Genomic DNA, 144,179 nt, shown 5'->3' on the forward strand with positions numbered 1-144,179 from the left:
AGATAAAAATTTACAGCTAATGAATCCAGCTCTATTTTTAAACACATGGAAACTGTGCAGGAAATTTTGGAGCTACAAATGAACTGTTATTAGGTGCTAGGAAGAGATATCAAATAAGTTAATTAAAAATCAAACACTTTGACATTCAGTGTTAGTGCCTGAATTTGAATTCATTATGAAAATTTCTATTTACCCAGTGAAGTGGTTGAAGTACATTGAAGAAATCTACTTACTACATCAGAAAATACCGTGGTATACACAGGCTTTATTTTTTTCCTGGATAGCTTAATTTCTAATGAAATAAGGCTAATGAGATTTGACCTAGAAGTAATGTACTTTTATATTTACAATATTTAAGGAAATCAAGTCTCTACAACTATAGAGTTTTGTGACTTCAGAAATCTGAACTCAGTGCCTTGCAAATCGGATAGTCTTTTAATGTTGCTAATCTAAAACTAGAAGCAGCGTTTACATGTTCTAATGTCAGGCATTACCAATCAAACTAACGATAAAGAGAAAAATTATTTCCAGTAGCTTTCAGAATCCCCAACTGTTCCTTCTAAAGGTAATTTTAAAGTTTAATTGGCTTCTTGATGTGGTTTTATCTTAAATTGGCATAATATTTTGTCATTAATAAAATAATCTATAAGGTATAAATATTTATGAATATTTGTGAATAAAGGGATCTATAACTATTTAAACCCAATATCTATTTATGAACTTATTTGTAAGCATTTTGTTAACTTATGCAATATTTATTTGCACAGTACATAACAGAAAGTTCTATTTCCAATGCCAAGGACGAGGTGAAGAAATATTAACACATGTTCCTGCCTAAGAAAGTTTGTATTTAAGTGGAAAATAACAAACTCCAGAAGTTGAACTATTGTAATAGCACATTTAATTTTGACAATAGAAAATACTGTAAATATTTACAGCATTTGCACATTTTAATATTCTTACAATAGTGTCTTGGAGAAATCTCCATTTTCTTCCTATCTGGCATTCTCATAAGATTTTTCCAGCGCTTCTGCAAACACTGTTAGCCTATTCATTTAACAACAAGAACAAAAAAGTCAGGAACAGAATGGCTCAACAGGTAATCCCAGACATGGCCAGGGTCGTTTTTCACGACATTACACCATGTTTGCCATGTACCTAGAACACACACTCAACAAACAAACGAGTTACCGAATCTGGAATTAAAAAAACCTGTGTGTGACAGGTTGTACATGTGGAATTCTCTTCTTACATCATATACACACCTGGATGGAACTCAGATCATCAGTAATAATGTTTAGTTTGTTTAACAACAAATGCCCTTTCCTACTGAGTCTTCCCATCAGCCTCCAAAGGACTTTAAGAAAATAAAGTTTAAATGTTTAAAACATTCTTAAAAATTAAATTATCTAAAATGTTGCTACCTATCAATAGAGAAGGATGAATTATTCACTATAGTCCAGCATTGATTTGGCAAAACTCAGTAAGTATATGGTGTCTACTTGCTATAGATGGCTGAAGAAAGCCACATAAATGTTAAAAGCCCACTCAATGTGAAAAAATGTTCATAAAGCATTGTGTCCTCAATAAGCACATAAGATTGTGTAGTTAAATACTATCGGGTCTTTTTAGTAATTCATGACAGGTAAGTAATACCAAAGTTTACTTTTACCATTTTACTTAGAAAACATAGCAATGTAAATAATCTGAGGTTACAGTTCTCAACATTCCTAATGCTACAGCCCTTTAGTATAGTATCTTATGTTGTTGTAGCCCCCAAATAAAACATTGTTTTCATTGCTACTTCCTTAAACATTTGGCATTATCTTTCTTACCACCCCAAGGTTCAAACAGCTATGCAGAGTTTGTACACGTGAAAATGCATGGGATGGAGCGTGACGATGGGGAATAGGGATTTAATAAGGCTGGTGGAGGGAGAAAAGAAAGAAAATAAGAACTGAATTTTATTTATTTGTTTATTTATTTATTTATTTATTTTGAGACAGGGTTTCTCTGTGGCTTTGGACCCTGTCCTGGAGCTAGCTCTTGTAGACCAGGCTGGCCTTGAACTCACAGAGATCCAACTGCCTATGCCTCCCTAGTGCTGGGATTAAAGGCATGCTCTACCATTATGTGGCCCTACTGAATTTTATTATTAAAGAAAAGTGCTAACAAGATGTAAAGCTTTAGGCTTTACAAAATCTATTTGGGCTGGGTAGTGTTGGCACACGCCTTCAATCCCAGCACTCAGGAGGCAGAGGAAGGCAGTCTCAGGAAATGGCATAACATTTGTCTATATTAATTACATAGGGAACAAAATTCAGATATAATATTATGCTTGTACATGAATACTTTCTAAAGACTTACCATTTGCATGAATAGGGAAAATTGACTTAATTTCACAGCACCTAGACTTATTAATAATCAGTTTAAGTTTATTTATTATTATTTTATCTGATACTTCATTTTTGGTATCCATGTGCTGTTATAAGCACATTTCCATGGGTCAAATGTCCATGGACTGAATACTCCATATGAACCTATAAGGGTCATTCTGATGCAAGCAACCACACTTGCTTCATAGCCCTGGCTAGGCTGAAATTTATTATATAGACCAGGATGTCCTTGAACTCAGAGTTCTGCCTGCCTCTCATTCTGCCTTCTGAGTGCTGAAAATAAGGGCATGCCTCACAGTACTCCGTTCTGTTCTAACTAAATGTTTTAGAGAAAAAAACAGAAAGGTTTTTTTAAAGAAGCAAAAAGAACATATCTTAATTAAGGGAGCCATCTTAGGGTTGGGAAGAGACTTGGACCTAGAGGGGCTTCCAGGTGCCCAAGGCGAGGTCCCCAGTTAGTTCCTGGGGCAGCTGAAGATAGGGAACCTGAAATGATCCTATCCTATAGCCATACTGATGAATATTTTGCATATCACCATAGAACCTTCATCTGGCGATGGATGGAGATAGAGACAGAGACCCACACTGGAGCACTGGACTGAGCTCCCAAATTCCCAATGAGGAACAGAAGGAGGGAGAAGATGAGCAAGGAAGTCAGGACCAAGAGGGGTGCACCCACCCATGAGACAGTGGAGCTGATCTATTGGGAGCTCACCAAGGCCAGCTGGACTGTGACTGAAAAAGCAGGGGATAAAACCGGACTCTCTGAATATGGCGGACAATGAGGGCTGCTGAGAAGCCAAGGACAATGGCACTGGGTTTTGATCCTACTACATGTTCTGGCTTTGTGGGAGCCTAGCCAATTTGGATGTTCACCTTCCTAGACCAGGACGGAGGGGGGAGGACTTTGGACTTTCCACAGGGCAGGGAACCCTGACTGCTCTTCAGACTTGAGAGGGAGGGGGAGAGGAGTGGGGGGAGGGGAAGAGGAGTGGGGGGAAGGGGGAGGAGTGGGAGGCTGGGAGGAGGCGGAAATTTTTTTTTCTCAATAAAAAAAAAAAGAACAAAAGAATAGCTTCAGCCAAAACATGTAAAAACGAAAGAAGAAACTGACAGAAAAGCGTGTGTGTGTGTGTGTGTGTGTGTGTATGTGTGTGTGTGTGTGTGTGTGTGTGCGTGCGTAAATGAGACAACAACCTGAGTGTCGCCCCTTTGGAGCCATTCTTTTTTATTATTTTATTATTTCTTTAATTTTCAAGACAGGATCTCTCTCACTGGCTTGGAACTCAACTCATGGGTAGCAGGCTAGGCTAGAAACTGAGCTGGTCTTACCAACAGGCCTTAGAATCAAGTCTGTCTCTCCATCCCTGGTGCTATGATTACAAGCATATGCCACCATGAGTGTATTTTAATTTTTCCCAACCAACTCAGGTCCTCATGGGTGCAATCCTTGTCTTTTACTGACTGAGTTATGCATCAGCCCTACTATACTTATTCTTGAGGATGAAAGCCAAACCAGAGAGGGCTAGAGATGTGGAAAGTGAGCTATGAAGGTAACATGGTAAGCTTTCTGGCAGCGGGTTGTGTTGAATCCATTGTAAAATTTAGCATTATTCAGACCTCTTTACACCACATGACAATAGAACTTTCCCTCACAGTTTTAATGTCAAAAGTTTCCTCAAACACTTACAAGTATCTACATCCATAAAAGTAAAATTTCCCCCAAATTAAAAAGTGAAATCCTAAAGCAAAAGGGAAAACGTGCCAGATCTATTTTTTAATCCCTTCACCCCATAACAAGAGACACTTCATATTCTAACTCCCAGAGATGATAGGTCTGTAGCCCTTTCTTCCTTTGAGCTTAGAATTCATATCCAAGTGAACAAGGGCTGTGTCTCATTATTGTATTAAAGATACTTTTATTCCCTTCTCTTAGCTTGACTCTGCCGTGTTCAGACACAACGGAAGCTGTCAGGAATTTCATTTACACCTGAGTACCTTGTAAATAACATCGTCTTTGACTCTATTTTTGGTCAACTCATTTTTCCATCAATTTTTCTGCTCATCAGGAGAGGTGGAAATGACATATTCTCTTCAAAGACTGATTAATAACTGCTGTTCTCTGACTTTGCAGGGGCGGACCCATACTGTTCATCCATTTGCAGAAGGCCCCAGATGGTAATCGTTTCCCCTCGTGTCTACAATAAGCCACAGTTCTGAAGGAGGCTTTGTAAAAACTTCTGCCTAGGCATTTTACCTAAGGTTAATCAAAGGCAATGTATATAGCTTGATTTTTATGTTATTCTGGAATATCCTAAATAACTGATCTGTGAATTTCTTCAGTTAACATTAAACTGAGTGACATACAATTAAAGCAGTTTCAAACAATTTTAGAACACAAGACATCAGGCATTGTGGTATTGTAAGTTGAGAGCAGTGCATCTATTCTTCTTAGTTTTTATTTAATTAAGGGAATCAAGAGATTTAATGTTTTACAATAAATTTTTAGAATAGCACACAAATAAATGGTATTCATTGTGATATTCTAACATATATATTATTATACTTAGGTTGTATTCACTCATCATATCTTCTTATCACTTCCTCCCAAAATAGCTTTAAAAATAGATTTTTTAAAAAGGTTTGGAATTATAGATAATTTGGCAGTTTGATTTACCAGCAGGTATGAGGCCTTTGGTTTGAACCATACTACCATATAAATTAACTGTGTTGGTGCACACCTGTAAATCTAACATTTGAGAAGTACAAGTAGGATGATCAGAAGTCCAAGATCATCTTTTACAACATCAGTAGATCAATGTCAACATGGGATAGACATATTACCTCAAAAGATCTAAACTTACATTATTTTATGTTGTTTATTAGTTCTATTTCTTGGTTTTTTGTAAAGGTGTGTGTGTGTGTGTGTGTGTGTGTGTGTGTGTGTGTCTTTGTGAGGTGTGTAGATGGGAGTTTCTCTCCTGCCAGAATGGAAGTACTAGGAAAATACAAGGGATTTTTTTTTTGTCCAGACTAAATTTTTCTCTCTCTAACACACATGTTTGTGGGCAAAGAATTTTATTTAAATATTAGAGAACTTTTTTATTTAAGAAATCAATGCTAAAAGTACTATCCATAACATTTGAGCCAAAAGTTCTCTATTCTATCAAAAATTGGTGTCAGCAACATTATACAATGATAAAACGATGAAATTGTTGGTATATTTATAAATATTTTCTCCAAAATTCTGCATAAAAAGCTAATTCAGAGCACATGCATATATAAAAATCCAGATTATTTATAGAGATGATTCGTCTCACAGACCTTCTGATAGTCTCAATTTCCACTCGGGAACACTTAGGTCCTGAAATTCCAGGTCATTTCTGCCTGATTGCTGGGGTATCCAGTGAGAAAGATACTGACATCTTCTTGGTCCTTACTATCCCTGGATCCTGGCTCTTTCTCTTGGCCTTATGATAAATGACAAGACGGCCTTTGTTAGCTTCAAGAAGAGATATCTGCTCAGCACATGATGAGAGTGTCCATGAACTTATACAAAATTGGAATGTGTAAATGTTGGGGAAAGCTTCTGGGAGGAGTAAACTATTTCTTTGCCTTCCAGCTCTTTTACTTAACTTCTCTATCTGCCTATTTTCTGATGACAATGAGTTTGATGTAATCAAATGGATGCATATCTAAAAAGAATATAGGATTTTATTCGTAAGATAAATTGAATCGCTTATGCAATATGTAATTTCTTAGCATTATTTTGGTTATCATAACATAAAATTTGTACATATTTGTAGCTTACCTTGTGACGTAGACATCTGAAATATAGCTAAATCTGCATTCAATTTCTAATAAGACCTCGGAACTTTCATATACTCATTGGTTGCTTGTAGTTTTTCTGTGGAGAAAGTGACACTCAAATCTTTTACTACGTTTTAATAAAAATATCTTTGTTGTTCAGTTGTAAGAGCTATATATATATATATATATATATATATATGATTCATATTGGGAAATGATTTGAAAAATATTTTTCTTCTATTTAAAATTTGTCTCTCAAAATATGTATGTATAATACTTATTCAAGAGCTTTCATTCTGAGAAATTGTAGTCATTCATATTTAATTTTGTTCTTTGCACTTTTGATGTCATATGCAAAAATCTCACTACCAAACACAAACATGGAGAGCTTTTACCATGTTTTATACTAGGCGATCTGGTAGGCTTAGCTTTTATATGCAAGTTCATGATCTAATTTTATTTAATATAAATGTCATGTGAGGAAGAACTCATGACATGCTGTCATCCAGACATCCCAGACATATTCTACCATGCTGTCACTCAGCTTTCTTTGAATATTTTTTTAAAATTTAGTTGACTGGAAATGAAAGGGTCTGCTTTCCCTAGACCCTACATTTGATCACATTGATTTATATATTTACTTTTTCAATACAATGCTATCTTGATTGGTGTCATATGCTGTGAGTTCCGAAATCATAAAGCCCAAGCCTTCCAACTTTTCAATATTTTTCAAGTTGTGTCAAATCTGCATCCGGTGTGCTGCTTCAAATTTATCTGAGCCGTAGAATGAGTCTCAGCAATTTTGTACATTATTGCTCTAGTGAGTGCAGCATGAAGCAACATCTCTTTGTCCTATGTCTTCATTCTTTTCACCAAACCTAATAATTCATATTCCATTGGGTGAAATTTCCACCGTGGTCAGTTGGAACTGGTGCATCTTTTCTAGAGACTTTTCACTTCATGGTTGGCGAGATACTGTTGTTTGAGATGAGGACGGCATGGAGATTCTGTCTCACCGTCACTGGGTATCTCTGATGGTTCATTTTCCCCATAGAGATCATATTTTGATACTCATTTCCTTGAAAATTCACAAATTTGGAAATAATCCTTTCTCTCTTTCTGTGTCTAAGTCATAAGGTTTATTTCCCTGATCAAAATTCATATTGCATTATGAACATTCACAGTGATTCATCCAACAGCCAATTCTACTCTGCAAGCTTTCCTGCCTTCGTTGGGTTTCCTTAGGGACCGTGATGGGTTGGTGTATATATGGTACCCACAATCTACATTTGTAGTACTTCTGTTATCCTTTCTTATTTTAATCGAGGACTCTGATGCTGCATTATTATCAATGTCATTTTGAAGAATTGTCAGCCTTATACAGTGATTTTCCCCTTTGACACTCCATATTCTTCTCCAGACATAGAGCTTTGGTCTAGAGTCGTTACATTAATCATGTTTTATCTGGATGACAGATCCTATCCATCTCCAGATTTTTATAGTAAGAGTCTTCTATGATATGTCTGTAATATTTTAACTTACGTAGGACATGTCTCTTTAACTTCTAACTGAGAGAAGTTAAAGACAATATACTGAAGACTTCAACGTGTCATATATCATTTCAAAATGAAATGACCCAGATATCCTTATTTATGGCTCAAAGGAAGGAGCCTGCAGATAGTAGCTAGAAAATTAATAATTTCAAGTAGTATTGGTATTAAATTTAAAAAGGCACATAAACTTTTATATAAGTGTATTATCTATTCTTTAGGTGGCGTCAGTTGGAGCCAAGGCTTCTCATCAAAGAAGAGATACTGATGCAGTCCCAGGGTTAGACATTGTCACATCGCTGTGACAATAGATGAGAACAAGTTCAGGTAGGCAAGGTCCCACAACCACTTAACTGTTAAGATAGAAGCCTGCCTTTGGGGAAATTTCAAATCCAAAGCCTAACAGATATTTCATAATGGGTACTCACATTAGCAAACTTATTACTCCTTCAATTAAAGCTAGCTTGTATTTTATTTGATAAATGTTACAAAATAATTATTATTCTGAAAAGCACTATAACTAGTTTGGGGTCAATGGCTTACAGTAACAGCTTAATCTGACTAACAAATTCTACTGTGGTGATATTTTGTTTGTACTCTTAACAGATAAAGCTTGTCTGCAATCAGAGGTCAGAGATAGCTATTAGTTAACCATAGAAGCCAGGCCGTGGAGGCGCACACCTTTAATCCCAGCACTCCTGATTCATGCCTTTGGTCCCAGTACTTGAGAGGCAATGTCCTGAATCTTCTGGATTAAGATGGCAACAGAAAGTGATATGGCTGGTCATAGAGAGGAATATAAGGCAGAAAGGGACAGAAGCTCACGCCTTTGGTCTGAGAGTTTGTAGAGGTAAGAATGCTAGTGACTGGCTGCTCTGCTTCTCTGATCTTTCAGCTTTCATCCGCCAATATCTGACTCGGGGTTTTTATTATTAAGACCAATTAGAATGTGCTACACATTATTAGTCAAACACCTGCTGAAATATAGCATAGTGGTGATAAAAAAAACAAATTACATGGGTCTGGAGAAATGGCTCAGTGGTTTAGAGCACCAACTGTTCTTACAGAGGACCCGGGTTCAATTCCCAGCACCCACATGACAGTTCTCAACTGTCTGTAATGCCAGTTCCAAGGGATCTAACACTGTCAGACAGACACATACACAGACTAAACAGTAATGCCCATAAAGTAGATCACTAAAAAACAAAACAAAAAGGATAAACAAATGAATTACACGATGCAGTCACATGGTATGTGCTGTATTTTCATATTATTCATGTACTGCATTATTCCGAAAGAATTTCTAGAATTGTCGAGTGCTATATATTCTTACTTGAGGCTGCAGACAACCATTATCAGTTTCATCAGTTCTCCTGAAGAAACTGATTATTAGTCCAAGGTCAGTCTTATAAAGGATGAGTTTGACAAAAGTAGGCAGTTTTTATTCAAATTTGTTTGTATGTTTTTCCTTTGGCAAAAAAAAAAAAAGCATTTGGTTGGTGCTTTAAAATAGTTTATCTCCCGCCTAACACAATTAGAAATATGAGAATTGTTGGATGAATTTAAATGCTTTCTGGGTGAATGCAATAAAGAATGAAATTCCTCAATCAATTTGTGAAAGAAAATTGAGCTATTCACTTCATAATCAACCCGATTCCCAGGAATAAATATGCAAATATTTCAATGGAGGAGAAAATGATTTTGAAGCGGATGAGTGCATCTTTCTTTGGCTATCGTTCATCTAATGATTCTGAATAAATGAAACTGAATATATATAAATTTTTACCTGCTTTAAAATAGCTACAGCTACGGAGCTGAGCCAATGGACAGAGGAGTTGATGTTCAAGAAAGAGGACCTGAATTTCATACACAGTGCTCTTTTAAACAGCCCCGTAGAGCAGCATGCGTCTGCAACCCTAATGCTTGGGAGATGGAAAGCAGAAGATTCTTGGTCTCCCTTTCAAGCTGGCTTAGTCAGGTCTACGTTCAGACACTTTTTCAATGATGATGTTTATAAATAGTAATGAAATAAGATAGTTAGTAATAGAAGAAAAAATGTGAATCTGAGCTCTTTACCTTTACCTTCACATGAACATACACATGTGGACTCACAAGCACAAATGCATGCGTGTGTGCGTGTGTGTGTGTGTGTGTGTGTGTGTGTGTAAGAAAAATAAACTACAAGAACAATGGTTATGGGGGCTGGAGAGATGGCTCAGTGGTTAAGAGCATTGCCTGCTCCTCCAAAGGTCCTGAGTTCAATTCCCAGCAACCACATGGTGGCTCACAACCATCTGTAATGAGATCTGGTGGCCTCTTCAGGCATACATATAGACAGAATATTGTATACATAATAAATAAATTTAAAAAAAAAGAACAATGGTTATATAATTAAAAACAGTTTTCCTATAATGAACCAATGGCCACTTTTGATTGGAGAATACAAGACTGTAGATGAACGGCGTGTCCTTTTGCAACACCATCGTGTAACAGAAATGCTGGAATGTATTCCACCATTTAGTCATGGCCTGCTGTAACAGGATTCACCATTTTCACACACTGAACTGAGGACCTGCTTTGAAAGAGGAGGGTTTAATTATTTATTTTTTATTTATTTATGGTTTTTCAATACAGGGTTTCTCTGTAGTTTTGGAGCCTGCCCTGGAACTAGCTCTTGTAGACCAGACTGGCCTTGAACTCAGAGAGATCTGCCTGCTTCTGCCTCCCAAGTGCTGGGATTAAAGGTGGGCGCCGCCACCACCCACCCAGTATGAGGAAGGTTTATATATATTGTATATTAACTACTCAAAGTTTCTTCCATTGATGTCCAATGAGGAAAATCTAGAGAATTGCTTTGTGTGTGTGTGGTATACTATTGTAAAACCCAAATCACCTTTACAGCTTCTGTCTATACCTTCACATATAATCCCCATAACACAACAACTAAACTAGCATAATAGCTAAAATAACAAAGCCAAACTCATCTAAAACAGCAAGACAACAAATTCAAATTATACTGTTTCCAAGGGCAGTGCTGTCTTCATTATAGACAGTACAGATAATGCTAGAAGACATCTGTAAGTCGCAGAGAGAGGAAGCACATGCCTTCCACAGCAGTATGAATCACTGAGCCAGTGAGAAACCCGGAGATCTCTGTATTGGGTGGGTAATCGATAATAAGAAACAATTGTTTTCCAGTGAAAACTAGGCAAGACTGGGTCTGAGGTTGGCCTGCTTAAAGTATTATAAAGGTAAGTACCCAAATATTACTTATTTTCAGATTTACTCCAACCCAATACACTCACAAATTGTTATTGTGCTTATCAGCAATACTTTTAAACTACAGAAAGCATAATAATAATTCAGAAAGTATAGGATCTCAGGATGTTAAACCAACTCTTAATAAAATGAAGGATTTAATCCCAGTAATATATGCCCTGATGTCAGCCAAATCTTCCATCATGACATCATTGTGTTAGCAATCTTCATGGCCATTACGGTTATATTCCCTTAGTACTTACATTTTATCTTTAGTGGCTATGAGTATTATAATATATAATAATGCATCCACCGTGTTTGGCTTTTCAACAGAAATGTAAGCACAGTTTGCTCTGTCTAGGGACACGGCAGGGAACCCTCTCAATGCCCCTCAAAGAGGCACAGCAAGCATCCAGGGAGCTGCAGAGGAAGGTGAGACCGCGGACAACTGGCCACAGGTGCCGTAGGGGGTAACTTGAGAAGCTGCGCATGCTGCCGTGATTATCCAAAGCAGAGCAGACTGTCCAAATAGGTAATCAATCTGTTGGGTCCAAGGCAGAGGGAAAGTTTCCAAGACATGATGGCAATGGCACAGATATCCAGGACACCAGACTGGAGAGAGGATCCAAAGCAGATGGTGAGGGTTGTGGCCACTTGGAGTAATCCTCTGAGTCATTAGAAAGCACGGGTGGTGACTGTTTAGATATGTCTCTGGGCCACAGAAGAGATAATGGCTGACTTCAGAACACATTTGAGGTTTCAAGATGATTGATAGAGAATTGATAATGTATCTCTTTACCCTGTGGACCAGATGAATGTGCCGTCATGCCATCTACCTTGCCTGCATGCCATAGAGGATGACCTTTATTTTTTGAACAAGAAACTTCCGGGGTCTCTTTGTAACATAATCATGTATAATTAGTGCATTGCCGACTCTTCTCCCGCATTTTGGATAGCAGGTCCTTAGTAAAATAAAATGAACCTAATTATTATCATTAGGACAAGTTCCAATCTTTTAATTTACAGGTTTTCAATTGTTGTGCTGTAGCCAATTCTCTTCCTAACACGCAGTTCTAACCCTTTATCGCTGAGTTCCACATGATGACCTTTACTCTTCACATCACCATCCATGTCTGTGCCCTTCATTGTTACCATAGCACCCATCCTCCCTCTCTGTGTATACACCACACTGCAGACCTTCTTCTGGTTTCCGAAGGGACTGTATGACCCCTCGTAGCTAAGATCAAGACCACAGCTCACACTCCTTGTTCTAACTTTGTCCGTCTTCCATAGGAACTGTCCTTTCTTACTACCCAAAATTATCCTTATTTTGGACCTGGTTTTTCTCTTTAGCTTTCCCTTTCTTACTTTTCATTTTTTTTCTCATTTCTGAATAAATTCTGTTTTAGAGAAGCCTGAAATTAAGGCAGTAATGAATACTAGATAATAAACTCCTTCCTGATGTTGGCCACCTTTCTTAGAACATAGTGTCTACCAAGTGAAAAATTACATGAGGATGAGTGCCTTCATTTGACCATTGCTCGTATCTGCTTGTTGGTATCCCTTATTCAATAACTTCCATACATTGAAATCTTAACTGCAAAATGCAGTGCTGTTAAGGAGTAGGGACTTTGAAAAGTTGTCACATTATATATAGAACTGTGTTCTCATGAATGAGATCAGTCCTTATGTAAAGCTTTGAGATAACCCCTTGACCACTACTGCTATGAAAGGACACAGAAAGTGCTAACTATGTATAACAGCCACTATTGCTCACTTAGTACAGAGTATTTAATGTACCCAGACAAAACAACTTTGACAATGACAATACCTGAACCTAAAGGATTCCAGTTCAGTCTGTCCCTAAGTGTGTGCTCACCTACTATATCAAAATGAGACCTATTGCCCAATGGCCTTATTTTCATTGTGAGTATCATTGTATTTGTTCCAAATAGCAACCTTAGACACACAAACTCTATTTAGAAATCAGTACCATTAATGTAATAAAAGCAATTAGAACCTGAAAAATAACAGAATGTTATTGTCATGATATCAGATAAAATAATCATAATTGCTGTCCTACATTAAATATCTCCCACATGTATGATAAATCGAGATATGATGTCTTATCCTTAATCCTTACAAATAAAATATAAGTGTCATATTTTTAAGGAAAAGTAGAATTTCTCCAAGAAACTCATGGAAATAACATGAGGCAAAACATGTGTTTTTAAGAGGACAAACGGTCAAGATGCAGGAAAACAAATTCAGGATCAATGTATAATTTCTTACTCAGAGGCATTTGAAAGTAAGAAGAAGAATTTGCAACATTTAGTCCTAAGTGACAGGGTTGCTGTGGAGCCCACTAAACTGGAGTTCTTCTTCCATTGATTGCTAGCATCCATGGCCCCTTCACTTGTTTTAACTGTTGTATTTCATTTCGAATTGCTTCCACTGTTTCTAAAAATGAGTTTAGAGCAGGAAAAAAAAGACCTGTTTTTTTTTTTTTTGTAAATTTTAAATGAGCTTTCCAGGGCTCCCTGTCATTTTTCACGCACAAGAGTTTCAGTTGCTAATTTTAGAGAAATCATGTAACTAATTATTAAAGCCATTGTGGCTTTTCTCACAGAATAAGAAATTGCTCTCCTAGCTTTATGCCCCTCTCATTCCCAAAGGACCCCCAAGTCTTCTTTTCTTTCCCCCAGTCCACATCATTCTCTTTGCACATCAGACCATGAATTTGTATGTAAAGGAATCCAGAAGCTCAGGCTCCTTCCCATTTGTCCTCACAAAGTATGCTTCTCTGGGTGGAGCAGGCTGGCACTTCATCTGAATCCAGGGGCCCTTCTCTTTGGCTTCCTTTTCTGATTAAGTTTCTTAACCTGCTTTAGGAAACCGTCTCTGTTCACTGAGAGTGCTTAATGTGCTCAATCTGCACATTAAATCTCTTGACAAGAATCTTGCTTTTAACTTGCTTGTTTTCAATGATGCCCATAGCATGCTGGGTGATGGTGAGGTTATAGACTATTTTGCTGTGCTAACACTTATGAAGCATACTTTTTGACCAATGCCCATTCTCTTGATGTCTAGAATATCACCATTCTTGTAGAATCTCAAGTAAGTAGCAAAAGAAACAACTCCAATCTTCTTTCCTAAAAGGCCTAATGAACACACAGCAAGCTATCCTCCTCTTTCTCTCTGTGTTTGTCACTTTGGTGACATACTGGAAGACACTTGCTATCGCCTAAAGGAAATCCCAAGAATTAAATTTATCGGTAGAAAATTTTGATTTCTGTGCAGAGGTAAAGATTTCTTAGTGCTCCCAAATCAAAGCTAATAGCACAGTCAAAGCTTAGAAACTCCTTTTATAGACTGAGACTGCCCCAAACACAGAGTCAGAAGAAAATCACCCAAAGAAACTATGAGAGAGAGCAGGGGTCAGATTGGTAATTCCAGTTCCACACTAAATTCTAACTCTAGGAAAATGAGTTGCTGTAGCTGAATGCCCACACTCTTAATCTATCCTACTTCCAGTTCAGGGAAATGGTTTTAACATGAGAAAATTAACCAATGAGCCTGAACCAAGGATATGAAGCAGAAGGCCCTTATCCTCCAAAGGCTATGCAGTCAGTGTGTTTTGTCTGCAGACTGGACCACACAGAAGCAGCGCAAAGAACAAACACTGGAAAGAACTCTCGCGTCTACCTTAACTGAATTCTCTTCTTTTTCCTAAAATGGAATTGGGAAGACAAAATGGACATCTGATATTTAGTAAGTTTCTCAGTAATCAATTCAGGCATTGATGGAATGTCTCTAGAAAACTGTGACTTTTCTTTTATATTTGGGCTTCTTCCAGAATTCATTTTGAAGCAAGTTCATATTTGCATTCAAATATGGGTATGTATATCATATCAGCTATGTATCCATTTCTGTTATCTAAGAAATCAAATTTGACTTTATTGTGCTGGATGCCAGAAATTTTAATTTATCGGATTCATGTGCTGCTTAGAGTGAGTGAATCTTCCTTAACCATTGAGAGCAAGCTTGCCCAAGGAGATGTTGGGTTCCTTCCAGAAAACCACTTTCACATGACTTCTTTTAATCTAAATGTGTTCCTTATTATAACATCACAATTTTCATGTCACCAAGAAAGTGCTATTTCAAGTCAGCCACATGTTGCTAGTATTAAATAAAACATTATTTCTCAGGGTTAACCAAAATGGAATCCTTACACCAGCACTGCTATGGCTTGATAGATAACTTGAATAGTTCTGAAACGTACAGTATTCCTAGATCTCGGTCTGACTGTACTTAATCACTTATGTGCACAGTATTATCTTTTCATTGATTCTGCCCACTGTGTTCTTTTGGGAATGCTGAAAAGTGCAGCTATATATTTCAAATGTGAAACATTCTAATTATATTTACATTGAGTTGAATATCTATACACTGTTGGGGCCTTCACTGCCTCCTTAATTACAATGAATATTTATGTTGCTATATGTTTCCAAGCCACATTTTTATTTATGAGCTCATTCAATCTCAACATTGGTTTATTTTGCACCAAGTGAGTATTCCTTCCCTGGAGAATAGTTAAGAAAATACAAACTAGCTTCCACAAAATCAAGATATGGGCTCATATTTTTATGAGATTAGAAGTTGTAGCTAAAAAGAAATCAGCCATAAAATTAATCTTGTTTACAACCAATGGTTTATAAAGCTCCAATTATTTTTCAATGGGGTGTGAATGGATCAAAATCTCCATCACACTGACCAGCTCATCACACAACAGCCCTACAAAAGACCTTATAGGTTTGCTTTTGAACAACGGAGTATTCCAAATCCGCCATGGTTATAATTGTATTCTCCATGGCTACATAAAGGACTAGTTCTGAGTATCTTGATAGACCCCAAGAGCAAATGAAGTTAGACATTTGGGAAGACATAAAGCCAAACTCTGTAAGCAGAAGCAACAGTGGGAGGCAGGTTTAGAAAGGGAGGAAGGATGCTCACCAACCAGTAGCACTTTCCCTAAGCTCTCCAGGCTACTAGCTGAGGTCTGTAAGCTACACACATGAAGATTGCCAAACCTCCTTCCCTCATTGTTGCTTTGCTGAAAGATGTGAGCACAGATGTGCCTCATACCAAAGCCCAAAGAATTATTATTCATTAACAGTGACCTCCAAAGTAGCCAGATTTAATGCAGACCTGACTTCAGGTAGTCCAGACATGAGTAAGTATGGTTTTATAGCCAGTGGTATTTTTCAATATATTATAGTTTTATCACAAAATATTTGTAAATTTGAGGATAGTACAATCCTAAAACTTTCTTGTTTGATGAAAACAGATATCTGAGATTTATTCAAGTTATTATGTCTGCGTTTTCCTAGGCATGAGAAAGTTAACTCTATTTTTGTGAGGCTAAATATCCCACTAATACTGTTACAATGAGAAAAAGCAGTGGGTTTTATTTCTATCACTGAGAAAAATTCCAATCCTAATTCCTTTAAAACAGAATGAATATGTATCTCTATTTACAAAAGGACATGGGAATTACTCCTTAGAAGACAGTTAGGAAAATAACACAATTTTGTTTTCATAATACAGAAAGATGCAAAATGAAACCCAATAGTAAGGTTTATTCAGAGGAAACATCAGTGAGAAACAACATTGGGAATAATATTAAGATTGTCGTTTTGCCCATCTTCTGGGCAAAAAAAGCATTGGTAACTTCTCAATATTTGCAATGGTTTTGTAGGATAATATAGACATTTGCCTAAATCTCAGAGTTTTCAGGATACCCTCTGACAAATTACAGAATGATAAATGCAAATTTAGTCCTAACCAGAAATGTGCAGGATCATAAACAGAAGGTCTTTCTCCAGAAAGGAAGATCTGCCTGCCTATGTGCCAGCAATCCCCGTGTAGGATTCGGCTGGTTCCTAAATGCATCTTTCTCCATCCGCAGTTCCAGGCTCTCACCCACTGCTCACAATAAAAGATAGCATGTGCCGTACTCACTCACTGGAGTCAGTTGCCCATTAGTCTCATATTGATCTTGAGGAAAAGGGGGAATCAATTCAAATTGGGCTCCTGCTGTCTGTTGAGAAGTCAGTAACAAGCTGCCCAGGTGTGCTTGGTCTCATTGTCTCCTTGCTGAGTGAGGCGGTGTGGAGGTAACAAGCTGCCCAGGTGTGCTTGGTCTCATTGTCTCCTTGCTGAGTGAGGCAGTGTGGAGGTTGAGCCAGCAGTCTAGGTAGAAACTGCTGCTGAGGAACACCTGGGCTGCTTAACAGGTAGAGGGAGAAAAAGAATCTTTGCTCAAATGTTTGCATTCCCTGCTCTGGCAAAATGGAGGTAAAAAAAATGGAGGTAAAGCCTCCACCCCAACGGGCTTATCAGAAAACACGACAGCATACTCTCTGGAAGGAGATTTCACCAGGCAAATATCTCTTGGCATAGTTGAGAAAGGTTCCGTGTCTGGCAAGAAGTTGGTAGAAGGTGCTAATCATAGAGGCATTTTATTTTATTTTATCTTTGCTATCCCCCCGCCCCAGCAAGCAAAGGGCACTTAATAAGAATCCTCTTGCCCTAACGTCCCAAATGTCAGGGACAAAGCTGTTTTCCACTATACCTGATAGTAATCTTTCAAGATGTAATTCGTGAGGGTTTTAGTGGGATGTATGGAAAAGAGTTTTAGCAAGAGAACGGGCAGCACAACAATCCAAAGAGTATAGGTGAGCCCCACACTGGTCCCTGGTTGCTGTACCATAAGCCAGACAGAGAGAATAGTCTCTCCATCCTAGCCTTCAGCTTTGCCTACAACGTGGGACCCAGTGTCTCCTACTGGCCTCTCTGGATTTCAAAATTCCAAAATCTGACTAGAAATCAAGTCTGTGCTAAAGTTATTTGCTGAAAAACTAAGTGTGGAAGCATCACCCGTTACAGTTCTTGGGTTTTTTTTTTTTTTTTGCAACTATGCAGCAGAAATGTAATGAATGCACAATGTGTGGTGGACACAACATTTAATCTTTATCCATGTGTTTTTTTTGTTTGTTTGTTTGTTTGTTTGTTTTTCGAGACAGGGTTTCTCTGTGGTTTTAGAGCCTGTCCTGGAACTAGCTCTTGTAGACCAGGCTGGTCTCGAACTCACAGAGATCCGCCTGCCTCTGCCTCCCAAGTGCTGGGATTAAAGGCGTGCGCCACCACCGCCCGCCTATCCATGTGTTTTAATTCATGCTTATGTCTCAGTTTGGGTCCCAAACTATTGAAAATTTTTAGCTGTTAAATAAGAACTTCATACAACTCATGTCTGTAATTACAGGAGAGAGTAGCTACCCTTACATAATAACAGGTCCACAGACTGCCTATCACTTTTTCCATGTTCAGAGGAAAGAGAGTAAAACATGAAATATATCAAGATTACCCATAATCTGAATAATTCATAAAGAAAAAAAGGATTTACTCCAGAAAAATCAACTGGATGAATACTAACAATTCACTATTAGCATGAGTTTTGATTTCTGTAAAATGCAAATAACTAATACTAGTTATTAAAACTGATAATAACAATTTAATGTCATATTCCTTGAAAAACAAAAACTTTTGTTTAAATAGAATATCAAGAGAAGTGATTATAATTGGACTAGATGAATAAAACCTGAAACAGAGCAAACAAACTGAAACTTCATTTTTAAGAAACATCAGTTTAGCTGTTTATCTGATAGAACCCATGCCAACAGAGGTTGTTTTCTAACTAAACTCGTTTCATTAAACACCGTATAGGAACTAAAGCTTTCAAACTAATGAAACACTGCTGTTTACTTTCAGAATGTTTGCTCTCCCTTTATAAACTTCATTAACAATTTCAATATTTGACTTCCATTTCTTTCGTATGTTTCTGTCTTTCCAATCATATATTATCCTTTGAAAATGACAGATTAGATTTGCTAGATCAATTATTCATCCCAAAATCACACTAAACAAAACTTCTGCAAAATGAAATAAAACAAAGCAGGCAAATATTCTATAAAGACAATGCATGGTATAAATTAAATTAAAATACACTAGCTGGGAATAGCAGGTGCTTGGGAGGCTGAGACAACATGATGACTATGGGTTTATGGACAGCCTGGATTTCATGGAGAGTTCTAGACAATACAAAAAGAATAGTACCTTTTAATATTTAATGTTAGATTTAATGTTAAATTTTAGTTTATTTTAAGAGATAAATTTATTTGGTGATCTGTTACCAAAATATCTGTTTGTCACTCTTAATATTATTATGTGACTAATAAATTGTGAGAAGTATTTTTCATGATGTGGAGAAAATTTCACAGTGAATGAAAATAATGGTGCAGTCACTCAGCCGTCATGAAGATGTGGCTAATTTTGACAATATTAAATTTGATCATGTGATGAGTGACCCTGAAAAGCACTTGGTACATTATCTTTTTCTGTATATCATTTTAGAACTTCAGAGGAAAAGGACAGTTTATTGAAAAGCTCTCCCAAACATTTTGTCAAATTAGGTAAACCGAATGTTTTTTAAGGACACATAGAAAAGTGTTTTATTTTTTGTTTGTTATATATTAGAAAAAAAATAAAGTTCATGTGCTTAAAAGAAAAATAAAATCTAAAGATCCATTTTAGATAATTTAAGTAAATTCTAGACTATGGTCAGATTGTTGGTATAAAACTGATGTATTTAACATTTGAAAGTCATAAATGAAAGTTAACTTGTTGCACGTAAAATTATAACAGGCAGAGTTCCAATTTCTTGTATCCATCCAATACTAGAAAATCATGGTTCAGAGCTGGCAAGATGGTAAAAGGACTTTCTAGCAACCCTGAAGGTCTGAACTTCACCCTGGTGACCCACATGGTGTGGAAAGAAGCAGCAGACTTCTGCAACTTACCCTGTGACCATCACATGTGCACCACGGCACATACTCACCCACATAACTGAAAAAAATAACTACAATAAAAATTTTAAAAGAAATCTATGTTTCATGTCTACTTTCCAAGGTTGAGTCATTGGAAGTTGTTGAGTTACTGCTTCACTAATACTAATTGCTGCTCCATTCCTGCCCTTCCTAAGTTTAGCAAATTTTCTCCAATTTTACCTAAATTTGTTGCTGGGATATTTGCACATCGTAGTCTTTTTTAAAAGAACTACTTTATAGTTATAATTGAGTGTCTAGGAAAATGGTTTTTGATAAGTTAAGTCCTCGGTTGCACTAACAGGAGCGCAGGATGGTTCGTTCCTTCTGTAAGAGTTCTTTAAGTAGCAAGGGTAACCTGAATCCTTCTTAGTTATAAAGTTCAAGGACACCCAAGCAGTACAGACAGCATAAAGAAAATTCATTAAAATTACCATGTCCACATAATTATTATGGAAGTAAGAAGTGGAGGTATTGTTGAGAACAGACTATCTTAAATATTTTCACCACCAATAATCACTTTGCCTAAAGAGTTTTTATATGACTCCAGCTAATATAGATATATAAATAGGTATAAAAATAAAGCATTTACTAATAATAAATTAGTTAAAACAGTTAAACAATTGTTTAAAATAGACATAATTTTAAAATTATTCAAGATGAAACACATTCACATACGAATGAGATGAATTGCTTGCTTTTTTTTATATAAAGAACTAAACCTTGAAAGAGCATTTGGCTTTTAAGAGTTGATTAATATTAATATTTTAATTTTTTGCTGTTTCTTAAAATAGAAGAAAATACTGCTTATGAAGTAATAAAAAGCCTACTTAAACTTTAAGCATGAATTAAAATCTCATAAATAAGATATTAGCAAATCAAACTAAACCTGTGTATGCATTGTGTTCCATCCTGTTCTAGTATTTACCCCACAATTATAGCTTATACAAAATTTGCAAACTGCTTTAACAAGATTTTTATTTGATTTTAAATTTTTAAAGTTTAATTTCTTCATAAAAACTGAGTCTAACTCCTATCACTGTCAGCATCTCCCATCATATCCACTCTATGGGCGATGGGTTATGGATTCTCTTCTGATTGCTGAGGTAGTGCCTCATAGTTTAAATTGCCCATAATTTACCTAATTAGAACCTCTTAATGAGAATTAGGATCACTTACACGTTAATTACAAAGATGCACTGACATTCCTTCGGGTGGGTGTTTGAGTGAGATTGTTAGGTAAATCCTAGAAGTAGAACTCCCTGGTCAAAGGTATTTTAATTTTGAAAAAAAAAAAAATTGGGAAACTAAGTTTCCAACGGCATATCTAATTTCAGCACTTCTAACTGTGGGTAAATGTGGCTGTTTAGTTACATTAAGTAAAATGGAAATTTTTGTTGCCATGTTTCAATTGCCTCGTCTTAAATTTTTTAATGAAACTGAGTTCCTTTTGACAGGTGTCGGAACCACACCGCCCTATGTTTATCTGGATTTCTCTTGAATTATTGATCATATTGGTACTTCATGACGTGGTGTAAGCATTGTAAGAGAAAAGTAAGTGCTGAAAACTTTGCTTTCTGAAACTTCCATTAATATGTAAAATTTCACTTACCATCAGTCTGTTGAACACTAAGCCATTTAGGACATGATATTAAGTTAGTGTTCTGTGCTGTAGATTGAACCCAGCGCCTTGCACACCCTCGTCAAGCCTTTAATCACTTAATTCATCCATCAAAGAATTTTTTTAAATAATGCCCCTTTATTCTTTGAAGGTTACAATGTGACTATTCGTCATATCTTTCACAACTACTTCCTTCTAATCCTCTCTAATGCATCTGCTGCCATCACCTCCCATCTTCTTATCCCCTTTTAATTCATTTTTATATGTTTATAACATCTGAATCCAATTAGTATTGCTTAGAACACTAACAATCTACCTGAGGTCATGTTCTCAAAGAAGGGTGACTCTCCCTCTCCTCAGAAGCCATCAATGCCAATAACTCCTCCAATCCACACAAAAATCCAAATGAGTTTTCCTCAGAGAGGTAGTGAGATACAACAGGATATAGGAGGCTCAGAAATGTCATATATCAGATACCCATGGGTGCTACCCTACAGTCTGTACAAAAAGGCAATCACCGGAAAGACAAAATGAATTAGCACTAAGTAAAATAAAATAGAAGATGTGCACCTTAAATGTATTTCAATCTTCTTGGATTATATATTGAGAACTGAAAGCTCAGGCGTCAAGAACATAAGGTAACAGGAAAGTCACATTTCTTTAAGATACTGCGACAGGCAAATATGGTGTACAGGGATTACAAGTGACACGAGGAAAGGAAATATTTCATTCAAAACTCAGAAAAGCTATCTTCTGAAAAGTGTGCCTGCAGTGACTGAACTCAAACTTCCACAGTTAAATAGAAACCTAATTAGGTTGTGTTTTTTGTGTATATTTTCATGTTGCTCATCTACTAGGGATGTGTGCCTTTTCTTAGACTACTACTATTAATTTTTGCATTTCTGTTAGCCCATCCATTTGACCTAGATGTTCATACGAGCGTTTACAAAATTTTTGTTGTGGTTCTTTAATATTGGCTCCCTCCCTGGTTCTGTGCCTTGTTGATAACATTATTTGTACTGTGCTTTTTAGATATTTCATGTGTATTCGAATTAAAAGAACACTTTCTTTTGTGTGGTTGTGTGTGTTCCCCAACTCTGATTTCTGAAATTGCTGGATAAATTCACATTTAAACATGGATAATTTGCCCTTTTGTTTTGTTCTGCTCCTGTGCACCTACTTTCCATCACTCTACAGTCTAGGGACACTTGGTGTTTGCCATTCTGTTATCTGTGTCTTAAGACTGTTCCTGACAGATTTACTTTTCAAACATATATTATTAAGGAAAATGCTGTGAATTTCAGAAACCCATGACTGCTTTAATTTATTTTAAATTATCCTTCAAAAATTGGACATTATCTTCCTTGAACCTAAATCTCTATGGGGGTGAATTTAAACTCAAATTTCAGTTATACTGGGCAAAAATAGTTTCCAAAGCACTGTATTTTATTTCAATGATGTCACTAGCATTTGCCAAAGCTCATGTGTGAGCCTTTACTAGCACTTGTGTGTGCATGTTTATGTAGGATTACTTAATACAAATGTTTTCTAATTTTATTTCTAAAGACAAAAAAAATAAGTTTATTTGAATTTCTCAATTTTTGAATCATACAGTACTGGAGATATATGTGTATTTCTTTGTGTATGTCTATGTACTTTATATTTTAATATTTTCTAAATTATATATATAAAATATTGTAAAAATTACTTAAATTCATTTTATCAAATGACAGCATACTTAAATAGATACGCTAATATTACAGTAAAAATTACAACTAACTGACAAGCAATAGAAAAACATGCATATCTATTATACTCACTAATAAAATATTCCTTTATAACAAACCAATTTACATAAACTTCCTAAAAGTATTTTGCAATAAAAATAATCTTATATTCATAGAGTCAGTGACATGAGATGCTAAAATAAGATGTGTTCCTCTGGTGTTAGCTCATTGTTTGGTCTGACTCCTTCTGTTGATCCATATGCTCTGATCACAGAAATCAATTGTGTCTAAAATGCTACTGCAATGATGTGAATGCTGTAGTAATTTGAAACTAAAATCAGTTAACAATAATGTCTTTAAGAAATACAATAATAAGAGAAAAATCAAAATAAACATTATAAAATATAGAAAAATGAAAGTTCTCACATGTAAAAGGACAATTTAGAATGGAGATTAAGTGAATAAGAGGAACAATATTTTATTTTTGCCAAAGCACTATTATATCTATATGCACAGAAATACACATACACACACACACACACACTAAAAATTAAAAAAAAAAACACAAAGACTCATATATCATGGGTTCTTGTGCCAAAGACTTTTTTACTATCACAGACCTCGATTCCATATTTATCCTTGAGGTCTATTTTTTAATCCTCAATTCTTGCTGTCACCATCAGATATTCTTAATTAAACATTAAAACGCAGCCTGCTATGCAGATAGCACACAATTTCCATATGGTGCTCTCATCGTATTCTCCACACCACTCTCAAGCTTTTGCACAATTTATACTGTTTAACCCTAAACCAGTAAATTTAGCCTGTGTGAGAATAAGGGAGCCTTCTCATCAAGTTGCATCCCATCCAAGCAAGGGGATTCCTTTTTCATCATGTCAAGGACAGATTGGCAGAAGTTCTGCATTCTCTGGAACTTTCAATGAGAAAATTTGATTCATAAATTCTATGACATATTACCATGACCATTTTAATGGCAACTCTCTCTTGAAGAATAAGATTAAAATTCAATTAAGTATCTATTATATGTACTACTTGTGGTTAACACAAGAAATACAATTATGAACAAAATAGGCATACTGTCTGTTGTCAGAAAAGCTACTGTATGTCAAGCAAAATTTTTAAAAAATGAAGTAGTGGCTGGAGAGATGGCTCTTAAGACTGAATATTGCTTATGCAGAGGAGCCAAGTTCAGTCGCTAACACCCACAGTCAGTGGCTCATATCCTCCTCTGACTTCATCTCTAGGGGGTCTACTGGTTCCTGTAGGTGCCTTTTCTCATGTGCACATAGCTGAACACTAGCATGCACCCATAGACAAAATGAAAAAAAAAATGAATCATTCTTACAAACAGGAACATCAATTAGATAGTTATAATGACAACTTTTTTTGATGACCGACCTAAAATGGAAAAGTTGGCTAGCACTACGGAAAGTCGCTATCTCCTTGCTTTGTAAGCTATACATCTTGTTAGTCAAAGCTCTAAAGAAATGAGTCAATGAGAGAAACAAAAAGAAATCAAAGTTGGGTGCTGAATGAGATGACAAGTACCATAGACACCCCCAAATTTCTAGGTAAGTGTATTCCAGCTGGTAGAATGCTAAATAGGCCTCTCCAATTCAGTAATAAAAAACTCAGTATGGTTCTTCTCCTCCAGGTGGGATAAATATCTACCAGTAATACTGGAGGCCACAATGGTTTTCAGGGACTGGAGAGACCAAGGCCTCTTGAACATAACAACAGAAGCACATAGGAAGAAATTAAAATGCGAGGCATAATATACAAATGTATACATTATATACAAATATACAAAAGTGCTACAAATGGCACAATTGAATGTGTATGTATCAGTCTCCTGACACAGATGTCTAAGAAAACACCAAAAACAAGGTGAATTTAACAATTAAATTCAGCTAAATCACTATAAACTGAATACTTTAAAAAGTATGAAGAGTAAAAGAAACTGTAATAGCATATATTATGATAAAATGGAAGTCTCAACAATGAAACAGAGTAGAAACAAAAGAAAGATTGGGCTTTAGAAATGTGAATATAAAAGCCAGATGTAAGAGTATGTGCCTGCAATCCCAGCACTCAACAGATGGAGACAGGAGGACTGGGATTTCAAAGCCATTGTCTGCTGCATAGCAAGTTCCAGATCAGATTGGGATCCATGAAGTGAGACTCTGTCTATATATGTGTGTGGGGAGGTGTTGGGGGAGAGAGGTGTGTGTGTGTGTGTGTGTGTGTGTTTGTGTTCATTGCAGCAATTTCTAATAGAATATAAGATTTAAAAACAGAATTTCCATGGAATATAGTTAGGGAAATACCATATAAACAAAATATTGAAATATTTTTCTTAATCAGATTTTTAAAATAATATATATATATATACATACAGAGGTATTATTATACAAATTTAAAAGTATTATAAATTTGACTGGTATAAAGAAAATGCAGCATTTAACTCTTAACTAAGATAGAAATTGTTATTATTTTTCATAGAAAATTTATTTTGGAAAATAGTTATAAATCTTCCTGACCTTGCAAATCTACAATACATGTTTTGTGGTACCAGAATGAATGCTGGTTGATGTGCAGTTAGCTTCCTCATAGTAAGTTGGCATTGCAATGATGCGATTCCACTCAGTCCTCAAGAACTTGGACAGTTTCTCTGCTGGCCGAGTCATAGTCTTTGGTCACCAGAATACGTTCTCTGTGACCATGCCTCCTACACATAGCAGCTACAGACACACGATTCTTCCATGTTCTCCATGACATTTTACAGCTCAATGAAAAAAAAATATCTCTGACTGACTTGCAGTGTTTCCTAAAATATATTGTGTGAACACAAAGCCTCCCATCACCACTGATCTCAAGCTACTTGCCGACATCACTGAACGCAAAGACAAAAACAAGGATTCACAGAAGAGGCAGATGATGTGGTACTGCAAGCACTGAGGTGCCTCTTTTGCACAACAGGTAACACCAGTCCCAGAAGTACTCCGTAATGGACTTTTTATTTCGTAAGTGATGAAAGAGCATGAGGTTGTGAATTATTTCTTATTTTAATTAACTAATTGTTTTCTGCCTGATAACAGTTTTCCCTCCCTCACTCCTCACCTCCCAGTCTCTACCCTCCAACCGTTGCTCTGCTTGTTTGAGTTACTTGTTCTTCTTTCTCTTCAGAAAAGGACAGGTCTCCCACAAGTATCAGTCAGTCATGACAATAAGACTTGGCACCTCCTCTTCTATTAAAGCTGGACGAGGCAACCCGGTAGGAGGAAAGGGTCCCAAAGACAGGTAACAGAGTCACAGACAGCCCCTGCTCCCTCTGTTAAAAGTCCCACAAGAAGACAATTGTAACATATGTGCCAATGACCTAGGTCAGTCCCGTGCAAGTTCTCTGCTCAGCTCTTCGGTTTTTGTGAACCACTATGAGCCCTGACTAGAGGATTCTGTGGGTTTTCTTGTGGTCTTCTTGGCCCCTCTAGTTCCCATAATCCTTCCTCCCCCTCAATACTGTCCACTCTCTCTGTATCAATAAAGTACTTGAAGTTTTAGCCAGAGGATAAGACATCTCAAGGAGATCACCGGGGTACAAATTGGAAAGGAAGAAATCAAAACATTGCTGTTTGCAGGTTAGTTAATTTTTAATAACGAACATGTTCAACAACTGCTTCAAAATTTAGCCAGCAGCTATTGAACCTGTGAGAGTTAAAGCTGGCACAACAATCAAGAGAGCTTTCTATGATAATCATCTTTAGTCAATAAATCCCATTCTTAGAGCAGGAGAGAAGAGAAGACAGAAATCAGCATCTACTGCTCCTGTTAGCAGCATGGGCACCGCTGGGCACTTCAGAATGAAGGGACAGCGAAAGACAGGAAAGCGAGCGAAATGCTTTAAAATGAGAAAAGTATGTGATTATTAAAGGTGAAATCCGAAAATAAGATAAGGGGGTGAAGATTGCAGTAGGAGTTCAACATTTCTCTAAGGAAAGTCCAACTCAGTAAGGATGAAATCAATTTGAGAACTGTCTGCCTGACTTTCCGAGGCAATCCGTGACACAGCCATCACTCACAAACTAATAAGTTATTGGATTTTTGGGACAACTGAATCCAGGTGGCACCAGAAGCTGACATCCAAAAAAAAAAAAAAATCCCTGCTCTGATTAATGTTCACAATGACCTTGAAATTGGCAGGTATACTTGACAGTTGTAGCTGTTCACTGGTGTAGAGTTCCATGGACATTCGGTGCTGATGTGTGGTTCCCCTTCTTGTACCTGCCCCTACTCTGTCTTCCCCAATTTTCCCCCTTTCCCATTACTGCTACCTCCCTGGTGTTTCTCTGTAGCCGTTTTCTGATGTATTTTAAGATATTGTCTGTGTGTGGTTCTTTTGTTTCACTCTTTTATTTTGCCTTTTAAAATTTTTGATCTTTTGCTTATTTTTTAAAAATATTCGTTTTTTTTGTTGTTTTATGGGGTTTAATTGGTCTGTTTTTAAGAGAGAGAAAAAAAGAACATAAAGTTGGGTGGCTAGAGATCTGGAAGGTGTTGAAGGCGGGGAAGGGACATGATCAAAATACACTGTAGGAAAAAAAATCTTTAATTAATAAAAACACACTTTAAATATTTTTTAAAAGAAAGTCACGGCCAATTGAGATATTTCTTAGTTGAAAACAGAGTCTTCTCTCACACAGTACATCCACCCACAGTTTCCCCTCCCTCCACTCCTCCCAGATTTCCTCCCCCTGCCCTCATCCCCAAATCTACCCTGCCCACTTCCCTTCAGGAAAAAAAAAAGCTAACAGTAGAAGAAACGTAGAATGCAGAGTAGAAGATAATTATAAGGACTTGCGAGATTGTGTGGCCAGTTTTACAAATGAGAAAAAATGTCATGACTATTCTCTTCCTGTTTTATAGAGAATACCATAGAGGAGTCTTGCAATGTTGTTCATCTTTGTCATAGAAGAGTCTTGCAATGTTGTTCATCTTTGTCACCAAAACACCAGAGAGAGTCATTTTTAAGTATAAAAAGTTTATTTTCGTTACTAGTTTTTGAAACTTGTTTAACCATGACCAGTTGCTTCTGCTGAGTTAGACTTAATGGCAGTAGAGTTTAAAACGTTATCCTGAAAAAATTTTTTACCCTGAAAAGTAATTTTTCCTCTGAGGTTTTCTTCCATGGAATAATTTTGATATTAGAATGAATAAAATTCATTTTCATTATTTATTCATTATCAAAGCTCTGAGAAAAATTGGTTCCACAAGGTATGGCTGATAACGTTAAATTTCTCTTTTGAAGTGGTTGAATTTGGAGGGAAAAAAATCATCGAAAAAGTCTTTCAATTTTTTAAAGTGATTATCTTTATCTTCAAATAACTTTGTATTTGTATGAAAATTACTGAAAGAGTAGAGACTTTATGCTTCGTCTTCACTCAGTGTGGCCCATTTTAATTCTGTATTTGCAGAATATGTTCTATAGGTTATAAGGTTTCTCTGTTGGATCCCTCAGCTGCCCTAAGATCTGTTCCAGGTATCAGTTTACACACTTAAAAACTTCCTTTCTGACCTACACAGCTTTGTTTGTGCTTTCTTCTCCATCAGTATCTTCCACCTTTGCAGTATTAATCAGAAGCTCATGGTACTTCCTGGAACTCTTCCTGTCTGGAGTTAAACAGCTCTCCTGAGTTCCCAGGGAGTCCTGAGCATTGTTCCAAAATCACACATATTATATCATGTTACACTCATTAATTTTCTTTTCTGTCTCCAGAACTGTTTTTAATTAGGCCATGCAGAAATAAGAGAGTTCTCAAAATTATTAGCTTATTTCATTTCCTCATATCACGATACCCCTGGAGCCAATATGCAAGTATATTAATAAAAGCCACAGTAAACTAAATAATAAATATTAAACATTACAACAGAGCCAAGGGATGAAAATATATAAAATATTTATATCTTTATCTTTATTCTTGGCATGGAAAGTAGTGGCTGTTAACAAGGAAGTTACAAGTCTCACCAATAGAAGCACAGAATCAGCCAGGAAATTTTCCATTCAAAATTAATTGGGTCATTACATGTTTCATCACTCTGTCATTTGGAATGGCGATGGGAAAAGGGATCTCATTACATAGTCCAGGTTGGTCTGCAACTTGCTATGTAGCTGAGGCTAGCTTTGAGGTCATGGCTGCCTGCCTCTGCTCCTCAAGCACTAACATCAGTGGTGTCACACTGTGCCTGGCTCTAACTACTAAAAGTTGCTGCTGAATATGGCACCAACAAGATCGGACTAAGTCTATATGGCCACAGATGGAACTTATGTCCAGTACAGCAAATGGGGCCTCACTGTTCAGGGAGTCAAGAGCATTATCACTAACCATGGCAAGATCTTCTCAAGGAGCTCTAAGTGTTTTTATCAAGAACTACCAAGAACCCATTTTATTGTCTAAAGATTTAACTAAAAATTTCCCAAATACTGATCATCTGGCAAACTGAGGAATTTCAAACCCTGAAAGATGTATGAGCATATAAGTAATATTTTTAAATTGAAATTTAATTGCATCATTCCCCTTCCTCTTTTCTTCCCACATAAAACTCGCCTGAGACTGCAAACTGTAAGAGCTAAAGGAAAGAGGATCTGCTGTGGGACTGCGTCTCCTAGAAAGGAAAGAGGATCTGCTGTGGGACTGCGTCTCCTAGAAAAGCCAGGAAAGTTCCATTCATGAAGCTTCCTAGATAAGACCTGAACAAGAGATAATCTCGATATCCTGACATGAAGGAGGAAATCTCTCTCTCTCTCTCTCTCTCTGGAATCTCAAGTCTTCACTCTGATTTTTTTAACCTTAAAAAGTTTTACATTGTTCATTTCAATCAGACTTTTTGTTTTATCAGATGTCTCTAATCTATTAGAAATATTGCTGGGAATAAGCCAATTCGTGTTGCAGAGAAAGTAAGAGATAAAAGTACAGAGACTATGATGAAAGCAAACATTTTAAATAAAATAAAATATATTTAAAGTTTAAGAATGACTGATGACTCACTGTACTCAGGGGCCGTCATCTGTGACTGTGACCTAGTAAACTTCCACTTACAAATGATCAGCATCTTCTTATATTTTACTACAGTTTATATATTCCTAGATGACAGTTCCACCAGGCTTTTATTTTCTCCAGTTCTCATCTAAACTCTGTTTCTGAACAGACAAGTTACTCCAAGTTCAGCCATTACATGCAGACATGGTTACTTCTCCATTGTTCTGATACCAGATGACTCTGGAACGTGGTTGTTGTTGTTGTTGAGAGAGAGAGAGAGAGAGAGAGAGAGAGAGAGAGAGAGAGAGAATCTAAATCATCCTTTATTTAAATTCTTCCCAAATTGTCAACTTGATCCATGCTCACCCTTTCTGTTCTGTGCTTTCTGGAGTCACTTGAGGAGACTTTGAAGTGCTCAGCTAGGCCACAGCTGCCTGTCTTCCTTTTTCTTTGTGCAGTCAACACCTTTATCTGTGGACTGTGCAAGTCCAGATCTACACATGGCGAAATTCATAATTTAAAATATTCTAAGTGGATGAATAGTCACAAAAATAACTTCTGAATTTGCACTGAACAGAAGTTTTAGGAATTAATTATGGCCTTCCATTCTCCTTGTGCTGAAACAAAGAAGAGCTGGATTTCTTGAATATTTAATTAATTTTAAAGCCAATATATTAAATTAGATGGCCCATCATATTTATCTATTTATAATTATAAACTTACCAAACTTGGAAAGTCAAGGTAAGTGTGCCAACAGAATTTGCAAAAGTGTCTCCTGTCATATCCCATTTAAATATTGTTAAAAAATCTTCTTTCTTTTATATATAATTGCTAACAATTGCCATTTGACCTTGAGTATTGAGTATCAAACAGGAAGATACTTTCAAATCTGAAGAATGAATCACATTAAATACATACTCTTGAATGGAAGGAAAGGATAAGAGTAGGAGAGTTCTTTCTCTGAAGCACCTACAGTGTTCTACATGCTGAAGTCCATTAGCGACCATCTTCCTACAGTCCATTTTCACTCTTGCATAAATAAATATTCTTGATTTTGGAAATATAAGCGACGGGCTGGATCTTGAGGTAGGATCTACCCTTGATCAGTAGTGATGAAATTTCCCAAAAGAAAATATTCAATGATGGAGGTGATAAACTAAAGCCTTTCTCAAACACAGGCACGTTAAGAGGACCAGGACAGACATTCAAGAACACTCAGTTTTAAACTGGAAAGATAGAAGATAAGAGTGCATTGGAGACCCAAAATTTTAAAGACACACAGTTTAATTTTTTTCAATCCACATTTACAGTTTCCTTTAAGCCTCTTTGCTGAAGTCTGATACTTCCTAGAGCTTTAAGCAATGAGAACTATAGAGACGAAAAGTATCAGTTGACAAACAAATGCATGGTGCAGCCCATTTAAGCTTCTGATTTGACCATGAATGCAAGAAATGGCAACTGGAGGTTTTTCTCATGCAGATGCATTTGCTCCAAAGCCTAGAACTGACAGTTCTAGGGAAAAGGGAAATAAAGAATCATTTCCAGAAAAAACAAGAACAACCACCAGAACCAAATCTTTCTTCTTTATCCAATGAACTGGAGCTAAGTTACACGTGATGGAAGAAATCAAGCATAAACACACATGCTCCTAAACACATCACAGTCTGAGATTTCTGCTCAGCATCAAAACAATTTCAATATGTATAAGTTCCTCCACTTTGCAGAGTAAATATGCTAATGATGTTGGTCTTAAGGATAATATGTAATAAAATACTCTAATTACTGAAATTTGCTGCTTTGAAACCATTTTTTTTAGAAAATGGGTTGTTGCTTGCTCATTAAATTTATTGAATGTAATTCTAATGTTTCTGCATCCTGCAAATGGAAATTTGAAAATATTGAGCAAAGTGACTAATAGATAAGGTTGTTGAATCAATTAACACAAGCCCACATTTGCAAAACAGATTTACCTGGAAAAACTCAGTGTATTTTCCACAAATGACTCAGATGGGGGCCTCCAAGCTCTTTAAGACATTAATAAATTTCCAGCAATTTTCACATCAGCGTTTCTAAAGCATTAATATTTTGAAAGAGAAATATTACTGCAAATAGAAAGAATCCTTTCTTATAGCACACTATCACAGTGTTTGTCTGAAGTTGCCTAGAATACTCAGAGATTACCTCCTTCACGTGCTGCTGCCCTGACTGTGATCTGACTTTTTAGAAGGTTTCACCTGCTTTTCCTCAATAAAATAACTGCTTTTGAACTTAACCCAAATTCCTCTCACTAGTACTCATCCTTTACAATTTGTATGGTGGTCTATTGCTGCACAGTAACTATTCCCATACTCCTACGAGTTGTAACAATTCTCAACAGTTTCTTTTAAAAAAAATATTTATTTATTTATTTATTTATTTATTTATTTATTTATTATGTATACAATATTCTGTCTGTGTGTATGTCTGCAGGCCAGAAGAGGACAACAGACCTCATTACAGATGGTTGTGAGTCACCATGTGGTTGCTGGGAACTGAACTCAGGACCTTGGAAAGGGCAGGCAATGCTCTTAACAACTGAGCCATTTCTCCAGCCCTCTCAACAGTTTCTGAGGAAGGTGTCAGGCTGGGTAGTCTTAGATTGGAGTCTTTCATGATGCTGCAGTCACAAGGACAAAGAAGTTGCAGCAGTGGGACTGAAGTGGGATCAGAGCTTCTACAGGCTGCCTTTCTATGTGTGCTAAGAGTGTGTTCTGCATAGCAATGGGAGCCTCCTGTAGAGATTCTGCCAGGACTGCTATGGTTACCTGTGCAATTTTCTCAGGGAGCTAAGTAGAACCTGCATGGCCTTTATAACAAATCCTGAAACAAAACGCTGTGCCACTTTCACTATACACTTTCAGTCAACCATCTGTGAACCTGACCCAAAATAAAGGGAAGGGCTTTAGAACCCAGCTTTTGACAGGACAATGCCAATGCTGCATTATTTCTGGGATCCATTGATCTCACCATCTTAAAAAAAAATGTAAAAAGCTATAAACTCTGACTCCAACTTAATTCCTTAACGTGAATATTACCTTCATTCCCGTTCTAGCATAAGTCTGTCTTTATTTCTCTTTGACGTTCTAAATATACCCTTTGATATATTAGATTATTATTCATGAAATAACCACCCCCACAGAGAGTAGTATATTCATCTGTTCCATTGATACTGTATTTGGCCACGAAACTTTCTTGAAAGACTCTCTAAAGAGATAAAACAGAGAGTCTCTCAAGGTTGACTTCTGATCTCCAGATGCAGGAGCATTAGCACAAACCATTGTACACACAAATTTACTCTCAACACAAAGGAATAAGGATGAATAGACTACATATGATTGTGTGGCTTCCCTTAATCTTAACCTATAGTTCTCTACTCCTAGCTTGCACAAGTAATTCAAGGTACCTTAACGTAAAAAAAAAAAAATATATGACTCAACTACACTTACTAGTGAACAGAAGTCAACCTCAAGGGATAGCTTAGTGAATTTGCCCAATCAAGCCAAACCAGGACCAATCAAACTACACTGTGTCAATATTAGTCTTGGAAAGCCCTGCAATTGGACAAACACTCTGTGTGACACTATTTTAGTCATAACTCACTGGGGTTCTTCTCTTTGCTTTGGTTAAACTACTCTGGGAGACGAAAGTTCTTGAGATTGTCAACTGATTTTGCAATTTCCCCAGACACAAACAGATTTCTCTGCACATGCAAATAATTAGCAGCTTCACTAAGCCAATGAACGAATGACTATAGAAATGACGACAGGAAATGAGCAGGCTTCCATGACTATCTGTCAATGTCTACAATGAACTTGTAGCTATTTTACAGCCCTTTGAGTCAGAAGCCTTAAAAAGAGCTATAACTATGGGAGGAAAACTCTTTTTGATTTTTCTAGAAAGCCCTGATTTAGTCATCCTGACCCAGAAAAGCTATTAATAGAAGCCCCTTTCTCTCTCCAAAGTGACCCAGTTTAAACATGAAATTGTACTGTCAGTATGGTTATGCTTAGATGGAAAGTGGTTTTCTTCATAATGCTGGCTGTAGTTTTAAATTTAACAGTGGCCAGACCTTCAAAGAATAATAGGCAAAAATATCTTTTTTATTCCCACTCTTTCTTTATTTGTATAAAACTCAATTTAAAAACAACCATACACACAGATTTGAGAAAGAAAGTGCATTGAAGTTTGGTGAACAACATCTACACATGCATGTACTTCTCTAGTTAGAAAGAGGGGCAGTCCTTTGCCCTCCAAAGTTTTTCAGGTTGTTTTCCAGTCCATTGCCTACTTTCTACATGGCAGAAATGACTCTGATTTCTTTTAATTTTTATGTGTCTTTGTGTATATGTGTGTGTGTTATGATTTCAGAGAAATTGCACTATATGATAAACTCTAGGGAGTATCTTTTTTAAAGTAATGCTTCTATACTTACACTTGTTGCCAGGTACATAAGTAGCTCATGATTTTTCATTGCTGGGTGCATCATTTATTCTCAGAGGATAATTTGTCAACCCATTTTCCTGAGGATTTTTTATGGGTTGCATCTAGTTTGGGCTACAATAGACTAAAGGTGATATGACTATTTTAGTGTATATATTTTTGTTGCCTCAGGAGTTAGGTATATGTATTATATAAACATATGAATAAGAGTTAGGTATATCATATCATAATATCAACATATGAATAAAGTTACTAAAAAAAGTCACTACTCAACTCATCAGTATACCCATCATCTTACAGAAAGTCTGAACTGTAAACCTCACTTGTTTTCATTCTAACTATTAGCTGGTCCTTACAGCCTTTTAATGTTCGATATTCTACAGAAAGAGCCAACAGAGAAAATGATCTTTTGAATATCTGTTACAACCAGAAGCATTTTTAAAAAATATCATCTATTATGATTATTAAAACAATTTTATTAACCCAAATGACCAATAACATACTTTTTTATTTTTTTAATTCTATTTACTTTTATTTCTATTGGTGTTTTGCCTACATGTATGTCTGTCCTGTGGAAAGTTCTAATGTATATGTGTTGCTCTTATTGGTTAATGAATAAAGAAGCTACTTTGGCCTGTGATAAGGCAAAATAGAGTTAGGCATAAAAACTAAACTAAATTTTGGGAGAAAGAAGGCAGAGTCAGAGAAAAGGCATGACTTGGTCAGTAGGCCACAAGCCCGATGGTAAAATATATAATAATAGATATGGATTAATTTAAGATATAAGAACTATCTAGTGTGTTCGGAAATATACAACAAAAGTATATGCTCAACTATGTTCATGGCAGCATTGTTTGTAATAGCCAGAACCTGGAAACAACCTAGATGCCCTTCAACGGAAGAATGGATGAAGAAAGTATGGAATATATACATATTAGAGTATTACTCAGCAGTAAAAAACAAGGACTTCTTGAATTTTGCATACAAATGGATGGAAATAGAAAACACTATCCTGAGTGAGGTAAGCCAGACCCAAAAAGAGGAACATGGGATGTACTCACTCATATTTGGTTTCTAGCCATAAATAAAGGACATTGAGCTTATAATTCATGTTCCTAGAGAAGCTAAATAAGGTGAATCCAAAGACAAACACATAGGCATCCTCAGGAATATTAACCTTCATCAGGCGATGAAAGGAGACAGAGACAGAGACCCACACGGGAGCACCGGACAGAAATCTCAAGGTCCAAATCAGGAGCAGAAGGAGACGGAGCACGAGCAAGGAACTCAGGACCATGAGGGGTGCACCCACACACTAAGACAATGGGGATGTTCTATTGGGATCTCACCAAGGCCAGCTGGCCTAGGTCTGAAAAAGCATGGGATAAATCCGGACTAGCTGAACATAGCAGACAATGAGGAATACTGAGAATTCAAGAACAATTGCAGTGGGTTTTTGATCCTACTGCACGAACTGGCTTTGTGGGAGCCTAGGCAGTTTGAATGCACACCTTAAGAGACCTGGATAGAGGTGGGCAGTCCTTGGGCTTCCCACAGGTCAGGGAACCCTGATTGCTCTTCGAGCAGATGAGGGAGGGGGACTTGATCAGGGGAGGGGGAGGGAAATGGGAAGCGGTTGTGGGGACGAGGCAGAAATCCTTAATAAATAAATAAATTAAAAAAAAAGAACTATCTAGTGATACGCTTAAACTATTGGCCAAACAGTATTGCAAATAATATAGTTTCTGAGTGATTGTTTCAGATCCGGGCAACCGGAAATGAACAAGCAGCCTCTTACTACATGTCTATGTGAGGGTGTCAAATCTTGAAGTTACAGACAGTTGTGAGCCACCCTGTGGGTGCTGGAAATTGAACCCTGGTCCTCTGGAAGAGCAGTCAGTGCTCTTAACGGTTGAGCCATCTTTCCAGCCCTGACATACTTTTATTTTCTTTAAGTTTTATAATTTATTTTAATACTTCAGAATAAATTTTGTTATACTATATATGAGCATCTGAAAAATAAAGAATGAATTAGCAAAACACACATAGACTCTCATTTCATTTATGTCACAAAAGTCTCTTCTGATTTTTTTTGCAATTTCTAGCTGACAATCATTTCAAAAAAGACTTCAGAATTCCTTTCATGACCCAGTGGATTATACAGAAGCAAAATTTAAAAGTTAGTAAAAATTTTTTCTAAACAAAAAAGCCAATTCATAATCCTGAGACTCTGGGTATTTTGCTACTGGTTGCTTTAGTTCAATGAGTATTTCAAAATACTTTTTAAGGAAAACTATATAATAAAAATTCTAAGTCAAAGACATGCAATGTTAATTTTGATAAATAGCAAGGATATCACAGAAGATCATCAAAATCCTATTTAAACTTAAGTTATAAAATGCAGAGGTTGCTGAGTTGCAGCCTTAGCAATCTCTCACTCTTATTTTTAATAACTGATATAGCTTTAGCGAACATGTTTAGCAAAGAATATGAGAATAAATCTTTTATGCTCTGTTAAACTAAAAGGGAATTATTACCTGAATTTCAGTATTTGTATTAACCAGCAAGGTAGCCAAGAAAGCTAAGGACACAAAGGTGATTTACCTGTAATCAGTTCAATGCCTTAGCTTGCTCAATTGAGCAAACCACATTATTCAGTGTTATAGCTCTGGCTGATTGTTATCTGTAGCTGAGTCTCTGTAGTATAACTTTAGGGAAAGATATTCAAAGCCCACCATCAACCATCAATCACCTTATTAGCTGAAATTCATTATCTTGTCAGTCTAGCAGCCTCAGATAAAATGCCTTTGATGAACATTAATGAATCATAACCTTTTTGCTAAGAAAGCAATTAGAAACACAATTTTATAGCAAATAGAAGATAAATTTAACATTTACTCATTAAATCTACTTTCCAATGTCATTGTCTTCTAGATTTACATTTAAATGACTAATAAAGTATTTACTTGGTCTTATCATTCAAAATTAGTATTTTTACAAGGCCTTTACTGGAACAAATATAAATATGTAAATATGTATAAAATCACTGTTATTTTAATTTGATTGACATGAAAGTGTCAATGAAGTCATTTGCAAATAGCCAAACATTATGATCTCCACATCATCTCAATTCTACAAGGGCCAGATCCCTTTTAAAAATCCATTAAAGTTTCAGAAAAATAATTTTGGTATTAAAGTATTTGATAACATGAAAGATATATAACTAATAAGGCAATGTCCATAAAATGACAAATAAACTCACACTAAACTATAACTGCTGAATCCAATCAGTTATGGGGAAACCTGGTGTGCTGGTCACTCATTTTCTGTCTACAACCTTAACTCAGTTGGACCACATGCTATGACTGCAAAGGACTGTAGTATGGCTTTCCTTGATTTCTGTACACAGTACACCTCAGGCTTCAATTCTGAGATCTCAGTCTTTCCATTAAGCTATTGCTGTCATTGTTGGTTTTGTTGGTTAAAGTCACAATGTACAGAAGCATTTGTTTGTTAATTAGGAGGCCAATCTCTCACTACCTGAACTAGAGTCTTATCAGGAGCCCTGGTACAACAGTAGACTAAGTAGATGGATATATTTCCAGAAGACTTCCAAAGACAGCTACAAAGGTGTATGTGGGCCTAATCACCATTTTTTGGCATTGTTTTAGTGCAAATCTCTTTAAATTTCAATGATAGAACCATGGAAACTGAGGGAAGAATTCAATCTGAATTGATTTAAGAATCTGGATGAAACTAGAAAATAACCTATGATTCTGAATATCAGTTTATCTTAAAGGTATTAACAGCTTCTTAGTTTTGTGAAAGATGGCTGCATGCTGAAACTGGGTTTTTGTAAACAGAGATGGGTCTTCATTCTTGACTGCTCAGACTCAAATAATCACACAGAATCTATATCAGTTACAATACTGTTTGGCCAATAGCTCAGGCATATTTTTAGCTAGCACTTACATCTTAAATTAACCCATTTTTGTTCATCTATGTATTACCACAAGGTTATGGTCTCCTGGCAAGTTTCCAGCATCTTTCTCCTTTGGCAGTTACATGGAGACTCCTTGACTCTGCCTACTGTCTCGCTCTATATCTTTTTCCAGCCTGACTGTATTCTGCCTTGCCATAGGCCAAAGTGGCTTCTTTATTAACCAATGGTAATAAAAACATATTCATAGCATACAGAGAGGAATCCTACATCAAGGTTTCAGGTGTGTCATTACCTAAATAAGAGGAGAATTCTGAGTAAGACATTTCAGTTTACACTTGACTTCTCTTTCCACACCCTTCTTCTAGTACACACCTTCTTCCAGTGCATGCTTTCTTCTAGTACACAGCTTTGGGTTTTCTTCAGTTTTCAGTACTCTGCACTGAACATAAGGTGTTGCTTTTGCTAATCTAGTTCACTACCGTTGAGTTACATCCTAAGTCACCTGTACTTTTACTGCACTGATGAAACATCGTGACCAAATCAGTTTACAAAAGAAAGGGTTTATTTGGGCTTATGCTTCCAGAGGGATAAGAGAGGTGGCCCTCACCACCACAGCAGGGATACAGAGCAGCAGAGATGCATGGTGGCTAAAACAGCAAGCTGAGTGCTCAAACCTTAAACCACTAACAGAAAGCAAAGTTCCCGCTGGGAATGCTGGAAGGTTTTTGAAACACCAACACCAACCCCCGGTGATATACATCCTCCTCCAGGAAGGCACAAAGTGCCTTATTGCATGGATATGTGAATTGTATAAAGAATGTCTCTATTGCTACTTCCACAAGTATTTTTCCTCACTTCGTTTTAAATGATACTGGATGATTGGTTCTAAAGAAGAAACAAATGTATGTTTCCATTTGTAAGAATGTGAATTTCTTATTATGTTTTTATTTTAATTCCCTAGCTAACATATCAGAAGGGCATGCATTTATCCCCCTGTTTATTGTCCACTAGAGCTTATCATCTCTGAGACTATGGCTTTAATGATGTGAAATCATTACATTGCTACATCTTCTATATTCCGTATGCTTTCTTAATTGTCCCCATTCTAGAATCTGGATTCACATCAATTGCCACTGGCATCAATCAACAGCCAATGTCATTTGTTACTTCCTATTATCATTGTATTTTGTCTCTGTCATTGACACTATTAATTTAATGTATGAATCCATTCCCTTGAGATTTTTACCGTATTATAATTTTTATTCTTTGAGAATTATATGTGTGTGTGAATATGGGGGTGAATAAAAAATGACCCCCCAAAGGCCATCTCACACATCCCCCTTCTAAGTTCACATCTGTAGTATGAAGCAGCGGGCTGTGTTCCCACCCAGCTTCCGCAAGGCTAGCTTTATATCTAAAATAACAATACACAAATTGGATTCTTTTAAACACTGCCTAGCCAATTATCTCTATCCTCTTATTGGCTAATTTTCCCATCTTGATTAACCCATTTCTAATAATGTGTGCAGCACCACGAGGCGGTGGCGTACCAGGAGGATTCTAGCTTGTGTCCATCTCAAAGAGGAGAGCTATGGCATCTGTCTCACTGCCTTCTTTCTTCGAGCATTCTGTTCTGTCTTTCCCACCTACCTATGTTCTAACCTATCAGGCCAAGCCGTTTTCTTTATTAATTAACCAATGAAAGCAACAGACAGATAGTAGATCCACCTACATCACACATCTTTGGAAAGAGGAATATTTCACTAAGTCCACTTTATAATGCTCAGGTGGATAGGGTTGGATAGGGTTACTCACCATCATGTGAGAATTCTACCAGTAGGCAAGCCATCAGAGAATGACGCTTCCTTCCTGGCAGGTAGCCACAGCTGCTGTGAATTCATGAGTTCAAGAGCCCTGAGATGTCAGGAAGACAGCAATCCACAGTAAATGCCTTTTGTTTATTTAATTTAGGATTTTCTTTCCAATAAATACCAACTTATGACTTTGGTCTTATTCTTACAGTATTTCATTAAAGGCAATGAAGTATAATTTGTTATATCAAATATTAACCTTAATTTCAGAAGATGCTTTACATGAACATTAATGTTAACTGAGTGATTCAGACCAATACTTCAGAATGCTAAAGGAATGTTAATTTTAAAATATTTCTAAGAGTAACAATTACTAAGTGGACATTTACTAGTGTAAAGTCTGGCAGAAGAAAGCCAAGATTTTATCTGTGTGGGAAGAGCCTCATTCAATCAACAAGATAAATAGCTAAAAGTGACTGAATCCTAAATATATATATATGTATATGTGTATATATATATATATATATATATATATATATATATATATATATATACATACACATGTGGGAAGGATCTATGAAGGAGGCCCCAGTCACAAGACCCACAGTGATCTCTGTCTGATAATAAGTAATAGATAAGGTAGAAAGGTATGGAACTTTGACCATAAATGCACCAGGACTGAACTCTGCCAAGAAATATCAGAGCTTAGATGAATACTTCATGTACCCGAGAAGGGTTCATCTCAGTCAATTCTTTGATCTCAGCTTTGCAAGATCATGACTAAGAGACAGAAAACTTAGACTCAGTTCTGATTCATGAAAACCATATGATACTAAATTTGTTTTGCAAATCATGAAAAATAAAGACAGATAAGGCTGGCAGGCAAGCCTATTTTCTATTTGTCCATTTTTTCCTTAGTTCTGTTACAGCTGCACTCTGGTGATGATACAGAAGCAGAGAAAAAATATAAAAATATATTCACCTGGAATTTGAAGTGTTTAGCTGTGATGCTAATTAATTCCCTCTCCTAAACTCACAAATTCAGAATAGATTTAGAGCAGATATTAGTTGCAGTTAAGGCTGCTCTCCCTCCAAACTGGACTCAAGCTTTGAATAATTTGGATGATCAGGAACTCTCGATCCTTCGAAGTGGCAGGAGGGGAAATTCTGTGCATCAGTGGATCCACATTCCAGTGCAGGATGTGGCAAACCATGGCCTTTAGCCACGTCCAGTTTATCCTAAATTGTATGAATAATTCTATCCAAATACAACCACAGTCTCCAATTTTGCTATTTCTGACTATTTCAGCTCTACAATGGCTATTTATGAAGTCAGTAGTATTAGCTAAAATACTTAAAATATGTTCTATCTAGCTGTGTTCTTTACATAAAATGTTTTATAACATGACCTGAATCACACTTCTGGGTTATCACACTGACTCTTTGGGACCTATTTTGTAACTGTATACATTATTCACAACTGAAAGCAATAACCAGTATCTGCTTCCTGTTGAAATAAGAATAAGGGTGTCTATCAGTTCTATGCCGACACTGTAAATGAAGGTGGCTAGCAGAATTCTGTCTATTTGCATTCTTTCAGTGGTTAGACAGATGCCTATAAACGTTCCTTTTGTATTTCTTGTTGAGTTGATTTGTATCTTCTCAGTTTTCTTCTTAATAGCTAAATAATACAATTACCAAGATCAAGCTTATAATTGTGTAATGACCATGACTTTGCATTACTTTGGAAGAAATCTTGAGTTAGCATTCTCAGACCAAGTAATCACTACTTAAGGTCACAAGCTAGCAATGTCATTCTTACATTCAGACTGAATAATAAACTCTGTTGGACTATTTCAGGACATTAAGCTTCGTTTGCAATTTATCCACAGTTTCACACTGAATGATCAGATCTTAGCAAGGAACCATCAACAAATTTACAGAGTCTAATGTTTTGAGACACGTGAAGCACTATTTCTTTGTACATGAACAATATTGATGCATGTGAAACTGTCTCACATTTGTGCCCTAAAATCTTAGTTCCCTTTAAATATATTGCATGTGGCTTCCACCCATGTCTGTCTTATGCTTGTGCTCTTCAGTCTAGTTTTGAAGGAAGCTTCTGTGTTTCCTTTAGCTCAGTGAAAGTTAAATTGTGTTCTTCAAGTTATACTCACTCAATGATCAGACACACTTCCAAAAGATTCACTTTTTGCTCTGTATATTTAAAAATTTTTTTTCTTTGCATCCCATAAATATCAATTACTTTGTGATAAAAGAAATGGCTTTCTGAAATAGATGACAGCTATGCATGCATGCATACATACATACATACATACATACATATATACATACACAAAAGAGAATTGATATTTCCTTCTGAACACACAGCAATGGAGTTGCTATCTCACTTACCCTTATCTATGAGCCAAAACCTCCTGTGGTAAGCGTGACAGAGAACTAGACACAGTGAAGGCAGCAGCAGTCTTAATTAAATTGCAGTTGGGGTGTTTTGCATTTTAGCACCATGCCAGGCCCTTCCTTAGGAAAGCTGTAAAGTGTCTCTGGTGTACTAGCTTATTCATTTTACGCCTTTGCTGGCATAAGGCTTGCTTGCAGTTGATATGTAATTAAATAATGATTGGTGGTTTTTAAAAAGGCTATTTCAGATGTCATTACATCTTAATGTAATGCTGAATGAAGAAGCATGGGAAATGATAGAGATCAAGACTCATTTAATCTTGCTTTACTTTATTACCAGATTCAAAGGGATATTTCAAGTGAGAAAAAGGTCCTCATTTTACCTTACCATAAAGATTCAGTCTCAAGTCAAACACCTTCCCTCTTTTTTATGAAAAGAAAAATAATCTTTCTTCTGTACTAAGAACTAAAATCTGTTATCAATAATATATGAGAAATTAAACTTTAAAGCTGTGTGTAAGGTTGAAGCAAATAGGTTTCAACTGTACAATTTATGGGGGTTTGTATTTATTTATTTTTATTCTCTGATATATTACATCCTGACTACAATTTCCCCTCCCTCAAGTCCCCCAGTCTCCCCTCCCTACCTCTCTTCTCCCCCAGATCCACCATCCCTACACTTCAGCTCAGGAAAGAGAAGGCCTCCCACAGATATCCATGAAACATGGCACAACATACTACAATGAGACCAGGCACAAACCATCACATCAATACTGAACGAGGTAACACAGTAGGGGAACAGGGTCCCACAAGAAGGCAAAAGACTCAGAGATTGCCTCTGCTCCCACTGTTATGATCCCACAAGAACACCAAGATATTCATACATAACATATGTGTAGAGGACCTTGGTCAGCCCCTCTGCATATTGATCTCTGTGATCTCCCATGAGTCCTGGTCAGTTGATTCTGTGGACTCTGTTCTCATGGTGTCCCTGTCTTCTTTGGTCCTTCCTTCCCCTCCTCTTCAGGACTCCCCAAGCTCCACCTAATATTTGGCTGTGGGACTACAATTTATGGTTAGTGAAAAAGTACGCAAAAATTTGATCTAATTTCCATATCTATGCCTAAATATTTATGTGAAGTTTTATTTCTTTTTAAAGAGTTATAGATTTTGGTTTTGCTATTTGTTGAGACCAAATCCAATGACTTGATGTGCACTAGCAAGTGTTTTTGTACTGAGGTAAAACCTCAGTCTTCCCTCACTCGCCCCCCTCTTTTTTCATTTTCTTTTCTTTTTTTTTTTTCTTTTAAGACATTTCAGTAAGTTTAACAGGTTGGCTTTTAATTAATTCAAACAGGCCTTAAACTCGTGGACATCCTGCTTATCCTCCCAAGAATCTTGGCTAACATTGCTGCAACATGAGGCCTCACTTTGCAATGTATTTGAGGAGACTGCTAGTAACAAGAAGTTAAATTGCAGCTCTGTGAGATCATAATTTACCATAGGGTCCTAGATTGGGCTGAAGAAGGATGCTTAAAAAAATCCCAAACTAACTCAGAATTGAATATAATAGAGAGTTCTTTACTTACGGATAGACTCACCGATCACAATCCTCTGCTGAAAAAGGGAACAGCAACTGAATCCCACAGCCAGAAGAGACTGGATGTGCACTTTATATTGGCAATATATAGTATAAGAGGCTATGCCCCAGTGGACTGGTAACTTAAAGGCTACTGGCAGTAGAAATTCCTATAGCACTTGGCATGAGCAGAGTCCTGTTTATCTGGTTTTTCTCATGCCTAAGCCTTAGCAATAGACTATGTGTTTTAGCTGTGTAGAAGCACTTGCAGGTTTGATGTCTTGAATTGCTCAGATCCCCAACAATGTAAGTATACAAATGTCTCATAATATTTGCAATTCACCGACTGAATTTTAATTACCTCCTTATGAAAAGATTTATGCTTGCTCCTAAGTACAGAAGTTAATGCCTCCCATGATTACATTCCATCTAGGATGACTGGGACTCTAATAAATCTCTGAGACTACTTTAAATCAATGTAATTTATTGAAGTAAGACAAGCATTTCAGCTATTGTGATATTGATATCTAAAACTTTCCCTGTGCAGCTTATTGATAAAATATATGCTTCTGAGTATAAAGTATGTCATTGCTTTTCACAAATATTAAAATATACTATGCATATAACAATGTCCAGGTAAAGATTTTATAAAGCATATGCATACTCATTTTGGTTCTCTCCCTCAACCTCAGTGAGTAACATTAAAAATATCATTTGAAAACCCTAAACCTACAAAGATAACTAGAGATATATCCACAAGTATCACACCCATAGACATGCCAAAGTGGGCAAGAAAACTCCCATGAAGTCTCAACCCTATACAAAGAACTACAGAGGGCTAAGGAATGCTGAGAACCGAGAAATCCTCTTCTCCGGGGAAGAACACACAGACTGGCTATGCACTACCAAATGGTTAGCCCTGAAAACATACATACAAACATCATTATACAGACTGAACAAGTTATTCGCAAGAATGTCAATCTATATGCAATTAAATATATATTAAATCACTGCACCCATTTAATATGTATGTGCATGCAATTATAGTTAATGAAAAAGAGGCTATTAATTTCAAACAGAACATGGAGAGTTACACAGAAGGGTTTGGAGAGGTAAGGGAAGAGAGAAATGTCATGATTATATTATCATCTCAAAAACTTTAAAGAAAGAAAATTAAAAGGTACAAGTGTTAGAGGTGCATGAATTAGTGAGGCTAAGAAAAATTAAACCAAAGCTGACAGCATAAAATGTCAATAAAATAAGCCTAATTTGTCCAGCCAAATTTGAAAGTGGCTTTGAAATTTGAAACAATAAGAATTTATAGATGAGAAGAGGGGAAAATAAGTCCTAAAATAGGGAATTTTTCTTTCAACAAAGTTATTTGAGGAACAGAACTATTTATAAAACCTCCTTTACCTTAGCAAATGATAAATGGAGAAGTGTTATATTAATAATAAAAATAGGAAGTAGCCTTTCATTGGCTGCCCATGCTCCAGTGGATGACCCCAATGAGTGCACATACAGGCAATAATAATTGTGCTCCATTGTGTTATACAAGATAAAGGGGGGATATGAAGTTGTGATGAGGAGGTGGTTATATAATTCTGTAAAATTATTGTTTCCATTGGGTAGTACCAAATCCCCTTAAATCTTCATGTTCCTTACATACTTATATTAGTGTTTGCATACTAGGACCAATCTCAAGGCATCATGAACTTGTTTCAATGGAGGAAACAAAGGTTACCAGCTAAGTGCCTGCATTCAGCCTTGTTTCTAAAAGGATACAGTGTTATCCCCATTTAGATTTATGCCACAATTGAAATCAGCAAAGACTGGGAGACCTTAGAAGCAAAGAATGGAGGCAAGATGTAGTCTATGATACTGCTGAAACTCTTCAGGACCAGAGAGGACAAATCTTTTCATCTTTCCCTCTGTTTTCCCACAAGAGGAAACTGACCAATGAGTTCACTTTAATGCCAGGCCTGGGTCCCAGACACCTCTGTGTTAGTACTAGATCTGGTAATGGTGTCTGGGATATAGTATGTGGTCACTTCCTAAAGGCTGTACCACTGCATAACAGGTTGGCAAAACAGCCCTTAGTAAATGGTCATTAAGGAAAATCCCTTACTCAAAATGTAATACGGATATTATAGGCTCCTTGGAGACAAATGCTCTGAGACATGTTACATGGCTGCTGTGAATCTTCTGCAGTGGAAGTATTTGTGAGCCCCTGAAAATCCAGTCCCCCAAAAGCATCATGATAGCCATAACATCACTGATGCTGATAGTTCCTGCACCCCTTCTACTGCCATCTCTCCAACTCCAGACTTAGCAATTATTCTGACATCACCTTGAATCTGAGAGTAATAAAGGGAAAGATGGTCAAAACACTCTTGTTCTGAAAGGCTGTATGTGCTGGGTACCAGCTCCTTCTCCTGTGAAAGGATGACTGGAAGCTGGGATGTCTCTCTGAATGTCACCTACTGCTGGTGTGATGATAAAGGCAGGACAAAACACACTCCTCATCCTTCCATTTTTCTCTTTTTAATTTTGTTGTTGATGGAGATTCCTGGTTGTACTCCTGAGTTCATTTATAGCTATTTATAGAGGGTGATGGAGCCTGGGGTCTCCTACTGAGCTGTCTTGCTAATGGTAATAAATAATGTTTCTTTAGTAATTTAGGAAAGAGGCTCACATTCATAATTTCTCTCAGACTTGTTTTTGCTGTCTCAGCCTGGATGATTGTCTTTATGTCTCAAAGCCATCTGAATTTAAATGTAAAAGTAAATGACTCAGGGCCAAGAACAAGAGTTGGTTAAGGATTAAATTCCCCCTAATTATCTCCAGCTTCTAGCAGAAACCTTTGTGTTTCCTGGTTTTTCCAACTCATTATTTCTCCTCCAGAAACTGTACTTTGCTTCATTTTTATAATCTTAACTTTGAGCAAACACCTTTCTCAGCAAGCATTCTTTAATAATGGACTTTTATTGAATAGTTAATATATCACAGCAGGATTTTATAGAGACGACTACTAAAACTTAAAATATATTCAATTTTGTATCCTTTTACTCAAAATCTATCCACCCTGCAAAGAATCTCTCATTGATAGATAGATCTGTACCTGGTCTCCCTCTCATAACTTTCTGACCCTTTTTTCTCCCTTTTCTCAATAGCTTCCAGTGAGAGCTTCATCTCAACTTGTCAAGGAGAGCAATGTACATGCACATAGCCAGTGATATTTTCACTAAAAGTAACAATGGTGGTTCTCTACCTGTTCAGATAAAAGACAGCATTTGCAGAAGAGGATTCTTTGTCCAGGTAAGTACCTCAATCCACAATGTGTCTTTATCCAAGAGGTAACCTCCAACCTTGAACATGTCAAAGTGATGGGTTACAAATGCTTTGGTTGGAAAGAAAATCTTGCACAAGCAATAGCTCTCAGTACACAATAGGGACACTTGAGAAGTTGCTGTTTCTCGAAAGCTGGACTTTTCTTAGGTATCCCCTATGTTTAGATCTTCAGAAACCTTCTCTTCTTCACCAAATCTTGGGTGGTTCTGAAAAGGACACAATTCGAGTGTTCTGACAACCATTTCTTTCTTTTATTTACAGGTTCCATCTGAGAATAATGACTTTGTTTATAAGAACTATGATTTCTATCTAAAAAGGTAATTCAGTTATCTTTCTAAAGACTGAAGAGTTTGAATTTACAGATCAAAATAAACTCAGTTGCTGCAAGAGGAAGCATCGTGTTTCCACGAAGAATTTTATGATCCCAAATCCAGGCTCGGATAAAGGATATCTTGTCTTAGAGGGTAAAGAATGTGGTGTATTTAAGCACAGAAGAGGAGTGGGATCTTCTACAAACAAAAGCTTCAGGTGTGGAAATGGTCCACAAAGCTAGATATTCTAGAACTCAGAAATTCAAATCCTCAGGGAACTGAGAAGCTGCAATTGTTACTGTAAATACAGGATCCTCATGCCTGTGGGGATCTTACTGGTCAGAGTTAATTGCTAGCTACTTTAGATTGCTAGGTTGCTTACTGATGTGATTATCACCACAGAATCATTAAATCATCTCAAGTCCTCCGTGGTTTTCCCATCACAAGGAAATGTATAGATATTATTATTAAAACCAACAAATTTGTGAACTCTTTAATATGTACACTAACATTTACTAACAGCCTGGATAGAATTCAGCTGTTTGCAAGATCTTGTAAAGCAGAAAAAAAATAGTCAAATTTTTCCTGCTACATTTTGTAACTCAAACCACCACAAAACATCTAATATGAGACCTATCTTTCAAGCCAATACTATATAATAGAGTATTTATTTCTTATCTAAATCAAAGAAATATATGACACATGGCGAAATCACACTTGTCTCTTGTGATAATAAATTATATGTGGTCAAACAGTACTAAAGCCTGGCAGGAATGCACAGTTTAAGGGCCTGCTTTCTCTACTAGATAGAAAAACCAATAAAACCCCACGAAAAAGTGGTGATCCCAGACAAAGAGACATAGATAGGAACTTAAGTCTCAGATGATTGCTCTACCACGGAGCACTGCATATTATATAGGAGATTTGTGCAAAAGAATGAAGACAAAGGGCAAATTATAATACATGGTATTTAGATATGATTGTAAAACTCGCGCAATACTGAAGTATTCCTCCAATTTTCATGTGGCCTCTGTTTCTCTATGAATGAGTTTTCTTAGAGTAGTAAGAATAGAGTTGACATAAGGGTAGAATCTTGGTAGATACTTCTGAGGTGAGGGTCCTATAAACCCAACCACTGTGCATTTCCTCCTATAATGCAAGTTAGAACCCTAATCCCTAAGGATGATGGTGAGAGTTGGGAGTCTTTGAGAGGTGATTAGGCCACTAAATTAGTACCCATAGAAAACAGACTACAGACATTTTTATCGTTCTGTTAAGTGAATATACAAGAAGCAATTACAGCCTTCAAAACTATGAGAAATATTCTGTTGTGTACAAATAATCGAAGCTTGAAAGCATTATTTTAACAGCCTAGATTTAGACTCAAAATGTGTTTTTAGTTGCAGCTGAATCCTATAAGCGAGTAGTAGCTAATTAAGTTCAGAGGTTAAAGAAATTAAATATGAATGAATGAAGTGGATTGACTAAATTATCTTTAGTAATGAAGATATTATGGATGGAAAGTGAATGTTCAGCAGTGGAGAATGCTTACTCTTCTCCCATAGTTCTGGAGTTGAATTTCTAGCACCTTTGCTGGAAGACTCACAATTGCCAGTGACTTTTGCTCCATAAAATCTCTGATATCCTCTTCCAGCTTCTTCAGGAATATGTGAACACACACATACACACACACACACACACACACACACACACACACACACACACAGGCAGAGAGAGAGACCAAATAAATACATAATAAAATCAATATTTTTATAAAAACAAAACGCATGTGTTGATGCTGAATTTAACACATTATAGATGTAGACTGATAAAGAATGGATGACTCTCTAGAGAAAAGAAAGAGCAAAAGTGTACAAATTCCATTAGCCAACGTAAGCTTAAAATAGAAGATAAAAAAGTCAAACATATTTTTCCTTGCTAAAATACAATTATTTCATCTTCGATGAAAAGTTTCTTTCTTTTAAATAGTGGCCTAGGTGAGTTTGTACTTGTTTTTATTAAGTATTATGTGAAAAACAAGTTTTCTTGTGCAATTTCCATACATACTTCCTTTGGTTGAGTCTTTTCTCTCTACCTCTCCTTTGTCCCCTCTTCCTACCTCTTATTCTCTTGTACTTGAAGCTTCAAAACAATTCCACACCAGTTAAGAATTATGGATAATAAAAGGGGTTATTTATTTAAGGGGAAAAACTGACAGATGACTATCTGAAACAACAGTCCTCTAGTTGCAAACAGGAAACAGAGAGTCTAGCCACCAGAATGGGAGCTGGAAGCAAAAGAAAGAGTGCCCGGTTCTTTCTGCTTTTTAAAAGTATAAGAGACCACACCCCAGTGGGCTGGTATCATAAAGGCTATTGGCTGAAGGAGCAGAAGGAGCTCCTGCAGCATCTACCCTTCTATCCCACATGGTATCTTCCACGTCCATGTCACATTCATTCTGTTAGCATCTTTATCCTCTCCTTTAAAGCCTCTTGCACCACCAGGATTTTATGAGCCTTTCCCTGCATCCTGGTTTCTACACATTATTCAATATGAATAAACATATGTAAAATTATAAGCTAAGAGTCACATTCTTTTTTTTGGCAATTTTTTTTTATTGAGAAAAGGAGAAAAAAAACCAAGTTTCCACCTCCTCCCAGCCTCCCATTTCCCTCCCCCTCCTCCCACCCTTCTCCCCCTCCTCCCACCCTTCTCCCCCTCCCCCCACTCCTTTCCCCCTCCCTCTCCAGTCCAAAGAGCTGTCAGGGTTTTCTGCCCTATGTAACTGTGTTTGACTTTCTAAGCCTTGGATATCTCACTAAATACAATATTATCCATCCATTAATTTTCCTACAAATTTTATTTTTCTTTAAGACTTGAATGATACTCTATGTTTATATCTTGGTAGACTTTTAGGTTACATCATTTCCTCTTATTATTAAAAAAAGCAACAGTAAACACAATATACAGGTATCTCGGTGGTTGGAGGCTTCTGATTGTTTGCCCTGGAGTGAGCAGTGATATAGTTGGGTTGGAGAGCAATTTTACCTTAAGATTCTGTGAAGATCCACACTGATTTCCATCCTGGCTGTACCAGGTTTTCTCCCATTCTCTGGACCATCTGTTCACTCAGTTCATAGTTGTTTGGGTTGTGTAGAAGCTTTAACTTTGTATAGCCTTATTTGTCAATTTTTGAGGCTATTTGCTGTGCTAATGAAGTTCTAAACAGAAAATTCTTGCCTATCCTGATATAAAGTGTTCATCTGTAGGCTCCTCTGCAAGTTTTGAGCAGTAGTTATATCTATAATAGATATTGTTCAATCATATGATAGAGATATATTATTGGATTATCAGAAAAATGTTAAATTATTTTCTGTGGAAATTGAAATGGTTCACAAATCCAGTTCTAGCATTTCAGACTGCACAATGCCTAGAAGAGAAGTGAGAAAAGGTATTTTATTATGAGAAAGTATTTTTAAACAGTAGGAGGACCATTTGACATATACTGTAATTAGGATATATCAAAATTGAAAGCTTTGACTTTTAAAATACACTTTAAATAAATAAAAGGAGGTAAAATACAACTCAAAGTTAATGTTTTCAAAACATGCATTTGATTGTGTCCCCAAATTTTGTAAAGAAATCTTAGAAACTAGTAATAGTAGGGTGGCCAGATGAAAGTTCAGCAAATGATTTTATCAACCCTGATCACAGAAAAAAAATGGCAAAAAGTAAAAGCATTAGAAGTTATCCAACATCATCAATTCTTAGGCTAATGCTTACAAACATAGCAAAACATCACTCCACACCTTAGAAACACATGTTTAGGAAGGGACACATAGAAAGAACAACTAAACTTTCATTAAGCAGCTGGACAGGAATGGTGGCATACATCTTTAATCCCAGCATTCAGGAGGTAAAGGCAAGCAGATCTCCACAAGTTCAAGAGCAGCCTGGTCTACAAAGTGAGTTCCATGACAGCCAGGGTAACACAGAGAAACTCTGTCTCAAAAAAGTAGAACAAAATAAAAATTCCATAAAGCTTAGTCTTCATGATCCCAACAGCCAATCAACTCTGTAATTAGGTAACTGGCTTCACTTAAAGAGCAGAGATTTCTCTACAAAGCATCTCTAGTGGTTTTTAGGAAGAAAGCAGCAAAGACTGGTAAGGTGGTAAATTCCTAGGGAGGCAGAGGCAGTACGATCACGAGTTCAAAGCCAGTCTGGGCCACATAATGAAATGTAGGCTGTATTAGTTATTTTTCTGTTGTTGGGATAAAACTCCATAACCAAAAGCAGCTTATGAAAGGAGTTTATTTTGGCTTACTGTTCCAGAGAGATGAATTTATTATGATGAGAATTCATCCTGGTGAGGAAACAGCAATCATCAGCAAGCACGGCCAGCAGAAGCAGGAAGTTGAGAGCTAACATCTTCAAATGGAACCACAAGGCAGGAAAAGCAGACTTGAAGCAAGGAGAGGCTATAGCATCCCCAAATGTGCCACCAGCGAGTACTTCCTTCACTTTTGCTGAACAACACAAACCCCTCTAAGGAGCGCCTCCCGCTGAGAACCGATAAGTCAAATAGCCCAGCTGATGGGAGTGTTTCTCATTCAAATCACCACATAGGCAAATACTACTTCATTAATTCCAATTTATTTCTTTGGGAAATGGAGGTTCTTTTAAGCTGCTGTCCACAGCTTGAAATGCAGGAAGGACAGAGAGACAGGGAGAAAGAAAGAAGAGTGAGGAAAGACAAAAATAAAAGAAGAGACCTAATTTAAACCCAGGGGCCTGGAGAAAGAGCTAATGGGGTCCACTGGGATTTCCAAAACTGTGACTGGGAAGAATTCAAACACAACAGGCAGATTTGTGCTTTAAATCCTACCTAACTTCCGACTGTGCTGCTGTATCCAGAAACACTCCACGTCAGGTTCTCCATATTTTCATTTAACTTTTAGACAGCCGATCTCTGAGTTATGGATTATATGATATGTATTTTATTTCATACAAAGACTGTACAAGTATTAAGTCACATACTTAAGAAAACAGAAATGAGGGGTCTTTATTTTATTGCACATTGAGTCAAAATGTATGAAGTCAAATCAAAAGATTCATATACCTGGTTTGTATCAAATGAACCCTTCTGCCTGAGCTGAATCTGGCACAAGCTGTTCGGGCAGTTACATAACCCTGCATTTGCTCTGCCTACATATGTGCCTGCTGGAGCTTACTGCCAGCGCTGCAGAATTTAGACGAGGAATTTGCACAGTCAGTCCTGGAAAGAGAAAGAGAGCAGCAGGTTCAGTTCCTAGTAACGACCTAGGTCACAGGGGTGGGCAGGGCATCCAGGGGTCACAGAAACACAGAAACAAGTAGGATCGCTGCCAGATGCCTCAAACAAAACCTGGAGCCAAGCAGCCATCAGGATCTCCAAGGCGTCCACTGGGACACAAGTCAACGCTTTCTGGGGAGAGCAAATCCTCCGGGTTGTTCCAGGAAGCTTTCATTAGTAACCACCCCAGCCAAGTCCTGTTCTACAACATCATAAAAATGCTGTCCTGACAACATATGCCTGGGCTTACTGTGCCTCTTTCTAGTCTTGTTTTCCTTGTTTCTAATGATTATTGTCTGTCAATGAGCTCAGTGATGTAGATAATTGTGAAGCCTCATTGCCTCTTACCTCAACCAGATAATTGCAAACCTTGTAGAATCGTGCCTTACTTACAGCTACACCTCTCTCCTGACTATGTTGGTAATGTACCACAGATTAAATGATTGGTAAATTATTTGCTGATTACATTTCCTTCTCTCCTAAATTTAGAGAGCCCGTTCTGTGTTAACAGCATTAAAAAGACCATTTTGGTCCTTCTGTAGTCTCACTATGTGTCTGACAAATGACTTAATTTTTTTTTTAACTTCATGTGGCCACATCCACAAGATGTAATGCCTGAATGTAGAGACTGGAACAAAGTTTTATCTGATAGACACAAGCTTGAAATAGACCTTTTAGAATAATAAAATACATCTGCATTCATTTTCAGGATAATTATATTCTAGGTTTATAACCTTACAATTTAGAAATATTCAATTCAAGGCATATAAAATTCACTTACATGTTGTCAGATAACTAAATTTCTGGAAGTTGAAAAATAATTTTGTGACAAAATAGAGTTTTGTCAAATAAACAAAAATAAATTATTATCCATCAAAGGCTTAAACTTATATTTATATTAAAAGAGGAAAAATGAATTAGGGCCATCAATAGCTCATACAAATTCCATATAAAGAAAACACTGACGGGGAAAAACATAAAAAATACAAAGTGATTGCAAAATGAACTTAATTTCAAGTTACAATTTGTAAGGAAATAAAATTGATCTAACTACACTCTACTTTCTAAAATACTGCTCTAATCACTAAAAACATTTGGTAGATTAAAAATGAGAGAAGAAATACAAACAAAAATGATATGTGGCACGAAATCACGGGTAAGTAAAGAATGTCTTCATGGTACTTATCAGTAGACATCACTCCTATCAAAACCTAATGAAGAACCACTCTTTCCCAAAGAACAGGTATTATATTAATACATATGCATATATAGACATGCATACGTATATGTCCATGGATTGGAAGAGAGAATAACAGTACTGGTTGGATTTTGCATTATCTCAAGAACAGTCACATTCCTAGACACACAAAGCAGCTGACAGCGGCATTTGTTCTATGATTAAATTCAGTTTTATCTAAGAACAGTGAGAATTTTCCAGGGCAGACTTTGATTATTGGTCTTGGAACTGAGAAAAGGCATGAATAATTTCCCAGCTAACAATCAGCCTCAAGATAGATAAGTATACAGTGACTCAGCAAAGGAATAAAACATCCTAAACTTTAATTTCTACAGAGAAGCTTTCCCTGCCAAGATTCAGCCCAGAAACAGACACTCCTAATGTCCCCCATCAAGGATTGATGGGCCACCTGGGACCTGAGGAAACAAGTCAAAGAGCTTTAACAATTCTACCACAGCCTAAAAAAAAAAAAAAAAAGATTCTGAAAGCATCAGCAACCATGCTTACCCTGGTCAAAAGACACAAAAGACACAATGAGAAACAACAACAAAAACACAAAATTTGGTGCAGCCCAAATGTACTCCCAGAACAAGTCAAATTTATTTTATAGTAGATAAAGGAAGCCAAACACACTGACTGTAGATACAACCCTTAATATAAATGTACATTCTGAAGCTTTATTGAGGAAGTCATCATCAACAGTAAAGGTACACAAGCCTGTACCATCCATTCTAAAAACTGGCACTGTTGTCAAATCATGTGACTGGGGGACACTCGATATCTTGAAAGGAAGTTGAAACAAAGGCAATGAGTGATGGTTTTCTAATGTCACAGGGTTAATGCAACATCGTATGGAGAATGGTAGCATTCCCACTAGAGTGGAAACATCTGGCATACATAAATCAAGGCCAGGGTACCATGACAAGTGGATCACGACGGAATTATAGGAATTTAAAAATACACACACTAAAATTTAAAGCATCCTAAGAAGAGAAATACATCATGAGCTCACAACGCATTTTTTTCTTCTTCCAGAGGACGTGCATTTTTTGCTCTATCAAGATGCCAGTATAAAAATGCATGTGGTTATTAAATTGTGTTTATAAGTTCTTCTAATACCCAATAAAGATGGTTTAAAACTGTGCTAGAGTAACACTGCCTATACATATAAATGATTTAATTATTTTCTAAAGATAAGTGGTGACACAGATACTAAAACAGAAGTAAAATAATATTGTATCAAAAATAGTATTCATTTGTTTCAATAATGTAGCCATGGTTTAATATTAAAGAAAGAAAATGATTTAATTCAATTCCTTAAAAACTAACAGAGAAAATACAATGCTACAATAAGGCATTCAGTAAAATTTAAGCATTTATTACCAATCAATACCTGCACATTCTAATGTGGTATAATTCCCCAGTCAATCCTAGATTCCTCATAAAGTGATACAATCCATTTCTATGGTTTCAGGAAAGAAATAGGTGTCCAGAAATATCCATGTGCTCAGCCCTGGAACCTGATCTTCCAGTGTTACAATGAGGAATCAAAGTTGCAAACAGAAGGCTGTCATCACCTGATCTCTTCTAGAAAACCTAGTCTGAATGTGTCTTGTAACATTTCATGTAATTTCTCATACGTTTTCCAAAATTTGTAGGAACATCTCCTCTTTGTTTGCTTGCCATAGCCTATGTTTCTTACTGATTCTCATGTTCTGTGTTGTGTATCCAGGTCCCCAGACAAGCCTAAGAAAGAACTGTGTGAGAACATAAGCATCATATGGAGTTACAGTCATAATGAACATAAGAATGAGTATGTATCAGTAGAAAGAGGACAGAAGAGGAAAGGAGAGGAGAGGAGAGGTGAGAGCAAAGGCTTTGAACATTCTGCACACTGCACAGAACAGGGATTTTATTTTACATGTTAGAGTAGGAGCAGTCTAACTGACATATAAGTGTAAAAAATGAAGTATTTACCATATAAATAGTGAATACCATAAAAAGTGCAAAAAATAGAGTATTTACCATATAAGTACAAAAAATATAGTATTACCTTAAAATCTAGCCTTTCGACATGCTCAGGAAATAAAATTGTGACAAAGTAAAGACAGGTAAAACAAAATCTGATTTTAATATCCTAATTTTCAGAGATCTTTGTAATCATGACATAATAGCCAGAAACAAGAAAAATGCTTTTATTCTTGAACACTTAATAAATATTTTATAACAAATCATTCTATGATCCACACAATTTATTTTTAAAGTTGAAGAAATTTCTATAATTCCTTTATAGTTGTTATTTGCACAAATTCAAGTAGTTGAATGTATTAAAGTCCTGTCTTTGGAAATGGAAATCAATAAGAGCAAGTATTTCACAAACTTCTCATTAACTATGAAAAACTAGATGAAAATAACAATTTTCAGAATTGGCCAGTATAGTAATTTATTTTCAAATTGCTGTGACAAAGCACATGACAGAAGAAGCTTACAGAGTGAAGGGTGTGTTTATCTGTGTTCATATTTTGTGGGTGCAACCCACCATGGTGGGAAAGGCATATCAGCAACAGCACAAAGTCACCGGCCATGTTGATTTCACAATCAGGAAACAGAGAGAGATAAATGCTGGTACTCAGCTCAACTTCTTCTTTTTGTTCAGCCAGGGAACAAAATCCATGAATGTTCCCTCCACAGTCTAGGTTACCTCTTCTTTTTTGAGTTAAACATCTCTGGGAACACCCTCAGAGACACATACAGAGATGTATGTCCATGGTGATCCTAAATCCAGTCAAGCTGACAATGAAGGTCAACAGTCATATCTGGCATAGAATGCCCTACTGTGTCCAGAATTATAATAGAAATATAGTGAAATACTTTATCCATTAACCAGCAAAGTTCAAAGCACTTAATACAGAGTTGACTAGGAGACAGCATTCCTGAGCATTTAAAGAATGACAACTGACTCACGTAGTAGGAGGCCTCTTGCTTGTTCCTGACTGTTTGGCAGCTCAGAACTGAAATAACCACTCAGAAACTGTATTAATTAAATCACTGCTTGGCCCATTAGCTCTAGTTTCTTATTGGCTAGCTCTTACATCTTAATTTAACCCATTTCTCTTCATCTGTTTATCGCCACATGAAAGTGGCTTACTGGCAGGGTTCCATCTGGTGTCTGACTCTGGTGGGGCTCCATGGCTTCTCCTGACTCTGCCTTCTTTCTGCCAACATTCAGTTTAGTTTCTCTCACCTACCTCTGTTCTGCCTTGCTATAAACTCAAAACAGTTTCTTTATTAACCAGTGGTATTCACAGCAAACAGAGGGGAATCCCACATTACCTTTCCTTTTCTGTCTAAATGAAAAGGAAGCATACAGAGGAGAATCCCACATAAGACTCAATGTAATTTGTAAGACCTAACCTGTCTTTGTAGTGATAATGTGCAAATTTGCTCAATGTTAAATCATAGACTAGTCATTATCTAGTGTTTGTAATTACAACAAGATAAGAACATTTATAAAACTAAAACGGTGAGGAAAGAAGGTTGAAAAGAGTAAATGTCAAGAAAGCTAGTCACAAAACAGTAACAATTACACCACACATACAATAGAAAAGCCTCAGAATGTGTACAGAACTCCTAAACATGGAACACTGACAAAGAAATGAAAAGGGCCCACTTACACCACTTTACATGTGGTTTTTGTTTTCTTTTTTTTTTTTTAAATTTATTTATTTATTAAGGATTTCTGCCTCGTCCCCACAACCGCTTCCCATTTCCCTCCCCCTCCCCTGATCAAGTCCCCCTCCCTCATCTGCTCGAAGAGCAATCAGGGTTCCCTGACCTGTGGGAAGCCCAAGGACTGCCCACCTCTATCCAGGTCTCGTAAGGTGTGCATTCAAACTGCCTAGGCTCCCACAAAGCCAGTACGTGCAGTAGGATCAAAAACCCACTGCAATTGTTCTTGAATTCTCAGTATTCCTCATTGTCCGCTATGTTCAGCTAGTCCGGATTTATCCCATGCTTTTTCAGACCTAGGCCAGCTGGCCTTGGTGAGATCCCAATAGAACATCCCCATTGTCTTAGTGTGTGGGTGCACCCCTCATGGTCCTGAGTTCCTTGCTCGTGCTCCGTCTCCTTCTGCTCCTGATTTGGACCTTGAGATTTCTGTCCGGTGCTCCCGTGTGGGTCTCTGTCTCTGTCTCCTTTCATCGCCTGATGAAGGTTAATATTCCTGATCTACAGTATCTCTGAGCAGTAGAAGTTGGTAGGTAATTCTGTGAGATTCAACCACACATGAACAGAAGAGAACTTCTGACAAAGTCATGAGATTTTGCTTGTCTCAGTTACTGTTCTATTGCTGTGAAGAGCCACCATGACCAAGGCAGCTCTTATAAAAGAAAGCATTTAGGTGGGGGTTTGCTTACCTTTTCAGAGTTAGTCTATGACTATCGTGGTGGGAAGCATAGAGGCACACAGGAACAGAAGATGAGAGCTTCACATCCTAATCTACAAGCAGAAGAGAGAGAGAGAGAGAGAGAGAGAGAGAGAGAGAGAGAGAGACTAAGCATTAGCAAGGGCTTTTAAAACCTCAAAGCCCACCCCCAGTGGCACACCTTCTCCAAGAAGAACGTACCCCCATACCTCCTAATCCTTCCAAACATTTCATCAACTGGAGGTTAAACAGGCAGATATATGAGCCTATAGGGGTCATTTTCATTCAAACCACCAAAATACTTTGGGAAGAGAAAAACCAAATTGGTAGAGTCCTTGGGCAAGGACTCAACTACACTACCTAAAAATTCTTATGAAGGATAGACACATATATTCAATCTGATATTTAGGATATCCTATAACCCTACTGGCAGTATTTCATTCCATCCAGAAGCAGTCAAATAAGTCTTCTCAAATGATTCAGGCTGGAAAGATATATAGATCCCAGTTAGTTTTCTCCAGGCCTTGCTTGACAATAGTCCAGGCTGTCCAGAAACAGTGCTGCCAAATTGAACCATCATTGTCATTGGTTACAAACGATGGCCAACTCAGCATGTGTGATGTTTTAGTTCCTACCTCACTGCCCCATTTTCTTTCTTTTGTTTCCCAGTGACTGCATATCCTAAGAAATTGTAATTTATTAACTTTTGCCTAATAATAATTTCTAAGGAATTGGTCTTCACCTTAAAAGGATATTTACATGAACACTTTCTCCATCTAACAGACAATAGCTAAAACCAAGTTTTCCAAAACAAAACATTTTGGTTCTTCATTTATACATATGTATATGAAAACAACTAGTGAAAATAGAGGTCATAGATTTGAAAGGACCGAGGAAGGATGTGGGAGGATTCAGATGAAGGAAATAGAAGGGGGAAGTTATCAAACTGTATTGCATTCTCAAAAAAGGAATAATTAAAATGAAATTCATAAAATAAAACATATAACTTCCAAAATTTAATTTCCTAATTTGTAAAACTCATTCCCTCATTAATAAGCATTTATTTTATCTATGCTATCCTCAAAATATTTTACTAAATATTTCAGAATTAAAAAGATAAATTATATGAGTCAAAATTCTAGATAAACAAGTAAGTACATTGGACATTATGATGAATTGTGAATTGTGAAGAACAGAATTACTCAATTTCTGTTCTTCAACAAGAGACAAACATCAGACTCAACCTTAGTGCTTTCAAAGGACTTAGTTCTTCCTTGGTCAATTGGCAATGGTTTTTAAAGGATATATGCTATCTAACTAAGACCATGTTAAAAAGAGAAACCAGAAGAATATTATAGAAGTTTTACTGCTCTTGGGTAACTTTTCCTCCTCCTGGGTTGCCTCATTCAGTCTAGATGTGAGTGTTTGTGCCTAGTCTTATTGGAACCTATTATGCTGTGCTATGTTGATATCCTCTGGAGGCTCTCTCTCTCTCTCTCTCTCTCTCTCTCTCTCTCTCTCTTTTCTGCCTCTCTCTCTCTCTCTCTCTCTCTCTCTCTCTCTCTCTCTTGAGAAGGAGTGGATCTGGGGAGAGGAGAGATAGTGGGGCAAGCTTGCCTGGGAAGATTGGAGGAAGGGGAAAGTGGTCAGAGGAAATTCATGAGAGAAAAAGAAAAAAAATAGAAATTCAACCCACCCAGTGTGTGAAGGACTCAACAGATGACTAGAGCAAAACTGAGAGAAGTTGGGAGGAACAATGAGTAGAAGTGGATTTGCTCCACCAAGAACTTGTGCTCTGCTAAATTAAGAAGGCAAAGAATTTCTAAGGAGAAGAATGACAGAACTACAGGGGCCAGCAATGCAGCTCAGGGGGTAAAGGTGTGTGCCACCAAGTCTGATGACTGTGACCCACATGGTACAAGGAGAAGATTAACTCCCACAGTTGTATCAGACCTCCACAGAAGCACTGTGGTACACACAATACACACATACACACACACACACACACACAGAGAGAGAGAGAGAGAGAGAGAGAGAGAGAGAGAGAGAGAGAGAGAGGTGCCATGCACATGCCTAAATAATTATAATGAAAAATTTATAAAAGAACAAAAATTAACATGAATACATCAGGTGTCTTTTCACAAATCTCTCATCTAAAACCCTGTGATCTTACATCCCAGCATTGCTTAGAAAGACTCAGGTTAAAAGTGATATCAGCCTAGATACAGTGGGGAGGGCCTTGGTCCTGTCTCAAGTGATGAGACAGACTTGGTTGACTCCCCATGGGTCACTTCTCTGTGGAGTGAATGGGGGTTTGGGGAGGAGAAGATGTAGGAGTGGGAGGATGGGAGGGAGAGAGAACTAGGATTGGTATGTTAAATAAGATTGTTTTAAAAATAAAAATAAGAAAAATAATAAGTGTGGGTTTAAGCTCCATATGCTCTCTGATTGCTTATTAATGAGAGTGCAATAAGTATGGAATAATGGCGGCTTGGTACTACAAAGTAAGTTGTTTGTACATGATTCTGGCAGAATACTGCTCTTTCCCTTGAACTACATACTGTAGTAAAGACAGTGCTAATCTAATAATATCTGAAAGTGCTCAAGATTATGAAGGGTTTAAAAATATTTTTCTGGTGAGGAAAATATACCTTCTTCAAATTTTAAACAGCTGTCATGTGAAAAAAAAATTAAAGGAAAGAAAGCAGTCCTACACGGTGGAGCTAAAGCCTACAGATTTAAAAAATATTGATAATCCCTGACAGTTCTTTGGGAAGAAAAATTCTACTTTATTATATAGAAACAGAACTTGATGAAATTTAACTTCTCAAGAAGAGAAACACTGCCTTTGGACACAAAAATTCAAGAAGCAATTCCTTCTTTGAGGACTAGTTCTGGACTGGGAGCATTCAAGAGCAACTTTTCCTTTTAATTCAAGGAAATTAGACAAACATGTTTGAAAAGAAAGAGTATAGACTTTGAATAAAAGATAGTCCAGTCAGTGGCTTGTTAAAGAGGGGGAAATGTGACCTCCAAGAACATACATCAGATTCCTGAAAATACATCGCTGACTAATGTTGCTGACTACTAAGATATGCATGCATAGAATGAAGACATAGGAGCAAAGGAATGCTTGATATTGTAAAAACTCACATTAGCCTGAGGTATGATTGAGTCCCAATGGGCCAGACAGAGATATGTTTGCTGATCACCCTGAGGGCTGTGCTGAGAATACAGAGAAGCATCTAGCATAGACGCGATACAAGCCCTGTATTAAAGCTTGCTTACAGCAAAAGGCTAATTCAGATCCACATTAATAAAATTTATAAACCAATTTCAAAAGGATTATCTTTACTTGCTGCAACTTAATTCTCTGCCAAGACAAAGATGCATGAGTCTTTAAAACATGAGTACAAACTGAATCTAGCAACACAATGATTAAGTAATTCTGTTTCCAATAAAAAATGACTATGTATGGACAAGAGGAAGAGACATGTGCCCCAGAGAGAGAAAAATTTATTATATAGAAGCTGAGCCAGAAGGGAAACTGAACTTAGCATTGTGGGGCAAGAATTTAAGGACTTTGTGATTTCCTGAAGTATTAAAGAAGAAATAAAGCTAAGAAGAATGAAAAACTCAAAATAGAGAAAATTCATCTTTGAAGGATGAAAACTATGCTATCTAAGATGAGAAATGTAAAGCCATGCTTTCCTGTGGAATTGGGTTCAATGGGGCAGAGGAAATTATTTATGGTCAGAAAGCACAAGGATCCAATCTACAATACTGCGGCAGTGGAAGAAAAAATTAGTGCATCCTTGATGATTTGAAGAACAATACTGAAACTGAGAACAAAGGAAGAAAATAGAGAACATCCTTAATACCTTGAAAAATAATGTGTATAGCATTTCCTCAAGTGAGGAAAGGATAAAGTAAGTGAGCTAGCCCCAAATAGGGTGAAGACTATAAATCAAACAGATGCATATAACTAACAAAGAGAAAGGTGGTTCAGTCAGCCTCTTGAGAAAGGTCATGGACCACACAGAAGAAAAGAGAGTCTGAAGCAATGAAAGTCAGTTTTAAAGCACTGGTGAGGAGAAAATGCTTATTAACTCAGTTCTTTAGTTAAGAAACCATCCTTCTGAAATGGCAAGCTAATATTTTCAGACAGACATGAATTAAAGAGTTTCTAGAAACACAAGTCAACTGTAAAGCACTGTGGGAAAAATAAAGCTACAAAGCTCATTGATGTTTCAAATTACAGAGTTTTTTAAGAGCAAATTACAAACAATGAGTAACTATAAGTTCTCTGGAAACATCAATTAGTAAGTTCTTTCTGTATATCACTCTAATATAAAGCAACCAATTGGTTAAACAGCAACTGATGGGAGCCAGGCAAGGTGGTGCACACCTGTGGTCTGAGACGGGGCATAATGAGTTTGCAATCAGTTTAGACTACACAGTGAGAAACCCTGCATCAAAAAATGAAAAGCAAAAAGGCAGATGAGAACTGATGGACCACTCAGGAGCTCGAGTGTCAACTGCCAACCCAAGGAAAAGATGTCATGAGAAGAAAGGACAATGAAAAAAATAAAGCACACCCACAATAAAAAATTTCATCCAAAGGCGAGAGTTCTAAAACTTTCTGCTTTGTTAACAGAGACGACCGACTGCTAAAACATGAAACAACTGAAAAGTGGACACGCGCACACTCTATTTATTCTACTAATTATATCTCAACGATAACAGGTATGTATCAAATCAGAACGTGTACAATATTCACATCTGTTTTGTGATAAAACTCATACTACCAAAAATCGATATCCTATGGTACAAGTGTTCTGTGGTCTGCACAAGTGAGCCGAAAATATCACAAAATGGCACCTTCCATTGAGCAGCAGCCTTCAAACCATTAAAGAATAGAAATTATATAGAACATGTTCTTTGATGACAGAAAAGATAAATTTAAAACAAAAACAAACAATGTAGGGATTTAAGCAGTTCCTGAAAATTGTGGCCAATATTGGTGTTAGCCATCTAAATACTCGGCCTGGTGGGGTGAGGACACAAATGATTTGAACTCAAATGCTAATCACAAAACAGCTCAGTTGTTGGAGATGGAGACAGACATTGAGTAGAGAGCACTCCTTAGCTACCAGTGCTCAACACTGCTAAACGTGTAGTGTTATCTTAGTTTTAAAAGGTTCTGAAGTGAGTGTCCTCTGGTTCCATTCTAAGACAAAAGCAAACAGGTTAATTCTACAATGTCTACAAAGAAGAACGCAATGATCACCTAAGAAAGTGGGAGCATAGACACCTGAAAAACTGAAGAATCAATTTTAAAAATTCTGAAAAAATAAAATTTAAAAAAGTCAAATCTAAATGTTGGCATTTTAATTGTATGGGTATTAGCTTGACACAAACCAATCCTCAACAACACAAGGAAAGCAAAAGACTACAATTAAAACATTTAAAGACCAAAAAAGGGTGTTTTGTGCTAAATCCTACATACAGTTAAAAAAAATCATAAAACATCCATTAGAAATAACGTTTAACTCAAGGTTTTAAATAAGATAAGCATTTATTAAGCTTACTAAAATCACAAAAGAGAAATTTGAAAATTTAAAAAGCCCTATATTCGTGGGGAAAATTCAGTTTAAGTACATAACATACCCAGGAAGGAAACACAAATATAGTTTAAATCTGTCAGCCATATTTGAAAATAATGATGAAAAAGGCACACAAAGTCTTCCTCCATAAATTTCAGCAGGAACATACATGTCTTACTGGATTTTATGAGATCGACATTTTACCTCAGTTTGATATTTGTTCTTTCTTTCTTTGAAAAGACAAAAAGAAAAAACCTGCAGGCAGGCACACTTCCTTCAGGAATGATTTCCTTCAATTCTGGTATTGTTGCAGGACCATAAATCCATTGACGTGAAGAGTACAGATGGATCCCTTTACGCTCTTGTGGGCCTGAGTTTTGACAGGCAGATCTGAAGCCAACATCCTCTGGGCACTAATAACAGTGTTTTGTTCCTGCTTCAGAGGCCCCCCCCCACAGTCTTCCTTTCACAGAAAGGTCACAGCTCTCTGGCCTGTCACACTTGCCTGACCTTAGCCAAGAATGTTTCTCTGTTCTAAAGGGTTCACGGAATTAGACTTGGTCCCAACCCAATCCTGCAGCATAATCTCCCTTCCCATACCTCTTAACTTGCACCACACCTGCAAGTTCCTTTTGCCCCCTGATATAACATAGAGAAGTGTAAATTATGTTGTATGTTATGTGAGTCAAGCCAGTATTATCCTCATCACACATGTGGTAATAAACTCTTGATTTTAATATTTGAAACCAAGCCATTCATATACAGAGCAGAAATATATATAATGTTTAAATGTATAAGTAAATTAAATAGGTAAAGTATTTCAAAGATGACTTTTGTCATCTTTGAAATAATGACATTGTATATGTGGATGGCCATCCTTAAGTATCTTGAACTAATACCTCCAATTTTATTTTTCTTTTAAATAATAACATTATTTATTCCTTGAAATTTTTGTGCATATATATATATATATATATATATCATGTATTTTATCACCTATTACTAGCTTCCTCCAACCGCTCTTGATTTTCTATCATTATTATTGTTATTAATAGCTCATTGATTTCAATTAGTGCTGCCCATGTGCAAATGGTTATGGGGTCACGTATTGGGGTATGGGCCACCCACTACCTGCCACATGTCAAATAAAAAAAAATGACCTCCTCTCCCTCCACAGTCAACTGTTGGTAGTTCCTTAGCTATGGATGGGGTCCCAGGACCCCTTCCCTATCCATGCTGGAATTATAACTGGCTTTGTCTTGCCTATGCCTTGTGTAGGCAGCTGTAGTGGGTTGGAATGATTTGTGGATCCTCCAGGGCATGTGAAGAAGACAGGATTTCACAGCCCTCCTCTCCATCACCCAGCTCTTGCCTTCTTCTCACCCACTACTGTATAATAGTCCCTGAACCCTAGATTGAGAGAAGTTGTTATAGATGACTTATCTATGGCTGAGCACTGACTTCTACATTCACAATAGCTAGGAAAAGGTGCCAGCCTAGATGCCTATCCACTGACAAATAGATAATGAAAATCTATTACACATGCAAAGTGGAATGTTACTTGGCTATAAATAAGAATGATATAATGAAATTTGCAGATAAATGGATGAGGGGGAAAGATTATACTGAGTGAGGTTCCCCTGGCTCAGATAAATAAATGCTGCTTGCTCTCTCTCTCTCAGGAGGGTCCTAGCTTGAGTGTCTTATTTTAATGTTTAACATGGAGCAAATATGAAAACCAGGTAATTGGGGACAGACCCATTATGGAAATGAAGAGAGTGAAATATAGGTAAAATAAAAGTAGAAAGTGGGGAATATTAAAGGACCTAAGATTAAAACATGGAAACTGGTAGTATACAGGGTAATGAGGGGAGTGCAGGAAGGCTTAATCAAAGAGTTACAAAAATTTATATGGAAACTTATATTCTTGCAGCACAAAAATATAATTAAAAAGAACACAGGTGACATAAATTCTTTTTCAAGTTTTATTTTGTTAGTTTTAATTTTGTATAATCATTCATGTCAATGTAAGGGGTTTGCCCTTGTGAGTGTAGGGTCTACTAAGGCCAGAAGAGTGTATCAGTGGCGCATGCCTTTAATCCCAGCATTCGGGAGGTAGAGGCAGGCGGATCTCTGTGAGTTTGAGGCCAGCCTGGTCTACAAGAGCTAGTTTCAGGATAGTCCCCAAAGTTACAGAGAAACCCTGTCTCAAAAAAAAAAAAAAAAAGTGGATCAGATATCCTGTAACTGAAGTAGCAAGTGGTGTGAGCTTATCTTGGGAATACCTGCTGTGTTGGCCATGGCTGTGGTTCTTAGACATCACAGTCAGGTAGGACTTTTAGCTGCTTTTCTCCCATTAGAACTTTCAAAGCCCCTTCCTGTACTATGAAAGCTGGTCCTCTGTTCCATGTCTGTTTTGAGTTTAGCTTGGTTCCACCAAATCCTATGTCTGAAGTGTAATGTGTCTTCAGCAATAGGGTTTCAACTTCAAGTTTTGGAATTCAACCAAGGGTGTTGGAATAGCCTACATTTTTTTTCAGAGTCTCTTGGATGCCCTTAAAGAACAACTCGAAGATAGTTCCCCCATGCTTGACAGTGGAGATTTTGTTATATAATCTATGCCTCAAGTGGCATACCTCATTTAGTTATTTTATATTAATATACTGCATTTACATATATTATATGCAATTTTATGTAAACATAAAATATGTTTCTTTATGGCTTTTTCAACCTCTCCTCTCCCTCAGTATTGCTTTCACTTCTGCCTTTACAGATAATGTTCCTGCTCCATGTTTCCCAGTTCCTTTTTCAGAGCACCTGTGTGCTCCTGCCTTCCTCTGGAGAGCTCTCTCTCTAACCCCTCCCCATGGCCTCTTAACTTTCTGGTTTCTGCTACCAGAAAAAAAGTAGATTAATACAGAGAAAATACAACTTCAACCCTTATTTCATGCAGCATACGTAAAACTTAACTCTGAGTATATCATAACTTTAAGAATAAAACTTAAAACTTGCAATTTTTCTAGAATAAAACACAGTCAAAGGTCTGGGATGGTGGTTTCGTTGTAAAGTCCCTACCATGTAAATATGAGGGTCTATGTATAAAATATTAAGGAATGGTTGCCTGGCCTCTAGCCCCAGTGCTGAGAACTGGAGATAAATGGATCACTAGAAGGCATTGTCCAAGAAGTTTAGTCAATCACCGACAGGCAGGTCTAGTGAAAGACCCGTTGAAAAATGATACCATGGAAAAAGATAATAGTGGATACCAAACATCTACTTGGGCCTTCCCATGCACACTGACGCTTGTGCACATACAACACAAACGAGCAGATGCATTCCCTAAACATGTTTGCACACACACTGAAACCTTCTTAAGACAATACTGAGGAAAGCATTTAGCACAAATGTATGAGTACAGACGTTGACAAACTAGTGTCTACTTTTAAAACTTTGTATTTTAAAAAGTGCTTTAAAAAGTTAGACAAAGTGGTACATGCTTTTTTTTTCTCAGTGTTTAGGAAACTGAGGCAGAGGACCACAACATTAAGGCCAGTATAAGTAACCCTACTATACCCTACTGTTCTGCACAAACTCAGAAAACATAATTATCTGGAAAAGCCCAAAAGTATTGTGAGAGACAGTGCACAAGATGGAAGACTTATATCCAGAAAAATGTATCCAGAATACAAAAAGTAACCTACAATTTAATAGATAACAAAAGTCTATTTAAATAAGCTATCTGAGCAGTGACTTCAAAAATATTCACATAGAAGACTATTTTTTCAGTGATATATAAAAGGAAAATTAAAACATTAAGACAATTCTTCTACACCTCTACTAAAATGCCCAAGTGAATAAGAGTAGCGATACCAAATGCTGAGGGGTGAGGAGGACACAGTTACTCAACCAGTCAGGCAAGATCACAGGGAATGAAAAGGGTCCAAAGCTCTGGGAAGTAATTTCCTTATGTTACAAAGGCAAACATGCTAACCCAGGGCTTAAATACTGTGCACTTAGCAGAAGAGAAATAAAACATGCATTGATGACATCAAAGAAATCTACCAGCAGTGTTTGTTGTCAATGATCGAACTTGCTAAGAAAAATTTATTTTTTTCTAGAAAATTTGGTATCCAATAATGCATGTTTGACATTTTCCGGTACTTTTCATCTGGTTAGACTAGTGATGGGTCCATGAGTGGGTTCTCATACTCTGTGAGGAAACAGACAACATGAGAAGATGTTCACCACTCACTGAACCAGTATTTTCCAAAAAGCCAAGTATATTCCAAAGTCCTTTATGAATAACACATCTTACAAAATCTCAAAGACCATTGAAAGACAATGGAATAGAGAATCGTGTAACACAAATTCAATGTTTTCTAAACAATGGACTGAAATATTGTAAGTGGCCAGCAGCATCGAGATAAAGCCTGTTAGTCTGACTTCCTCATAAAGTACTCCATTCTTGCTATATACACACACTAGCACCAAATCTGAACTTTGTTGACAAGTTTCAATTTTATGCTCTAATAGAAGCTAATAACTATTAAACATCCACATAAGGTAAAAGCGCTTTATATTTTGTGACTACCACTCAGTAACAGAAGGAAATATTTTCAGGAGTATTCTCTTTATTTCATAATACATTAGAAAATTGCTCATATGGAAAATAGAGAAACATAATTTTGTGAATTTACAATTGAGTTAATGACCTTTTCAAATGTAATGATTGATTAATCTAAACACTTATTGCTTGTGAATTTTCCTCAGCTGTGACCATTCATTTTTATCATTAGAGCTGATATAAATATTGTATCATTCTTATGAAATTCCAAAGTGGCAAGAAGTACTAGGAATGATTGCTATAATGAGTGGTTATATGAATGTCATAAATTGCTCAAGGGAAATAAACCTGAGACAGATGTGAATAGCTATGCCTATATTGTTAATTGTTTATGCAGAAGAAAAGAGGAGGAATTATATAGTACAAGCGGGAACACCCCAATGGTTTCAAATTAGAAAGGCCTTGAGAAAGAATGCTGACACGTCCTTAAATTGTATTTGAATTTGCATTCTTTGTTTGGCTTCCCACATGTACAGTGTAAATCAGAAGAGTGACAAGACTTCCCTGAATGTTACCATCATCCTGAAGAACATTCAGGAAATGGAGCGCTCCACATACAGGAATCGAGAGGAATTGCAGCTGTGTAACATCCAGACACTCATGAAACAATGGTTGTTCTCCATGGCTACCTTGCTAAAGAGGTGCACTGAGAAGCCAGAACCCAGCAGAGAAATGTTTGCAAAGCACCATATACATATTAGAGGAAGAGCTGTGCTGAGTACAGCGAGCCTAGGAAAGGAAACATTTGCTGTGTTAGTTTAAGCTTAAGAAATAGGCTAAAGGCTGGGCGGTGGTGGTGCACACCTTTAATCCCAGCACTCGGGAGGCAGAGGCAGGCGGATCTCTAGAAGTTCGAGGCCAGCCTGGTCTACAAGAGCTAGTTCCGGGACAGGCATCAAAGCTACAGAGAAACCCTGTCTCGAAAAAAAGAAAAAGAAAAAGAAAAGAAAAGAAAAGAAAAGAAAAGAAAAGAAAAAAAATAGGATTTACTAGAGTCAGGAGGAGAAAGGGGGGACATATGATAAAAAAAACTGATTGGAGAGAGGACTAGATATGAAAACTGTAAACCCATGGAAAAAGGAAAGGACAGATTGTAAATGAACAGCTCCTGACCTGACCACAAAGTCATCTTTAAAACTTTTTGGACAGACCTGTTATAATTTAGATGAGAAATGTACCTGCCCAGGCTCAGGAGTATATGAATATATGAGTCCTTTGTCCGCACCTGATGACACTGTTTTGGAAAGTTGGGAGCTTTGTGGACAGTCTAGCTGGCAGACATGGAGCCAAGATGCCAGGTTTAGGGGTTATAGCCACAAGTTCCCTGCTTCATGGCAAGTCAACATGTAGCATGCCTTGCTACAAACTCCAGCTACCATGGATTTAGCCCTCGCCACCATGCGTTTACTGAAATAAGGAATGGACTCCCGGCTCCCAGACTGATTTAAATAAATCCTTCCTCAATTTGCTGTCAGTATGTTATCTCAGTAACAAGAAAGGTAACCAATACACATAGGGAAGTTCTCAAGCCATTCTAGGGCGTTTGGTAATGTGTTTAGGAAGGGGTGGCTTCCGCGATTACACTTGTGCTTAGGCATCCGATATAAAGCTTTAGAAAAAGAATGTCCTGGTGTCTGCATCCCTATGAACCCAAAGAACAGGTCATATGGGCTCTCAGAACTGCCCTCCAAATAACTCTCTTAAAGGCACAAGTCTACAGCCAAGATCGCCAGGAAGCAAGACTTTAATTTTATTGAAGAATTCTAACATAGATAAAGGTACAAATTTCTACATGGCAGAAAAGACAGAAGCAGGTACAAGAAACTGATCTCACATCCTGACCCCATGAAAATATGAACAATTTATCTTTTCATTAAAATAATCATTGAAACTCAAACATGAAAGAAATGGATTCATAAACAAATGTGTAGTAAATACCAAAATGAAGAATAGAAGGTGCACAGTGTCTTCTCAATTTTAAATCCTAGTATGAGCACAAGTAAGTGAAATAAAGACAGAAAAAAAACAATAAAGGAAAGTGGGTTGTGTGGATGATTTTAGTGAGAGTGAGCTAGGATACCTGTTTCTTTTTTAACAGTAAATTCTGCTATATAAGAGAACTACAGAATGTATTACGATTCTCTTGTCTTCTACTAGTGGGAATTGATTTTCCCTGTGTGGTGAGTTCCCTTAGAATAAGGGAATGAGACTTAAACTTTAACCTTTATGAATTGTTTTTGGAAACATCAATAATGCTTTCTTCCCCTTTAAATTACTGAATAAATAAAGCAATCTTCTTCTCATTCCCTATCAACACAGTATATGTCACGGCAAAAAACAATATATTTTTCTATTACAATTGCCTTAATTCCCTTTGAGAAATGAAAATCTCAAGAAGCCTTTGCACTTTGTATTTTTTTTTCTCAGATCACTTAAATGGTTAATTATGCCAAGCCAGAGCTCTGAATTTAAGAACCAGAATTCTGGCCACCAGCCCAGAGTCCATTTCCAAAAAGAAGCAGCTACCCTAAGCCTGTACAAAGGACGCAGTTGCCCTGGCAACAGCATCTGATAGCAAAAAATGTGGCCAACAGGTACACACACAGAGCAATCCAGAAAGCGAAGCCTCTAAGCTGCTGCTGCTGTCAGTGTTATGCACTCAGGACCCATCTAAACAAACGCTACATTTTAGACCCTTGCCTAATTTATGACTGTGGAAATTTTCTGAGTAGCATTTATCTGGTTATACTCGGTGCGGTTTATAATTTGGCGTTGTAGCAACTGTTGAGCATGAAATCTGACTTGCAATATTAACAAGCAACCACCACTAATGACTGTCAAGTTAGACCAGATAAATGGAAAGGTAGCTAGGAGGCAGATAGATTAATATGTCCGATGGTTCCCACCCATCGGGATGTTTACCCAGCTTCCTTAATCATACTCTGTGCTCTGTTTTCCTTCAGGGCTGCAAATTTTATAGCAAACGTTCAAATTGCTCGGACGCTTCATTACTTTATTTTGTAAAATGATATGTCGCTCATGTTACCATCCATTTCTTCCAGAATAAGTGTTGCTCAGCTCCCGGTGTGTACTCAGAGCCTTTCTCTAAACGTGAACCGTCCCTGCAAAACGATCATTTTAAAAAACGGACTGTGGTAATAATATGTCCATGATGAAAAAGGATGGGTGCACACTGGAGAGTCAGCCTAGATTATGGGATGGGGAGAAGGTGAAGGGAGTGGGAGGAGGGGAGGGAGTGGGAACTAGAATTGGTATGTAAAATGAGAAAAGATTGTTTTAAAATAAAAAAAAAAGATTAGTATTGTTAAAAAAATTAACATTGGGACAAAAAATAGACAAAAATTAAGTGCTACAGAAATAATATAATTTGCTGTTGAGAGAAAAAGAAAGTAATCTCAAGATTTTACATAATTAAATAACATATTACTAAAACCTGAAAAGAATCTGTTTCATTCAGATTAACCAAAACTTAGGATCTCAGCAGAAGCAAAGAAGGCAGTATTTTTTTTAGAGCAAACACTGGTAAAGATGGAGACATTTGCAGTTCTGATCAACATAATAAGAGCTTTCTATACATCTCTCAGTTATTACATAAGCAACATATCTAAATGGTTTAGATATAATCCGAATCTTAGTCATTTGAAAGTAAAGGAAATATTGACTGTAACAACAGAAGTAGAAAGGTATCTGAAAAAGGTTCAAAGGTCTCTCATGGAATTTAAAATGTTCAGAATATTTTAAAATTCTTAATATGACAAATACACACACAGAGAAATAACCTGTAGTTCAGTTATCCAGGTGGCCCAACTTATGGTTGTATAAGCCAACATGATTTATCTTCAGTAATCGCAAATATAAACACACACTCAAGTTATCAGTGTATAATATTTGCTCTTTGTATCCCTAATTGGCCTGGAATTCACTGTGTAGACCAGGCTTACGTGAACTTGTAGATCTACTTATCTCTCCTACCTGAGTGCTGGGATTAAAGAGTGTGCCACATGCCTGGCAGAAAGTTGGATGTCTTTTATAGTCATTGACAGAATTTGAAATTCTTGGTTCTATTTCTGATATATTTCCTTCTACATTCCATAGGACTTACTAACATCTAATTTTCACCATTTGTGGATTAAGCTTAAAATAGTTTGTGCTACCTGAATTGCACTCCTACTTTAACCTCTGAAGGAGATTTCCTAAACTCCACCCCACCATCAGTTTAATGCTTTTCGTAGTAACAACTGAACAGTCAGATTGAACTCAAAGCCTCATTTCTTAAAGAGCTCTCTCTGGACTCTCATCTTAAACAAGCTCCCCTGTTACATTCACAAAGGGCCAAGAACAATCTTAATTTATCACTCTTTCTGGGTGCTCAGGCTCGAAATGCCTGCCCTTTATTCCTTAATGTATTTGTGCCCAGTGAGTGCCTAATAAATACTGATCAAATTGAGGAAGGGAAGAGGTTATAAAAGTGGGAAGTGTTTAGTATTATTTCCAATGAAATAAATATTCACAACAGGAAATATTTCTTAGCCACAACATACTTTTATTACCGAGTTTATATTAGGAGTCATTTTCGCATCATTTATATATTATATCACTTTTTGGTCACTGGAACGTCTAGTGTTGGAGCTTTGAAATTCAGTAAAACAAAATAAAATTATTTTTTGAATTTTAAATTTAAGTTTATCATTTAATGTGTATGAGTGTTTGCCTACATGTGTGGCTGTGGACCACATGCATGCCTGGTACCCATGGAGATCAGAAGAGTGTGTCAGATCCCCTACAGCTGGTGTTAACGATAGTTGGAACCCACCATGTGGGTGATAGGAATCAAAGCCATGTTCTCTATTCTTATAGAGTGCTCATAATATCTGATCCAATTCTCCAGCCCCTGAATTTATGTTTTATGTATGACTGTATATAATATTTAGTTCTCTGTGAAGCATAAGTTGTCTGTTACATATAGAAAAATTTTCTCTCATTTTTGCAATCCTTTGGTGGTCCTACTCATGCCTAATACTGTGAAGGTCTTGTGTGTCATAAAATAATAATTAAATATTCTACCTGATATAAATTAAATGCCATAGAAAGATTAGATTCATTAAAACTCTGAATTCTGAAAAGATTCTAGTTTTTAAATTTTAGTTTTAAGTGAGAATAATTCTCAGAGTAATTGTATAAACTTTATAGATATTTACCTACATGCAGGTTTCAAATGCAGGCCTGTTGTTGGAGCTCGCTCATTTGTTCCCGGCTGCCCAGACTCAAAATAACCACACAGAAACTGTATTAACTAAATCTCTTTTTGGCCTATTAGCTCTAGCTTCTTATTGGCTAGCTCTCACATTTTTATTTATCCCATTTCTATTAATCTGTGTATTGCCACATGACTGTGGCTTACCAGCATTTTTTTGCCTCACCTGTCCCCAGCAGCACCTATGTGACATCTCGTTGACTCTACCTACTTACTCCCAGCACTCAGTTTTCTTTTCCCTGCCTACCTCTGTTCTCACCTGCTATAGGCTCAAGGCAATTTCTTTATTAAACAATGGTATTCATAGCATACAGAGGGGAATTCCAAATGGCCACCCCTTTTTGTTTAAATAAAAAGAAAGGTTTTAACTTTAACACAGAAAAAATACATATAACAAAAAGGTATCAAGCAAGAATTACAGTTACAATATTTATATCTAGTTTATCTTTTATCATAACTAAGGAAAATTATAATTATAACTATATATTATTCAACTCCATTAAAGACTCCAGAAAGATATATTACCTAAGTAAACAGGAAGTGCATTGTAAGCAACTTCTAAAACTCTAGAACTGACAGAGACATCTCGCTTCCTAGACAATCACCCAAAGTTCTCCTGTAACATTAGGGCATCCATCTTCAGCCTACAGGCCCATAGTATGTTGCAGACTTTCACAAAGCAGGAAATTTCAAAGACAGTTCTGCCTATACTGGCAGTTTATCAGTCACTTTTTTTCTGTGTTCTGCAGAATGTCTCCATGAAGCAGGAACCCCAAAAGACAGCCTCACCTTTAGGCAAGTTCAGCTGTCAGTTTCTCTGTGGGTCCTGCAAGTCCAACCAAGTGGTCTAAACAAGAGCAGTATCTTGACCAAATGGCTAACAAACTCCATAAGGACCCTCTTTGATGCCCATTTTCCTCTTGAAGTTATTGGTGCTGCCAGGAGCAGATGTGTCTCAGGGTTATGTAAAGTCCTAAGTTTGTAAAACATCTTAAATGCCAAATTCTGAAGGTCTTTGAAATATTTGAAGAATACCTATTTAACTAAAACATATCTCTATGTATATTTAGAAAAACCTAACTAACATGACTACAATTTGACTATTATAGATGATTATCTATTAACCTATATTTCTTAATTATACATTACATCTTCAAATGAGCTGCACAAACACAATATCTTTCTTTTTCTTTTTTCTTTGTTTTTCACGACAGGAAAACACAATACCTTAATCAAGAGCAGAAATATATATTTGTAAATATACATTACATCACATATTATATGTGTATATATACATTATGTTATGTATATATAACTGAATTGACCTTGAATTTATATCAGTAAACCAAGATCCATACCAATGCAAAGTATCCATCTCTATAGTATATTCACTTTTAAATGTAAACAAACATTTATGAACAATATTTGGGAATTTGGGCATAGTTCTCTTCAAACTGCTTCCTGCTTTTTGTTGGGCAACGTGTTCACAGTGACATTTTGAGGGTCTTGGTTCATCAAACATTATTTGGAGTTTGTTTTCTTTTTGCCAAAACTGGCCTTTGGGCAAGGAACTGCCCATGCATCAACCACTAACAAAATGCACCATGTCTGATCAGGAAAAGGATACAAGAAAAAAGACTGTCAAATTCTGCCAAGACAGGGTAAGACAGTTTTGAAAAATGCCCTGCCTCTGAAAATGGTCTGTCAGTTACTCTAGGTATTAGTCAAAGTTGGATGTTCCAACATTGCAAATGAGACTTTGGGCTATTGCCCAGGTAGTCAATTGTCTCTGTCATTTGTTTCACATTTTGGAAGCTGCTTGATTGCACTTCCTGCTTACTCAAGTAATATTATTTCTCTTCTGGGGTCTTTGATGGGCTTGAAGACTAGATACTCATAGTTACTTTTATCTCATGACGTGGCCAAGTTATTTATAATACAAGACTTAGACTCCTTAGTTATTATTAATAATTATTGAAAAATTTATCACATGATTCTTGCTTGGTAGTGTTTATGCTGGTTGTAATTCTAATTTTTATACTTGATATTTGTTCTTACTATATATAACTTTGTATTAGGCTTAGAAGTCTCTTATTTGACAGAGGCGCAGCGGCGGAGGCGCCAGACGCACAGAGGCGCAGCGGCGGTGGCGCCAGATGCGGCGCAGCGGCGCCAGACCCAAGCAGCTGGGACAGGCGTGCAATAAGGAGAGCAGATCGCCCTACTACAATTGAATCAAAGAGGTAGGCCTTTGGTTGGCCAGGTCACTGGCACAAAGGGAGCCTGGTCCTGTCCTGAAGATCCTTTGGAGGGGTGAGAGGGTTCTTGGCCTGCAGCAGGAACCACAAAAGAGAGTGAGAGCATTTTGTAAGCAGAGCCCTTGGCCAGCAGGGAAACCTGATCCGGTTTCTAAAGGATCCATTGGATAGGATCAATAGGAGGAGATGGGCAGGCGCCAAGGCAAGAACTCACCCAATAATCCGAAAAACAACATGAAAACATCAGAACCCAATGATCTTACAACAGAAGTATTTGAACAACCTAACACAGAAGAAGTGGAAAAAATCGACTTTATGAAGATAATAGAGTCCCTTAAACAACATGTAAAAAATGCCCTTATAGAAATGGATGAGAAGTATAACAAAAAGTTTGAAGAAATGAGTAAATACGTACATGATACCCTGGGAAACCAAGAAAAAACCATCAAACAGGTAATGGAAACAGTTCAAGAATTGAAAACTGAAATGAAGGCAAAGAAGAAAATACAAACTGAGGACCAGCTGGATATGGAAAATCTAGGCCAACGAGCAGAGTCTACAGAAACAAGCATAATCAATAGAATACAAGAGCTAGAAGAAAGACTCTCAGATGCTGAGGACACCATGGAGAAAATAAACGAACAGATCAAAGAAAACAGCAAAGCCAACAAATTCTCAACACAAAACATTCAGGAACTATGGGACACAATAAAAAAACCAAACCTAAGAATAATAGGAATAGAAGAAGGAGAAGAGTCACAGCTCAAAGGCTCAGAAAATATTTTCAACAAAATTATGGAAGAAAACTTTCCCAACTTAAAGAAAGATATTCATTTAAATATTCAAGAAGCATACAGAACACCAAACAGACTGGATCAAAGAAAAACATTTCCTCGCCATATAATAATCAAAACACAAATTATACAGGTTAAAGAAAGAATATTAAGAGCTGCAAAAGAAAAAGGGCAAGTAACTTATAAAGGTAAACCGATCAGACTTACACCTGACTTCTCGATGGAAACTATGAAAGCCAGAAGGTCCTGGATAGAGGTTCTGCAGAAGCTAAGAGACCATGGATGCAAACCCAGACTACTATACCCAGCCAAGCTATCGTTCACTATCAACGGAGAAAACAAGACATTCCAGGATAAGAACAAATTTAAACAATACGTAGCCACAAATCCAGCCCTACAGAAAGTAATAGAAGGAAAATCGCAACCCAAGGAATCCAACACTGCCAACACTGCCTACAATAACCCAGGCATCTAATGACCCTTCATGAGCACATCTCAAAGAAAGGAGTCACACAATCTCTACTACCAAAAGCAATAAGAATAACCGGAGTAAACAACCACTGGTCATTAATATCACTTAATATTAATGGGCTCAATTCACCTATAAAAAGGCACAGGCTAAAAGATTGGATACGAAAACAGGATCCAACATTCTGCTGTTTGCAAGAAACACATCTCAACCACAAAGACAGGCACCTACTCAGAGTAAAGGGTTGGGAAAAGGTGTTTCAAGCAAATGGTCCTAAGAAAAAAGCAGGTGTGGCCATACTAATTTCTAACAAAACTGACTTCAAACTAAAATCAATCAGAAGAGACCGAGACGGTCACTTTATACTCATAACAGGAACAATTCATCAGGAGGACGTCTCAATCCTGAATATATACGCCCCCAATATAAAAGCACCTACTTATGTAAAAGAAATATTACTAGAACTCAAGGCAGACATCAATCCACACACACTAGTAGTAGGAGACTTCAACACACCTCTCTCTCCAAGGGACAGGTCAATCAGACAGAAACCTAATAGAGAATTAAGAGAATTATTGGAGGTAATGAAGCAAATGGACTTAACAGACATCTATAGAACATTCCACCCAAATAGGAAAGAATATACCTTCTTCTCTGCAGCTCATGGAACCTTCTCAAAAATTGACCACATACTCGGAAACAAAGGAAACCTCCACAGATACAAAAAAATATCAGTGTCCACCTGTGTCTTATCAGATCATCACGGATTAAAGTTAGAAGGCAACAACCACGCTGCCCCCAAAAAACCGACAAACTCATGGAAACTGAACAGTCAACTACTGAACCACACCTGGGTCAAGGAAGAAATCAAGAAAGAAATTAAAGTCTTCCTTGAATTTAATGAAAATAAAGGGACAACATACTCAAACCTATGGGACACAATGAAAGCAGTGCTAAGAGGAAAGTTCATAGCACTAAGTGCCCACTTAAAGAAAACGGAGAATGCATACATTGGGGACTTAAAAACACACCTGAAAGCTCTAGAAAAAAAAAGAAGCAGACGCGCCCAGGAGAAGTAGAAGACTGGAAATAATAAAACTGAGGGCTGAAATCAACAAAATAGAAACACAGAAAACAGTCCAAAGAATCAATGAAACAAAAAGCTGGTTCTTGGAGAAAATCAACAAGATCGACAAACCCCTATCCAAACTAATTAAACGACAGAGAGAGAACACGCAAATAAATAAGATCAGAAATGAAAAGGGGGACATAACCACAGACACAGAGGAAATTCAGAGAATCATTAGATCTTACTACAAAAGCCTGTATGCCACAAAACTGGAAAATACAAAAGAAATGGACATTTTTTTAAATAAGTATCATATACCAAAGCTAAACCAAGACCAGGTGAATGATCTAAATAGACCGGTTTCTCGCGAAGAATTAGAAATGGTTATCAAAAATCTCCCTTCGAAAAAAAGCCCAGGACCAGATGGTTTCAATGCAGAATTCTACCAGAACTTCCAAGAAGAATTAATACCTATACTCCTTAAGGTATTTCACAATATAGAATCAGAAGAGTCATTGCCAAATTCCTTTTATGAAGCTACAGTTACCCTGATACCAAAACCACAAAAAGACCCAACCAAGAAAGAGAATTACAGACCGATCTCACTCATGAACATCGACGCAAAAATCTTCAATAAAATACTGGCAAACCGAATCCAAGAACACATAAGAAAAATTATCCATTATGATCAAGTAGGCTTCATCCCAGAGACGCAGGGCTGGTTCAACATACGCAAATCTATCAATGTAATCCACCATATAAATAAACTGAAAGAAAAAAACCATATGATCATTTCACTAGATGCGGAAAAAGCATTCGACAAAATTCAACACCCCTTTATGATAAAGGTCTTGGAGAGAATAGGGATACAAGGGTCCTACCTAAATATAATAAAAGCTATTTACAGCAAGCCAACAGCTAACATTAAATTAAACGGAGAAAAACTCAAAGCCATCCCACTAAAATCAGGAACACGACAAGGATGTCCACTCTCGCCATACCTCTTCAATATAGTGCTTGAAATTCTAGCAATAGCAATAAGACAACATAAGGAGATCAGGGGATTCGTATTGGAAAGGAAGAAGTTAAGCTTTCGTTATTTGCAGATGATATGATAGTGTACATAAGTGACCCCAAAAATTCTACCAAAGAACTCCTACAGCTGATAAACAGCTTTAGTAACGTGGCAGGATACAAGATCAACTCCAAAAAATCAGTTGCCTTCCTATACACCAAGGATAAGGAAGCAGAGAGGGAAATCAGAGAAACATCACCTTTCACGATAGCCACAAATAGCATAAAATACCTTGGGGTAACCCTGACCAAGGAAGTGAAAGATCTACTTGACAAGAACTATAAGTCTTTGAAGAAAGAAATTGAAGAAGACACCAGAAAATGGAAAGACCTCCCTTGCTCTTGGATTGGGAGGACCAACATAGTAAAAATGGCAATTCTACCAAAAGCAATCTATAGATTCAATGCAATCCCCATCAAAATCCCATCAAAATTCTTCACAGATCTGGAGAAGACAATAATCAACTTTATATGGAAAAACAAAAAACCCAGGATAGCCAAAACAATCTTATACAATAAAGGTTTGTCTGGAGGCATTACCATCCCTGACTTCAAACTCTATTACAGAGCTACAGTATTGAAAACAGCTTGGTATTGGCATAAAAACAGAGAAGTCGACCAATGGAATCGAATAGAAGACCCTGACATTAACCCACAAACCTATGAACACCTGATCTTCGATAAAGGAGCTAAAAGTATACAATGGAAAAAAGAGAGCATCTTCAACAAATGGTGCTGGCAAAACTGGATGTCAATCTGTAGAAGAATGAAAATAGATCCATATCTATCACCATGCACAAAACTCAAATCCAAATGGATTAAAGACCTCAATATCAGTCCGAACACACTGAACCTGATAGAAGAGAAAGTGGGAAGTACTCTACAGCACGTGGGCACAGGAGACCACTTCCTATGTATAACCCCAGCAGCACAGACACTAAGGGCATCATTGAATAAATGGGACTTCCTGAGGCTGAGAAGCTTCTGTAAAGCAAAGGACACTGTCACTAAGACAAAAAGACAACCCACTGACTGGGAGAAGATCTTCACCAACCCTGCAACTGACAAAGGTTTGATCTCCAAAATATATAAAGAACTCAAGAAACTAGACCATAAAAGGCTAATCAACCCAATTATAAAATGGGGCACTGATCTGAACAGAGAATTCTCAACAGAAGAACTTCAAATGGCCAAAAGACACTTAAGGTCATGCTCAACTTCCTTAGCGATCAGGGAAATGCAAATCAAGACAACTTTAAGATACCACCTTACACCTGTCAGAATGGCTAAAATAAAAAACACCAATGATAGCCTTTGCTGGAGAGGTTGTGGAGAAAGGGGTACACTCACCCATTGCTGGTGGGAATGCAAACTTGTGCAACCACTCTGGAAAGCAGTGTTTCGGTTTCTCAGGAAATTCGGGATCAACCTACCCCTGGATCCAGCAATACCACTCTTGGGAATATACCCAAGAGAGGCCCTATCATACAACAAAAGTATATGCTCAACTATGTTCATGGCAGCATTGTTTGTAATAGCCAGAACCTGGAAACAACCTAGATGCCCTTCAACGGAAGAATGGATGAAGAAAGTATGGAATATATACATATTAGAGTATTACTCAGCAGTAAAAAACAAGGACTTCTTGAATTTTGCATACAAATGGATGGAAATAGAAAACACTATCCTGAGTGAGGTAAGCCAGACCCAAAAAGAGGAACATGGGATGTACTCACTCATATTTGGTTTCTAGCCATAAATAAAGGACATTGAGCCTATAATTCATGTTCCTAGAGAAGCTAAATAAGGTGAATCCAAAGACAAACACATAGGCATCCTCAGGAATATTAACCTTCATCAGGCGATGAAAGGAGACAGAGACAGAGACCCACACGGGAGCACCGGACAGAAATCTCAAGGTCCAAATCAGGAGCAGAAGGAGACGGAGCACGAGCAAGGAACTCAGGACCACGAGGGGTGCACCCACACACTAAGACAATGGGGATGTTCTTTTGGGATCTCACCAAGGCCAGCTGGCCTAGGTCTGAAAAAGCATGGGATAAATCCGGACTAGCTGAACATAGCGGACAATGAGGAATACTGAGAACTCAAGAACAATTGCAGTGGGTTTTTGATCCTACTGCACGTACTGGCTTTGTGGGAGCCTAGGCAGTTTGAATGCTCACCTTACGAGACCTGGATAGAGGTGGGCAGTCCTTGGGCTTCCCACAGGTCAGGGAACCCTGATTGCTCTTCGAGCAGATGAGGGGGGGGGACTTGATTGGGGGAGGGGGAGGGAAATGGGAAGCGGTTGTGGGGACGAGGCAGAAATCCTTAATAAATAAATAAATTAAAAAAAAAAGAAGGGAGGAAGGATCAGACAAAAAAAAAAAGAAGTCTCTTATTTAAACAAAAGTGGGAGGGGCTGTAGGAAATCCTTCAGGCAAGTAGCCTTTAAGTTACCAGCCCACTTGGGCATGACCTCTTTTACTATAAATACTGATGTAAAGTGCACTTCCTCTCTCGTCCTGCTGCTGAATTCAGCTGCTGTTCTCTGTTCGAGCAGAGGACTGTGATCTGTGAGTCTAGCCTTTTATTATACTCAATTCTGAGCTCGTGTGAAATTTCTCTTTAGCATCCATCTTCAAAGGTCAACACACTTCTATCTTGATTATTCTCTGTTATTGTCATAAAACACCAAGATTAAAGCACTGTACAGAAGAAAGAGTTATTTTGTCCTGATGGTTCTAGATAGAGAGTCTGAAAACAAAGATGGAGGCATGGCAGGAGGTGGCTGAAGTAGGAGGCTAACTGATCACATTTCTTCAGCACCCAGAAAACAGAGAACTGGAAGAGGGGTGGAATTATAAACATTTGAAGCTGACTCCCTGGTGATCACTTTTTCCAGCAAGGCTGCACCTTCGCCAGATTCCATAAAACTCCCTAAACAGCACTGCCATCTGCAAGCCAGTTTTTTGACTATCTCACAGTTTTGATTTATCAAGAACTCTGAGGCCCTAATTATTTCTAAGCTTTCAATGAAAGGAACCTTACAATGACTTATTCTACTGATTTTAATGCAAAAAATAAATAAATAAGTGGTAGACTATGAAATGTGAAGATCAAAAGAGCTGAGAAATACATTGGAAGAAAAAAACTTTCAAATTAGTTATTTCTGAATGATGAATCGATATTATATCCAACACTGATCTGTATTTTTTGAAGGTAGTCAAAGTGAACAAAACACTAGGCCTTCAGAGATGTGAAGAAAATATTAGGCATACCTAGAATTCATATAGGAAAAAATAATATGTGTCTTACTTATGTATACATTCAATCATTTGATTTATATGATTTTTGCAATTGACTGAACTTACTGGTGTTAATGAGATAAAATTTATGGAGCTTACTAAAGTTAATAAATCTCTTAATTTCATAACTTTAGACTTTATTCTGCTTGTTATAGTTTTAAATTGGCCATGTATTTTTGTTTTAAAAAGCCATCCATCAACTCAATTTAGAACAAATATTCTCATTTTTAATATCATATTAGTCATGAATTAGCAAATTATGTAAAACAATTTTGTCACCAAGGAAATAGCATCGATTCATCAAAATGTATGACTGCTAATTTGGACTAAGTGCTGCCATGAGAGCCTATAGAGGTGATGGTGTTGAAAGTCTGGACTCCCATAGAAATTGCTAGCTTTATGACAGAAAGCATGAATAGATTTTAGCAGGACTTGTTTGAACACAGATGACATGGGAATTATGACCCGGGTGGAGGAATCCAATCCTCTCAATTCAGTGTTGTACCAACCTTTCACTGGTCCTTGACTGATATGTTATTGAACAGATATTAAAATCTATATCTGCCAGAAAGGTAAATAGTGCTACCTAACTTCATTTTTAATGCTTCACTAGGTCTCTTTTATTGTGTGCACAATAGGTTTTGTACTGAATAGATATATTTTACCCCATCCATAAGGGAAGCAAATGACTAAAAAGAAACGATACTCCTTTTATGCATATGAATAGAAGGTTTTATTACGTTAAGCATTGGTGAGGCTACAAAAATCAACCGTTGCTCTATTTAAATATTAGAGAGATGGCACAAAGCCCATCGGTCTAGTGCATAGCTCAGGTGCAAAAACTTGCAGCAGGAATAGCTGGCACATTTCCAAAAGGACACGAATAACCCCATTTATGTATTCATAAAAGGTTTCTAAAAACGATGCTTCAAAGCAGTCACAAAGAGGCATGTTGTATGATTTGTGGATAAATGGCTCATTATCAGAATAAGAGTCGCCCAAATCCCATCCCCTTAGGAATTAGGGATATCACAAAGTGTGATTTGTCTTGCCCTTGTGCCATCTGGTTTCTTCCCAGCTCAAGCTCTAATCCTGCCATGAGATGTTAATTACACATCTCCACAGCATCGCTGTTCGACAAAGCTAATATTAGACCTCATTAAACAACTAATCAAGAAATCACCAAATTTGTAAGTGATGGAATTCAGCAGCAAGTGGTTAGGCGGTTACTGGGCGGTCAGCCTCCTCCATGATGATTCCTCGCCAGGATTGCTTCCATCTCCTGACTCCACCATATTGTAGAGTGTCTGAAATTTCTGTTTGAAATCTGGCTGAGCCACTGGAGGAAGTGCTCAGAAGGAACTTGCAATACTATTGTGAGCAAGGGCAGGAGATGGGACACATCACTTCTGCATTCACCCCACTGACAGAGTGAAGGATGACACAGATGTCAAGGAAGCCAGTGCTTCCTTAAAAAATTCACAAAAATAATGCACATTTATTTTCTCACATTGGAAGTCTACACAGGTTTTGTGGGACAATCTTTTTGTATGCTGTGAAGATGTGTTTCTGCCTTAGGTGTCTTCTGATTGATTTAATAAAGAACTGAATGACCAGCTAGGCATCAGTAAATAGGCAGGACTTCCAGGGAAAGAGAGGAATTCTGGGAGTATCTCTAAGTCATGTGGGATTTTGCCAGCCAGAAACAGAGAGAGCTGGACACACAAAATGAAGGAGAGGTAAAGAGTCATGTGGCAGAACATAGATTAATAGAAACAGGTTAGTTTACATTTTAAGAGCTTGTTGAGAACAAACTTAAGCTAAGGTCAAGCTTTCACAATTAACAGTAAGTTTCCATGTCATAATTTGGATGCTGGTGGTCCAAAAAAAGTCTGATTGCACACAGATAGCACACAGGGCTAATCTGGGTTCTCTGTTCACGGTTTCTCATAGCTGGAATTAAGGGTTGGGCCTGACTCTCTTTTTAGGAAGAAACTCCCCAATTAAAAGAGTCTATTTAGAAGTTTACTCAGGTGTGCCGGAAGTCATTTCCTATTGCTGTGTTGGTAAGGATCCTGACTTTTCCCTCGATGTCATCTGGAGTCAAATTCTAGGTTACTGAAGTTATCCCCCCATCAGAGAGACTTTCTTCTATATCTTACCAAAGAATTCTTTGCAATATGGTTGTTTATTTCAGAAAGTTAACAATATAAAAATGATTTGTTTCTCTCTATGTCCCTCTTTGTAAGTCTTTTCCCGTCCCCCTTCTCTGAAAACCAATACCAGAACACTAGAAAGATTCTCAAATGATCAGCAGGAAAGTGATAACCTCAGACCTGAAGACAGAAACCAAGGAAACAAATGGATAAATTCAAGCTTCATTTAAGAGGAAAATGTTATCTGATTTAGTAATTAGGAGTCTTAAGTGAGAAGTCTAAGTGGTGCATGCCTTTAATCCCAGCACTAGAGAGGCAGAGGCAGGCAGATCGCTTTGAGTTCGGGGCCAGCCTGGTCTACAGAACAAGTTCCAGGACTGGCTCCATAGTTAATGAGAAACCCTGTCTTGAAATAAAACACAAAATAAAATTAAAAAAAAGCAAAAAACAAAACAACAACAACAAAAAGAAGTCTAAGTGAAAGAGGCAAAATTATTACAACTTGCCACCATTATTTAAACTACGTCACTGGAAGTCTTTCTTCCTTTGTTATTTTCCCCATGACATCATTCTAAAGCCATCTTCACATAGTATGCTGTTGTAAAGTTTTCCCTTCAGACACCTGGGTTCACTGTACATTAATCACATAGTATTGGATCTTATGTGCTCCAATGTGTCATGATCTTCGCTCCAAAATGATAAATTTATTTAAATTTACTAAATTTAAAGCCAAGGACTTCTCCTGTTAAAGAATATGTAATTTCTGTAACAGTCAGAGTGCTGCTTATATGCTGGCAGTTTATACTTAATAAAATAATGCATGTGTGTGCACATGCTAAGATTCCAGGACTTTCATAGCTGCTTGAGTTTCTATAATTGACAACTACAAATAAAATTTCAGGAGAAATTAAGACTGTTGTTCTTACAATTTCATCTCCATGGCTTTTAGTTGTCCACTCAAATTTTAGACCATGATTCATTAACTTTAGTGTTTATTTATACTATAATGCATTTTAAAAAGTGTCTTCATTTAACTCATCCAACATAGAATGGGGTTTCCTTTAGACCTACCAGCAATACCATGAAAGGAGACAGTGCTGCTTGCTAAATATGGCCAAGAAGCCAGTAGGCCCCTGAGTGCTCAAGGTCTGCTTTGCAATGAAGAGCAGCAATGAAGGTACTCAAAGGAATTCGTGTCAGTGAGGGAGAAAGGTTGCTTATAACTGAGTGTCAATCACAGATTTTTCCAGTACAAAACACTGTGTCTGCTTAGTTATCCAAGGTCCCAAAGTAACCAGAGCTCTTTGCACATAGTCCAGAGGACACCAGAGACGTTCAAAACATCATCATAAACCCCCACATCGCAGGTGATGTTCATGTTACTTTGTGAGAACTCATCTTGAGAATTACATGTATTAGCAATGCATTTTCAACTCTACTGCTTCTGTCTAAATGCTAAGAGTCACTCACAGGCTCATGTGTTTTAGAACCTGGTTCCTAGTAGATGATTCTCTTTGTGGAAATTTCAGACGTTTAGGAACAGAAGGGCATGGGATGGGCTTTCAATGTTGTAGAAAGGTTCCACTTTCAGTCTTAGTGTGTGCGTGTTCTAATTTTTAAATTAGCTTTTAGGTTAGTGTTTACTGTGGTCACCTACAGTAATGACATCTTCATTACACTTTGTTCTCTCTCATTTGCCTCCTCTACTACCTTCCCCTGTGTACCTGGGCTCTGCCTCTGATGATTCTTTTCCTTTCTTCTCCCGAGCTTGTCCTACCTTCACCCTCCTTGTCACATGCAATATATTACCCTCTCTGTTTTCCACTTCTCTTGGGGTCTCTTCCTCCTCTCTCTTCATGCCTTTTGCTTTCTGATCTATTGAGATATAATAACCTGACCCATCAGTTTCAGCCGGCACAGACTCAGTTCTGGCCACCATGTATTTCTGGCCATGGTGGTTAAACCATGAGTCAAAATAAACCTTCCCTCTTATGTTTCTTCTGTCAGACATTTTGTGAAACTAATAAGATAAGCCAATAAGATATTTATGTTTTAAAAGCATTTTTATTAATTTTAACATATACCAGAAATCCAAAAGCAATATCACAAGTATTCCACGAAACTAAGAGTGGTAAAATCCTTAGGGAAGCAGTAAGAGACAGTATTGGACTGGGTGACGCAGTGCTACGCAGGCCTGTGCTTTTCAGCCAACTCCACTGGAATTGCTTAAAAAAAGAAAGCTCTGAACAGAAGTCTCAAATTTGAATCTGTATGTTTGGAATGGGACTGACCATCATCACTGCCATTGTCACCATCATCTCTATAAAAGAATCTCGGGGCTTTGCAATGAATAAGTGGTGAAGTCTGAGAACCCCTAACATAGACCAGAGATCTGAATGCATGGGAAAAAGTGACATTTTAGTCAAAAGCAAATGTTTTTCTCATCTATTTTAGATCTTTCCTAAGTAATAGACTTATTGTTGACTGGGTTTCCTGAATTATTATCTTCAGATTTTATCAATAATTCCTGAATCCCCATCAATTTACAACTGTTACTGACCTCAAGACAGAAAATTATTACAAGTATAAATATTTCAAATGATGCTGTACTTCTCTCCGTGTGTAAAGAGAATGATAAATCCAATTTCCTTTATTCCTCCTTTTTTGATTACTCACAGTCCTGAATTTCAATATAAATAAATCTCTTAAAGCACTAATAACCAACCTCTTCCCAGGGCTCAGGGCTCAGCACAAAAGAAGGGACAATAATATTTTAAGAACCAAACGCAATGGTTCACTACAAGGGAAAAGTATCCTTTTGACTTTGCAAGGCACTTGTACATATGAAGTCAACTTGCAGCAGCTGTGACAGCATGCACAAGACCCATGCATGCTCAAGCCAGAGACAATTTCAGCATGGAGATGGGAGGTAGGTGTGAATTTATAGCTGCTGGGAGGGAGAATATATTTTCTTTAAGGGTGTGGCCCATGTTACTACCCTGTTTGTACCCAATGAAGGCTGCACATCCCAGTCCATGGGCAGAATCCACTGTACTTGATATTCCTGTTATTTGTGCTTGTTTTTTAAAAGGACACAAAGTTGAGTTGGTTGGGATGAAGGATGGATCTTGAAGGAGTTGGGAGAGGGTAAATATGAGCAAATACATTGTACAAGATTCTCAAAGAGATAATAAAAATGGGAAATAAAAAGATTTTTTGGGTCCAGTCTATTTGGTGTTCTGTAAGCTTCTTGTACTTTCATAGAGATATCCTTCTTTAGGTTGGGAAAGTTTTCATCTATGTTTCTCCTGAATATATTTTCTGTGCCTTTGAGCTGGAGTTCTTCTCCTTCTTCTATCTCTGTTACTCTTAGCTTTGGTCTTTTCATGGTATCCCAGATTTCCCAGATGTTTACGTTATAAAACAAAATAATTTGTTGGATTTAATATTTTCTTTGACTGAGGAATCTATTTCCTTTATAGTAACTTCAACCCCTGAGATTCTCCCGTCCATCTCTTCTATTCTGTTAGTTATGCTTACTTACTTCTGTAGTTCCCATTCATTTACCCAGATTTTCCATATCCAGAATTCCTTTGGTTCATGCTCTCTTTATTGCCTCTCTTAAGTCTTGAGCTGTTTGAATTGTTTGCTTCCTGTTTGATTGACTTTTCTTGATTTTCTTGGGTTTCTTTGAGAAAATTATTTATTTTGCTTGTCTTTTCCTAGATTTCTTTAATGGACATTTTCATTTCCTCCTTAAAGGTCTCCATCATCCTCATAAAGTTACAGTTGAAATCATTTTCTCTGCTTCCTCTGGATTAGGATGATCAAGTCTTCCTGTTGTATGACCTCTGGGTTCTGGTGTTACCATGTTGCTTTTTAGGTTGTGGAACAAATTCTTGCTCTGGCACCTACCCATATCTTCCTCCAAATTGTTCTGGCAGTGTCTTTGCCTCTTGGTCCAATCCTTGCCGTGGCTGTGTCTTTAGGAACTGTTCTTGTTCTGCTCTGTATTGTCACTGTCTGTGTCTCAGGGAGCTACTGAGGTCTTTCATGCCCTGCTCTGTAGTCAGAATTCTGAGTATTTTAAATGCCGCCATAGAACCTTCATCCAGTTTCTGATGGAAACAGAGGCAGAGACCCGTAGCAGAACATTGGGTTGAGCTCCCAAAGTCCAACTGAAGAGTAGGAGGAGGAAGACTATGAGAAAAGAAGTTATGACCATGATGGGGACACCCACTGAAACAGTTTACCTGATCTAATTGGAGCTCACCAACTCCAGCCAGACAGAAATAACCCAACAGCATAGGACCAAACTAGACCCTCTGAATGTGGGTAACAGTTGTATGGCTTGCACAGTGGCAGGGCTACTGGCAGTATACCAGGATTTATTCCTACTGCCTGTACTGGCTTTTGGGGAATTCTTTTTGGATGGATACCTTGCTCAGTCTAGATATAGTAGCAAGGACCTTGGACCTTCCCCAAAGCAATGTGCCTTACACACTCTGAGGGGTGGATGGGGAGTGGGGTGGTAGGCAAGGTGGAGGGAATGGGAGGAAGGGAGAGAGAGGGAACTGGGATTGGTATGGAAAGTAAAAAAAAAAGATTGTTTTATTTTTAAAATAAAATTAAAGAGATTCATAATTCAAGTTCAAAATCAATGGCGAAGCCATGCAGAGGTCATTGTATCCCTTCTCTTTTGGAAATGGTTCTAGGTTGCTTATGAGTTCAGTGTGTAGACCCAACTTATTGTAATTGTCCAAGGGTAGGTGGGGATATGCTATGAAGTGGTGCTTTGTATAAGGTTGACTCCTAATGCATAAAGAATCTAAAACTTCCAAAAGCAAACAATCTGCATCAGAGTATTGTGACAATGAGGCCAAATAACCAAATCTTTTCCAAGATAAAAGCCATGAGGACATCTTGGTTCACTAGAGGCAGAAGCATCTCAAACAGTGCTAAATTCATTAAAGGCGAGACAGACTTATGCAATGAAGAATCTCAGGCCAGGTTGGCCACTGGGATTTAGCAGGTTGTTTGGGAAAGTTTCAAGGTGTTTTTAAGAATAAAAGTAGCCTGAATTAATGTGGTGGCAATAAAATAAGCAAAAGCTTAGGATTTTTTATTATCCCTTTGATATATCTGCTTTCCTCCTTCGAAGCATGAGTCATACTTAAAAGTTAATTCATTCAGTAGCTTTTGGATCCGAAATAAATCTTCCAACAAAATGAGAGTGTGGGGAATACTGAGATCATTTACAAAGCCTCGGTGACCTGAAATAACTCACATTAGTGAAAAAATGAGAAAGAATTAGTGTGAAAGCATTGTATGATTAAATCTCTTATACAGGAGTAGATTGAGGGATTCCAGATGTCTGCAGCCACAGAAAACAAGAGGTGGAACTGTGAAATCAACACTCTTCGAATATCCTCAATCGTCCACTGAGATATAACATGGCCCTGATTGATCCACAGAAGATGAAAAAGGGATATTGTTCATGCCATATAGGAAGTGTGACAGGTCATCAAATGGACTCCCCCAAAATAAACCTCTACATATGGCACAGCCTTTGGAGACTAGGAGCTAAGAACTGAATCTGTCACACACATGTCTAGGAAGTTTTCCCTCAAGCTGGTTTGAATTGCTGTCACTACCACTTAGGGTAGCAGTTCTCAATCTGAGTGTTGTGACCCCTTTGGGGTTCACATATTAAATATTCTGCATATCAGATATTTGCATTATGATTTTTAATAATAGCAAAATTACAGGTATTAAATAGCAATGAATTATTTTTATGGCTGAGGGCCACCACAACATGAGGAACTGTATTAAAGTGTCATAGCATTAGAAAAAGTGAGAACCACTTTGGGTCTTCTGTGTTTTTCTTCTGGCTTAAAAATGTTGTCTATTCAGTTCTAGAAAAATATAAATAATTTGACTATTGAAGATATAAAGGCAGTACAAAGGTAAGTGATGTTTTATATTTGAAAAAAAATAGAATTCAAAGAATCAGTCTCAGGACAAGGGTAGAAGAAAAAAGCAGTTTTGGGAGAAAACTTCTTATTTGCTAAGAGTTGGTAGTCAACATCGTGAAAGTATCTATGTAACCCAAAGAACTCCATCCCTCAGTGGTAACTAGGGGACTAGTATCAGTCCTCTGCAGAGAAACACCTACCTTTGTTTCAATTCTAAAGGAGTTCCATTTGGAGAGATGACAGATCGGGGACATCAGCACCAGCGAAATCTCAAATTCCTTAGCAACTTCAGCACCAGTGCTCAACACCCAGACATAACCTGAAGACTCAGACGGCAGTGAACCTGATCGCTTATCCAATCAGCAAACCTTCTATAAACTTTATGAAACACAGAATGGAGAGATGTCTCAGCAGAAAAGTACATGTGCTGTTCTTGCAGACAATTGCAATCCAGGTCCTGGAACTCATGTTTGATACCTCCGGCCTCTGAGGGCTTCTGCTTTTGCTCCGACACAAATACACACATGCCCATGATTAAAAATGATAAAATACATCTTTAGAAGAATCATAAACTTTATGAAAACTACTGCTGATGAAATACTTGTAAAGAAAGAGTCTACCAGAAGTTTGGCAACATACATCAAAATGTTCATGTTCCTGCCTTTAATCAGAGCCCATTACTGAAAATGCAACCAAAAAAAAAAAAACATTTGTAGAAATGTACTTATACACCTTTGTATCATGTTAAAAACTAGAAATGTCTCAAGGCCAATCAGGAAATGATGTGCTATATAACTTGCAGAAGAGCCAACGGATTCTCAATAACCATGACAGCACATGCTAGTAATCACAAGTTACTATGTACACGGAGGGATGTAGATTACAGCTTTACACAGAACTTAAAATGTTTTCATAAAATCATGTTAGTAAGTGCTGGAAAATTACAACCTTTCTGCTTCCTTTTCCAGAGTCCCCTGATCCTTGAGGGGAGGACTTTGGTAATGACAGCCCGTTTAGGACTCAGTTCTCCAGCTTGCCTCGCACTCTCTGCCCATTGCCAGATGTGCATCTCTGAGCTAATTTCCATCTATTGTATGAAGGAACTTCTCTGTTGAGGACTGAGTGGGAGACACTGATCTTTGGGTACAGCAATATGGCGTCTGGGTCATTGTGTTGCTATGTCCCTTTAGCAGAATAATGGTAATAGGCTTTGCCCTCAGCCCAGGACCTAGTCTCAGGTTCTTGGCCATGAATTTCTCTGGTAAAACAAGGTCCAAACATTGGGGTCATGACTAGGTCAGCCCTTCATAAGCTTAGTTGACAGCAGATAATAAAAGGCTGTATTAAGACTGGAGTATAACTCTGGGAGCATACGTGAGGCCTGTGTTTGGCCCTTAGAACTTAAAAAAAAAAAAGAAGAAATGATTGAAGAATGACCCTTGTGAGACCAGTTTAGTAGTGTCAGGTGTGGAGTACATCCCAAAAAAGTGGTTGGTTGTTCCCATAACAATTTTATATGTCAGCGACAGTGCATGACTCCAAGGAGACAGTGTCTTCCAGACACAGCAGGGCTGATACATCTCTGACTCTTTTGCATACTTGTATGACCCTGTTCCTCCTACTGGCTTGCCTCATCTAGACTTGATGTGGTGGTATAATTGTAGTTTGTTATGCCGTGTTTGGTGACTATCTCTGGGAGGCCTGCTCTTGTCTAAGGGAAGGCAGAGAGGGGTGGATCTGGTGGGGAGGGGAGGTAAGGGAACTGCTGTCGGGATATAACAATTTAGAGATTAATCTTAAAGAATGGCCAAACAGATAGGCTTACTTAACCACTGGGAAATTGTGAGTGTGCAGCGCCCTCTTGCAATCTGAACTCACACTGGCTCGTTTCTCAGTTCCCTGAAAGGAGTTGGTTTCCATATTGAAGTGGCTTGCTGCCACTGTGTCCCCACTTCCTGTTTCCAAGTCTGAGCTACTATCCAAGTCATTTTTAGGTGACATTAGTTTCGTCAGCCATAAGCTATCTGGTGTCACTTTCGTGATACAGCCTGTGATAGACGTCATGTAACTTGATTGTCCAGATAAACTGGTACCTGTAAGCAATTACATTTGAATAGACCAGGTGTTTTTCCAAAGAACATACAATGTAAGCATCCTCTGCCTGAGAATTTCTCTGGTAAAACAAGGTCCAAACATTGGGGTCATGACTAGGTCAACCCTTCATAAGCTTAGTTGACAGCAGATAATAAAAGGCTGTATTAAGACTGGAGTATAACTCTGGGAGCATACGTGAGGCCTGTGTTTGGCCCTTAGAACTTAAAAAAAAAAGAAGAAATGATTGAAGAATGACCCTTGTGAGACCAGTAGTTGGATAGAGAAAGAATTTGAATGAATTAAAACCACATGGGAAAAGTTCAGGTTCAAATTAGCTAATCAATGTAACAGGAAGAAAAAGGAAAGACAGGAGTGAGATGAAATGAGATGATCATTAGAAAGGCACGTTGTTCACACATTCAGAGACAGAGTGACAGAGGAAGAGCAGACAGGAGCCATGGGCTTAAGGGGACAATGGGCAGCAATACAAGGTGTCCAGGATAAACTCTGTTGAGCTTGAGTAGGTGTGCAGAATTTCTGTGGGAAGATATGTAGTAGCATTTCATTTGTATTTTAATAAATAAAATGTGCCTGAAGATGAGAGAGTAAAACAGTCCAACTGCTCAGCCTTACAGACCAGGCAGTGGTAACACACACCTTTAATCCCAGCAGCCATACTAATTTGCCATAGAAAGGGCAATGCATGCCTTTAATCGCAGTGGTGCGCACCTTTAATCCCAGTCCCGGAGAGGATTGTAAAACGGGAGGGGACAGCTCTCACTCTCAGTCTCATTCTGAGATTCCTGGAGACAGGATTGTCACTTTGGACTGAGATCGAGGTAAGAACCAGTGGTTGGCTCTTTTGTTTTTCGGGTCTTCAGGTTGAACCCCAATATCAGACCCTGAGTTTTTAATTAATCGTGCATCAAGCACACCTGTATTTTCTTCAGTTTCTGAGTTCATCAGACTCTGACGGCTCAAACTCTAAGGACAGTCTCTCTTGCAGCTCTTTAGGCCTGGAATTTCAGGCAAGAGGAGCTGCATATTCATCTCTAAGAACCCAGCACATAGCAGAGTACCTAGAGCAAGCATAAACAGCAATGCTTGCTAGAAGTACATTAAATGAAAGAGTGAAATAGAACATCCTTTGGAGTACAAAAGTAGTATTTAAATCTCATCTGTGGGCTGGAGATGTAGGTTAGCCAGTAGATTGCTTGGCTACCCTGCATAAAGCTCTGGATCTAATCCTCAGGCTCCATAAAACAAGGTGTGACATCACCCTCCACCACAAAACAATTTGAGGACCAGAACAGACTATATGAAACTCTGTTGCAAGTACATACATACATACATACATACATACATACATATTTACATGCATACATATATATACATACATACATACATACATACCCAAATAAATGAAACCATAATCTAGATAAGTAAAAGAAAGTGATAGAAAAAATACATTAAAGTTGTTTCTAGGAACACAAATAGAATACTTGCTTGTAACATTTTTTTCAGATTAAAAATAATTGCCATATTCTTCTGAATGACTTGCAAACATTGAAATGATTGTGAAGAAAAAGCAAATCTGCCTTGCCTGTCCCTCTGCCCTAGGGGAGTAACTTGTGCTGCCCCTGCATTGGAACCGCTCTCCTGGGACTTGTCAAGCTTTAGCTACAGTCAGAATCCCATTTCTTTTACACTAAAAATCTGTGTGCTGTTTTATTGAACAAGAAGAACTGTGTGTTTTTAAAACTGTCTAAGCAGGATGTCACCAGATAAGACTGAACCATTTACTTAAAAATAGAAATAGTGTCTTTGAAAATTCAAAATCCAGGACTAAAATCCACAGAAAATCAGAGGAAATCTAATTGAAGGAACATGTGACAGGAGCTAAATCACCTGTCTTGTTTCTCACAGGGACATGGCAACCCTATAACATTGTAGATTATATCAGATTATATGTTCCTCAGGATTGCAAACAACGGTGTTGTGGCTGCAGGAGTCGGAAGTTCAATGTTAACCCTTTACTCTAGGAAGGCAATAAAAACAAGCACTAGAAATATTGCTATGTGTGGTGAAGTATCTCCATTATGAATAAACTCAAAACTTTCACTGTATCATGACTTTGGAAAACCTGAATTTGCATTCTCTTGTTAATAAAACACTAATTAATCAGAAAGCCTCTGAGAGCTAAAGTTCAGTTTTGGGATTCTGTCAAGGATTATTTTCTTCCCAATAATTTTCATTTTATTTCAGAATTTCATAAGATGTATAGCATAGTTAAGACATTGCTTTTTAGAATAAGCTAGATCTTGATGTAAATACAAATCCTACTTTCTTTGGCCTTAGGTCATTCAATTAAGAAGCAAGATAAAAAGGTTTGTCCCATATATGTGCTAAGGACCATACAAAATGTCTGAATAGAGCCAGGAGGTGGTGGCACACTCCTGTAATCCCAGCACTCGGGAGGCAGAGGCAGGTGGATCTCTGCGATCACCACCATCCTGATCTACAAAGTGAGTTCCAGGACAGTCAGAGCTATCCAGAGAATTCTGTCTCAGAAAAAGCAAAATGCCTGAAGTAGGGTAATAAAATTTTACTTACTCGAAAGTCCTTCTAAAGATGATTAAATCCATAAATATTTAGTAAAGGTAGGGCGTATACAAAGGAGGGATGGAACAATAACATCTCTGCAATATAAAAAGAGAAAAAACTCAAATTCTGGGTTTTGTGAGCCCCTTAGAAGTCATGTCACGCATGGATCCTGCAGGTGCTACTATAGTGGGAAGTCACCTGCTTCAGCTCCTTAGTCCTTGGACGTTCAAAAAGTAGATTTATGATTTGATAAATCTGATTTTAAATAAGATCCACTTGTCCTTTCTTGTTTTACTGTCCCTACAGAGCGAGAGAAGCCTGGTAGAGATGAATACATGTGGACTTTTTATGAAGGAGACTTTCATAGGCTGCCCCTTGCACTAGACTCAACAAGCCTGTGTTTTTACATATGCTTCAATAAACTCTGCTTTGCCAATATTTTCAATTTGGAAAGAATCTGAGGTTGAAAGACATTTTTCGTTATTATATGCATTTCTCCATTTAGCTGTCATGTACCTTTAAGATTTACACTCCAGTTTCCCCTTGAAACTGGGAAATGCAGTCTTGAATATACATATATGGTAAGAGCAATTACTGCTCACATTCTCTTGACCAGAAAATGGAGGAAAGAAGGAAAGGGAAAATTAAAAAAAAGAAAGAAAGAAATGTTCTCATATTCTTGCCCAGAGGAGCACTAATGGGTTATGAACCCTTTCAGAGTCATAGAACAGAGAGAAAAATGGTTGCCTTGGTAACAAGACAAGGCCAGTCAGGTGCACACACTCTCCCAAGAGCTTCTAATTTATTCAGCAAATGGAAGCTAGAACAGGTGGCTAACCTAGATGATGCCAAAAACCTTTAGCTCTGTAATGCTGGCATCCTCCACATTCATTTGAATACCAGCTATCATTCCTTTCCTTTACACTGGAAGAGTTAACGTGTCAGTGTGGCTCTGCATGTCTTAGGACACGAGAAAGCTGTCTGCGTTTGTCATTGTCAAACCACATAATATAGTGTCTGCGATTTCACAAAATGACGATACAACAGCTTCGTGTCACCAGTTACTTTGAAAGTGAAATTCATTGCAAGCCCGATTATAACCATGCAGCACTGGTCTTCCAGTAAATCAGATATCACAGTGAATTTTAAAAGGAAGAGGGAGTTTATTGCTGGCTTTCACAATGCTTGCTTTAAATGACCAACAGCCTCAGAAATTCTAATTCCATAAAGCGATCGGCAAGCACATGAGTGAAACCAATTTTGGATTATCATAAGAAATAGGAGGAATCATATCAGGCTACTTAAAGTCAAAGTTATTTATTATAGAATTAAAAATCATCGTTAATTGTCATATAGAAGACGTGTCTGAAAAGCTAGCAATACCTGCTGAAAACACAGCACACTTTCAAGCGTGTGTTTCAATTTTCTTTTCCAGCCTCTTGTCTAAGCTCCCCCCGGAATATCCAGAGCTTTGGACAGCAGGATCCCAGTGCATCCCGCTCCTCACACCTCTGCCCTATGCTGCTCCCTCTGTTGTAAGATGCGCTTCCAACACTGCATTCCATGCTCAGTCCTTATTCCCTCTCAAGGCAACACGCAAACATTTCTCTCTTCCTAAACCCTTTCTTCCTTGACTCGTGAGGAAGAGTGGCTTGGAAGATAAGCGACTCCCCATGTGACCCTCTACAGGTGACTCCATTCCTGGCTTCCATATGAACATTTTCTTCAGATTGGGTCTCTCAGACCTTCAGATCTTAGCTGGATGGATTGTATACATTCATTTCTCATGCCCAGCGCGTTTCCTCAAAAATAGTGATAATTTCAAGGATTTTTAATGTTTATCATAATTAACTTGGAGATTTACATAAAACTGAACCCAAGAAATAATGTAATCCCTTATTTTATATGAGAAAAATAAATGTCAAATGTGTCATTTGGTCACAGATCTTGTAAAGATACCAGAAACTTCTTTGATTCTTTTTTTACGACCAAGTTATGATCACCATAACTTTTTTCGGTATCACAACTGCATTTAACTTCATTGCTAATTGTTTGATTTTATAACGTAATGTTCTGCTCTCAACAATCTCTAGTAAATTGTTTCTATGTGTATGTGCACAGCTTCAGTTAGGAATGTTCTCAACTAAACAACACCACTCACTGTCATTTAGAGCGTCTTAATGAACACGGGATAATTTCAGGACATATATCTGTGAAAATAGCATATCACATCTAATAAATGTGTACAATTATTCTATATGTGTAAAGAAATCAATGAAGTCTTACAATGTCCAACAACTATCTTCCATGAAGAACTAAGAGAGAAGGATACCCTACAATTATGTCAAGAATGCCTTTTACCATCCTAACATCAGACGATGCAAAATTTCCCATACGAAACCTGGCAAGTTTATACTCATGCCTGATCATCTCTGTCTAAAACATACAGATACTCCCACTTGCTAGGGAACATGAGAGCTTAGGTTGTCAATTATTTTACCTAGGCTGATAATAGATTGCAGGTACTATGGTATAAACTGAAAATAGTATGTATTTATTTGAAAATAAATAAATATGCACATACATGATAGATAAATTATAGATATATAGAGAGATAAAGTATATATAGTTTGATGACATATAGATAGTCCATAGACATATGGATATATATATTGAAAAGATAAATAAAGGGATATTAGATGGATGGCCGAAAGATGATAAATGGTAAATGATGATAGATAAATAGAGGATAGATAAATGATAGATTAGATAGATGATGATAATAGGTAGGTAATAAATTGTTGAATCTAGATGATGTAGATAGATATGATATGATATCTATATGATAATGATAAATGAATAACAGATAAAACAGAAATCATGAAATAAGCTCACAAAAGAGGTAAAGATTGTTCTACTATAGTATTATAATGAAATGAGAGTCATTACGTGAAGCTGTATGAATTCTACCAAGTTCCTTCCATGGTGGACAGTTGATGGACAGAAAGCACATCTTTATTTTTACAGTGCCACTACTGCCCAGAGCAGACACAGTTCTTAGAAATCTCAGTAAACGTTAGAAACCAGTATAATTTTCCTAAGAGCAAGTCAAGATAAATGCTAAGAAAAACTCCTAAGATCTCTTACCACTCTGAAGGCACAAAGTTTAAAATCCTGCACACTGGGACCAGAGTAAACCTTTCTGAACATCCTTCTTAAAATAGAATTTGAAGGATTATGCTATTGCATAGTCTGTGTTGTTTACCTTCAAAAAATCTTCCAGGCACTCTGACACCACTTGCCATTATTAGCATTGCTTAATTTCCTTCAGGTAAGTACGCAACATGAAAGCAAGGAGGACCGTATGGTTGCCATGGGATCAGGGCAGCAGCTTCTATTTCTGGGACCTCTTTGCCCCTCTTCCTCCCAGGCTTTCAGTACCTTGTAAACTACATGGAGGGGCAGGCTGCTGTCTTGTTTGCTATATATCAGTTTGTAATGGTGACTTGTGTAAAAATATGCATTCAACAAACACTGGATGCCTAGGTATGTAAGATTTCATCTATTGTAGAGCAGTCAGCCTTTAGGCAAATTTGTGTGCACTGAGTGAAAATCAATGACATCTGTCAAACTTCCACAACATGTTACACATAATATCTTCTCTCAATAAAACAGATTAGACTACGGAAATCTTGGGAGTAGGACTATATGGATAGCTTCTGTGTCTACCACCAAGCCCAGAGCCTGACTGGTAAAATGATTTCACATATAGTTATTATCAAAATAAGAACAACCAATGCTTTGGTTTGAATATTTGAAATATAACAGAATTGACTTGTTTCCTATGGATAGTCACTCCCTGGACTTCATCCTAAGGACACAGCTCTAGTTCAAGATCATTCAGTTTTCCAAGCAGAAGGCCAGTGGAAATCCGAGAAGAAATTCACACAATGAAAGCCAAGCTGGGCACACACTGGCACATTCAACATGTACTTTCATGTCACAGAATCAGCCTTTTCTCAGATCCCTCTGTGCTGGTAAAATAAATTCTTCTCAAAGAGGATAAAAGGATTCTCCTCAGGGCCCTCATGGATTTGTTGCCCCTAAGAAGTAGAATAATATAATCTTTTGAAGAATAGGATTCTATAAAATCACGTTTCTTTTAAATTTTTATCTATATGATCCAAATACTGTTTTTAAGCCCTAAACAAGAAGATAATGTGATTGCTATGCCTGAAGAGCTGAAACTCCAACTTACGAAAAGGAATAGGTTTTAATACTCGGATCACATGTAAAACACAGCTCACTGTCAACACCCTGGGAGGCATTTTACAGTGGAGGCTCAGGTAAGGCTAATAAGAATCTTTGACACCTCAGCCTTGGATTCATAAAAGCTCCTTTAGTGCAGGCTCTTATTCAACTGTATTTTCTCTGTCTCGCATGAGGCTTAGCCAGGACAGCGTGAGCCACGCTGCTGCCCTGTGGGTTTCAATGCACACACTGTTCTTGATGTTGGTAAAGCCGCAGTAGTGCAGGCTTCTCTCCCGCAAGCACAGCCCAAACACTTTCCGTTCGGGCTGTTTATTACATTGAATGAAAAGGAAGCATAAAAGAAAGTCAAAGCGACAGCAAACAAACAAGCAGACAGAAATAAGTCAGCGAGAAAGCAGCAGGCTGACACGCTAATTGAACATTACCTTTTCCTCATAGTGAGGGGCATGCATCACGGTCATTTCTGTCTTTCCTCACAGTGCTGATTTCAAACCCCCAGCTGAGAAGGCAGCTGTGCAGAGCGGGGAACTGGTGCGCACAGCGGGAGTGCTGCATCCTAATGCTACTCCCAGAAACTCCGCTTTATTTCGGTTGCAGTGTTGTCGTGAACAATGCCAGACACGTGCAAGGATGTCCTCTTTCCCCAGAGGTGGAACAAAGATCGTAAGGGTGGGTTTTCTAAAGCCTTCAAAAGCCCGCACCACCTCACTTCTATTGTTAGCGTCAATATAGCCTCCAAAGGGAAGGGATTGGCTGCTTTTCAGGATGTTTGAAATTCGGGAAAGCTCTCATTAATTATATCTTAACAGGATGGATAACGGCAAAACAGACGTGAAAGTTGAAGCATATGGGAGGAGTGTTGCTTGCTTCTCTCCTCCCAGTGCCAGAGAAAGGAAAACAGAATAAAGACAAAGGAACGAAAGAAAGCGCCATATAGTTGCGCTCCGCTGTTTTCTGTCTTTCCTACATTGTAGCCCTGAAACGCTTTTCATGAGGAAAAGCAGAAACTGTATTTTTATATGTGTGACGAATATAGCAAGGCAAAATCAAATGAGACTAAAGTAATGGTGCATTTTTTTTTAAAGCCCTTGAGTATAGAATTACTTTCCATTATCCTGTACTGACAGGAAAAATGCCTCGTGGAGTTCTCTGGAAGAGACATGAAAAATAATTACAGGGGAAGTAGTAAGCAACATAATGGCTTCCGTCGCTAGCTGCATGGCCTATGATGCTACAGGACTGTCACAAAGGAGTCAGTGATGCTATAGTAGTGGGGATTCTGATGAGGCTGAGACTTAGGAAGCATAGAAGATGCAATTGTTTATATTTCTGAAAAGATAAAATGTTAATATGCATCCCTAACATGAAATTCCATTTATACATATATAAATACATATATGTATGTTGGTATCTGTTTTAAGGACATTTGCTTTTAATATTCGAAATCACATTTAATTGCTTTGAACAACTTTATATATCTATTTTATGCTAAGTAATTGAGTTCTTTACCACAAAGGTACATTCAGGCATAAACATCAGTATAAAAACATTTGATAAGCAAGTTTAATTCCAAGGCATTTTGAGGATGTCTTGCTTTTTCATGTTCGCTTAATTATAGAAGTTATTTTAACATGGAGTTAAAATGCTAAAATTCATAAGTTCTGTTTAAATATGGACTGCATCATCTAAGATATATGAGCACAAGCATAGTACCCAGAAAATTCTATCACGATAACTCTAAACAAGATCACATATAACAACAAAGGGGATGTAAATATCACTGGCACATCTTCATTCAGGGAATCTTCCTGCTCCCTACGAGAACGAGAACATGCCTCCCACAAAGGCTCTCCTTCATACCTCTCCGGAAGAAAAGAGAAGAGAAAGCAGAATAAAAAGTGACCCAATTCCTACTTTATGGATGTGAAAGGTTCAGGATGCTGTAAAATCACGCCAGTCCTGTGTGCCAGCAACTGCACTGCCCCGCCAGCCCACAGGCAGAAAAGTGTGGCTGACGGAGGAGGCCCCTTCAGGAGGAAGCAGTACTGAAAGTAGCTGAATCAAGGTGAGTGGGGACCATCCCAACAAACAAAAAAAACTATATGTGTGTATACATACATACATATATATTTCTTTCACATATACATATGTGTGTGTGAAAGAAAGAAAAAAGAAATTTTCCTTCTTTCTTCATCAAATAAATATTCCAACCAAAAATATTGGAGGAAATAGAAGAGTTACAAATAACTACTGTGTGGCAACAAATTGTCCATTAATTTACCTGAAACAGAGCACAGCTATGCCGTTTTGGAAGCTCAATGTGCTAATTTTGTTGAGTCTTGCAGCCCAAAACTGTTTTCTCAGATACCTGTACTAATTTTTCTTACTTGCCTCCTCACAGTATCCGTTTTGTGGTATCTACCAATAGGAAGAATTTCCCCTGAATAAATCAAAGATTTGTACAAAAATAAAATTCCTTCCCTAAAATAGCATCCACTTTTAATAGTGATGCTGTTGAAGTCTAATAAAATATTCTACTTAATCTAGAAAGTGAATAAGATAATTCTTAAAATCTGAATGCTACAATCTGTTTTGCTAATATTTTAGAACTTTGTTTTGCATCACCCTCCAAAATAATTTCAGATAGCCATGAAGTCATGTCAGCGCCTCTAAGCTGAGCAGTAGAATTGGACATGGACAGTGGCAAAGACAGCTGGAAATGGGGGAGCACAGGCACAAAGGAAAAGACTTGATCTCATGAACCGCATACAATTTTAATGCGCTAATGGTTATTTTTCATTTTTAATTGACACATGTTTGCACATCATTAGCAGAGAAAGGCAGTGTGATGCGCATGTGTGATTTAATGATCCAATCCATCTCGTCAAGCACAGAACCTACACGAGGACAGTGCTGGAACCCTCTTCTTCTAGCTATTTAGACGTGTCTAAGAAGCTTAAGTAAGACTACAATTGATCTCTTCTGTAGGACACGGGGACCAGGTCCCCCTGTCTAACTGTGACCCCTATTCCCCAGGCTCTCTGCTTACACCCTCCTTCCTACCTCTTCCTAGGCTCCATTGGGAACTCCACTCCACTCTCTCAATTTATTAATTGAGTCTATGGTTTTAGTTTGCACAACTGATCAAGAAGCTACTAGAGTTTTAGGCTGGACTATAAATTTTCCACTTAAAACTTGAAAAGCTAACACAGATTGAATGATAAATATGTGACTTCTGTTAGGTAATTTGCAATGAAAAGAGCAGAAACTTCAAAAAAAAAGCAAAGATAATCTAAATAGACATAGGAAAAAGAAACATCAGCTTTCTAAATAAGCATCCAAACTCAATTCAGTTAAAAGTCCCACTTTTATTTATTAATTAATTTTTAAATATGCAGTTGTGCAATAATCACATTACTGTCAATAGGTCAAAAATTGGTATATGATATTTGACAGGAAAATATAGAACACACACACCCAAAGGGATTACTCATTTGATATTGAAGTCTTTTATGACTGTTCTTTACAAAAAAGTTGTATTTTAATAGTGCTTAATACAGAATATCAACACTAGAAAAGTCAAAATAAGAACTAAATGTCCAATAAAACAAATCATTAAAATCAAAATGAAATTTGGCCCTGACAGTGTGCAGAAAGAGAGAAACTGTGATTATTGCCACAACTCCATGATTTGTGGCTAGGTCCATAGCAATACACAGGCAAAGACACTTTGGTCCACTTGATCTGGATCTTAGAAATTAGAGAAGGCACGGGAAAAGCAAGAAGACCCAACTGAAACTAAGCATTGTGTTTTAGTTGGTGACCTAAGAGGCAATGTATATTTTTTATAGAATTGTTTATATATGCATAGTCACCAGATAAATTTTCTAAAGCAATTTTAGTTGGGAGGCAATCACTCCAAGTAATTTCATGATTTACAAATTGTATCAGGCTCCCTGAGGCAAATCTTCATTCCTATGGTAACAAATGGCCACTTGCCAGAGTATCATTCTCGAGGCAAAGAGTTAGCTGAAAAGCTCAAAGGAGAATCAGCTGTTGCCATCCAGTTCCCCAAGAACACGTGACAAGGCTATCCCTGTAGGACCAAAAATGGGGGGGGGGGGGATTTGATGAGACACTGCTATACCTCTGCCTACTCAGAGGGGAGAATTTGGCTAACAACGCAAAAATTAGAAGGCAATAAGTCTTTGAATTTTACTATCTGCAGAGTAAAGAAGATCAGTCGTATTTTGACGGGGAAAACTTTTGTCAAGTTCCAAAGGTATAAAAATACAAAGTGCAGGGAAGGATACATTTCAGACTTTATATTGGGCTTGGAAGGGATGCAGGCAAAGTTCCATATGGCACGCAAACGGAGACCATGCCAATAGAGGCAGAATGACTGTGAGGATGTGTGAACTTGGTTCATACATATGGGGAACATTAGCACAGAGAACAAAAAAAGAAAGTATCTGGACAACAAATGAGCCATGTTTGTATAGTGGAGACTCCAGTGGAAGGAAGAGTTTTTGCCATGGTATTAAAGGGAAGCCAAATTCCAGATGGATACCTTCAGCCTCTATCGGATTTCAATTTTCCCTTCTGAGATCATGATCATGTGCTTCTTTCTTTGAACAATCACTTCCCTCTTTTCTGCTCTATTAGCAAAAATGTGTGCAACAGTCTTCTTTCTCTTGTACACACACCTAGGAGACACCAGGAGTTGAGAGCAAACTGCTGGTTTCACCCTCTTCTACTCTGTAAAGTCACACCAGTTTCTTCTGTTAATGATTGGCAAGTGGGCTAATTCAGAGGCAGGTGAATTAATTCATTCAGGTGATTCAAATAAGAACTGCAGTTCCTCATGAACCTAACATAAAGATGCAAGACATGACTACGCTCATTGCACTGTGCAACCAGGAAAAGGTGCATGGCCTACCTCACTCAGATCTGTTGGTAGGCCACAACTCCTGACTCAGTCCGTTGTCAGATGAACTACTGTAAAACCAATGACAACACAAAATCTATTTCTAGTTTCTTCCAATACGACTACATTTGCCGGTTCCCTAACAGCCAGGGCTGCACAATGAGTCTCTGTCTCAAAAACAAATGAACACCAAACCAAGAAAGGAAGGAAGCATGACTTGACAGTGCAGCAGCCCAGAGTGTAGAACATCTTTACTTAGTTACTCCTCTAGTTGCTGGCCAAATACCTGACAGAAAGCAACACAGATAGGAAAGGTTTGCGTCAACTCAGGGTCGAAGATAATTCTCCTGGAGGGGAAGCATGGAGGTAGGAGCGTGAGGATGCAGGCACACTGTGTCAGGAGTGCAGGAGGCTGGCACACTGTGTCAGGAGTGCAGGAGGCTGGCACACTGTGTCAGGAGTGTGAGAAGGCTGGCACATTGTGTCAGGAGTGTGAGGATGCAGGCACACTGTGTCAGGAGTGTGAGGATGCAGGCACACTGTGTCAGGAGTGTGAGGATGCAGGCACACTGTGTCAGGAGTGCAGGAGGCTGGCACACTGTGTCAGGAGTGCAGGAGGCTGGCACACTGTGTCAGGAGTGTGAGGAGGCTGGCACACTGTGTCAGGAGTGTGAGGATGCAGGCACACTGTGTCAGGAGTGCAGGAGGCTGGCACACTGTGTCAGGAATGTGAGGAGGCTGGCACACTGTGTCAGGAGTGTGAGGATGCTGGCACACTGTGTCAGGAGTGTGAGGAGGCTGGCACACTGTGTCAGGAGTGCAGGAGGCTGGCACACTGTGTCAGGAGTGTGAGGATGCAGGCACACTGTGTCAGGAGTGTGAGGATGCAGGCACACTGTGTCAGGAGTGCAGGAGGCTGGCACACTGTGTCAGGAGTATGAGGAGGCTGGCACATTGTGTCAGGAGTGTGAGGATGCAGGCACACTGTGTCAGGAGTGCAGGAGGCTGGCACATTGTGTCAGGAGTGCAGGAGGCTGGCACACTGTGTCAGGAGTGCAGGAGGCTGGCACACTGTGTCAGGAGTGTGAGGAGGCTGGCACACTGTGTCAGGAGTGTGAGAAGGCAGGCACACTGTGTCAGGAGTGCAGGAGGCTGGCACACTGTGTCAGGGGTGCAGGAGGCTGGCACACTGTGTCAGGGTGCAGGAGGCTGGACAGAGGAGTGCATTTGCTCACTTAAATTTCTCCATTTAATTCAGTAGGGATGGTACTAAAAGACTGAGTTGTGTTGATTTTTCCCTCCTCAGTTTAACCTTTCTCATCCTGCTTCCTCTCCTTTTGGATGATGACTGTGTCTGTGTCTTTACTCTTCCCAGAATTTTCCTAGTCTGGTTACTGGCCAATCAATGTTTTATTAAACCAATATGAATGATAAATCTTTACATTATACAACTATTATCCCACAGCATTTCCCCTTTTATCTTTTCAAAACAAGAACTCTGAATATAATCTCCTTTGTTTAATTTTTTTCCTAACCATTATCCATAACAGCTTATAACCAACACAATACACAAAGACAAATCAATAATCAATCTTTTGAGAATGTGGGCACAGTTTTCTAGGCTATTTCATGCTGATTTGGGTTCAGATAATCCTAGGGTTCCCAAAGACAATTTAGGATTATGACCAAATCCTGACTGGAATATTCTGTGAGACTTGATCATTTTAGCCAGTAGTCTTGAGACTTTTCTGGATATGGAACTCAGATTAAATTCCAACAGAGGTTCTCTGAAATGTTGGATCATTTGAGTTATCTGTTCCTATCAGAGATTTTTCAGGGGCTCTTCCTTGATCAAACTTTGTTTTTCTTAACGCAGATTGAATCCATGGACTCTCATTTCCTTTGGAAACCAAAGCAAAGACTCTTCTCCAAAGTAACATATCTCTTTTGGCTTAAAGTTTGAAATCAAGGCATTTTCAAAATATATATGTTGGATTACTACATCAGCATTTATAATCAAATGTCTTTTAGCAGCTATTACTCCTTCCTCAGCAACAAAACAATTCAAAGACACACAATAACATACAACATCCAGACTCTCTGTGTATTTTCTATCTTTACATGGCTTCTTTCACTCTATTTCCTTTATTTTTAGTTTTACTTTTTGGTATTTTAGACAGGGTTTTTTTTGTGTATGTTTGGCTTTCCTGGATCTCACGCTGTAGACCAGGCTGCCCTCGAACTCACAGAGATCTGTCTGCCTCAGCCTCCCAAGTGCTATGATAAAAGGCTCGTGCCACCACCATACCTGACTATTCTTTTTTTGTCCGAATATGTGTTTCATATATATTCTGATGACATGAGTCTTTAATCTTTAAGCTGCAGCTTTAACAGCTGACTCCACCCCATTCTTTAGCTATTTAAGAGTCTAGCTTCATGAAAGAGGTACTGGTGGGAGCCAGATTTATTGCCATAACTCTGTGGAATTTCTAGGTCCATGCCCTCACCAAGAAGCCTCATGCCAACTGCTCACAAACACCATTTAAGTATTTGGTAGCAAAGCCTGTTAAAAAAACTGTGAGTTTTGACAACTAAAGCTATGCCTCTGCTCACTGCAACCAGAGTCCACAAGAGAAGAGACAGTCACCAAGCTGTGTTTGACTCTGTTTTGTTTGTCTAGAATCCTTTTATTTTATTTATTTTTATTTTTTTTTATTTTATTTATTTTTTTTATTATTTTTTTTTTTTTTTTTTGGTTTTTCGAGACAGGGTTTCTCTGTGGTTTTGGAGCCTGTCCTGGAACTAGCTCTTGTAGACCACGCTGGTCTCGAACTCCCAGAGATCTGCCTGCCTCTGCCTCCCGAGTGCTGGGATTAAAGGCATGTGCCACCACCCCCCGGCTGAATCCTTTTATTTTTAAAGCTTTCCTCAGGCTTTATGTGGAAATTCTTGCTAAACATTTAGATGCCATTTGTAAACAGAAGTTTCTGTCCCACCTTGTTCTGTAGCAATTCAATCACAAAGAAATATATAGAGGCTTATATTAATTATAAATTGTTTGGTGTATTAGTTTAGGATTATTATTAACTAACTCTTTCAGCTTAAATTAACCCAAATTTTTTTCTGTGTTTAGCCATGTGGCTTGGTCCCACATTCAGAGGGACTACTGCTTGTGCTGGCTTTTTGGGACCTTATTCTTTTTGGATGGATTCCTTGCTCAGCCTAGATATATTATGGAGGGCCTTGGACCTTCCCCAAAGCAGTGTGCCTTACCTTCTCTGAGGAGTGGATGGGAGTGGGGTGGCGAGGTAGGGAGAGGGAATGGGAGGAGAGGAGGGAGTGGTACATACAATGAAAAAAGACTGTTTTCATTTAAAAAATAATAAAAAGATATAAAAAGGGAAAGAAAGTTGGCTATTATACACAGATATAAGAAAGGGTGAATTTCCTCCCTTATGTATATCATATAGATTAATCCTGTATCATAAGGATACAGGCTTAATATACTTAAATAAACCTGCTACGAGTTTTTCATTTTTAATTTTTTAGGTTTCTATTCACAAGGTGTCCAGTTGTATCCAGTTACCTATACTGTTTGAGTCACAAAAGTGATTATGTCTAAAGGACCTGACTGTATGAATAATTGAGTTAATGAAGTCTGAGGAAGTTCTTTATCTCACCAGACAATGAAAATCTGCAAGACATCAAGCATGCAGTGTTCACTGCATGAGCAATGCGAGACTCTTCTCCCATTAGGCAGCAGCTCTGGATCATGAGGCCGGCACCACAGGCCTGCAAGGACTCTCCACAGAATCTCATCAATATTTTCAAAACACATCACATTCCTCTTGTGCTCATTTGAGGTACATTAGCAAGCTGATTAGGCTCTCTGTTCTGAATTATGCCCTTGTCTTAATCTTTGACCTACTAATATTTCAAATTGCATTAAGATAGCAATTAGATCCCCTCTTCTTTGGGAGTTAATGCTGATCAGGCATTTGGTTCTCTCTTGGAAGCTTAATAAGACTCATATTTTCCTCCTTGCTTGGTGTAGTAAGGCTTTTGCTTAAAATAGGTGAATATAACACTGTATAAAAGTATCTGAATTCAGTGAAAAAACGATAAAGTAGAGGAAGAGAAAGGAGTGGGAGCAAACAGAATGAATTGTGAAAAATTCAATGTTTTTGTATTATTAAGTTTAACTCTAATACATTAGAATTTTCCATTTTTGTGTTTGAGAAAATTAAGTCTACATAATTATTTATTTATAATATTTTCCAGGAAATTCATTTCCTGCTAGATCTTTCATAGTGTTTATGTTACTGAAGATATAACCAAGACTTATCTATGTAAATATTTTGATAAACTTCCTTGATCATCAAATATTCCATGCACAGCAACTCAGCTATATACATGTTCATGGAGCCAAACATGCATATTTTCTTGTATATGTATGTAATTAGTCATGGAAACACTCACAGACTCCAAGATTAGTTTAAAATTCTTTAAAGTTTTTCTTATGTACTAATATCCCTAGATTCTCAAAAGTCCCCTTCTGTATCTTAGTATTTAGCCCTATATAGCAAACATTACATTATCTTGCAACCAAAATACAGCTACCGATAACAAGAATGATAGATCTATGCTCACTAAATATATGAGTCTTGTCAACGAGCTATCTAAAAAAAATGCCTGAGTCATTGGCCAAGCAGTAATCAATATAATTTTGTGTGACTATTTGGGTTTAGACGGCCAGAAAATGAACAAGCAGTCTCCGACTATAAAACAGTTTGAAACTCTACAGTTCTACCTCCAAGGCTGCTTGTCAGATGGAGAAATCAGGTAGCCTGTAGGCAGCTGAGCTAGATCCTCTACATACACGCTATGGCTCCATATGCTCATGCAGGGGCAGTCTCTGACTGTTTACCTTCTTGTGGGATCCTTTTCCACCTTCTGGGTTGCCTCCTCCAGCCTTGATATGATGGTAGGTGCCTAATATTGTAGCATATTACGCCATGCTTGGCTGATGTCCCTGCTCTTTTCTGAGAAAGGAGTGATTGTGGGTCTGGGTAAGAGGGGAAGGAGAGAAAACGGCAATCAGGGTGTACTATATGAGAGAAGAATAAGCAAAACAAAAATGAATTTACTATAAAAATTATGTTTCAAAAACAATACAATTTTGAAAGTCCATATTTTCATTTTTAAAATCTCTTCTTTATTTAGGAGTCAGTGCCATTCTTATTCATGATTATGCGTTCAATCATGTGTGATCCGGGATTTTGGTTAAGTTAAAAGGAACACAACATAGAGATAAGGAAAATACAGACTTACACAAAAATAAAAACAGAAAAATGCTATCATGCCATCGACATTTCTTTTGCTATGTAATAAAGTTCAATAAGTGGTATTGTCTAAAGATTATACAAATCTCTCAAGCTTTAAATATTTTAATATAAATTTTCAGAAATAAATCTTGGTTGAATTTTCATTGAAATTCCAAAAAGAAATAAATTTAAAAAGAGTGATAGTACCCTCTTATTCATAGATTCTATTTTGTGAAACTGACAGACTCCGTAATGGTGACAATTCTTTTAATAGAATTCTATGATTAATAATTGACTCTGGATGTCATCATGTTTCACAAACAGGTCTGCATAACAGTTGTAAACTATTAGAGTAATCAGGTGGTTTTGAGAGACATTGGAATAATAATATTTCTCCTACCTCATTTTCTCTAGAAGGTAATTTAGAAATAGAAAACATTGTGAAGCTATGAAGGATGGAAAAGCTGTTGTTGGGTTTTGGAACTGTGAAGATAATATTAAAGAATTAAAAATTTGTGAGCAGAATATTGTTACACATGCAGTACCTGGCCAAATGGTCTTCAGAACAATTAGTACTTCTAATTAATTGAATATGAAAACTGTAGCATACACAAAGTTTCCATGTCAAAGAGGAACATGCCAAAGGTTATGTCATGTTGAAGGACAACTCAGTTGCTGTTGAAGGGAGGGTCGCTTGTTGGTTCCCAGCTGCTCAGTAGCTCAGCCCTGAAGTAATCACATAGAAACCGTATTATTTATATCACTGATTGGCCTATTAGCTCTAACTTCTTATTGGCTAACTCTTACATCTTAATTTAACTACATGGCTTCTCTCAACTCTGACTCCTTTCTCCCAGCATTCAGTTTAGTTTTTCTCACCTACCTAAGTTCTGCCCTATCAACTGCCAGGGCACTTTCTTTATTAACTACTGGTATTCACAGCATACAGAGGGCAAATGCAATACTGCTTTCTCAAAGGACCAGAGTTCAATTCCTTGCATCCACATCATTGGCTCACAGCAACTGATAATGTGCAGCAAAAAGAGAACCTGGCCTCTTCTGGACTCCTGAGTCTACTAAATTTTAGTTTTTCTAACCTTAAAAATAATCAGATCATAAAAGATATTATTGTAACAACTCTTTATACAAGTTTCAAAAACATTTTAAGCAATAAGTGTTCATCTTTATTAAGGTTTAGATGATTTTACATGGCTCATTGCTGTATAAGATTATATAAATATGCACTCATACAGAAAATTATATATATACAAATATAGATGTGCATGGTATATATAAGTATGTGCACATGTAGAGAAATGAGACAAAATCCAACTCAATTTTATCTATTAGTCACAAATGTATTTGTGTTTGCACACAAGTAAATTTCGTATACCCCACATTTATACTACTAATAAAATTAGTTTATATATGTATATATGAATGTGACTATAGATATAAATTGTGCAAAACTTTTATATAAATAAAATTAAGAATATATATGCAACCGTTTCTGTTGCTTTTCAATATAAAAAAGAGTTTCACAGAGGATCCACAATATTTCAAATAGCATTGGACTTAGACACAAATCAGATTCCAGGTGGTTTCTTTCTGAACCTTTTCCTTAGCCTAGCATACTAGAAGCTATTCTATGTTACCTCCATAACCTCACATGTGAAATCACTTACATGGCATGTCACCTACGATGAAGCTTTTCTATCCTTGAAGTTCTGACATTTTGATTAAGAATTAAAAATATTTTTTCTTTTGAAAGTCTTTTCAAATACATACTCTTAGAAAATTTTATGCTCTTTTTCTCTCCATAAATGCAAGTTGGGTACATAAATGATTACTTATTAAATTACCCAGTATCAGGTTTTTCTGTGTGTGCTTTGTCAAAGGTGATACAGACATCCAAAGTGAATACTCCCTACGACGAGTAGAATAACACTGAACATTGCCCCGGGAGACTGGGAAACAACAGGTTATCCACTACTTCATATCCCATTTCAGCTCATGTACTATATATAGATGAAGATTTTTACATTTTAGGCAAATATGCAATTTTAATAATAATTGATAGGTTTGCCAATTAACTCTAAGCAATCTTCCTTCTGTTCAAACAATGCAAATCTCAGAAATCTTATAAAAAATTTTCCCTCACACCTCTGAATAAAGAAAGAGAAGTATGACTTTCTCTTAATACACATTTGGAAATAGTGCTTACTCAGCCATACTCTAGAACAAACCTGTCAATCAAAATAAAGGAAAATGAAAAGATCACCCACTCAACAGCTAATTGCAGAATTAAGCTAATTTATACACTATAACAATAAATGTCTTCAACTGCCATTCTTGCTTCTGTTTCATTGCACCTTCCCTCGGAATAAAAAAAGCTTCCTTTTCCATTCCGCATGCTGCCTGTGTACTGCTTTCCCCTTTCATAGTCTGCAAATTTGTGTTCTCAGAAGGCCAGGGCCTTCTCAAATGACAGGTTCAAAAGATGAGCTATAATAGCATTTGAACAAACAGGTACTGGGGACCCCCAGTATGAACAGCACTACTTCTGACACAGTCGCTGGTCCTTACAGCTAGGAGCTTTTCTTTGAACCACCTCTCTGACTGACACTGTCCCAGGAAGCCCCGGCTGAGTCACATCGGAAATTATTGATGTGGAAAGAATTAGCTGACATTCATAAAAACTGAACACAGACATCACACTTGCTCCATTTACTAATACAGAAGACAATCCAAAGAGAACACAGTGATGGCAATGCTGGCTCTACTTTATACTGCTAAGTTGCACAGGCATGTTAGTCATTCAAAACTCTATCTAACTGACAGGATCAACAAATCACTAATAAGTCAATTGCCTTCTCTGTATCACTAAGAACATTAATTTATAAATGACGCTTGTCATACTCCTGTTATTATTTAAATTTTGAAGTGTCTGGTATCACTTTAACAAGCTAAAAGATTTCTCTTAACACATTTGTTAAGATCCTACATTGTTTTTACTCTGAATATTTCTTTGTTTTTACTTGAAAATAGATTTTTTTCATACAATATATTCTGAATGTGATCCCCTCACCTCACCCAAGATCATCCCCGTCTTTCCACTCACATAAATCTAGATCCTTTCTTGCTGTTGCTCTCAAAGACAGGGAATGAATATTCAAATTAATAAAATCAGAAATATAAGTGGTACATGACAACAGACACCAAGGAAATCCAGAAAATTATGAGGACATATTTTATAGACCTATATTCCACACAATTGGAAAACCTAAAATAAATAGATTATTTTCTCAATAGGTACCACTTACCAAAGTTAAATCAAGATAAGATAAACAATTTAAAATGAGCTATAATCCCCAGAGAAATAGAAGCAGCCATTAATAGTCTACCAACCAAATAAACCTATGGCCAGATGGTTTTCATGCAGAATTCTACTAGACTTTCAATAAGAGCTAAAGTCAATACTTTTCAAATTAGTACACAAAATAGAAACAGAGGGAGTATTACCCAATTCATTTTATGAGACCAGTTACCCAGATACCCAAACTACAAAAAGACTCAAACAAGAAAGAGTATTACAAACCCATTTCCCTTAGGAACACAGATAAAATAGGTTTAATAAAGTGCTCACAAACCAAATCAAAGAACACATCAAAAATATCATGATCATGATCAGGTAAGCTTCATCCCAGAGATGAAGAGATAGTTTACAATATGAAATCAGTACCTGAAATCCACAATATAATGAAAGAAAAACAACATTCATCTCATTAGATTAAAAAAAAAAAACCTTTGACAACAACCAACATCCCTTTAGGATAAAAGTGCTGGGGATCCAAGGGACCTATCTAAATTAATAAAGGCAATTTACAGCAAGCCTATAGACAACGTCAAATTAAGTGAAGAGAAAAAATGGCATCATGGAATTGCAGGCAAATGGATGCAACTAGAAAAAAATTATCCTGAGTGGGGTAATCCAGACACAAAAAGACAAATATGATATGTACTCACCTTTATGTGGATATTAGCTGTTAAGTAAATGAAAACCTGCAATCCATAGACCCAGAAAACTTACAGAAATAGAAGAGTTATGGTCGGGGGGAAGGGGTGGGAGGATACATGGATTTCTCTGAGAAGGAAGAAAAGGGTAGGAACTGGAGCAAGGGGGATCTGGTGTGGAGGAGGGATGCAGGGAGTGAGTATGGGGAGAGACAGCTTGAACTGGGGCGCATTTGAGTGGAAGTGTGGAAACCTAGCATAGTCAAACTTCCGGGAAGCTATAAGGATTCCTAGTAACAAGAGGATAGCGGTCTGAAATGGTCATTTGTAGCCAGGCAAGGCTTCCATTGGTAGTCAATGAGTGAATTGATTTTTTTTTTATTTACAAATGTGGTTTCAGAGGGTTCAGTCCATCCCACTGGCCCCATGGACTTCAACACAATATCATGGTAGTGGGAACATATAATTGAGGAGAGTGGACAGAAAGCAGAGGGAGGTGAGGGAACTGAGAACATAGTATACAACTTTTAAAGATATGTATTCAGTCATAAAGATATGTATGAACTCTTTCTTCTGGGTTTACTCCACCACCCTAAGTTTCCGTAGCCTTCCAAAGTAATTATACTACCTGAGAATTAGTTATCCAAAACATAACCCACATAACACTGAATAAGGAGAAAGTTTCTTATTCAAACTATAACACATTATTTTATCCAGATGTATTTAATAAGGACTTACTCTGAATCTTACACATGCTACTTGTCCATGTTTGATCTTATTAGGTTCTGTCCATTGTAATCATTCAAGCCCTTAAGGGAGTGTGGATCACAGCATCTTTTGGTGCTGAATACTTTTATGATGCTCTCATTTTCCTGATGGATAGCTAGCATCACAATATTCATAATACTCTTAAATTTTTCTGTAGTAGAAATATTCTTCATATTTAATTGTCAAATGGATTTGTCCCACCTAACTTCAAGGGGTATGTCAATATAATCCTCTAAGTGATCAGGAAGATAAAAGGAATGAGAAACATTGACAGTTCATAGATATGTCTATCATGATGCTCAAACTAAGTTACACTCCTATAAAGGATGCCTTGAAATATTCCACTCTATCTTGTATTATATGATATTCATTTATATTATTAAAATACTGAATGCTTCTTTTAAGTTCTCAAAGCTTAGATGCATAAAGAAAACTCAATAATATCAGAAATAATTAGTTGCTGAACAAAGAAGTAATACACATTTTATTGTCAGCCGGCCATATTAGCACTACAGCGAGATGAGGTTCTCCCGAAGGAAGAATAGCAGGGCCAGCCTGAGGTCAAGTTGCACTAATAGAGCTGGCCACATGCCTGGACTGAGCAAGTGAAGCATATGGAGCGAGCTGAGAGAGGTGAAGTCTAGTCCAACTCGGAATAACTCCCCCACTGTCCTGTCATGACACCTCCACTTCTTGCACAGTTTGAGCCTCCCACCCCTAATCAGCCTATTTGAGCATCTTCCTCACATTTAAAACTCCAGAGAAACTGCCTAGAAAATGACAGATCTGGTGATTCCTGGAGCACGCTTTTGAATAATGAGATTCCTTTAAAGAAACAAAACTCGTGCTTTCTATGTGACATGTGTGTCACATCTAGGTACGTAAGAACTGTTTTTGAGGAAGCTGTCAAATTATTGCAGCAAATTGTAAGGTGAAAAGCCAGATGGTGAGCTACTGGAACCACATGCTGAGAAACACACACAGCATGACCACCTCCCTCTGCTTCCTATGTGTTACGGGCCATCTATGCTCAAAAGCCTAGAATCAGCTTCTTCCAGATTCTGTGGTTTTGTAAATTCACTGGGGCAAAGCAACTGCTCTTTCACCTCAGCAACTAGCAACTCTATAAGTGGGGGAAAATCCAGAGGAATTGAGGTTAGGGCAGACCAGTAGTGTCTGGAAGGGCTTTGAAGTTAAAACCCAAGTACGAGTTTCTGCTGAGGTGAAAACTTATATTGCAATAAAAGGTTATCCGAACCCAATCTTAACAGCTATTCTCCTCTTCAGTAGTTCTGAGGGGATGTGTCATGTGCTTTGTTTGGGGCATGGCTTTCATCTTAATAATTCTCAAGAAAATATTAAAGAAAAATTGAAACGAAAAGCAGAAGTTTGAGCGTGAAGGTAGCATCCTCCTGGTGTGTAGGCAGGAAGGAACATGCTAGACCCTGCTTCCCAAGATCGTCTCTGTGCTGAGCTCCTAATGAGAGCAAATGGAGGAAAGGTCCATGTAAGAGGTGAAAAATCATCTCAGCCATAAATAAGAAGTGAAAGAAATAAAGAAAATGTAAGTAAATGAAAACACAGCAATTTCATGGAATATCACTCCAGCTTGTAAAATTGCCATGAAGACGGCTGTATCATGTTAACATGAGTGGTACACAGTGAAAGGTAGATGCACAGTATCAAATGATGGGTGCATGTAAATAAGAACTGGAAGGGAACTCATATCAGAATTAAATTAAATCAGTTGATGTTTTAACTGGGTTAGGTTAGAGTGCAGATATCAATCGTGTTATAGCGCAAGTTATTGTAATGGGCTTCATCCATTCAATGAATATTAATTTTTCTCAGATGAGAATAAGGTAGTATAGACTTTTTCATAGCACTTGAAAGTCTTTGTATATGAAAAAAGTAGTATTTTAAAAAGACAAATAAGTATGAAATTACTGCGCTGTTTGGAAAAAAAGAGGAGGAGACATTACCAGGAAGCTAAGAAGAGCTCATTTGGCAACTTCTTAAAATAGCTTAAGCTGAGATAAGTAAAGATCCAAGAGATTCTGAAGGAGCCATGTTACCTGATATTAACAGGAATATTAAATAGGAATCATCACGACAGGTATGGTGGGGAGGAGTTAGCAATGCTGGGATGGGAAGTGATGTGGGATTTCCCTCTGTATGTTGTGCATATCCTTGGTTAATAAAGAAGCTGTTTGGGGCCTGTGACAGGGTAGAGCAGAGCTAGGAGAAAGCTAAACTGGGTGAAAGAAGGTAGGAGTCAAGAAGAAGCCATTGAGCCACCACCAGAGACAGACATGCTGAAACCTTGCCAGTAAGCCACAAGCCTTGTGGTAAAATATAAAATAATGGAGATGGGTTAATTCTAGATGTAAGAGCTAGCTAGCAATACACTTAAGTAATTGGCCAAGCAGTGGTTTAATTATTACAGTTTCTGTGTGGTCTCCTACCACAAAGAAGGAAAACAGCAGTAAGTATTGTGAAATACTGTGGAGATCACAGACAGGAAGGTCAAAGAACTTGATCAAGGCGAGATACAGAATAACTCTTGGAGAGAGAGAGGGGGAGGAGGGAGGGAGGGAGGGAGAGAGAGAGAGAGAGAGAGAGAGAGAGAGAGAGCGAGCTTCTTGATGATGTTCTCCTCCTCCTCCTTGGATCTTGTTCTTTTTCCCAGACTGGAGTACATATTAGTAATACCATTCTCATGAACAATGGGAAGAGATTTAGAAATCTCAACAATTTGAGAGAAAATTTATATTATAAGTATAGTGGGAAATAGAAATAGAGAGTCAGAAACCCATTAGATAGGAGAAACTGGACACAAGATTGAATTTCAAGGTGAGGCAGAGGAATAAGTCAACATAATCTCTGTACTTACAACTCTGACTCGATCAACTTGAATCTTCAGAATGGGGATTCCAGAAAAAAAGAAGGAAATTGAAATAACTGTGCTTATCTATGATTCCATATATAACAACTGTAAGAACTTCTTCCTAGTTGGTCTGTAGTAGCAGAGAATAGGGCTAGAAACTCCACTTGAGAGACATCAGCATAAAGGAAGACATAAGCTTTTAAGAGAGTATATAATCTCCCACAAAGATGTCACTGGGAAAGGACATAAGCACATTCCTGAGAAACTCCCTTCTAGAGAACCTAGGAGGAAATGTCTACAGAAGAGTGAGAAGGAACAGTCAGAGAAGAAGGGGACATCAGAGGATCAAGGGATCACACAAAGAAAGAAGCTCAAAAATTATGAGTCAAACTATTCAAATTCAACAGAGAAGAGCGCAAAATGGCCATGGCTTAGCAAGGACAATCAGGAGACAGTCACAGGGAAGCCAGGATTGAGGGGTAGAAGGAAGTACTCAGTGGACTGAAGGAAGGAGGAGGATGGGAATGATTGGAAGTATATATATATATATATGAAATTATCAAACAACAAAACAGAGAAAAATGCTGTGGTATGGATCCCATTTTCCATTACCTATCCTTAAAAGCTATTCTTTTTCAGGTTCCCTATCCTCAGCTGCCCCAGGAACTAACTGGGGACCTTAACTTGGGCACCTGGGAGCCCCTCTAGGTCCAAGTTTCTTGCCAACCCTAAGATGGCTCATTAATTAAGATATATGCTTCCCTGCTCCCCTATCCAACCTTCCTTTATCCCAATCATCCCGTTTCCCCAAGTTCTCCCCATCCTACCCTTCTCACTATCCTATAGCCATACTGATGAATATCTTGCATATCACCATAGAACCATCACCTGGTGATGGATGGAGATAGAGACAGAGACCCACACTGGAGCACTGGACTGAGCTCCCAAGGTCCCAATGAGGAGCAGAAGGAGGGAGAAGATGAGCAAAGAAGTCAGGACCACAAGGGGTGCACCCACCCACTGAGACAGTGGGGCTGATCTATTGGGAGCTCACCAAGGCCAGTTGGACTGTGACTGAAAAAGCATGGGATAAAACCGGACTCTCTGAACATGGCAAACAATGAGGGCTGATGAGAAGCCAAGGACGATGGCACGGGGTTTTGATCCTACTTCATGTTCTGGCTTTGTGGGAGCCTAGCCAGTTTGGATGTTCACCTTCCTAGACCAGGATGGAGGGGGGAGGACTTTGGACTTTCCACAGGGCAGGGAACCCTGACTGCTCTTCAGACTGGAGAGGGAGGGGGAGAGGAGTGGGGGGAGGGGGAGAGGAGTGGGAGGCTGGGAGGAGGCGGAAATTTTTTTTCAATAAAAAAAATTAAAAAAGACACATCAAAAAAGCTATTCTTTTGTATAAAAGCTTTTAATTTAAAAAATTTCCTTTGCAATAATTATCTAATTTTTAAATCTTTGATTAGTTTCAATAGGTTGTTAAGTAAACATTACATTTTTCAAATAATAAAAACTTAGGTCCTTTCTATCGAACAAAAGAATAGAATACAGTTTAAAAATAGGAAGAGAGAGGCTAGAGATGTGGCTCACAAATAATTGATCTATGTGAGGGGCGGGAAAATGGCTCAGTGGTAAACAGAGGGCATGGGATGTGACCTGTAACAGCCTGGTAGATCACAGCCATCTGTGACTGCAGTCCCTGGGGTTCATCACTCTCCTCTGGCCTCTGCAGGCATCAGACACCCGCACATGGTGCACAGACATGCATGCAGGTAAAACACTCATGTACATAAAAATAAATTAATAAAATATAAATGACAGATATTTTTAAGGATGGTATCATTAAACCTACTTGCCAAATGAAAGTGGGGTTTGTTTGTTTGTTTGTTTCATGCGTGCTGAACCATTCCCCATACTGGTGAGATAGTTTAAAACGTAAAGGTACCTCTCATAATGTCTGACTACCTAAGTTCAATCCCTCATCAAACCAAATGAAGGAGGTGAGTGGGCCCCTGAAGCTGTCCTCTGAAATGATCCCGATGTGCACAATTGCATATGCACACACAAATTTGTTTGGTTTTCTATTTTTCTACATTGATTTATTAAGTGGACAGATTGTTCATTCCATGTACAGGGATGGATTCAGAGGACACCTTTTGGAATCAGTCCTCTCCTTCTACTATGTGGGTCCTTGGCTTCCACCTCAGGTCATCAGGCTTGATGAAAAGCACCTTCGTCTGCTCTCCATTCATGATAGCAAGAAATTGGAAGCAGCCTAGATGTCCATCAACAGATGAATGTAGAATGAAAATGTGGTACATTTTCAAAATGGAGTATTACTCAGATGTTAAAGAGGAAAAAAACCATGAAATTCACAAGTAAATGGATGGAGCTAGAATAAAACAAACCTTAGCGAAGTAATGCAGGCACCAGAAGACAGATATGGCATGTCTTCTCTTACACATAGATATTAGTCTTTAAGCCTTCAGTAGGCATGCTACAATCCTTATGGTCCCAGAGTTTAGGTACAGAACAAGAGACTAGCCTGGAGGGAAGGAACTCATAAGGAAAGGAAAATAGGCCATATAGAGAATGGATGCAGAACTAGAAAAGGAGGATTAAACAAAAGGGGGTGAGAAAGGGGTAATGAAGGGGCTACATGTCATGAAGGGATGATCTGAAAACCTACAGTAAAAACTTCTTGGAATATGTAAATATATAAAAGAAATCTGAAAAGAATCTCACCAACTAGACAAAGCCCCAGCTAGACATTTCCCACCACCAAGTGAAACTTCCATGCCAGGAATGGATTGCATCTAATTGAGTTGTTAGCCAAAGGGAACCCATGGAAACCCTAAACAACTCAGGCTATTGTCGAGGTTGTTAGTTTCTGTCTAGAAATTGATGATGAGTCCCTATTACTGAAAACAACATCTACATTTCTCACTGAACATGGAAAATTAGAGCTGATGCCCTCCTCAAGCCTTTTCCCCTACTGAGGAGTATTCTATATACTGGAAGGTACTCTAACTTCTCCAGAAGAAAAATTAAACACCAAATTAATTACAAACCCTTCAATCTCCAATGGTTACCTGACTGCCTGACAAACTAGCACTATACTGACACAAGATTGTAGGAGTAATCAGCCACTGTCTGATTGTATTTAAGCCCCACTCTGTGAGATAGAATCTATGTCTGACACTGTTTGGTGATCCAGAACCTGAAAGTAGACAAGCCAGGGACCTAGGAGGAAACGAAATACTATTGTTCTGTAAAAGAACATAACCATAAAACTACAACATTCTTAGATCAGTCACCATCAGGGAAGTTCCTACCTGCTAATACAGACACCCACAACTAGATAATGTGTAAATAGTGAGAGACGTGGAACACTCGATCCTAAATAGGAAGTCTCTATCAAATCTCTCTCTTCAGGACTCGGGGAACTCTGAGGAATAGGAGGCTAAATGATGATAAGGGCCAGTAGAGATGCCTTCCAGACAGATGAAGACTGGTGCACATACAACTCACATAGACTATGACCGGTCTTCTACTTATACACCAAGGTGTACAATGATGCTTTTTATAGGTCTGTGTGTCTGTGCATATCTCTGAAAGTGTATGTGTTTCTCCTATTTTTACTTTGTGAGGTTTTCTTTCATCTGTTGTGTTTCGTTTGTTGTTCTGTTTTGCATCGTGTTGTTTTTGCCTGTTTGTTTGCAACAGTGAGAGGAAGAAAGAAGGTAAGAGAATGGATGGGTGAGGAAGTGGAGAGAATCAAGGAGAGGATTAGGGAGGATAAACCATGATCAGAATATACTTTATGAAAAAATTATTTTCGATTAAAAAAAGAACTCAGTTATCTCAGCTAATTATGTACTGTGCTAAATTTATCAAGTGCAGCGCCACAATCAAGGACCTCTTTGGTAGATGGAGGGAAATCCAAAGTGTCACACACACAATTGATTACACCATATTTAACAGTTGTCGACAAAGTAACAGTGGGGCCTTACACAACAGAACACACTGATCAAGGACACCCTGGGAAGGGATTTAACTGACATCTTGCTCTTCTAATCACATTTTGTTGTTCAGAATTCTGTGACTTGCTTCAAGGTGGATCCTGCTGCTTGGTGACAAGAAATTGAAACAAACTAATTATTCTTTCCATCCACACTCAGAGTGACAAGGCGCAATCAGACAGGAGAACTTTAAGGATCCGCATGGTTGATGAATTGGGTCAAGCAATAATTAGTATAACAATCAAATTGTAGTTGTTTATTGTCTAGCTCATAAATGCAAAACATGACACCTGTGGCCACAAAATCAGTGCTAATTGCAAAGAAATGACAAGTTTTTAATTAATGCTAGAGTTTTCTGATTTGTACAGTTATAAATAATACTGTCAGCAATATCACACTAAGAATTTTAAATGTCCCTTTCCTCTGGCATCCAAACTCCCTTTTCTTCTGGTGTTCTTCTACACGTTCTACAATTCACAAAAATCATTAGGATATATTTTCTCTTTTTCAAGTGTGAGGTACATATCTGTAACCCCAACATTCTGGAAGCAGAGATAGAAGGATCACACTCACGTCTAGCCCAAGCTATGTAGCCAGAGTCTCTCTTCCCCCTGCCCCCAAAAACAAACAAACAAAACAGAAAACCCGGAAACTATGTTTGATGTAAAGCATAGTGCTAGTCAGTAATCAGTAAATATTGTAGTCTATTTTCCCAAAGATGAAACAGCGTGATAGTCTGGCAAGGAGTGATTTAACCTGAAGTGAAACACAAGAGAAGAAAGACACTCACCGTAGGACCATCAAAGAAGGCAGAGTTGTTCAGAGTAGACACAGGTATGGGCAGAGGAGACATAGCCTGCTTCTTGGATGATACACTCTCTGGTGATACCCAGGGTTGTTCTCCATCACTCAGTGTGCCCATTCAGCATTCTTTCTGCCTTCAGTGATTTCCCTTAGCCAGTTGCTTACTCCCTTTCCTCTCAGTATTTATAACTTAATTCACTTCTCCCCTTCAGGCAAAACTATACCAGCTACAGTTAGAAGGAAATTAACCTGTCAGTAAATCTCCACCTCAGTACATGATAAAACCCCAGCTTCTTCTAACATGAATTGTGAGTTCTGTGTTTCCTTTACTTTCCTGATTCTATGCTCTTTCCCTACACAACATTTCTGACATTTTTCTTAAACTCTCAAGATATAACTTGTGACAGAAAGCTCCCTGAATCTGTTCCAAAATATCTGACAAAAATCAACTTCATAAATGAAAGGTTTGCCTGATTTAACAGTTTCCAAGGTTATGATTCACTGCAGGGCCAGGTAATTTCTTCGGAATGAGCAGAGGTAGAATATGATGGCAACCAGAGTGTTAAATATTGACCTTGTGGTGAACAATGAGAGCTGTGGAAGAAGGGGAATTATAATTTCCCACAAAGGCCTACCTTTTCCACCATGGCCCAGCTTCCTACAGCTCCCATCACCACTCAAATGACCAAGAGAAATGAACAAAAGTACCATAGGAGAAAAACACCAACAGGAAGTACAGCAAAAGAGAAAAGCCAAAATTAGAAAAAAGAAAAACAAAGAAACACAAAAGATTGAAAGATAGATGAATGAACAATAGATGGATAGATAGATGATAGATAGATAGATAGATAGATAGATAGATAGATAGATAGATAGACAGACAGACATATGAAAGTCATTGTTGTGGTTTGAATGAGTATGGCCCCCACAGTCTCATATATTTGAATATTTGGTTACCAGTTGGACTGCTAGGAAGGTGTGGCCTTGTTGGAGGAGATATGTGACTGGGCAGAGGCTTTGAGGTGTCAAAAGCACACACCAGTGCCAGTCTCTTTCTCCCTTTGCTTCTTGTCTGCAGACCAGGATGTAAGCTCTCAGTCTATGTTCCAGCATCATGCCTGCCTGCCTGTTGCCATGTTCCCCACCATGATGATCAGAGACCAACCTCTGAAACATAGGCAAGCCCACAATCAAATGCTTTATTCTATAAGTTGCCATGGTTATAAATTTTCATCACAACAGTAAAATGCAAAGCAGTAACTGGCAGCCATAGTTGATAGATGGGTAAATTAGATAGATAGATAGATAGATAGATAGATAGATAGATAGATAGATAGATAGGGTAGATAGTTGGATGGATGATAAACAGAGAGAGAAAAAATAGTAGATGAGGGATAAATCAGTCAAAAATCTCACTATGTGTTAAAGACTGCCTATTCAAACTTCAAATCTTGCTTTTTCCACCTATTGAGTATTAGGATTAAAATAACACAATAAAAGGCAAGGTCCCTGATTGTATTATGTTTTTAAGAATTTTGTTCAAGGAAAGCCCCTCTCAGTGACATATAAAACATTTAGTAATCAATTCACTAATTCACTGGAAAATTCTGTATTTATTTGGTCAAAATATTTTCAATGTCTATATTTTTTATTGTTACCAGCACACACACACACACACACACACACACACACACACACACACACGCTAGAGGAGGCTGTCATAAACCCTGAAGATGAAGGAGATGAAGTTATAGGCAATAGTGAGACTGTAGGTGTGCATGCTGGTAACGGCAGCAAGTGTACTTAACCCTTGAGTCATCTCTCCTGTATCTATTGCCAATCTCTAAAACCACTGAAAAGACAAAAACTTTAGCTCCTAGAGAACTAAATAATAAACTAAATAAGGTTCTATATGTTGGGTCTCAATTCTAAAATACAGATATCAAAGAAAAGCTTTCTCTTGTGAAAAATACAACATAATCAGATATACTAAAAAGATAGGAAAGTCTACCAATTAAAATTCTATCAATTCAATATAACTATCACTTAGATAAAAGGAGAAATAAAATCTACAGCTGCAGGAAAAAATAATTCATGGTAATATGACAAAGCCCAGTGCATTTCAAGGCACACAAGGTATGTGAATTCTTTTACTTTTATTAGCTTCAAAAAGAAAAATAATTTAAATGAGTCAGCACTCGGGAAGCAGAGGCAGGTGAATCTCAGTGACTTTGACACCACCCTGGTCTACCAGAGCAAGCTCCAGAACAGGTGCCAAAGCTCCAAAGAGAAACCATATATTGAAAACACCAAAAAATCATTTAAATGGATTTCAAAAGAATTCACAAAAAGATGTTGAAAAGAAAGTAAGTTATATTTTAGTAGAAATGAATAAATGAACACGACCAGGACTAGTCAATAAATTCAAGCACTGATTCATGTAAAACATAATTTACTGCTACTCGAGTGTTCGTTCTAATCAAACAAAAGAAAAAGACAGAAGCACAAAGACAATCTTCAAATAATCACAGATTCAGACCAAATTTTTAAACATTGTTTGTTGGTCAGTTTCACTCAGATAAATTTTAAAATATAAAGAAAAATATAAAGGTTTTGAAAATGTTAAAACATTTTTATATGGTTTTAGGGATGAGCATTTGCATTGGAGAACTAGTTGGTGAGTTCCTACTCTTGAAAAGACCATTTCCTCCTCTTTTAGCATTTCATAGTTGCTTGTAGTTGTTTGTGTAGGGTTGAGACCTCATGTGCTTTCTCCTGTCCACATCAGCTTGCCTTTGTTGCCCTTGTTCAGGTCATGTTTAAACAGCCAAATAGATTATACAGACTTGGAAACTTGACTATATGTCTTTAGTAATACACACACGCACACACACACACACACACACACACACACACATATGTATGCAATAACAGTTAATGGAAAGAGGCAATTAATTTTAGAAAGAGCAAGGGGTGGGTATTTGGCAGAGTTAGGAGGAAGGAAAGAAAGGGGGAAATGATGTAATTATATTGTAAACACAAAAATAAAAGAAAAAATCAAACTACTAAAACTAACCCTCACACAGATTACTTTAAACATTACCAGTTGCAGTTTAAGAACTATTGGCTGGATGATGGTGGCACATGCTTTTAATCCCAGCATTCAGGAGGCAGAGACAGGTAGATCTCTGAGTCTGAGGCCAGCCTGCTCTACAGAGTGAGTTCTAGAACAGCTAGGGCTACACAGAAAACCTTGTCTTGAAAAAAAAAAGTGATTTTTACCAGCTGAGCTATCTTATTGAGGCAGGGGACAAAATGTGTGTGGGATTTTGATCAAAACATATTATATTCATGTATAAGATACTGAAATAACATTTTTTTAAAAAAACTATTAGCAGCTAAATTTGGTGGTGTCTATCTGTGATCTCTGCATTCACAATTTAAGGCTGGAGGATAGGAATGAGTTCAATACCAGCCTGATCTACAAAGTGAGTTCTGGACCATCTGTGGCTACAATGTGAAAATCTGTCTCTAAAACAAAAATAAAATGCATAAATAAATATAATATAAATTACTATAATGAATAAAGAACAAAAAATACAAAGCTAGAAGAATTCACAGAAAACTTTACAATATATTAAGAAACAAGCATTTTCAATGCTCTTTAAATTATCCTATGTCAATGGGAAAGAAGAAAAGGGTTTAAATTCTTTTCATAAAATCCAAAAATTCTGATACCAATAAATGTAGAGAAACCAAGGCAGCCCTGTGAACCAGCATCCTCACTCATAATCAGTGCAAAATTCTGAACTCTAATGAGCTGATTTGTCAAAATTTTAAAAATAATAGAAAAAACTCCTTGGCAACTAACTGAGATTTTAATACATGCCACCCATGTATTAAAGGAGGAAGAAAGGTCATGTGATTTCATCCTTGTTCCCAAAAGAGCATTCAACAATATTCTTCAAATAGATTTTCAAGTAAGTAAAGCTTTGGATAATATTTTGACACCTTGTGTTTCTAATAAATTATAAATGGATGATTATCTTTTAAACTTTCCATGTCCTGAGCCATGTTCCAAATTCATGCTTAATTATTGAATATTAGTAGTATTTCATTATAGACAAAGACTTACCATTATTTCCTTTATTAACTACAATTATTCTTAAAATGTTAACTACAAGCTACAAAATAGGAGTTATAAAAATAGAAAAAATGACACATTTATTGTTCACTTATGATGAAATTGATTATCATAGCTGAAAAACTGTTAGGATTCATTTGACTTGTAATCAAATTAATAATGAAATCAATGTGTTTCCTTCAAAAAGCAACAGCTATAAAAATAATAGAAGACAGTTTCTCATGTATATCAGCATTAAGAAAGAAGGAAACAGCTACTAAAGTAATTTTAATTATACAATGTGAAAACACTAAGAATATTAGCACTCTCCTAAGACTTAAAAGTAAACACAATATATCGAAATTAATACTATGCTCTCTCATAGGGAGACTATTTTAAACAGGATCATTTATCCTATAATGTGTTAATATATTCAATGCTTGTTACTTGTTATTCAACAACATTTTACTTTTAAAAATGCAGTATTTGCAACTCGATGTGCCATGTTTTATTGATACTCATAGGAGACCTGCCCTTTTCTAGATGGAGATGCAAGAGGAGGGAATTGGGAGATGGGAAGGGAAAATGGAGGAGAAAGACTGGGAGAGGAAAAAGAGGGGTGAGAAGCTTTAACCAGCATGTAAATAATTAGATGAATATAATAAAGAGAGAGAAAAAAAGAAAAAATCAGTATTATTCTAAAGCTCCTATGAGAAAACAAAATGCAAGAACACTCAGGAAATTTTTGAAAATAAGAAAATTATGATAAAGTGTATTCTCCAAGTAGTAAAATCATAGTTAAGACAGTTTTAACATTTAAAACCACCCAAGCTAATCAGGATTCAGAGAAGAGAAATTCAAAGATATCTAAGCAAAAAAAAAAAAAAGATATCTAAGCATGACACTATCGCAGAATCTGTAAGAAATTTTCACCTGAAAATTTGTCACCTGAAACCTTTGAGAATGTGATGGTTTGCATTGACCATCAAGCTGACAGAATCCAGGATCCTCATGGGTATGTCTGTGAAGTAATACATAGATTAGGTTATCTGAGGAGTATAGTGGTATATTATTTGTTTTTTAATAAATAAAACTTGCCTGAAGGTCAGAGCAAAGCAGCCACATTAGTCAGCCGTACAGCCAGGCTGTGGTGACACACACCTTTAATCCCAGCAGCTACACTAGTTAACAATAGAGGCAAGGTGGTCGTGGGGCACACCCTTAATATACTAGAGAGGAAAATAAGGCGACAGGAACTCGTTTCTCTTTCTATATCAAGATTTCATTGAGGTGAGAGCTCTCTAGTGGTTTGACTTTTCTGATCTTCAGGTTGAGCCCCAATATCTGTCTCTGGGTTCTTATTATCTGTGCTGTAGAGGTGGAAAGATCCAGTACCATTTCCCAGGCCAGAGTCCTAGATGTGAGAGAGAGAGAGAGAGAGAGAGAGAGAGAGAGAGAGAGAGAGAATGGAGTTTAAGCACTCATGCGTCTCTGTTTCCTGATCAAGGATACAACGTGACCAATTTTTCATCAACCTCCTGCCACCATGCTTCTTTCCAGGGCAGAACCTCAAACTGTAAGCCAAACCAAACTTTCTTTCTTCCTTAAGTTGTTTTTCTTTGGCATTTGGTGAGATCAGTGCAAGAGTGGGTAATACAGAAAAAAATAATTTTGTCACTTCTTATTAACTTGTACACAGTAGATCCTATTTAATAAATGCTGTTAATAAAAGAATGACAGAATATTAGAGAGAAAAGTAATATTTGATCCTATCTGACTTGACTTTCCTCTCTGGTAGAACTTATTTTAATTAATTCTAAATGTTTAATATTTTTTTAAATTTTATTTAGTGTCTATGAGTCTTTTGTCTGCATGTATGTTTGTACACTAGTTACCTGCAGGCAGAGGCCAAAAGAGGGCATCAAACCCCTTGGGACTGGAGTTTCATCATGGTCAGCTGCCAAGTGGATGCTGGGGACCAAACCTGGCTACTTGGAAAAGCAGCCAGAGCTCTCAAATGCTGAGCCACTTCTACAGCCCCAGTAAATACTTTGTAAAGAGAAAAAGTAAAATCAAAATCTAAAAAGACTTACCCCTAGAAAGATAGTGAACATGTTTTTCTCTCTCCCTCCACTGAGTAGAGTGAGAGCCTTCACCAACATCAACAAATCAAAGATAAAAAAGCATGAATATTGAAGACCTGGAAGCCAAGGAAGTGGAGACAGGTACTAGGTACTACCCTAGATCTGAGCTCACTCACTGTCTCTTTGGTGCCTTCTGGAGCCTGGCATAGAACATCAAAGACTTCATCTGATAACCTGAACAAACCAATTGATGAAGAAGTATTTTTTAAAGTTCCAAGAAAAGACTGCTCTCCCTGGCCAAAGACACGTTGATGCAGCCTGGCAAGACAAAAGCCCTTAGACAGAAAACATTCTGTTCCACTCCTCAAGAGAAAACCTGTGTCCTCTTCCCAACTCAGTCAGCAAAGAACAGATGGAGGACACAGACTCCCGCCTTCTCATAGCCCAAGCAAATCACTGAACCTCCAGAGATTCAGCGCAGGCAGTTGGGAGACCTGTCTTCCATCCCCAGGTGGTGAGGACAAGCCTTACTCCTACTCCCTGGAGGGTAGAGTGAGAGAATGTAAGCCTAAGGCAGACATCTGAGATCCCAGCCATTACCTTGAAGTCACAAAACCACCTTACAGAGATATTAGAATTATTTAAAACTCATTTCCAAACAGCCTTCAAAAAAATGGCTTCAAGAGCAATTGACAAGCACATTCAAAAACAAATAAAAAATTAGTCCCTGCAAAGAAATAAAATAGAGAAAGAAGCAAAACCAAATGGCACTTTTATATTTTTATTTTATAGCTTTTTAAAAAATGATTTTTATTGAGCTCCCCATTTCTCTCTGCTCCCCTCCCAGCCTCTCCCCTCCCCACTTCAACACTCCCCCCAAAGACCCCATGCTCCCAATTTATTCAGGAGATTTAGTAGAAAAAGACAAATGGCACTTTTAAAGTGGGAATATGGTAACAAACATCTCAGTTGGGTGGCTTGAAAAAGAGAGGGTGTTGGGAAATATATTAAGCTGTGCTGCTTTTGTTTATACTGCATTTGTTTAACTCTGTGAAGCTGTGATTCTTTGCCTGTCTAAACCACCTGATGGTACTAATATAGAGCTGAAGGGCCAATTGCAAAGCAGGAGCAAGGATAGGCAGCATTGGAAGGCAGAGAGGATAAAACAGAAGGAGAAATGAGGAAGAAGGGAGGAAGCAAGAGATCAAGGAGAGGAGGACACCAGGGGCCACCACCCAGCTATACAGCAAGCCATAGAGAAAAAAGTAAAAAAAAAAAAAAAAGTATATAGAAATAGAGACAGATAAAAGCCCAGAGGTAAAAGATAGTCTGGTTAATTTAAGTTAAGAAAAGCTAACTAGAAACAAGCCAAGCTAAGGTCAGGCATCTTAACTAAAAATAAGCTTCCAAGTGTGATTTATCTGGGAACTTGGCGGTGGGCCCCTCAAAAAGTCAGAAAAGTAAAACATCAGGCAACAAGGCGGATAGAGAAAAGTATACACGGAGAACGTGCACTAAAATACAAGTTAGAGGGTCCAGTCAAGGAGAAAAAAACATATTCATATTGGGGAAAAAATGGATTGGGGTGGAGGGAATCCTGTGAGACTATTTAAAGGGTGATCCAAAGTTTATATTATTAAAGTTCTTAGTGGAGAAGAAAAAAGTATTCAAAGTAGCGAAATAAACAATACCATATGTGTGCAGTTGAGAAACTAATGCCATAAACAAAATTAACACAAAGAAATTCACACAAAGATTCATGTAGCCAACTTTTGAAAATCAGAGAGAGGCAGAGCCGTGGTCCAAATGTCTTGTTCTGTTCTACTTTGGTCCTCGGTGTCAAAGAGCTGAATTCAGTGCAAGTGTGTCTCCTAATTGCCTCAGTCTCAAGAGAAATAAAGGGGTCTTCTTTTTCTCTTGAAGGCTTCATTTCAAGATGGAAATTATTCCTTTGCCCAAAATTCTAAGTAAACTTTCTCTTACATATCACTGGGTCAAGTTTGGTTCTGTGCCAAGAATACCTTGGCGTTCTCGGCTTTCGCTGGGATTTTCTAAACCAATCTTCAGAGCCAAAAAGGAGAAGAACCTTGATTAGATATTTAAAAATTAAATTATCTTCTGCTGCTCTTGTGAAATAAGTTCCTCTCAGTTTTTTGAAGAATAAAGTAGCCTGTCAGATAAATATCTGTCAAATCCTGTCGCTATGGTAACCAGCTGGATGAGGACCCTGGAAACAAAGCCAGTGAGCTCTCCTCTGCTGCACTTCCTGATGAGGACCAAGTGTTTAAATAGTCTTTTCTTATCAAGCTGGCTTTTCTATACAGGCTGCCTCTAAGTAAATTTTCTCATGAAGCACCCAATATGTTTCCTACTCTGTGAATGGAGTTCCAGACATTGTCTGGCACACTCGTATTCCTTTCGCTGGGCATCAGTTTTCATTACACACAAATACAATTGTTTGCATTAAAAGTCATGTGCCAGCGAATGGAGAAATATTTTCGTTTGTAATGTGCTTGCTGAGCCAGCATGAGGACATGAATACAATACCCAGCACATACATACACACAAATGCATAGACACTTGCACACTTGCACACCCACACACAGATAAATAAACATTTTTAAAAATAATATCCCATTCATCATTCCCCCACATCTTATTTCCAAAAGGGGACAGCCACAAAGAAGTATGACTTATCTTACATTATATAAATGGCCCAATGTAGATCCATGTTAGAATAACTGTAAATTTATCTCTGTTATTACTATACCACCAAGATTCTTGTTTATCAAAACAAGTTTAACTTAAATTTGTCAATATGTCATTAAAATACTTTTACAATTGGATAAAGGAAATAGGAAGAAGAACCCCCTTTTATTTCTTATTGAATGCAGTGACAAAAGAGATGTACCACCTGAAGGATGCCACCATCATCTGCAGAAACGGAGTAGAAGACAGACCTCTGGTTCTTATTTATGATGGGGATTCATGGCTTCACCGTCAAATGGTCCTCACACATAGCCTTCTACAGATGTGTACTAATTTAATAGTAATAATAATAATAATAATGTGAGAATAGAAGTTATGTCTTGTTTGTGCAAACCTTTGGAGCCTGAGATCCCTGAAAACTGTCTTGAGAATGATGGGGTCCATGACCTGAAAAAACCAGTACAGGTTCTTTCTCTAAGAACAAGGATCTCTTTGAAGGGCATCAGTTAATGGCAGGATAGCAGGCATCTGTCCCAACTAGGACTGGTTCTGAGACACTTCTTCTATTGGAGCACTTGGTTCCTTCAAGTGTCTTTCTCTTTGTAGACATGACACTTTTAGTAACAAATCCTTGGCACTTTCTGTGAGTGACTGTTATCCAGGGTAGGACGAAAACTGCCTCTAATTTCCCCCAGAGCCTTGAAGAACTGTGTGCTGACCTCAGCAAAAATGTCTCTTTGCCTGCACTAGTAAAAAGAAAGAGAAATACTCCTAATATTTTTCTGTTACTTATTTAACAAAACCTCTAGTTATGCCAGAAAGGGCTATATAATAAAAGTATTTATCTACCAAGTACAATACAAAGCTACTCTCTGGTCTTCTATAATGTGCAGAGAAAAACAAAGTGGAGATTTATATTCCAAAAACATTGCATATAGATGCCGAACAAAAAGTCTAAATCTCTCTTCCCAGCTTGAAATTGAATTCAGATCTGTCTTGAACAACCAGTTCTAATGACACCCAGAGAGATATTTAAGGAAGATTTGTGGCAAGTTGTGGAAATCTTTGCTGAAATGTTTAATCTAGATTCAGAGTGACAAATGGTCTATCTACATTTCCCTTAACCACTTATAATGTGTCCAGGAGAAAATACAGCCTCTATAATAGCCAAGGTGCTACAATTGATAGGTGGAAAGGTCCATAACTTCAGCAAATATTACACATTGTGGAAAAAGCCCATGGCCTCTGATTAACTCAAGAGTGTTCCAGGGAGTTAGACAGCAATTATTTATATAACACTCTCACTGTGTGCTGACAGCATTCTTGTCACTGCAGATAAAAAATAAAGAAAATACAGAATGTGTCTATCCTTAAGAAATTTATATCCTCTTAAATGTGCGGACAGGCAGCTAATGCACCCAGAAAATAAAAGAGTCCCTCACTTCAGATATTAGCAAGAGTTATACTTCACATATGAAAATGCGGTACAGCGGAGTGGTTGATGAAACCTCTCAGTGTGTTGACATATGAGGCAAGACCATTCATTAAGGCAGCAGGAGCTGTTAGGGTGGAGGGTAAATATCTAGCAGAGTCTAAGCTTACACCATGTTCCTCATTCCAAAGCATAGAGAAATCATAGCCTTGCAGCCTTTGCTGTGTCTGAGAAACTGAAAGCATTTGCAAGATTTCTAGGGCCATTGCTGTCAATCCCAGGAATAAATATAACCTTCAATAATCCCAGCAAAGAAAGAAAAACTAGGTCCCTGGTTTGTTTAAGAAACTGGGGTGGTAAACAAGGATCCCAGCTGTGGGGAATATCCTCCCTTACAAAGATCAGAGAGATTGCATTTCTGTCTTGCTAAAGGTAGTCCAGATTCTCTGTAAAGCAAAGCAGGAGGAGAAGAAGGACATCCAGAGCCTTGACTGCTTACACTTCATGCAACAAAAGAAGCATAAGAGTCAAAGAAAATACCAAGGAGCTGGATGCTGTGCAGTTCAGGTCTTCTGTGATTATCTTAGATGAAAACCCACAGGTACTGTGAGATCCAGGTCTTCAGCAGTGATGCTCTCAGATGAAGACACACAGGTGCTGTGAGGTCCAGTTCTTCTGTGGTGATACACTCAGATGATGACTCATAGGTACTGTGAGGTCCAGGTCTTCTGTAGTGACAAACATCCATGATCCATTTTTTTAAGAATGTGGGTGTAGTTTTCTAGGCTACTTCCTGCTGATAATCTTATGGAGACCTAAAGAAAATTTAGGATTATGGTCAAGTACTAACTGTGAAGCTTGATTATCTCAGACAGCAGTCTTGAGACTGCTCTGGATGTAGAACACAGAAGAAACTCAAACAAGGGTTCTCGGAAATGTTGGAAGGCTTGGGCCATCCACTCCTATTGGAGATTTTTAGGGGTTTTTCCTTGATCAAATATGATTTTTCTTAAACTAGATTGAATCTACAGATTCTCATTTCCTGTGGAAACCAAAGCAATATCTCTTCTCCAAAGTAGCATATCTTTTGACTTAAATTTTGAAGTCAAGGCATTTTCAAAATGTATAGGTTGAATTAATCCTGCAGCATTTATAATCAAATGTATTTTAGTAACTGTTGTTCCTTCCTCAGCTGTCAAACAATTCAAAGACAACAAAATAACATATAGTATCCAGATTCTCTGTGTATTTTCCATATTTACGTGACCTTATTTTAAATTCTATTTCTTTTATTTTGGAATTTTTCTGAGACAGGGTTTCTCTGTGAATCTTTGGATGTCCTGGAAATCACTCTGTGGATCAGGCTGTCTTTGAACCTTTAGCATGGAAGTAGAGTGTAACAGTAAAATCTTAAACTCTGGAACCATTGTGCTAAAGTCCAAAATTCATCAATATCTAAATGCATGATTTAAAATTATTATTATTAAATTTAACATAGTAAAATAAAATTTAAGTTCATTTCTCCAGTAGGCATATTTCAAGGAATCAGTAGCCACAGATGGTTTGTACCATCCTCTAGGCTGCCGAGAACATAGTATCTCCATCAGTCTTCATAATCTGCAGGGTACCATTGGCCCAGATGGCATTTGTTTTATGGCAATCCTACAATAATCTTGCTACACACATTCTTTCAAAAACTTCTATTTTGCACTCTAAACATTTCATTTGTCCAAATCTCATTTTTATTTCCTACTTTTATTATCAGTCATTATCGGTCAAAATATAAGATGTTTGGTTATATATGTGATTTAACTACATTGCTCCAATATCATCATCTACAGATGAGGGGGTATAATCCATTCATTAGTGCTTATCTGTTCATATCAAACTCTAGAACTTATAGGACAGATAATTGTGTGTGTGTGTGTGTGTGTGTGTGTGTGTGTGTGTGTGTGTGTTTCAATGATGGAGGAAGGTCATTGGCTAATAAAGGCACTGCCCTGGCCCATTTTATTGGTTAGAGGATAGGTGGGAGGAGTAAACAGAACAGGACGCTGGGAGGAAGAGGAAGTGAGCTCAGACTCTACTGCTCTGCTCTCCGGAGCAGACGCCTCAGCAGAGACGCCATGCTCCTGGCTCCTGGGCAGACGCACGGGATGAAGCTCTGACCCAGGATGAACTAGGCTAGAATCTCCCCGGTAAGCGCACCTTGGGGTGCTACACACAGATGATTAGAAATGGGCTAAATTAATATGTGAGAATTAGCCTAGAAGAGAATGTGCCAAGCAGTGATTAAATGAATACAGTTTGTGTGTTGTTATTTCGGGGCATAAGCTAGCCGGGCAGGTGGCTGGGGTGTTGGGGACGCAGCCCCGCCGCCGCTCCTATTACTTCATTTCAAGACAGGGTTTTTCTGTACCTTTGGAGTCTGTCCTGGAACTAACTCTTGTAGACCAGGCTGGCCTTAAACTCACAGATCCACCTGCCTCTGCCTCCTGAGTGCTGGGATTCAAAGTGTGCACCACCACAGTCCAGCCAGGGACAGACAATTTAAAGCTGATAAGAAATTCATAAACCTGGGAAGGAAAATCATTCAGGACAAAAAGACACAGAACATAGGAAAGAGGAGCCAGTGGCCGTAGCTCCCATAAGGAGAAAGACCAGTCAATCTTCTCTACAAATGTAGGAACTCAAGGAGACCCAGAAAGGTGAGGGAACAAAGTCTGGAGCCACAGCATTGCATAAAAAAATTGCTATCAGCAAATGCAATGTCCACAGTGTTGTATTAAGCTTCCTGTACTGGAGAAAGAACAAACACTTGCTGGAGAATATCACTCAAATGACAGAAAGTGAAGTCTAAGAAATAGCCAGGACCAGTCGGCCCATGAATTAGATACCTATTGTTGTATAACAAAAGACTCCAAAATTCAGTGGTGTAGATCATGAATCCTGGTGTAGATGTAAAGATCAAAGCTGCCATCATCCAAAAGCACATTTTTCAGAGAAAGTACCCCTAGGTACTTTACCTAGTGGTTACTAAGATTCCAATTCTGTTTCTGAGTTCTTAGTGTTGGGGGCCAAGGGCTACCTTTAATTTCTTCAACATGGAATCTTGCTTCATTAGATCAAGAAAATTGCAAAGTGTCTTCTAAAAAAATGGAAGTGGTAGTCATTTAAAACCTGGACATGGAATAATGGCCCACTGGCTCTGCGTTATTCTAATTGGTAGAGCAAATGTCAGCTCAAGACCTACAGCATAAAAGAACATTGCACAGGAACCTTTATAAAAGAGACAGGGACCACTGTGAGCATTAGAGAAATCTAAGTGCCAACACAGGATCTAGAAAAGGAATTGGTATTTTATCTTCAGGGTGATCCACAGGACCTTGGGAGGCTTTCATTGGTTGGGAAGCAGTTACAATGCATCTTTAGTGAAAGAAAATCTTTCCAAAGCCACTGTGAAAGTAAATAGGTACCAAGAACCTAGTCACTTGCTCACACATTCTATGTGTGTCAGGCACATAGAAATTGCTTTGGCTAAAGAGCATCGGTTTTTTTATTATGAGGTTACTGGAAGCAGAACAAGGCCTGACAAGTCTGCCTCTGGCACTTCAGGTTAGACTCTTACTTCACTCTACATGTAGGCATTTTAACCATTCAAGGAGTGTCTGTCTACACACTGGTGATGCTGCTGTCTTATCACTCTTCAAAGCTAAAGGCACATAGATACGAATAACTGAAGCATCTTAACATCAGCTTTTAGGGTGTTTTGTTGTGTTATCTCCAAGAGGCAACTGGACAATTCCAGTCATTGTCATACACTTGCAGTCACCTGGAATCCCAGGAATAGCAGAGTTTGGCAGGTACTGTTCCCCAGCAGGAATAGCCATCTCATCAGACCAGCCTGTCCCCTTTCCAAACACCTCGTGTAATCAGAACTGAGACAATGATCAACCAGACTGCAGTTTGAGCAAGACTGTGGAATCCAGATCCCTCTTGTCCTAGCTTCAGTCCTTCCTCTGCTTAAACACAAAATTCATGTTAGTATCTAGACGACAGATTTCACATCAGTGGATCACTGCATCTGTATTTTCCACTGTAGTCACATTAATTAAAACCTCCTTTCTCTGCTCTCATCTCTTTAGTTGGAAAACTGAGACTAGTGAATTGAGACTGAGAGAGCTGGGCCTTTTCCCCTGTGACTTCAGGGCCATTGATGGTGTTAAAGAAACTGTGCTATGCTACTTTAATGACAGAACCTACAGTATTTGCTACTAAAGTTAGTTACTGGGGGTAAAAGGTATCAACAAGAAAACCTTAAATATACATCAAGAAAGATGCTTTTTAAGCTTCCAAATGGAAGATATTCTGATTCTTTGCATTGTGTCCGTCTCCTGACATTCTGGTCCTCCTCTGGCCTTCAAAAGTCAAGTCATAAATTGATGTAAGAAAAATCTAGAATTTCTACACTTTTCAAGTTGCAACATGAAGTCTCAGCACTAAATTAAATGGGAAAAGTACAGCCTAAAAAGTCATTGTCATAATTTCTTACCAGATATGTAATATTATCATTTGAAATGTAACCATGAGTCTTTAATATTCACCAGATGATATAGCAATCTTCACCAGTCTTGTTCTGTAGAAAAATGTAAATATTTTCAATTTTTGAAATTTAAAAATTGCTGTTTAAAAGTAATTTCCATGAGTGATCTTTTTATTAGCAATTTATTTTCAACAAAAGATTAATTTAAACATGCCAATAAAGGAAGAAGATAAATATACCTGAAGACTATAGGAAAAATGATCGTGTAAGCTTACATTTGAGCTTTCAGTGACAAAACACGGCTTTCCCAAAGTCATAGCATGTGACATCGCGTGGCATGTTTGACTTACCAATCCTATGTCCTCTGAAACCAAAAGCCCAACAGACAAACAGGACCAGGGAGTGTATATATGGCTAACCACCTTGATTCATTCAAAGGTATTCACCATCGAAAGCTAAATTTGTGTGCAACCAAGAAATAAATGAACAAAACCAAGATAGGTCATGGTAGATAGTGAACAACAGAGTCTTCCTTCTTGGATTTTAATAATTAACCCAAATCCTTTCGTGACTAAAGCAACTGATGCCATCTTTGCCCTGAGCAAAATAATGCAATTTCACTTCACAAGTGACTTACATTCTCTTCAGTTCTTTTATCTTCCCACCCACTCCCTGGACACAAGGTTCTATTTGCAAGAGTATTTCTTGTTGGGAATAGGAACTCAGAAATTCAAGAACCACTCACATGCAAGCTTATCATGGAGGCCAGCTTCACCCACCATTAATTCTCAATGCTATTATCAGACAGGCAGCCCTGCAGGTAAATAAAGCATAGCATCTCCGTACCATAAGAATTATGTGTGCCTGTCTACATCTGCACCAATCCCTGATTCTAGTCTACCAACAGTCAATGAATCCCATAGTAACATGAAATTGCACACATACCCTGAGAGAACAATAGACAGATAGATGGAAATGGGGGAGGAAATGCAGAGAGTACAGTTGTCTCAGCTTCAGCTTTAAAGGGCCTTTGAGGGCGTTGAGACACAAATAGTTAAAAGCTCACTAACTCTGGGACCACACACACACACACACACACACACACACACACACACACATTTAGTCTCAGAATGCTGCTCTGGGTGAAGATTTTAAATACAGACAGAGGAAGTGAAATCTCTAAACAGGAATATTCTAAGTAGCAGAGGCCTCGTGCCAGCCAGGCCACGTTCACAAGTTTCCTGTTGAGATAAAGAACAATCATAAAGGGGTCAGTTTAGAAACAGCAGGATGCACCGTTACCTGCCACACCAATGTGCCTTCCATACAAACATTTGCAAGATGAATTTCAAGTAGGTGCATGCCTTTCTTACATATCAAACCCTTTCTTCAAGGAGTCGAACCACACTACATTCCTGCTCTACAACTCCAGCTTCTGTCCAGAGCCTCAACTGACTAAGATGATGGTCCCAGCAATTGGATGCTCCTCAGAAAGCGATGACCACATGCCTAAAAGATCAGGATAGCTGAACAGTCAGTGTGTTGGTCTGTTTCCCATGCAGTCAGCAATCATGTCTCTCAGAACTATCCAGCCCACATCACATGCAGCATACAGATTAGGCTGACCAGGGCCCAATGCTGAGCTGTGAATAAGGAAAAATGAATGTGCTTGTGCGAGAGATCTTGGTTTGTTCACACTTGTTGTGTTGGATAAGAACAGCTGCTGATGCTATATCTACCAGAATGAAAGATTCCTGAGGACTACTGATGTCAGGCTGTGAGACCTTCCAGAGAAGAGCTCACATGACTTGCACTTCATATTGGTTTCCAAGTGAGTTTAATCTACTTCTTAGCATCAAGAGATGTGTTATCTATCATTGACACTGTCCGGCTTGTACTCAGTTTCACCACAGTATCTAGAGATCTCTTTCTGCTCGCATCGAGGCTGGACAGCACATATGGATAGAATCTTTGAAATTTTGCTCTTCAGGCTGCATTTCTTGAACCTAAGCACTAGATCTACCATGTTCAACATGCCCTATGTTTTCCTGCACATTAGGGGTACAAGGATTACTATCATACTAATACTCAATATGGAGTATTATATATATATATATATATATATATATATATATATATATAATAGTTAGTAAGCGAGAACCATAGTAGCAATATTTAGTCCATTTGTATTTGGCAAAATTAAAAAAAATATTTTTATCATTTATCCTATCTGTGAGTCTAAAGTTTTATATCTAATTTATCTTTTATGATAAATGAAAAAAACTATATCTATAACTATTTTTAACTCCATCAAAAACCCCAGAAGGATATAATATTACCTAAGTAAATAGGTATTGCATTGTAAGCAGCTTCCCAAACTCTAGAATTGACAGAGACATTTCACTGCCTACACAGTCACCCAAAGTTCTTCTGTAGCATTGAGGCATCCATCTTCGGTCAGTAGGCGTCGCATATCTGACAGCCCTTTCTGTGAAGCAAGCTATTGGAAGATCTGTTCTGTCTTGTTTGACAAAGTTTATCAATTGCTTTCTTCTGTGTCCTGCAGAATGTGTAACAGACTCTTACATGAAGTAGGCACATTGAAAGACTGTCCCACCTTCTTTTGTCAAGTTAAGAGGTCATTTTTCTGTGGGTCATGCACTTAGGTTCCCTCATTCCCCAACATGCTTTCCTGGGGTCAGATTTTTGTCTAAAGACTCTGTTCACCTTCCACGTTGTCTGCTAAAGCCTCTCAGCCTCCAGCCACTTCCATTCCATCTTCACATTTTTCTGTGCTTTCTAGCTCTCTATGTAAATGAAAGGCTCTTTCAAGGTGGATTTTCTTTTTTTTTCTTTTTCTTTCTTTTTTTTTTTTTTTTAGTTTTTCAAGACAGGGTCCAAATCTTACTACTTTCTGTACAGATTTTTACCAATGAAAAAAATAGTCAAATAGCCTATTCACTGTTTCAGTAAGAAAATTATTTCCTGAATTTGTGCAATATAGAAATAAGTGAGTGTAATAGCATCACTTTACTTCACACTCTTAATGAGAACATGGTTTTTATTTACTTTTATTTTTGTCATCTTTTTTTTTTTTTTTTGAAGCAGATGAAGACCACAGGTAAGGACAGAAAATCTGGGAGCACAAGCTCATCCCCTCAATTAAAAAAGATTTTTGGAACATTAACCTCAGGAGACAAACATAGTCAGAAGTAATTGCTGCATAAAGAGGTGGCTTTGCTTGTTTATAAATCCTAAGGTGTGAAAGGCTACAGACACATTCCCTCCATGCCTGTTCCAGTGCCACACAGAAGTGTTGATTTAGATGTTCCATGTGTAAATGTAATCTCTTTTTCCTGTATGGCCATAATTAGTGATTTGTTTGTGATTGATTTGTTCGGATCCCTGTAGGTTGTTGTTTTTTTCTGGATTTCAAACTGCCTGCTTTTAAAGGTAATTTTATTTACTCAGAAAACGAGAGGCACTTCAATTGTCCGGGATTGCCCAGAGCAGACTTAATAGTCAGGGCGACAGTACAGCTCCCCTGGAAAAGAAATGTGACCGTAGGATTACACCATGGAGAGGTAATACGTCAGTCAAGCTGGGATTCATGGGGTAATTGCAGCCTGCGGTAATGCATCTTTCAGCCTGTAATGGCTATTAGACAGGTAAAGCTTTCCCCTGGAGGAATGTCAGGGTTCAGTAGATGTGTTTGTCTCTCCAGCCTCCAGAACAGCCTTCCACCAACACACAAAGAGGTACAGTGGATGACGTTTCTCCGAAGAGATTTGAAAACTGACTAAGAACAGATAATGAGAGTATTCCCATCTGCCTTTTGATGATTATACAAATAAAAATTGAATAAAGTAAATAAGTAAATTTACAGAGAGGGAATTTAGTTACTTTATTTTTCCATAGCAAATAAAAAAAACAAACTTCTTGAAGAGTTTCCTTAGTGTACAAAGAAGTAATGGAGCAAACTCTCTAATGAATAGGTCATTATATTTACTACGTTTGTATTATTTTGGAGAAAACATGCAAAGATTAAAAATAGGTCCCCATTGTTACCCTGATATGATTAGGCAGACTGTGAGGGGAGAAACTGTTACTCATACTAACCTGAAAGCACCTTGAGGACCCTACAAAATCCAGGTCTGTGCCCTGTCGAATCAGTCTAGTTCTCTGAAATTCACAAGCCCATGGCAAGCCCTGGAGTGAATAAAATGCTATCCCATATTCTCTGTACTCCCTGTTCTGTAATCCAAAGCCCAAGAAAACTGCAATCCTTTGTTCTCTGTTCCACTCCTTTGGAAGCTTGAAGACGTATTAGCAACATGTGTCCCTGATCAAATTTTTCTTTCTCTCTTCTCCTCACTTCTCTCCTCCTCTCCTCCTCCTTACCTCCTATCTCCCTCTCTCTCTCTCCCTCCCATTCCTTCCTCTCTCTCCATCTGTCTTTCTCTCTGAGGCAGGGTTTTATGTATATTTCTCTAGGCTCAAACAATGATCTTGAATTTACCATCTTCCTGTCCACAGCCTTGAGTACTGAGATTGCAGATTTGCACACCTTTACGTGATATGAAGGACTGAGCCCAGGGCTTTGTGCATGCTAAGTAAGATGATATCAACTGAGCCAAATCCCCAGCCTTTCTCCCCTCCCTTTCTGACCATCCTTTATATACCTGTGAGCCTCAGCATACTTTTCATTTCTGTCTTTCTGTTTTCATATATCCTATCACACACCTAAGGACTTGTACTCAACAATGGATGAGAAACATATTTTCTTATATCATAAAGCTTAACATTTTCACTTCCATATGTGAGTTGTGGGGTGGGTAGCTACAAATTCCTGTTTAAAAACATTAGCAGGAAAGACTGCTTTTAAAGACCAATGTTAGATAAGCGACCCAAGTCTCATAAAACCAAGATGTAATAAATTCTAAGTTCAACACTGTACGTGTGCCTGTCTGTGCATGTGAGTGTGTCAAAAACATTTCTAGAAATGCATAGTGAACAACAGCAGTTGTTCACTATGTTGTTTTCTTTATCCATGAAATTCTGTTGTTTCTCCTGGTCCATAGGGTAGTCTCCATCCAGAGTGGGGATATGTCCTAAGTCCCCAGAGGAGAGCTGAAATTACATAGTGTCATGCCATATAATAAAGACATAAAATGTTTTCATAAATTTTTAAGATGTACATTTTCTAAATTAGGCACAGTAAGAGATGAACAAAAATAGCAACAGAAAAGTTTAACAATACTGTCCACATGTTATTTAAATCTTGAGTTATATATTTTCAAACTTTTCTTTTTAATGTTTTATAGTTTAATAGTTAAATTTAAACATTATCTTATGTTTTTACTACAAATAATTCCGTTTAGTTATTTGTCATGAATAACTGACCAAAAAGAAGAATCAGGAGCTATTTTGGAAGGGAGGAGTCCCTATGGGTCTTTGACTAGTTTTCCAATTGTTTTTAATACTTGAGCTTTTATCATTTTTTTTTCTGTAGAATGAATGACTTGAAGAACTCTCAACCCCACCATTATTAGATGTTCTTAATGGGTCTCTCAAAATTACAAAAGTAATAGCTGCGAGTCAGAAAAAAGGGGCCTACCTGTCCCTGTGCCAGGGGCTCTGGGCAAATTTTAAACACTATTGAAGTACCGTTAAAATAAATGTTAATAAACTTTTAAAATT

The 144,179-nt window shown here is 37.7% G+C and overlaps 1 long non-coding RNA gene across 2 annotated transcripts; it reads right to left on the reverse strand.

Moving 5' to 3' along the window:
- Positions 1–51,006: 51,006 nt before the first annotated feature.
- LOC121433715 lies at positions 51,007–101,550 on the reverse strand. Of its 2 annotated transcripts, XR_005972350.1 has the most exons (5): positions 101,259–101,550; positions 59,245–59,326; positions 53,377–53,532; positions 53,143–53,226; positions 51,007–51,684 (listed from the first exon to the last, which is right to left on the reverse strand). It is a non-coding gene; the product is annotated as an uncharacterized LOC121433715 (long non-coding RNA). The 2 variants fall into 2 exon arrangements; XR_005972351.1 differs by lacking the exon at positions 53,143–53,226.
- Positions 101,551–144,179: the final 42,629 nt, after the last annotated feature.

Source organism: Microtus oregoni, unplaced genomic scaffold (genome assembly GCF_018167655.1).
Source record: "Microtus oregoni isolate MIOR12 unplaced genomic scaffold, Mior012 000040F_ref0000088, whole genome shotgun sequence".
Lineage (NCBI taxonomy): Eukaryota > Metazoa > Chordata > Mammalia > Rodentia > Cricetidae > Microtus > Microtus oregoni.